Below are 144,179 nucleotides of genomic sequence, written 5' to 3' on the forward strand. Positions count from 1 at the left end.
TTCTGGTAGCACAACTCAAGTTAGAACATTGGACAGGAAGCTTGACAGAGCAACTCAGCTGCATGCAAACTCCAGAAGGTACTTATTGTGGAAATTTATGCGCATACAAAAGTAATTCCCAGAGACGGAACTTCAACCTCATTGTAAAGGTTGGTGCCTGGTCCCCCTCTCCCCTTCCTCCCCTGTAAATGGGTGACACAACTCAAGGGAAGAGTGAGGATCGATGTGACTGTGTTTCTAACGCCATGACTGGTTTTCTTCAGAGATGGGAGTCATTCTTTGACTTTCCCTTTTGAATACGTTTTTCTGCTGCTGCCTCTTTAATTAGAACTAGAAATTCAAGGGGCGCCTGGGTGGCGCAGTCGGTTAAGCGTCCGACTTCAGCCAGGTCACGATCTCGCGGTCCGTGAGTTCGAGCCCCGCGTCAGGCTCTGGGCTGATGGCTCGGAGCCTGGAGCCTGTTTCCGATTCTGTGTCTCCCTCTCTCTCTGCCCCTCCCCCGTTCATGCTCTGTCTCTCTCTGTCCCAAAAATAAATAAAAATAAAAAAAAAAAAAAAGAACTAGAAATTCAATTAAGGAGGGAAAAAGAGAAACAGTCTTTTCAAGCCAATTTCTCTGTGTTCCTGAGAGGTTTTGAGGTTAGGTCGAACATATTCATGCTGGTTACCTCTCTGGCTATTAACAGGATGGCATGTGACCTGGCCGAAAGCTGTCGCTGGTCATGGCAACGACCACTACGGTCTTGGCTTCAGAGCCTGCTCTTTAACGTCTTGGCATATAATAACAGTTTTGTTTACCAGGTAAATGGGGTTTTTTGAACATTTACTATTACTACTATTATTATTATTATTACTGGAACACCTATCAAAGAAAGAGAAAGCAGCCATGCCAGGGTATGATTAGAGGCCACTGTGCCGTATCAAGGACTTCAGATTTCCTGTTGACTAGCCTACATTTTTCTTTGCACCAAGACTCACCACCCCCTGCCCCGCCCCTAAGAAAACTGAACAATGCAAAGTAGAGACAACATAAATGTTTTGATGGGAAAAGTCACGCTATGTTTCTAGGCTACAGTACTTTTTTCAAGTCTCTTAAAAGAAATCACGCTGAGTCCATTTTCAGGGAAGCTCTTGGACCCTGGAGAAATAAGACATCTACTAAATCAGTAGCCCCCACCCCACCAATCATGGTAAATGCTTCCAGACTTGGCTGAGCCAGTATTTACAAAGCAGACTATGAAAATTATCTGAATGTTCAATCAAATTAATATCTTTCTGTGGGAGAATGTTCACAAGGTATAGCTAACTGAAAAGAGAGAGAGAGAGAGAGAGATACCACTAAATTAAATGCTTTTGTACACACACACACACACACACACACACACAGGAAATACACAATTATGCTATAATGAGTGGTGGGACTATGAGGTAATTTTCTCTTCTTCATACTTTTCTTATTTTTCAAACTTTCTACCATAAGCAAGTATTATACTCATAGTAGAGCATGGTGTTTTGTTAAAAGCACAGCCTTTGGAGCCAGACTGCATGGTTCAAATTCTGGTTCTCCCACTTCTTTCAGTGACATTAAGCAAATGACTTAATTTCTCTGTGCCTCATATTCCTCACATAGGGCTGTTATGAGAATTAAAGAGTTAATATGTAGAAAGTTCTTACAAGATGTCTCGCACATAGTAAGCACTAGCCAAGTATTTGCTAAATGAAGAAGAAAGGACTTTTTAATTTAGTCAAATCATGGTTCATTTTCTCTGGAATGTCATTGGCCATATTTCTATGGGGTTCATATTTTGTAAGTGTTGCTGAATTGAGGACACTTATATCCCTATGCTTCTGTTTGTCCTCACCGAATATAGTTAGTGTGGATGCATGACATTCGATGGGTAGCTCAAATTCTTAAAGTTATTTGCCAGGTCATGACAAAGAGCAGGGATTTCCCAGGGGTATACTATAACCATCCCCCACTCCCTCATTTGGTCATAGCTGAATTACGGCAAGCCTAATTCTCTCCTAAACCACAAGCTATACTATCACAATTTGATTCATGACATTCACAGAACCGGAAGGATCCTTGACCTTTGGTAAATTCTGCCCCCTTGCCCAGGTTGAAATGCCCTGGGTAAACCTGGTTCAGTGATACGTGCCTCACTTCCTCACGTAGGCCTGGGAGGAGCAGAGGGAAATGAGAACCGGCTTTGTGGTAGATAGTCAAATAGTTGTGAAATTGTTAATGACTGATAGAAGATGAAGGGTATAATGATGAGGCAGAATGAGTTCAGAAGGATCTTTTCCCAGCAACAGGAGAGTATCTACACAAAAGCAAATCCATAAACTTATACATGTCTTACAGACCAAAGAACTGAATGATAGAGCTCATTTTTTTTTTTTTTTGTGATAAAAAAACATGTGTTGGTGAGGTGTAACCCAGGAACAGACAGAAAGAAAGAAACTGGAAAGAAAGAAGCACAAAACGGACGGTGCCTCCTGCCTGGGGCAGGAGGACAAGATGGTACTGAAAATCCTATAAAACCACACTGATGCTGTTTCCTTTCAGCCAAGGGAAAAACAGTCTAGAAAAAGGAAACTCCAAATCTCTTGTTTACCCAGCTGTCTGTACAAAGTGAATTATTCATGATTAAATGTGAATAATAAACCTATGCAAATATTTGTTGTATTCTCAATTTTGAGGAGGTTGGGGAGTAGCGGGAAATGAAGTCACTTTAGAGTAATTTAGTTAACTATTTTCTTTAGAAACATATCAAGAATATAGATTTTGATTGTTATTTATATATTTCCCTCCCAACACCAGAAAAAAAAGGTGTTTTTTTTTTCTTTAGGAGGCTATGTCCTATTGGAAATGACAATCTAAAGCTTTTCTCTTAGTATCATGACATTTATATAATTTCCTTAGAAACTAATTGTGAAAGTTTTTTTTTTTTTTTAATTTTCTGACTTTGGAGGCTTAAAAAGGCTTACAGCAGAAGTTCTTCTATAATGGGAAACCTTAACTGACAAGTTTCCAAGTACCTGCTGCTTACTGTAAATTCTTACCTATAAATTTCAGTTATAGGTTTTTGATAAAGGGAATATTACAATAATACTGATACCTGGCAGTTTTAAGCTGTTTATCATTTTGGTTACAGAATTGGTTTAACAGTTTCCATCAGAACTGTTAGCCCTTTAGCTAGAACTAGGTTAGATTTTATGTAGCTTGTCCATTCTAAGAAACACTTAAAACCCAAGCAATAGCAAGGTAGTGAAAGGTGTCTTATCATCTTGCAACCTCTAACTTTTCAAAGTTAGTTTATACAGTGTGTCATCACCATACCATCTTAAAGAGTTCATAGCATGCAAACGGCTGTTCTATGCATTCTGCAATCATAAATGAGTTTCATTAATTAAAAACAAAAAAAACTTGCCCCATCCTTAAGCTGAGTTCATTCTGACAAAAGCCCATGTTTCAGTTAACCATAGACTAGGTTCAGATGAATCTCGCTTTTGCTCCACAATAATCTCCATGTCGGGAGGAGGGGCCAGAGAACTGTTCTGGTCTCCCTTGGCTCCTGGGATTTAGGCTCTGTCTAGAACCATTGATGAACGGGCTTGCCCTCCAAGGGAACTCTCCATCCATCCTCCCAACTAACCCAGAGTCCAAGCAGAGGGATTCCAGGCACCACACCAGATTTAGAGTAGACTGTCCCCACCCACTGGTTCTGCCTTATGGTTGTTAAAAACCCTAGGTGGGTCACCATCCATGTTTTGCAGCTAATGAAACAGAAGAAATGGGAAGATAAATTTCTTGTCCAGAAATAAAGGGAGAACCAAGATAAAGACTAAAATTCAGAATTTGACTAACAAATCTCTAGTAAATTCCCCACATTATCCTACCCTGCACCACCACCCCCACCCCAATCGACCTAGAAACCAATGAATTGGTGGTTTACCAGTAACAAGCACAATTCCTAGCACTATGATTAATCTGCCACTATCTTTTTCTTCTGCAGTTGTTATTTCTGGAGATTTGGACAGTGCAAGATGGACCACACAGAGGAATAAAAGACCAGAAAGTCATCTGAGCTACTCCCCAAACTTTAGGCATACTGCACTGAAACCAACCTAGACTTCCAGAAAAGATAATTCTACCACCTTCTCTCAGATTCAAATCACACTGACTGCATCCTAAGCCCATTCTCTTTTATTCTGTGTTGACTGGAGATAATTATTTTCTTCTTCTTATTATTATTATTTTTTATATTTATTTTTGAGAGAGAGACACAGAAAGCAAGTGGGGGAGGGGCAGAGAAAGAGAGGAAGACACAGAATCCAAAGCAGGCTCCAGACTCTGACCTGTCAGCGCAGAGCCCAACGGGGGCTCGAACTCACAAACCGTGAGATCATGCCCTGAGCCAAAGTCCGACGCTCAACTGATTGAGCCAACCAGCACCCTGATAAGTATTTTCTTATTAAAATAAACACATTAACGTTGCATTGTAAGGTTAATTGGCAATGTTAATAAGTGGTAAACATAGGTCTCAAATAAGAGATCGAAGTGGTAATAAACATTTGGAAATGTTTGGAAAAATATGATCTATATTTAATAAAACCCAATCAGTGAGTGGAAATTGGCTTCATTATTAAGATTTCCACTATCCTGTTTCTCCTAGGGTCTATAGTTATCTTAGCAAACTTGCCTCTCACTTTATAGGAACCTGTCTGCATTACGATTTAGTTCAGTGGCTTCTTTCTCACACTATTACAGCTGGGGAGCCATTTCATTATGCTGGCAAGTTTCTGAACCTGCAGTATAATTAATTCCTTTAATAGGCTCCTCCTTAGGGAAGGCCCATTAGTAGACATCACTAGGAATTAACATCTTAGTCCAGAAGAAAAGCTCTTTGGAGGCAACAGTGAAACAGATAAATCTTTGTTGAGAGATGTGGCCAGGGGACTTCACCACAATTCCTTGTGGTTTCAGAATGACATGCATATTCTGGGACCCACAGATAGGCAGAGATAGTTGTCATTCTCAGTAATGCCCTGACCACACCAGTTCTTTAACATAAAGAGGTAGTTCTAAAGGTTATAATTTCTTAGAAGAAAGCAGCATGGCTGGTGTGCACACTGAAGGCAGGGGAATGAAACTCTGCTCACTGACAGACTATGCCTATCAAGAAAGGCTACTAGCTATTTAAAGCATACTTGAAGGCTGCTAGACAAATCCGTTTTATTTTATTATTTTTTATGTTATTATTTTTTAATGTTTATTAATTATACATAATAATAATAACTTATTTTTGAGAGAGAGAGAATGCAAGCAGGGGAGGAGCAGAGAGAGAGGGAGACACAGAAACTGAAGCAAGCTGTAGGCTCTGAGGTGTCAGCACAGAGCCTGATGCGAGATTCCAACTCACGAACCCCAAGATCATGACCTGAGCTGAAGTCTGACACTTAATGGGCTGAGCCACCCAGGTGCCCTGACAAATCCATTTTATATTAACCTACTAAGGATTTTTTTTCCCTCCTTTGATCTTGTTAAATAGTAATGAAGTCCTTCTGTTGGAGTTTGAGTATTTTCTTGATTATTTTCACATATGGTCTCTGGAAGCAAGATGACTTTGGGTTCAAAATCCTGCTTCTGCTAGCTGTGCGACCTGGGGCAAGTGGTTTAACTTCTCTGTATCTTAGATATCTCCTCTGAAATGGAGATAACAGCAGCACCTACCACATTTGATTTGGGGAGGATTAAATGGATGGGCACATGTAGGTGCTTAAGTAGAGTGCCTGGCCCAGTGTTAGCGCCACTGATGTTGACTAATATGGTGATTAGCTCTGCTGAGTGGAGGTCTCACCACACCGCCTGCCATGTAGGCCTGAAACACAGAAGCTGAAAAACTCTGACAAAGCAGAGGAGTGGGTGTGTGGGCCCTGGGAGGGGCACTGGCTACAAAGGGACATGAGAGAATGTCTAGAAGGGACAAAAAATGCTCTCGATCTTGATTGTGGTGGTGGTTACCCTGGGGTAAGGTTTAAAAAAAAAAAAAACCCCCACTCAAATACTTCTTTCCCTGACAAACCCTCCTTAATGTACTAGTCCAGGCCCTAATCACTTTGCTTCTGGGTTAATGCAAAAGTCTCCTGGTTGATTTTCTGTCTCTGAGCTCTTCTCTAATTCCTCCTTAATGTGCCCATGCTCACCCCCTCTGGGACCCCTTCAGTAAACAGGCCTAGAACAGTGTATATTGCCATTTGTTTAATAAAGAGGGAAAGAAATGAATGTGCATATGCTAGTATGTTTACTTATTTGTGCCTAAAATAGGTCTGGAAGGATATACGAGAAAGTGGTTACATTAGTTACCCTAAGAGGAAGGGAACTGGGTGGCTGGGGACAGGGTGGAAGAGATGTTTTTCATTATATAGTCTTTTGTTCCTTTTGAATTTTACATCATGTGGATGTATTACCTAATCAGAAATAAATAAATAAAATGTAGGAAATAATAAGAACCCTGCCAAGTTCATCTATTCATTCAACAAATATTTACTGGGCACCTACCACTTACCAGGCATATAGCAGAGTTAACGTGTCCATAGCCATGATTGTGTTTCATCAGCAGGATCCTTCATAAACAGTGCGTCACAAGCCCTGTCTGCTTGGTTAGTTTTAAAGCTTGCTTATAGGAGATAGAATGTGCACTGGTTAATTACAGTGGTCATGGCTGGCATATGATTTGGGAAAAAACAAGGTCAGGGTCAATTATGCTACAAAGGATCTCCTTCCATATACTGAAAAGACACAAAAAGGTATAGAGTAGCAAGGATATCAGATAATACCTCATAACTAACATGTACTGAGCATTAATTTTCTGTGTGCCAAACATTCTTCTGAGTACTTAACCTGTATTAACTCACTTAGGTCTCATAATAACTTTGTAAGGAAGACACTATTATTGCTCCCATTTCACAGATGAGTAAATTGAAGTACAGAGAGAACAAATGACCTGACCAGAGTCACACAACTAGTAAGTAGGATGACCAGGGTTTGAACCCAGGTGATGCCTAATTCCAGAACCCCCTAGTTTTAACCTCTTTGCTGCTTTTTGGGAAATGGATTTATAAAATCTCCCTTTGCCCCAAAATATCTGTTGAAATTCTATCATTAATAAAAGTGTCATAGAATTTTACAGCTAGCAGAGGCCTCAGTATGCATTGGATTCAATTTTTATCCAAAGGAACAACATCCTGGACAACTTAGCTTGAACACCTCTCATGATGAGGAACTCATTACGTCCAGAAGCAGTCACCAGCTGACAGCTCTAGTTGTTAATAAAAACTGTAAAATGTTGATTGCCTTTTGTACCAGGCATTTTGCTAGAGCATGGGGTAGAAATTCTTCAATATACTGGGCCCAAATCTGCCTCCCTGCAACTGCTTCCCACTGGGTCTGTGGTCTGCTCTTTGGAACAATACAGATTTTGTCTGTGGTTCCCTGCATGTCATGACATCCGCATATATATTTGAAGACAGCTACAAAGTTCTCCTTAGATTTTATTCTTCCCTGTTTATTCAATCTGTTCTCAGATCACATTCCCTAGGTGAGATTCATTTTTCTTATTAACAAGCTTCTGTTTGAAAATGCAAACGTGGGACAGTAGCATATTAAACCTAATCTGATGCCTCCCTGCCACTGAACTGTCTTGAGAGAAAAGGAGTCTCCATCTGGGGAAAGGAGCAGGGAGGGTGTTGAGAAGAGAGGCAACTGGGAGCATGGTTCGACTGCTAGCACGGGTTTGGAGTGGGTGTTGATACAGGATCTCCAGGTGGGCAAAAAGCATCACAGTGATCGTGGGCTCCCAAGACTAAGGAAGGAGACATGCCAAGAGTTAAAAAACAGCAAAACTGATGAACACCTGTTGAGCACTGGCTTTATGCATGCTTAGGGCAGTTAGCTTTCATCACCTTGCTTTAATCCTCACAACAGGGTCACCAGGTAGGTGCCATTATTATCCACATGTTACAGATTGAGTAATATGAGGGCTGGAAGGGGAAATAACTTGTTTAGAAAAAGGCAGTCCAGTTTTGAAGTCAGCAGCCTAAACTTTTCCTTAACTACTTTGATGAAAGGATGATGAAAACCTAACTTTGCCAGCTTACCCCAAAGCTGATTAGTAATTATCCAAATGGAACTCAGATGCCTGAGACTTCCACAGTCTTAAGGAGTTCCGCAATATCCAAATAATGACCCCCAAAAGTCCACTCTTACACCAGGTTTCTGTCCTAAGTATTTGAGTCCTCGAGGAGTGTTCCATGCTCCATCGGTCTGTCTTGGATGTTTTTGACTATCTCAGTGAGCCTGCCTCTCCACTTCTGTCATGATGAAACCCCTGTACTGCTGAACCTCATGACACAATTAAGACCAGACTGAAATGTTTAATGAGGCTTTCCCGAGGATGCCCTATGGAGCAAGTCTCACATGCAGTTTCCAGCCAGGTTGCAGGGATCAACCTAAAATCACTATAGGTTTACCCACCACCTCCCACACAGTCAGCCAATAGACTTTGTGAGCCCACCACCTCCTACAAAAGTCAGACTCAACAACTGTGACACTTCCACAAGGTAAAACCTTATTTGCAAAATTGTAGTGCACCCAAGGGGAAGTTACACGAACAGATTAGTATCTCAAGCCTCTCTGTTTCTGGATAGGATCTTGGCTTTACCATTGCATAACCAAAGAGTCCGTTAATTAAGGCCCTAAAGGGTGCCCTCATCCTCTGCAGAAACTGAAAACTGCATAGCAAGTCTCAGCCAGGGCCTCATTACACAACATACAATCACAGTTAAAATATTGCCTTTAAAAAAATACAAACCAATTCTTTCTAAAGAGGATACATTTGGGATAAACAAAGGCATTTTCTCATTTGTATAGAATCTAGGTTCATTCAGTGTGGAGAACCTTGCCTTAACTCTTACAAGCAGTTTGTTAAACCTCATTTTATCATCTGGATATTCCTTCTGAATGATGATGATTATAACTGAGAATTATTTGGACTTTAAGAATCTGTGGAAATCTCCAAAGATCCAATACGATTGGATTTGCAACCACAAATTAACAAATGCTAAGATACATTGAAATTGGCTCTAATAGTGTCATTTTAAAACCATACACAACTTTGAACTTGTGTGAATGCAACTTTGACACTGATGAACATTTCCAGCCTCTTCCTGGCAGAAGTGAGCTGGAGAATGAAAGAACCAGACACCAGAGGGACCTGCAAGAGGGGAAATGAAGGTGTGGTTTCGGTGCTTGGCTTCAAAGGCTAGCGGCAATCATGGGTCTAACCCCATCACTTTCCAGCTAAACCAATTTTCTGTAAAGACAGAAAAACCCCAAACGGCCGATGTCAAATTTCCCCTGCATCATTTTTAATTTAACAATGTCCCAGTTTCCAAGCTGTCGTCATCTAGTCTTTGTAAGTGCACTGATGAACCAAACACAGGCAGGGGGAGGGAATGGCTAGAGTGTACACCTCAGACTCTCCAGCTTGGGGTCTAAGTTTTCATTCTTTTCACTGAAGTTCTAGCTCCTTGATGAACTTGTTCACCCATTCCATTACTATTAAGGCCAGAAATGAATAGACTAGAGAAAAGAAGATTTTTTTTCCCCCTACCAATAAATCATTCAGTAAATAGAATTGAAACCCTCCAATCTTGACAGCTGGTTGCACATATGAAGTCTGGTGTGTATAATCAGCTAGTTCACATTTTCATGGTTCTAGGATCCTTTTTTTTTTTTTTTTAAGATTTTATTTTTAAGTAACCTCTATACCCAGCATGAGGCTCGTACTCAAAACGCTGAGATCAAGAGTTGCATGCTCTTCCGACTGAGCCAGCCAGTCATACCTCAGATCCTCTTATAATAGATCTCCTTCCCTGTGTGCCTGTGCTCAGCCAAGGGCATAGGCCCGGAAGCTTCTCTCTGCTGCCAAACACACATGTGCACATGCACATATACACACACACATTGGGCATACACATTCCACCTAGTGGCCTCAATAAAAGACCATTCCTTTGGGGAAGGAGGGTTGTTAACAGAGACAATAAAATCACTATAGAAATTTTCTAGACAGATTCAGATTCTAGACTTTGATCTTAGGCCAAATAATGAAAATCGTAAATACAGATCGAGAGCCAAATTCCCCTTTTAGACAAAATGGTTTCTCCTGAAATCCAGATTGACTAAATACTCCATATAACTAATTTGTTTTGAGTCAAGGACTCCTAGGGTCATTGTAAAGCTCCCTTGCGTTCACTTACAATGGAGGTATGCTCACTACCTCAGAAGGCAGCCCATTTCAAAATTTTGGCAACCTGTAAAGTTAAAAGTTCCTCCTTAAACTGAGCAAGATTGACCTCCCATAGTTTTCACCAATTTGGTCTTATATCTACCCTCTGGAGGGACACAAAATAAACTTAATCCCTCTACTAGACAGCTAATCTCTTTATATGATTCTCTTAAAAGAAATTGTGGTGACTCAGGCTACAATCCTATGAAGGATATAATAAACCCAATACCTTTCCCTCCTCCCTGCAGTGGCAGAGTAAGCCTAGTGAGTATACTTATCATGCTGGGAGAGGGGAAAATGCTCCTCCCTGGCAGGCCTTGGATGAGAGTCTGGCAAAGGGTAGTGCTGGACAGACAGGCTTTCTCAGATTTTCCTCTCTGTTATGATAACCCGCAGCCTTCTGCTGGCTAAAGTACATGTCTGGCCCCAGAGATTCTCCTCTTAGTCTGGGTCAGAGGTCCAGGGTTCTTACGTGTGCAATAGAATCCTGGGAGTTCTCTGCAGGGCCCCACCCTCCAAGATTTTGATTTAGTAGAAATGAAACAGGCCTGGTAATTCCGTATTTTAACAAGCGCTCCAGGTGCAGATGTCCTTACTACATTTGAAGAAACATCAAACTAAGAAAAACAGAGAAGTAAAAAAAACACTGTGCATTTTGGTTTTATTTAACTGGAAAGCACACATATTCAACATTTAGCTTATTGAAGTCCTATCCATTTAAATTAAGTTATTAAATTGCATGTTACTAAATAATAAAAACACTTTCAGTCACTTATTATTCATCTAATACTAATCATTAAGTCTGTCAAAATTCCCTCAGAATGAGGGAATGAACAGTCTGCAGGTTATAGACTGATAAACTGAAGTATTTGTTGGGAAGCATTCAACGTGGGCCTTAAGAAGGGAGCCAGTCTTCTGCATTGCAACCTATTGCCTGTCTCAGGTTGGCCAACAGAGCAGGGCATCGGGCCAGATTTGAGGAACTTTACAGGGAGAGTACACTTTGGTCCAACACTTGGCTGATCAATCTCGTGATTGAAGTTAACATAAAAATCACACCTGCATAAGCACCACCACATACATCCATGCAAGTCTGTGGGAATTCTAATAAAGCTATAGAGGGTTCCAGTACACAGGTTACAACAAGTTACAACATTTCACAGTAGTCTAAATACCTGGGGAGTTTAGTTATGCAAAGAAAACCCTCCTTCCTTTGAGAACAACAGCTTATGTCTTTTCAAAATAGCTGCTGTGGTTCTTTTACAAATATAAAGGCTGTCTTGTCTCTAACTCAGCCTTAAAGTAATGCTATCCCAAGGCAGCCCCAGTAACTTTGTTTTCTTGTGGCAAAGTGAACCCATGCTCTACTCAGTAAGTTAGCACTTAGTAAATTGATTAAAAAAGTTGAGCAACAAATTTAGTAAAAGATTTTGGTGACAGGAACTTACTTTCCTATTAAGACACTTCATGCATGTTTGTTGTAAAATAAAATTATTTTAGAATAAATGCAGTGAAGGTATCTAACTTTCATTTTCTGTCAGGGATGAAGACTTTCACTGGTTCGCTGACCTTCCTCTTCTTCCTGGAGCTCTGAGAACTTTGCTGACTGTACACAAAATTCATTCTTTGAATCTGTGAGAATCACCAGAGAGGCACAATTCAGCAGAGATTTTGACGTCTGCACAAGGCATATACAAGACAGGTAGACCAAGCATTAATCCCTCTAGCTGCATAACGGATCCAAACCTGCTTTCCTGTGGACTGGTTTGGCCCTGCACAGAGGCCCTGCTGCCAGTATCAGAGTCTGGTATTCCAAGTTTCAGGAGCTGAGGTCCCCTGGAGGCAGCCAGTTTCAGGGACAGTTTCTTGGCTCCCTTCAGTGAATTCAGCACATCCAACTCTTAAGGGAAGAGTTGTCAAGGTGTGGGGCCAACAAGGAGCAATTAAGGGTCAGGAGAGATCTAGGGCACTGATTACTTTAGAAGCAAATATAATTGAAGTCCCAATTTCAGTTAGCAGCAACATACAGCCTTATCTTTCCTATCATATGTTCAGATTAATCAATTGGGGAGGACATGACCCTTCTTTCTGCTGGAAGAGAAGTGTATATTATTGATTAGAGGGAAGTTAATTAGTGAATCATCATGGATATATATTTTCCCATTGGGCTCGGATTTAGTAAAGATTTTAAAGCTTATTTTTGCTTAACTGAGAGAACAACTGGATGTGTTATAATCTTGCAAACAATCCCTAATGCCTGTAATTCCAAGAAACACAGAGTTTTTATATTTTCCAGCCACTAGATGGGAGGAAAGGTTTTTCAATATCCTCTCTTCTTTCTTTGGTAGGAAAATGGAATAAAACATATTTTTAAGCAAGATTTGTCAGAATATCTAATAGAGGTTTCTAACACCATCCTGTTTTCTGTTATAGATGTAAGTTTTTGTTATTATTGATATGTTACTACTATAAAATAGTAGGAGTGTCAAGAAAGCACTTAGGTACCATTTAGAACCAAAGATTGGGTCTACAAATGGCTACTTTAATCACTGTTTTTCTTTAGTTTTAGAAAGCATTTGAATTTCTGATCTCAGAAACCACAAATTCTCTTTGGCTTAAACTAAGACATCGATTGTAAAATTCTGAAAAAATAAAATGAGCAGCTCATCAAATAACTGGTTTGTTTAGATATGTAAAAGCATGAAATGGTCTGCACTAAAGGGAAAGAAATAGCAACATAAAGCACAACAACCAATTTCTTTATCCAGGAGATGAATTTGTTACAGTGTGGCTGTAAAAAAAAAAAAAAAAAAAAAAAAAAAAAAGCACTCAGTAAAATTCAGCTTTTCTAGAAATGTTGCTTGGGTATGCTTTCCATTCCAATGAAAATTTCCTCACTTCTATCAAGTCTGGGTATACTGAGAAGAAAGGAAGATGGATATACAAATCCTCAAATGACAAGTTGGCCTGATGGTTTAATAGTATTGTTTTCTTTTTCTTCTTTACTCAAAAGTAAACCAGTTTTATTACAAGTTTCAGAACTGTATGTTTATTGCAGTGAGTTAATCAAAACATCTTTAATAATGTATACAATTTCAAGGCAACCAGTGAGGCCTGGGAACTCTCAATGGGTTTATGGAAAACTAGTGCATTCAAAAGCAAGTATGTGATCAGTCAGGGGACACTTTCTAACATAGATGAATAATCTATATGAACTGTATATAAACCAACAATTTATTCATACATTTTTCTGAGTGTATTTCAACTGGCTGAGTTTGCATATATGATGCCAAAGCCAACCAGGCAAGCAAAGAGCCAGTGATCAGGCAGCCCAGACAGATTATCTGGGTGATCTGAGCAACAATGGATGATCATCAAATGATGTCTAATGCACATCATATTATATTTAAACAGTTAGCTTTAAAAATTTTTTTAACGTTTATTTATTTTTGAGACAGAGAGAGACAGAGCATGAACGGGGGAGGGGCAGAGAGAGAGGGAGACACAGAATCGGAGGCAGGCTCCAGGCTCCAAGCCATCAGCCCAGAGCCCAGGGCTCGAACTCACAGACCACGAGATCGTGACCTGAGTCGAAGTCGGACGCTTAACCGACTGAGCCACCCAGGCGCCCCTAAACAGTTAGCTTTTAAAGTGTTTCTTTTATACAGACTAACAAGAGGCTACTATGATACACTTACCAATAGGGCCTCAGGAGTAGAGTATCTACATATATGTCTGAAAAAAGCCCTGAAGATATGCTTTGTGCTATAGGATATTTCCCTACTTTCCATTTTTGGCTTGGTAACATGTTCTCCATTTGAGAAGCCAGAGAACAGGTTTTGCCTTAAGCACAGATAGGATAGCTAGCTGACTTGGTGACAGTATTTGGACAGCACTGGAAAGGGTCCTTTCTTCTAAATGATTCAATTTATCATTTATTCCTTTATTCATTTACTGAAAAACAAATGTTTGTTACTTGAATGTTCTCCCAGAGTTCTGTATTTGGCCATCTTTTCTCCTTATTCTTCACATTCTGCATATGTCTCCTGGGAATCAGTCACCAATTATAAGCAAAGACCTCCACATTTATATATTCAGCCTAGATCTTCCTTTTGAACTCCAGATCCGTGTGTGTAATCAACTGCCTACTTAATAGTCTCCACATGGATGTTCCAAAGAAAACTCAAATGCAATGTGTCCAAATTGGAATTCATCATCTGCCTCTCAAAGCCAACTCCAAATCTTTGTTCCCACTCTCTGTGATTCCCCTAGGGGTGTCCCATTGAAAACCCAAGACTCATCCATGAATACTCCATCATTCTCACACTACCATCTAACTAACCACTAATTCCTATTGATCCTACCTCCTTAACAGCTCTCAAATCCATCCATTTTTCTCTACTGCCAGTGCCTCTACTTTAGCCCAGGCCAACATCATCTTTCCCAAGTACTAAGTCTTGAACTCCCACTACTACTGCTTCTCCAATCCATTCTCCACTCTGGAGCCTAATTTGTCTTATATGAAATCTGACCATGTCAGTCGCTCTCATCCATCCACTAATGACTTCTCATTGTCCTCAGGATAAAGTCCAGACTCTGTGTGGCCCTTGCCTACCTCCGCAGCTTCATCTTGTCCAGACTTACTGAGAGCTACTTGCAGTTCCCCAAAAGGGCCCTACTCACTTCGCTCTGGATTTTGCCTTTAATGCCCACTCCCATGCCCTGCTTCTCCCTTCATCATCAGGCCCAGGGTCATCCCTGGAGTTTCTTCTGCCTACTGGCCTTCTGAGATATCTCTATGGTTGCATTCTGTTCTTACCCCTTTTGTGGCATTTACTACATAGTATTATCAGGCCTATGTATCAGTATGCTCATCCAGAGGATAAACTCCTTGAGGTTAGTGACAGTATCTTAGTTATCTTTGTATTACCAGTTCCTGATATCTGGTAGGTGCTCTTAAATTACTGGCTGAAAGAATGAATGCATTTTTAAGATGAATGTAAGACAAGCCCTATGCTGGGCACTAGGACAAAATCTCTAGCAATAAAAAGATGAAGACACAGACGTTTTCAAGGATCAGGTCTTATAAGAAAGAGGCATTAAGTGCACGATTATAATATAATGCAATACAATATAATAAAAATCCATTCAGTAGCCACAATAGACATCCATTAATTAATTCAGCAATTATTTATTGAGTTCCAGCTCTGTGCATGGTACTGTTCTAGGTGCTTGGGACACATCAGTGAACAAAAGAGATAAAAATCCCTGCCCTATGGATTTTACAATCTAGCTGTGTTACTTTTTGGCTTCCTATTTTCCAAGGACATCTCACTGTTTTTAGGAAATAGACCAAAGTTAATATCTTGGCTTTTTTCCACACACCACCAGTGATTCTTTACATTTCTAGGGAGGGAGAGGGGTCACAGGCTGGCTATAAGACCCTGATGAAAGCTATCCCCTCTCTCCTCAGAATGCTCACACCTGCAACTCACACACTCATCCACTGTGGCAGGCCATTTGAGGGGGCACCCCCGAATATCTCTCAGTTATAATCACTACCCCCCAGGACCTGGCTCTGCCCAGCAGTACCAACCTCACCTCCCCACTTGACCTCTCACTCTCTGCCCTCAGTTTTCTCAAAGCGTACTTCTTCCTGATTCTAGACCTTTGCATATGATGTTCTTCCTGCCTAAAATGTTCTTTCCCCTCTACTTCTTTGTCTAGTTAGTTCATATTCATTCTTTAGATCTCAGATGAAAAATTATTTCCTCAAAGAAACATTCCCTACCTTAATTCCAATTAAGTTAGGTCCCCTAATCATATGCTCTCAATAGAGTTCCAGGAGATCAGGGACATGCCTGTCTGTCTTGGTCACAACTTGTACATAGTAGGGGCTCAATATATATCTCTCGATGAATAAATAAGTGAATGAATCTTCAAAGTGTACTCTGCCTGCAGTGTAGAAAGGTACTTGAGGCATCAAGTGGATGCAGGGTGATGAATCATACTGTGGTAGTAGTAAGGGGATAACTTGGGTGACAGTCCAGATGAAGAGAAGTCAACAGTGAGAGAAATATTTAGAAGATAGAGTCAGAAGGATGCCCAAGTGGATATGACAGTAAGGAACAGGTAGGTAGGTCAATAGTGACTCCCAGTTTCTGGTTTAACTAACTTTATGGATGAAGGTACTGTTTTTTCAGGTAGAGAACAATGGCAGTTTTGAACTTGCTGAGTTTGGAGAACATGTGAAACCCCCAAGTCGACACATTGAATAGGCAGTGGTATATGGAAGTCTGGAGCTCAGGAGAGAGGTCTAGGATAAGGATGAAAACTTGAGAGTCATCAGCACATGGAGGCTAATTAATGACATGGGTGTGGAAGAGTTTGTTTATTGAGAGATCTGAGCGTGAGAAGGGAAAGGGGCCAGGACATAGCCTTAAGGAACTCCAACATTTAGAGATTAGGTGGAAGATAAGCCAAGAAAGGAGATTGAGAAAGAGAGAGATAAAAGAAGACTAGCAGGCTGTCAAGTAAAGAAAGCCAAGGGAAGAGAGTTCTAAGAAAGACTGGAGAAAATAAAAGAGACAATGGTGGTGGTAAGTAGTGTCAGTTGCTGGGAGGTCAAGAAAGATGAAGACAGAAATATATATAATTAATTTAGCCACATGGAAATTACTAGGTGCATCGGATTTGTGGGGACAGAAGTCACCTTGAAGTCAGTTGAAGAGTATATAAAAAGTAAAAAAAAAATTGAGACGGCAAATACACAAAATTTTATAAAAGTCAAGAGGGAGTAACCAACTCACCCTGGGAAATTTAGAAAAGTCTTCTTAGCAAAAGAGGGACATTGAGTGGAGTCTTAAATAATGAGTAGGAGTTCACCAGACTGGAGACAGTGAGGAGGTGAGGTAAGAAAGTCATTCTAGGCAGAAGGTTCAGTACATTTAAAGACATTGAATCATGAAAACACATGGAAGGTATATGGGAAAGTGAGAAATGTCCCTTTATTGGCTCTTAGGGTTAAATGCTATGTATCCAATACACTCCTGTTAAAAATATAAATACTCCTGGGATTATTACTCAATATGATGTTAGTGTAAATTAACTCATCAAATGGTCTCCAAGTGGCAGCCTGCTGAAAGCAGGGCCTCACAGGCCTTGGAAAGCAGACATAAGTTTCAATATAGAAAGAGCAGTTCAGGGTACAGTACTTACTTTGCATTAGGAGCTGGATCTGCGTGGGGAGCCAAGGGGGGAGGGGGCAGCCCCAGGAAACCAGGAAATATCATGAGTACTTTATGTGCCTGGGGTGAGATGAGAGTGCAGTGAATTTTGCTTACTTCAAAATTATTTGTCAGGTCAGATCTCACAAAATGTTTTCTCTTTAGAAAACCAGTCCTTACCAGTATAGATTTATAATCAAGTGTTAAGCATGGAATCTTTGGATTTGGAAGTTCCCAGATCAAGAAATTTTATGGTTCAGAGATGGTGTGTGCCTCTATAAGTAAGTTATAGCAGTGATGTTAGTTTTGGTTCCTCTCTCTTAACATTTATCCTTTTTTTTTCACAATTAAAGGTAAATCAACAACAAGTATAAAATAAATGCTATTAGCTCAAATGTAGGTCAAGTTAACATTGATGAATGAGCAGTAAGAAACTGAATGCTTAAAGAGAACATATACCTCCAACTCCAGCAGAGCTGTGAGCTCTCTTATATGTTGGGAAGTGTCTCATGTTTTACTAGAATTTGTGAATTCATTTACTTTCTTGATTTCCTGAAATATATGACCAGGGTTCTGGGCCACAGATGTCTTTATTTAGGAGGCAAATATGTATTATCCGTAGAGTCATAACCACATATTTCCATTAATATCCAAAAGTTATTATATCAGTTCTCCCTTTCTCCATATTTTCTAAAGCATCATATGGCTTTAAGAGCTCTAGGATTAATTCAGTTATTCAATAAACATTTTGGGGTACCTTCTCTGTGCCAGATATAATGTGCTAAGCACTAACAGTACAAAGCTGCTCAAGACATAGTACATGTGTGTAGGTCTGGTAGGGGGAAACAAACTGGCTACAGATGAAATGATAGTCATGTATAGGGTACAGCAGATGTTCCAAAAAGATCTTATTAGCTCTTCCTGAGGAAGCTTGGCAAGGCTTCAAAAAGGATGCAGAGCTTGCACTAAATAGTGCAAGATGAAGAGAAATTCACCAGGCAAATGGCATTAGAAATTGAGTTTGCAGGGAGACTCTTCTAGACAAAAGGAGCCCAAGTCCAGGTATATAAAGCAGAATATTTTGGAGAACTGGGATAGTTCAGTGCAACTAATATAAAGGGGATAGTGTGGTGGGCTGGGTCAGACAACATCCTTCTCTGAAGTTTGGACTTTGTACTGTAATGGACTGCCATCAAAAGTTTCTAAAAGCAGATTTGTTTTAGAAAGATTCCTGTGGCAGTAGTGTGAATGGTAGACTGGAGAGGAATAAGACAAGGAGCAATGAGGCTACTTCAGAAGAGAACCGACCTGGGCAAAAACAAGAGCAACAAGGAAGTTAGAGAGGAGAGGACTAATAAGGCAGAGGGCTGAGGAGAGAGAACAAATGCCTGAACCCAAACCTTAATATGACTTAATCATTCACTGAAACAAACACAGGGAAGGCAAATAAAGGAGTAAAAAATGACAAAAATTACGTAAGTTTCTGGTAATGGCATTGACCAAGATAGGAAATAGAGGAAGCTCAGGGGGTAAGTGGTGGGAGCATGGTGGGGAGGATGGATGGAGAAATAATTGACTCTGTTTTCAAGATTCTGAAATTGGAAGTGAGACATCCAAATGAAGATGTTCACCAGGCCATTGATGATGTGATCTGGAGCTCAGGATGGAGGAAACTGCATCAAGAGCACATACAGAAAGATGTATTCACTATGGACAAAAGATGGGATATTACTTGGGTTGTCTGGGTAGCTCAGTTGGTTAAGCATCAGACATTTGATCTCAGCTCAGATCTTGATCTCAGGGTCTTGATCTCAGGGTCATGAGTTCAAGCCCCACATTGGGCTACATGCTGGGCATGGAGCCTACTTAAAACAAACAAACAAAAAGATGGGATATTACTTGAGGTCTGGAAGGAAGGAAGTAAAAGTAGATATAGATATGTGTACATTTTTTAATATAGGGGAAGGAAGTTGAATTATCCATATTTGATGGCCATAATTATTTTTACAAAGTTGAATTTAGGTTATCCACTTACAAAGAGAAGGAATTGATTTTGGGTGGTGCTTAAGACACTTAAGTGGTGAAAGTCTGAACAATGAGAAAGGCAGCCAATGATAGACATTTAAAACTAATGTTAATTGTTGCTTAGGTTCTGGACGGTTTTAAGCTATATCACCTTAAAATTAAAATATGTAAGTTTAACATATTAAATTTTTGCTTTTTTTACAAACATTTGAATGCTTACCATAGACCATATATTGTGCTAAAAGCATCACAAATATGATCTCATTTATTCCTTATGATAACTGTATGAGTGCAGGGAGGGGTTTTTATTCTTCTTTTACAGATGTGGAAACTGAGCTCAGAGAAGCAAAATGACTTGTTCAGTTCACACAGTAAGTGGAAGTCTTGAACCCAGGTCTCCTGATTTCAAATTTAGTGCTCCTTATAATTTATGTTTTCATCCCAAAGGGGAAAATGAAAGTAGGAAATTGCAGGAGATTTCTATGTAGGGTTCAAATCCTTCTATTTTGGGTCATAACCTAACAGGACCTCAAACTAAACACAGCCAAACCTGAGTTCACTATTTTTCCTTTGTAACCAATTTTTCCTCATGACTTTTCAATTTCTATTAATCACCATTTCCCAGTCATCAAAGGTGGAAAACATAGTCACCTTACATTCTTCTCTCATCTAATGCCTACACAGAATTCTTGTAATGAGTAAATGGAATAGCACAGATAGAGCATCTGATATAGCAAGGCATATGCACAAGTCATTCAGTGACTGACAGCTGTTAGCATTTCTACTGCCACAGGCATCCTCTACTCCAGCCAAACTGGATTGTTGTAGTTGGCTGAAAAATGAGCTGCCAAAAGATATTCCATGTCCTAATCCCTAGAACCCATGAATGTTACCTTATATGGCAAAATGTGGGGGGGCAGGGATCTTTGCAGGTATGATTAATGATTTTGAGATGGAGAGGTTATCCTGGATTACCTGGGTAGACCCTGCATATAATCACATGTATCCTTTTTATGCTTTTATTTTTTTAATGTGTACTTATTTTTGAAGAAGAGCAAGACAGGGTGTGAGCGGGGGAGGGACAGAGAGAGAGGGAGCCACAGAATCCAAAGCAGGCTCTAGGCTCTGAGCTGTCAGCACAGAGCCTGACGTGGGGCTCGAACTCACAAGCCACAAAATCATGACCTGAGCAAAAGCTGGACACTCTACCGACTGAGCCACCCAGGCCCCCTAATCACATGTATCCTTATAAGAGAGAAGCAGAGGGAAATTTGAACACAGACAAAGAAGACAACATGACCACCTAAGCAGAGACTGGAGTGATGTGGCCATAAGCCAACGAATGCCAGCAGCCACCAGAAGCTAGAAGAGGCAAAGAACAGAATTTCCCCTAGAGTCTCCAGAGGGAATTTGGATCTGCCTACACTTTGATGTCAGCCCAATGACACTGATTTTGGACTTCTGGCCTCTAGTGAAAGAATAGATTTCTAATGTTTTAAGCCACCAAATTTGTGGTAATTTGTTACAGCCTTCTAAAACTAATACAGTTACATTCTCCAAACATACCTCATTCTTTTCCCTCTTCACTATTTCCTGAATTTCAGAAAATGGAAATCTTCTATGACTTATTTTCTGTTAAATTTTGAATAATTCCTTCAAGATTAATCTCTAACTGTTAATCTCTAATGGTAGAGGTAGGTAGCAAAAGAATTATTGATACCTACTGTGTGAAAGACATTGAGTAAGGCATTGCACTGCAGAGAGTATAAAACCGTAATATTAATGCAAAAGAATTCCCAAAGAAATTAAACCCAGACCCACATAAAGGACAAATTGTTTACAAACATTTATGCTGTCAGAAAAACACAATTACAAAAACATAATTTGGGGATTTGCTACCTACCTCTACTGTTAGAGAATAACTGTTCAATTACACAGTTATTCATACATCCTAAAGCCGCACTGTTACAGTAGCCATTAGTCAAATGTAACCATTTAAATTAAGTTTAAATCAATCAATATTAAATAAAATTTAAAATTCACTTCCTCAGTTGTATTAGCCACACTTCAAGTTCACATATTAGACGTCACAGATAAAGAACATTTTCATCAACTTTCACAAAAAGTTCTGTAAGACAAACCTCTTTACAGTGGCAATCTGGATATAATCCAAGTAAATAGAAAGTTTCCTAGGGACCATGGTGATAATGGAAATACAGAAACTAAAAATAATTTTTCTTCAAAATGCAAAGACATTTCTTCAAAATGTAAAAATGGCAATTTTCCCAAGATTATTTTATCAAGTTAGTGTAATCCCCATCAAAATTCCAATAGTATGTCTGTTGGAACTTAGTAAACTGATTCTAATAGTCACCTAGAAGAGAAAATGTACAGAAAAATCTTTAAAAAAAGAACTATGGGAGGAAAGGAGTTGCCCTTCCAGATAGCAAAACATAATACAAAGAGTAATTAAGACATAATGGTAACAACTTAGAAGTAGACATATGGATCAGTGATATTGAATAAGAAGTCTAAAAACAAACCTATGTATGTATGGGGCTTTAATTTATGATAAAAGTGGCATTCAAATTAGCAGGAAAGGAAAGACAATTCAAGTAATGCCAACACAATGGGAAAATGTTCTCATATCAGAAAAAAAAAATTCCAGCTAGTTTAAGAAGCCTGATGAAAAAGCAAAACCATAAACTTATTAGAAGAAAATATAGAAAAATTTGCTTATAACTTTAGCACTGGAAAGGCCTTCTCAATCAAGATACAAAATGACAAAACCATGGAAAGACATCCCATGTTTCTAAATTGGAAGATTTAATACTGTTAAGATGTCAATACTACCCAAAGACATCTACAGATTCTGTACAATCTCTGTGAAAATCCTAATGACATTTGTGTGTGTGTGTGTGGAAATAGAAAATCCACTCATAAATTCATATGGAATTTCAAAGGCTCCCAAAATGCCAAAACAATCTTGAAAAAGAAAAACAAAGTTGGAGGCCTCATACTTCAGATTTCAAAACTTATTACAAAACTGCAGCAATCAAAACATGTACTGGCATAAAGACAGACATATCAGCCAAGAAATAGAATGGAGAGCCTAGAAATCAATCTTCACCTATATGACCAAATGATTTTCAACAAGGGCGTCAAGAGCATTCAATGGGGAAAATAAAGTCTTTCAACAAATGGTGTTGAGAAAACTGAATATCTGCATGCAGAAGAATGCAGCTGGATCCTTACACCACATACAAAAATTACTCAAAATGGAGTGAAGAGGGGCACCTGGCTGGCTCAATCAGTAAAGTATGTGACTCTTGGTCTCGAGTTTGTGAGTTCAAATTCCACAGTGGAGGTACAGTTTACTCAAAAAATAATAAATAATTTTTTTAAAAAAAGAAAAGCTAAAAAAAGAGGATTGAAGATCTAAACATAAAAGTTAAAACCACAAAACTCACAGAAGAAAACATAGAGGGAAGCTCATATCATTATATTTGGCAAAATTCTCTTAAGATATTTTTTAGACACCAAAACAGAGACAACAGAAGAAAAAACAGCAGCGCCTGAGTGGCTCAGTTGGTTAAGCGTCTGACTTCAGCTCAGGTCATGACCTCACAGTTCCTTGAGTTCAAGCCCCGCATTGGGCTCTGAGCTGACAGCTTACAGCCTGGAGCCTGCTTTGGATTGTGTGTCTCCCTCTCTCTCTCTGCTCCTCCCCAACTCACGCTGTCTCTCTCTCAAAAATAAATAAACTTTAAAAAAAAAAATTTAAAGAAGAAAAAATAGATAAATTGGCTTTATCAAATTTAAATTGTGCCTCAAAGAATACTACCAAGAGAGTGACTAGACAACCTGTGGAATAAGAGAACGTATTTGTAAATCATTATATCTGATAAGAGATTAATGTACGGAATATATAAAGAACTTCTGTAATTCAACAACAAACAACCTGATTAAAAACCAGGTGAAGGACTTGAATCAGCATTTCTCCAAAAAAGATATGCAAATAGCCAATAAGCAAATGAAAAGATTTTCAACATCACTAATTATTAGAGAAATGCAAATCAAAACCACAATGAGATATTACTTCATACCCATTAGGATGGCTATTATTTTTTGAAAAACCAAACAGAAAGTAAAGTTTTTAGGGATGACATGGAGAAATTGGAACTCTTGTGCATTGGTGGGGGGAATGTAGAATGGTATAGCTGCTATGGAAAATAGTATGGCAGTTTCTCATAAAATTTAAGATAGAATTAATACATGATCCAGCAATTTCACTTTTAGGTGTATACCCAAAAGAACTGAAAGCAGGAACTTGAACAGATATTTGTATACCCATGTCAATAGGAGCATAATTCACAACAGCCAAAATGTAGAAGCAACCCAAATGTCCATCAATGGATGAATACAAAAACAAAATGTAATATACACATGCAATGGAATATTAATGTCATAAAATCGAAGAAAATTCTGACACATGCGACAATGAGGATGAACCTTGAGGACATGATGTTAAGTGAATAAATATGCCAGTCACAAAAGGATAACTATTGTATGATTTCACTTATATGAGGTACCTAGTCAAATTTAAAGAGGCAGAAAGTAGAATGTGGTCACCAAGGGCTAAGGAGAGATATAGAGAGTTATTATTTAATAGGTATAGAGCTTCAGCTGGGGAAGATAAAACAGTTCTGGAGATTGACGGTGGTGATGGTTGCACAACAATGGGAAAGAACTTAATGCCACACAACTGTACATTAAAAATAGTTAAGGGGAGCCTGGGTTGCTCAGTTGGTTGAGCATCTGACTCTTGATTTCAGCTCAGGTCATGATTCCAGGGCTGTGGGATCAAGCCCCACATCGGGCTCCATGCTGAGCATGGAGTCTGCTTAAGATTCTCTCTCTTTCTCCCTCTGCCCCTCTCTCCCATTCATGTGCACACTCTCTAAAGTAAAATAAAATAAAATAAAATAAAATAAAATAAAATAAAATAAAATAGTTAAAATGATAAATAAATTTCATGTTATATATATTTTTCCACAATTTTTAAAAGTGGCACTTCTCTTAAATTCAAGATGATTTAAATTAAAGATGACAGGGGCACCTGGATGGCTCAGTCGGTTAAGCATCCGACATCAGCTCAGGTCATGATCTCACAGTCCATGAGTTCAAGCTCCATGTTGCACTCTGTACCAACAGCTCAGAGACTGGAGCCTGCTTCGGTTTCTGTGTCTCCCTCTCTGTGCCCCTCCCCCGCCCACATGCACTCTCTCTCTCTCTCTGTCTCTGTCTCTCAAAATAAATAAACATTGAAAAGAATTTTTAAAAAAAGATGACAATCTGAAAGATCTATGAAAACTTCAGATGACATATCCTCTGAACCCTAGGAAACTACTCTAGAGAAACATTTCCAATATGCCCATACAGAGAGACATTCCCTGAAACAATGTTCCTAAGGAAAAGTAAAAACAATGTAAATGTTCCAGTAATGGCAGAAAATTAAAATAAACCAGATCATTTTACAACGAAGGAATACTACGCAGTAGTTAAAAAAAAAGAATGTGGTTAATCTAAATGTACTGAAGAGGAAAAATCTCTAAGAAGTGAAAAAAATCAAGTTTTAGAAAAAGACAGTATTATCCCATTTATGCTTTTTAAATGTCCACAAATCAAATATATACACATTTATATGTGTGTATATGTACATACACTATATATACACATATATTTCTATACATTTATAAAGTGATGTCCAATAGAAAAAGAATGGGGGCACCTGGCTGGCTCAGTAAGAGGAGCATGCAACTCTTGATCTGAGGGTTTTGAGTTCGAGCCCCATGTTGGGTATAGAGATTATTATAAAAAAATAAACTTAAAAAAATAAAAAGAATGTAAGAAACTATTACAAGCCACATACATAACTTTAAATTTTCTAGTAGATATATTTTAAAAAGTAAAAAGAAAACAAAAAAACAAAAAGTAAAAAGAAACAGATGAAATTAAATTTTATTTTATTATTATTTAATGTTTATTTATTTATTTTTTTTGAGAGAGAGGCAGAGAGAGAGAAAGAGAGGCAGAGAGAGAGGGAGACAAGAATTAGAGCAGGTTCCAGGCTCTGAGCTGTTAGCAGCAGGGCTCGGACTCACTATGAGATCATGACCTGAGCTGAAGTTGGACGTTTAACCAACTGAGCCACACAGGCACCCCGATGAAATTAAATTTGAATTGTTTTTACTTAATCCAACATATTGAAAATACTATCATTTCAATATGTAATCAGTGAAAAATTATTGGGATATTTTACATTCTTTTCATTTTATACTGTCATCACAATCCAGTATATACTTTACACTTACAGCACATCTCAATTCAAATCATGTAGCTAATAGCTACCATATTGGACAGCACATCTTATGTCTGTGTGTGTGTGTGTATGTGTGTGTGTGTGTGCATGTGTGTACTTTAAGTACAAAGTCAAAGGCATGGAATATCTTTATGAGTAGTTTTTGAATTATCTATGAGAATGTATTCATGTGTGACTTATATAAAGTTATATTAAAAATAAGAAGTTCCATATTAATTTCCTTATTAATTTTGTTAAAATATGTCTTTTTAATTACTTGATATGTTTATAATCAACATGCTTATTATTTCCTCTTTTGCTTTCCTTTATTTCAATATGATGAAAGTTTCATTATGAAACTATTTTTGTTTGTAAACTAGAAAGGTAATAAAGGAACGTAAAATAGACTACAAACAAAATAAAGAATATAAGCATAACCTTCATAATTTTTATATTACATGGTATAATCATAATATTTTGGATATATTAATAGTGTATTAAATTTAAAAAAGAACATAAAAAATCTTCAAGTTTATTTGGTTTACCTTTATAAATTACAAAATATTCTAAAATTTTATTAGATACTTTTCAATAGAAGAATATCAGTTACTTTCTTACTTCCAAATGTCTGAGTAATTAGCTATTAATTCTGTGGTAGCTAAAGGTAGACGTTTAAAACACATAAACAGGGATGTCTGGATGGCTCAGTCAGCAGGGCATGGGACTCTTGAACTTGGGGTCACAAATTTGAGCCCCACTTTGGGGGTAGAGTTTGCTTTTAAAAAAACACAACACATATAAACACACTCAAGCACATACTTGAAGTAATTATAAAAATGAAGAAGTTGTTTCTTGGTTTGTGGCATGTAGGAGGAAACCTACAGGCAATGACATGATGGTGTTACTAGATGTACTAAATTTGACATGGGTTTGCTGATTCTTCAAAAAAGAGATGAAGAGATAATAGATACAGAATTGGAAATGTGATACCTTGCTTCTTATAGATTTGCTATGTAGGTCATTTGCTTGAATCTGAGTGTTTATAAAGTGCTTTAGCAGGTGTTGAAAGTACAGAAATGACTGTAGAGATAGGTCCCATCAAATGTACAGAAAAAGACCACTCTGGTATGAAGACTGTCTGAAATGGAAGGTCTCTATAGGTGTGATATCCAAATCTCAGTTTATAACTGCCTAATCTCATTGGCAGGAAGGAAAGAATAAAGTTGACAGCACTTAGGGACTCTATCCCCTACCCACAAAAGCTCTTTCATACAAGGTGGAGGCAGAATGGCAAAGATAACATTCACTCAGAAGTCAGATTTCCACTTTAAATTGGCCCTGAGTTCACTTGAAGAGAAAAAGAAAAAAGAATACCTCAAAAGAGAAGTAGCTGGATGTTGACAGGGAGGATAAGTTTTATATGAGGGGCAGACACCTAACCTTAATTTTTTTTTTTTTAATTTTTAAGTAATCTCTGCCCCCACTGTAGGGCTCAAACTCATGGCCCTGAGATCAAGGGTTGCATGCTCTACCGACTGAGCCTGCCAGGTGCCCCCTAAACTTAATTTTTATTTTACTTTTCCAGCAAATGGTGAAACATTTTCAGTTTCTAACACAAAATAAAAAGAATCATACCTCTCTTTCTGATCTACTTTTATTTTTTTTAATATAGTTGAATCCTTTCAGAATTTTCAATGGCATTAGTTTAGTTAACATATAGTTATTTAATTTCCTGCTTCCACGTATTTTGTTTTGTTTCTCTATTTCAATAACTAATACAGTCACATAGTAGAAAGTTTGAAAGGTAAAAATAAGGGTATATAGTGAGACTCTCCCTACTACTCCTGAACCACTCAATTCCTCCTAGACGGCAACCATTGTTAACAGTTTCTTATATACCCTTCCAGAAACTGTTCTATTTTCATTTTGAAATCACTCAACTGTTGTAAAATTCCCAATGTCATTATCTTCCATTTGTTTTACTAAAACTGGACCAAGTCCTGGCGACAGTAAGAGTACATGAGGAAGTGGAGGGTTGTGACCAAGTAATAGACGTATCTACAAGGTCACTCCTGGTCTACTATCACATGAAGGTGGGCTTTCTTCTTATGGCCTCCAATTATCTTCCCCATCTAGACACCACAAGTTTTCCTCCTGACTAAAGGAAACGAAAGAGGATCAAAGAGTGGAGGGGTAAAAGAGGAGAATAAGGAAAGCAGAAATTCAAGGGGTTGTGCTAAGTGCTGCTGTGGTGATGGGAGCAATAGGAAGGCATGACAGGAATGGACAGTAGTGTTTCAAGGTAGTGGGGAACACAGATGTGTAAACGATGAACTCTAACCAACTTCTAACACAGGTAGGATGAAGTAAGGGCTAAATAAAGGTATAAGCAGCATACTGTAGGAATGTAGAGGGAAAAGAAGAATAGGGGGAACGACTTCATAAATTAGCCCAGGGCTGGTTGAGCATGTCTGACAAGCTTCTCAAACTGCACACGTTTTCCCTGACTCATGAAAACCTAGAACTGGGAGAATGCCAGACCAGTGTGCTGCAGCTCAGTCAGTAGGGAAGTCTTTCGGAACCAATATGGAGAGGAAGAACTTGGCACACGAACAAAAATGTTAAGGAATAATAACAAAAGTCCCACTGAAGCTCACAAACTGGTCTTCAGTTGTGAATCAGAGGAAAAAACATGAGCATTTTCAAAAGCTTTACTAATCAAGGATGCCAGAAATTGCTCACCTCCAGGGGTTGCTGTTTACACTGTTGTCTATGTTTTAGGTGTCCTTGGAATTACACAGTGCACAATCAATACAACTATGCATGGCAACCTGCTAGGGCAAACATCAGTTTTTTGACTACCACTTTCTAAACTTTCTAAACCATCACTAAACTTTTACTTGAGTTACAAGGTATTCCCTTTAGCTAACATTCCTATGACAAGAAAAAACAAACATTTAGAATATTATGAATATATTTTCTTACAAACCCAAGGTTGTTGAGTATAAACTGCAGTGTAGCTATGCTACAGAATTTGGCTAAATTATATACCTAAAGTATGACATACTATACATATTTTCCAACCTATAAAGATTTTCCATGAGGGGTTAGGGCTGCTCAGTTTCAAATTAAACAACATTTATTTAGAATATTATTTCGAGTGGAATAGTATTATTGTTGCAGGGCATCTGGTGCACTTTTACTCTGAGGCATTTCGAATTTAATGAGTAAAAATTGAAAGTTTCTCTTTATTTTAGAAGAATTTTTCTGATTTTCCCCCAGTATCTCTCTCTTCACAGCTATTGTCTAATTCAGTGATGTATAGACAACCACCAATTTGGAAAACAACATGATTGTTGGGTCATATAAAAGAATTAAAAAATGAGATATGAAACTGATTTTTGTGAGTGCTTAAAGTTATGCCACTATTGTTCCTAATTCCTGATTCTAATATTCCTGATTAGGAAGTGTGTACGTGAAATCAAGAAATATTTATTGTCATTAGATATGACTGTGTTTTGTTCTCCTTGTGTTTTGCAATTAATTGTTGAGTATGCAGGAACTGATTTTTTAAGGTGTGTGTGTGTGTGTGTGTGTGTGTGTGTGTGTGTGTTTTAGTTTGTGAGTATTGAGCTAATGCCTGGTGGTTTTTAGAATTTAGCCACATGTTCCCTTTTTGTGGAAATATTTATTCTGGGGATTTCCACTAAGGGAATTAGAATTAATTGAGCTCTTTTCTGGGGGATAAAGCAGCTAAGGCCATATTTCTATTAGTGCCTTTTTTTTCTTGCCCTACACTAAGAGAGTGTTTCCACATACACAAGACTTAATCTAACAGGTTCTCATGGAATATTACGTATGTAAAATAAGATCATGTATTTAAAAATGTTTGGCACCCCTATCTGGTATATGTTAATCACTCATTACAAACTGGATGTATCTAGTTGATTTTGGTGAATATGTGGTTGCTATAAAGAAATGTACCCTGAGCTGGTCAAGGGATTTTTTAAAAATCTAACTAATCTTGGGGTATGAAATGTATAAAGTATCTCTGACAGATAAGCCAGATTACATATTCAATAACAAAGTCTTTCATTTCAAATTTCAACTACAAATTTCTGGCATTCCTGTAAACCCAACAGTGGAAGATGAACTACATACGCTTGAAAGTGCTTAACTTAAAATGAAAAAGGAAAAGAGGAACACAGAACCTAGAGACACTGAAAATTGAAATGCATATAAACAGACATCTTTTCAAATCCCACCCAAGAAGCAATGAATAAGCTTGAAAAATTATTCATCTGGTTTTTTTCATGGTATAGTGCAAAGACTCAGAACTAGGGGGCTGGGTTCCATCACTGACTTGCAAGTTTCCATCACAGTAAAAAAAAAAAAAGAAAAAGAAAAAGGAGGGGGATAATATTTGCCATGTACCAAACAGTGATGCTTTGAGGATTAATGACATAATGTCTGTAAAGAGGTTGGAGCTCCTTGGAAAAAAGACACTACATAAATATAAAGTAGTATTAATATTTAGGCTTAGTCCACAATGTGAGACCTGCTTTCTTTGGCTCATGAGGTCATCAGCAGTTTTGTAAGGTGTGCTTAAACACTCACAGAGGAGCTTTGTTAGCTTCCTCGTAAGTGAACTGTAAAGCTAATCTGACCCACCTGGTCAAAGCAGTCACGGAGCCTGTGTTTCCTTTCCATGGCCTCCGGGAAGCTACAGATAGAGTGCTGGGCTCTCTAAAGGAATGAGACATGGCCATGAGAGCACTTCAACAGCATTTAGGGCTTCTCAGGAATGCAGTGGGAGTTTGGGAATGTTTTGACTTAGAATTAAACAAAAGTTTAGTCATATCATATCTTGATTTAGAAGAAAGGCTAAATTCGCCTTTCTCAGACAACGAAAATTTGGAATAAGAGTAGGAATGAGAAAGCTACTTTGGGGAATGGTTAGTTTATATCTGTAAAGGATTTGTAGGCAAATTTGGGTATTTTTGTCCTGGGAACATTGTAGTCTCCAGGGGTTGTAGCCTCTTTGATGGCAATATCCTGACTCCTCATCACAGCTTCGTCTCTGAAATGGTTATCAAGGGCAATCTTGCAGAAGTTTCAGTTCTGAAGTTTCAAAGGACAATCAGTTCAATGTAGACATTGCCTTGCAAAGTCTTGTGGTATAACTGAATGACAGAAATCTTATTGTGATGAAATATTTGCATTTCTCAGTTTTAAAAGATAAAATTAATTTTTATTCAAGGGCCTTAGGCATCAGAAACCACCATCTTCAAAATGTGAGGTTCATGAACTTATTATAATCATTAGTGGTTAATAGCGATTCTGAGGCTGTGTCCATATACCAAAACATCTGAACAAAAGATGAAAACAATGTGAGGGAATTTTTTTTTTTTTTGGTGGATGTTTTGTTTTACATTGATCTAGGTTGGATGTTCTTTAAGAAATGAATTTGGCACAGTGCCTGTGTGGATCAGTCAGTTGAGCATCCTACTCCTGGTTTTGGCTTGGGTCGTGAACTCAGGGTTCATGGGATTGAACCCTGCTTGGGGTTCTTTCTCTCCTCTCTCTGCCCCTCCCTCACTCTCTCTCACAATAAATAAACATTTTTTTAATTAAAATTTAAAAAATGAATTTGGCTTCTTGTCCACTGATTTCTATGGTCTTACAAACTGATTAATATTGATAACATATGCTTTGTTAGGTGAAAGAGAACAAAAATGCTATAGCCTTCTCAACTTGTAGTCAAATTTATGCTAACTAGAATGCATTTTCTAAATAAAATATTGACTTTAGTTCTTCTTCTTCCCATCCCTTGATGAACAGTACTGTCTTAACACCAAACACCAGTGTTAGGTGTAGCAGATCAAGATAAGCACCCTGAACAGGGTAAGGGGCAAAGGCCCAGGGCAGGAGGGTCAGAGCCCTACAGCGGTAAGGTGGGTATCTATATGTGTGTGGGGAAGGTAACGAGGATGGGAGTTTGGTTACATTGGAGGGGACTAATTAAGTATGTTAAGCATAATGGGAGCCAGGTTTCTCACTAGTGGAGAAAAATTACAAATATGGAAAGTGAGAAAACTAGAATGATTTCTATAGTATTGGATTGGAATTGGCAGTATAGGTGTGAACTCGTGGATTTCCATATAGAGACATAAATATAGATGTATGTGTGTGTGCATGCACAGGTTCATACACATAATTTCCAGCTCTGTCCACTGAGGGAGCCCATGTCTTGGCTCCTAAAATAAACTAATAAAAAAGACAGGTGTCCTGGGGTACCTGGATGGCTCAGTCGGTTAAGCATCTGACTCTTGATTTTGGCTCAGGTCATGATCTCATGATTCAGGAGATCGAGCCCTGCATTGGGCTCTGTGCTGACAGTGCAAAGCCTGCTTGGGATTCTCTTTCTTCCTCTCTCTATACTTACATACACGTGCTCTTTCTAAATAAATAAACAAACAAAAATTTTAAAAAAACAAAGAAACAAACACATGTCCTTGGAGAAATAGCTGATTCCAGGACTGGAACAAGGAAGGTACAAGATGAGCCTGAAACAGCATGATGTATCAGAATGTTAAGGAAGTACTCAAAGAATCGAGGGGACATGTCAAAGAACACAGAAGCCAGGGGTGCCTGGATGGCCCAGTCAGTTAAGCGACCAACTTTGGTTCAGGTCATGATCTCACAGTTTGTGGGTTTGAGCCCTGCATGGGGTTCTCTGTTGTCAGCACAGAGCCTGCTCTGGATTCTCTGTCCCCCTCTCTCTCTGCCCTTCCCCCTTGCACACGCGCACACACACACACACACACACTCTCTCTCTCTCTCTCCCTCTTAAAAAAATATATAAATAAACATTAAAGAAGAACACAGAAGCAAGCTTGAAGGGGCTCCCACTGGCAAAATCTGAGACAATGAGAGCATCAAAATAAATAATAATAGTAATGGATAAAAATAGGCACCCATGAGTCTATACTGATATAACTAATGAATGAGAAGTCTGATGAGAAACAGGATAATTTACACAATTTCAAAGAACTTCCCTATAAAACTACTTTAAATTACAAAAGGAGGAGAATAACTCTACGGTAGAGAAGGCTGGTAGAAACCACTTTAGTAAGTGACCAAAATAAACATCTATCAGTAATGGACAGATCAAAATCATATGCCATTTGACAAGAAGCAATATGTACTCAGCACCATTTCACTGGTATTTTTGAAAAAGATGCAAAGACCCTGAATCTAATCACGAGGAAACCTCAGACAAACCCACACTGGACATTCTACAAAATAACTGGCCCATTCTATAAGAACTTATCAAGTAGCACAATGTATAGACTTGTTGAATCACTATGTTGTACACCTGAAACTAGTGTAACATTGTGTGTCAACTATACTTTAATAAACACAAAACAATTATGGGGCACCTGGGTGGCTCAGTCAGTTAAGCATCTTACTCTTGATTTCAGCTCAGGTCATAATCTCATGGTTTGTGAGTTCTAACCCCAAAACAGGCTCTACACTGACAGTGAGGAGTCTGCTTGGGATTCTCTCTCTCTCTCTCTCTCTCTCTCTCTCTCTCTCTCTCTCTCTGCTCCTCCCCCACACTCACGTGCGTACACTCTCTCTCTCTCAAAATAAATAAACTTATAAAAAAACACATACACAAAAGCATGTCAAGGTCATGAAAATCAAGGAAAGATTGAGGAACAGTTCCAAGCTAAAGGAAGTTAAAGCAATTTAACAATTACATACAACATGTGATGTAACCTGGATCCTTTTGCTATCATGGACATTATTAGGACAATTGGCAAAACTTGAATGGAGTTTGAGGGTTGGGTAATAGTAATGTATCAGAATTAATTTCCTGATTTTCATGGTTGTATTGTGATTATGTAGGAGAATGTCCATGTTTCTAGGAATTGCATGCAGTATTTCAGGAGTGATAAAGCAACTGGTTCAGAAAATCATTTGTGTTGTACTTGCAGCTTTTCTGTAAGAGATTGTTTCAAAATAAACATAAATTTATACAAAAAGATTATTTATTTTATTTATTTTTTTAAATGTTTACTTATTTTTGAGAGAGACAGAGTGCATGCAGGGGAGGGGTCGTGAGAGTAGGGGGCAGAGGATCCAAAGCAGGCTCTATGCTGACAGCAGTGAGCCCGATGCGGGGCTCAAACTCACAAACTGGGAGATCACGACTTGAGCCAAAGTTAACCGACTATACCACTCAGGCACCCCAAAAAAGATTATTTTAGAGAAAAAATTATATATTTTCTTGTTTTTTTCCTGTTGATATATGTTTTACACATATAAACAGAATTATTTATATAAATTATACAGAGACAAATATTGTGGAAACTCACATTTATTCTGTTCAAACTTATCTAGTGATTATTTTGAAATGTGTCCACATGCAAATGAGGTGTCAATAAATTTGGCTTGTTCTTGAAACAGAAAGAAAGCCAGAGAAGTGGGATGAAGGAGTGAAGGGAAACTGACAGGAGCTAAAATTGGGAGCCTTGGGCTAGAGCAGATCAGGTATGACCTAGAAGACCATCGAAATTGAGGTGACATAAACAGATATATATCTTTAAAAGAAGATTCTGGGTGCACCTGGGTGACTCAGTTGGTTAAGCGTCCAACTTTTTATTTCAGCTCAGGTCATGATCTCACAGTTGATGGGTTTGAGCCCTGCATCAGGCTCTGTGCTGACAAAGCAGAGCCTACTTGGGATTCTCTTTCTCCCTCTCTTTCTGCCCCTCCCCTGCTTGTGAGAGCGTTTTCTCTCTCTCTCTCTCTCTCTCTCTCTCTCTCTCTCTCTCTCTCTCTCTCTCACACACACACACACACACACACACACATACACACACACAAAATAAATGAATATTTTTTAAAAATATAAGAAGATTCTAGATGTCTTGTGTCAAACAGTGCAAAGGCAAAAATGAAAGCAGAGAGAGCACTGCAAGGTACTATTTACTTGAGCTAGAGTGGTAGACTTGAGATAGTGAGAACTGGTCAGATTTGAAATATATATTGAAAAGAGAGCTCACTGAACTTGCTGATGGACTAGATGTGGGTTATACAGGAGATGAGCCAAGGATGGCTGCTAAGGTCTTATTAGAGCAACTGGGTAAATGATGGTTTCATTTACTAAGATTGGAAATACTGAAGATGGACTAATGATGGGAAAATAATATGAATTGTGTATTGGACAGTGGAATAGTGGGGAAGAATGCCTGATTAAAGTGCATTAAATGCCTGATTAAAGAGAACAGAAGGCAGAGAAGTGGACAGAGCAAACATGGACAGTTCTCTTGCAAGATAGATAGGATTTGGTCAATGGAAAGAAGAAAGGCATTCCAGGTAGGAGAAAAGTATATTTGTTAAGATTTGGAGGCAGAAATGAGCTTGGTTTGGGGTGCCTGGGTGGCTCAGCTGGTTAAGCATCCGACTTCGGCTCAGGTCATGATCTCGCAGTTAGTGGGTTCAAGCCCCGCATTGGGCTCTGTGCTGACAGCTCGGAGCCTGAAGCCTGCTTTGATTCTGTGTCTCCCTCTCTCTCTCTCTCTCTCTCTCTCTCTGCCCCTCCCCTGCTCACGTTCTGTCTGTGTGTCTCTCTCTCTGTCAAAAATAAACATTAAAAAAATTAAAAAAAAAAAAAGAAATGAACTTGGTTTGTTTATGACAGTGAGAAAACTGATCCAACTCAAGGAAGGGGAACATATTGGGTAACAGTGGGAAACATTATGTAAAGTGGAGCCAGATCATGAGCAATCTGAAAGCCAGGTAGAGGTGTGTTAACTTGATAGTAGGAAACAGAAGTCAGGAGGTATTTTAATTAGGGAAGTGATATGATGAAAGTTATAAAGAAGATTAGACTGTCAGTGGTATGCAGGAAAGTGCAGGAGGCTGTGGCAGCAATTCAAATGCAAGAGACTCAAGTTTTGGCAGTAAAATCAGACCAGAAAGGGAAGGCTTGGGGGAATTTTGATACCTGACTAAATAAGGAAAATGATTTCAAAATTCTGAACTTAAGACATTGAAAGAATAGAGTTGATGCAGAGAGGCAGGGAAACTGGGTAGGAAAATTCATTCTAGATGTGAAAACAGGAGGGCAGTGGTGAATAAAAAGACAAGCATACTGGGGGCACCTGGGTTGCTCAGTCAGTTTAGGGTTGAGCATTGAGCGTCTCACTTTGGCTCAGGTCATGATCTTGTGGTTCATGGGTTTGAGCCCCACATCCGGCTTGCTGCTGTTAGTGCAGAGTCCGCTTTGGATCCTCTGTCCTGCCCACCCCCCCTCAAAAATAAAAATAAACATTAAAAAAAAAAAGATTAGCACACTGGATTTGACACAATGGTGGGACATCAAAGTGGAAATTCCCAATAGAAAGTTAAAGTTCTGGGGCAAGAGGACCCTAGATAAGACATTTGGGACTTAATAGCATGCATGTGTTGCTTGAAGCCAGAGATGGGATAAATCCTCCAAAGGAAAGTATGTAGAGCTTGAAAAGTATATGGTCAAAGACACTGGAGATGTTGGAGTTTGCTTGCAATTAGAGGTGGGGGGAGGAACAAAAGTGACAGAGAAATGGATGACAGGTCAGACAGATGCAAAGAATGAGAACGGTATAATATCACAGAAATAAGAAGAGTATTTAAGAAGAATATATAGGTAATATGGTAAAATAGATCAAGAAGAATGAAAAAAAGGAGTAAAGACTGTGAGAGCTATTAATTAAAAAGTCATTATTTATTCTGAAGAGAGTAGTTAGGAAAGTGAAGATGAGTGAAGTGACCAGCTTTCTGAGTCAAAGAACAGGTAAGGAGGGCGCAGTAAATGGAAAGTATCTTGTGAAAAATTTGGTAAGGAGAGGAAGGAAAAAGCCTTTTAACTAGGGGGATAATTAGGATCATGTAAAGGCTTTTTTCTACTTAATGGTTACACCAACTTCACTTAAATTTTCCTCCCCTCCTAACTGAGAAGTTTAAAATCTTGCTTTTGAACAAAGTCAGGGATTATGACACAAAACATCCAAAACCAAGTGGAGGAATTTGATTTCTCTGTTGTGTTCTTGTAAACTAACAGGAAGTATCTTTTGGACTTTCAAACTATCCTCTACCAATACTTTTTTTCCTAAATTGAGACTACAATATTCTGAAGATAGAGTATGAGTGAGAAGTTTTAAAACATGCAAATATTTTCAGATGCCATTATTATACCCAGCAGCCTACCCAGCTGATGTATTTATTTCCAAGTGGAAAATTATGAGTTTATATTCTCTTCCTGAGACTACTTAGACTTAAATCTTTAAAATATAATTTTGTAGTAGTTTTTTGGTATTATGAGGTGTTTTTCATGTTTATTTTTTCCCCATAGGTGAATTCTATCTAACATTTATTTATTTTTTTAATATAACTTATTGTCAAGTTAGCTAATATACAGTGTATACCGTGTGCTCTTGGTTTCAGGGGTAGATTCCCTTGGTTCATCACTTACATATAACACCCAGTGCTCATCCCAACAAGTGCCCTCCTCAGTGCCCATCACCCATTTTCCCCTCTCCCCCACCCCCACCATCAACCCTCAGTTTGTTCTTTGTATTTAAGAGCTCTTATGGTTTGCCTCCCTCTGTGTTTGAAACTATTTTTCCTCCTTCCCTTCCCCCATGGTCTCCTGTTAAGTTTCTCAAGTTCCACATATGAGTGTAAACATATGATATCTTTCTCTGATTGACTTATTTCACCATATGATCCCATCAATAGATGCAGAAAAAGCATTTGACAAAATACAGCATCCTTTCTTAATAAAAATCCTCAAGAAAGTCAGGATAGAAGGAACACACCTTAACATCATAAAAGCAATATATGTAAAGCCCACAGCTAAAATCATCCTCAAGGGGAAAAACTGAGAGCTTTGTCCCTGAGATCAGGAACATGACAGGGATGTCCACTCTCATCACTGTTTTTAACATAGTGTTTGAAGTCTTAGCTTCAGCAATCAGACAACAAAATGAAATAAAAGGCATCCAAATTGGCAAAGAAGAAGTCAAACTTTCACTTTTCTCAGATGACATGAGTCTACTCTACATGGAAGATTCTACCAAAAAGCTGCTAGAACTGATACATGAATTCAGCAAAGTCGCAGGATACAAAATCAATGCGCAGAAATCAGTTGCATTTCTATACACCAACAATGAAGCAACAGAAAGAGAAATAAAAAAATCGATCCCATTTACAATTATACCAAGAACCATAAAATACCTAGGAATAAACCTAACCAAAGAGGTAAAAGATCTGTATGCTGAACACTATAGAAAACTTATGAAAGAAATTGAAGAAGACACAAATGGAAAAACATTCCATGTTTTTCATGTTTAAATGCACTGCATCGCCTTTAAACAAATCCTTGACATACTTATTTTTTTAGAAACATGTTCACTGACTTCTGGGTAGAGATGGTAGATGGACACATACATTTATTTAGTTTCCTCTCCAAATCCCACCAGAATGCTGGTAAAGAGATATATTTAAAGATCAGAAACCCCAAATTACAGAAAGAATAAAAAAGGAAGACAAAAGCATTGAAATTTTGGGAGCTGGAAAGCAGATACATGAAAGATAACTAACATAGCTGGAAACTTAAACCAGCAGCGACGTGAAGCAAAAAGACCACCCAAATGAACATCAGTCTAAGGGATTTCCAGCATCGTGTACTTTTGGAAGAGGAGATAAAGAGGATGAGTAGAAGAGCTAAAATAAGATCAACTTAAAGACATTTATGAAGTTGAAATCCTCAGATCCCTTCCTCAATTTTGCAAACCAAACAGTTGCCCCTTGCTCACCAAGGTATAATATCGTAAGTTTATTCTCTAGAGAGGGTGATAGTCTTTGGATAGTGGGATATACAAAGCACCCTCCAGGAAAGGTATTAATTATGGGGGAATTAAGGGGAATTAAGTAAAATTATACATACTAAGTGCAGAGACCCTTAGGCTTCCATCTCTATTTGGCTGCTAAAACACTGGGGATGAACACAGATTCTGAGCACAGATTCCTCTGACCAAGAGGAAAAATTTTATTTTTTTTATTAAAAAAAAATTTTTTTTTAACGTTTATTTATTTTTGAGACAGAGAGAGACAGAGCATGAATGGGGGAGGGGCAGAGAGAGAGGGAGACACAGAATCGGAAGCAGGCTCCAGGCTCTGAGCCATCAGCCCAGAGCCCGACGCGGGGCTTGAACTCACGGATGGTGAGATCGTTACCTGAGCTGAAGTCGGACGCTTAACCGACTGAGCCACCCAGGCGCCCCTAGAGGAAAAATTTTAAAATACAGACATTAAGAATTCTCCCAAAGGCCTGAAGTTCATTCTACAGTGAAGGCCACAATCATAACCATCTATAAGCTCAGGGCTTTCTAGTCTCTCCACTCTTAAATATGAGCAGACAACCCAGAACTAACAGCCATTTTCAGACTTCTGAGGAGAGAGAGGTAGAAGAGATGCACGGAGGTAGAGGTGGAAATGGCAAACAAACAGAGGAAACGGACATACACTGAGAGGAAATCTACTTAGAAATAATTAGTATCTTCTGAGACAAGAGACAATTCTTTGAGCACGAACAAAAACAGTATAGTATAAAAAAGAACATTCAGAAAACAATAACAAAAGGCTCTTAGAAATGAACAGCAATATAAATGAAAACTCAAAAGAAGAGTAGGACAAAAGAGTACAAGTACAACAAAAGCAAAAGATACAAAAAATTGGAGAGAAAAGATTTTTTAAAAAATAGAGTGCCTGTGTAGAAGGTCCACTATCTATTAGGAGATCTAGAAAGAAACAGAGGAATTTGAGAAGACGACATAATTTTCATCAAAGAAATAATTGAAGAAAATTTCCCAAAACTGAAGGAGTACCCAAGTTACCATATTTAAATGGGCCACATTTGTGTTTGAGTGACGAACACAAGTAATGAATCTGTATATATAAAAATTATATATTCTGAATACAAGTTCTTTGTCAGATGTATGTATTCAGAATATTTTCTCCCAGTATTGGCTTGCTTTATCATTTTGTTAACAATGTCTTTGGAAGAGAAGTTTTGATAAAGTACCTTTGTAAAAATATCACCTGATTACATATGTGTGGGTATATTTCTGAACTCTGCATTCTAGTCCATTGATTTATATGTTTATCTTCACCACAATGCCACCCTACTTTGTTTAGTGTATTTTTACAGTCTTGATATCTGATAGAGTAAGTTCTCCAACTTTGTTCTTCTTCATAAGTTTTATGGCTTTTCTAGGTCCTTTGCATTCCCATTTAAATTTTAGACTCACCTAATTTTAGACTCAGGTCAATTTCTACAAAAGTGACCTGTGGAATTTTGACTGGGACTTCATTGAATGTATGGATCAGTTGAGGTAAAAGTGACATCTTAATCAAGTTTCCAATCCATGAACATGGTAAATTTCTTTAATTTTTCTCAGCAGTGTTTTATGGTTTTTATTGTACAGGTCTTGGCATATGTCTTATTATTTCAGCTCTAAGTATTTTGAATTTTTATACTACTGTAAATGGCATTGTAAATTTCACTTCTAATTTATCATTGATAGAATAGAGAAATAAAATAGATTTCTATGTATTGAGCCTATATCCTGTGACCTTGTTAAATTCATGTTATTAATCCTGAAAGACACTAGTCTTTCTTTTTAAGTAGGCTCCACACCAAGTGTAGGGCTTGAACTCTTCTTGAACCTGAGATCAAGAGTCCGATGTTCGACCAACTGAACCACCCAGGTGCCCCTGCAATCCTGGTAGTATCTTTCTTACATATTTCCTGAAATTTTTTATGTATGTAATCATGTCATTTTCAAAGAAATTCAGTTTTATTTCTTCCTTTCCGATGTGTATGCCTTTTATTTCTTATGCTTACCTTAATTCACTGACTAGGACCTCTAGTATAGTGTACAATAGAAATGGTAAGAGTTGATATCTTGTTTTATTCTCTACCTTAGGTGCAAAGTGTTTAGTCTTTCACCATTAAGTATGATGTTACTTTTAGGTTCTTTGTAAATATCTTTTAAAAGGTTGAGGATGTTCCTTTCTATTCCTTGTTTTCTATTAGTTTCATTAAAAAAAATTTTTTTTAATGTTTATCTATTTTTGAGAGAGAGAGCATGAATGGGGGAGGGGCAGAGAGAGAGAGACAGAGACAGAGACAGAGACAGAGACAGAATCTGAAGCAGGCTCCAGGCTCTGAGCTGTCAACGCAGAGCCCAAAGCAGGGCTCTAACTCACAAACCGTGAGATCATGACCTGAGCCAAAGTCGGATGCTCAACTGACTGAGCCACCCAGGTGCTTCTAAAAGTTTCTTTTTAAAAAATTACACATGAGGGGCAAAAGTAAACATTAAAAAATTAAAATAAAATAAAATAAAAATTACAAATGAATGTTTAATTTTGTGTAATACTTTTTTATTAATTTTTTTAATGTTTATTTATTTTTGAGAGAGAGAGAGAGCACAAGCAGGGAAGGGGTAGAGAGAGAGGAAGACAGAGAATACAAAGCAAGCTCCAGGCTCTGAGCTGTCAGCACAGAGCCTGAGGCGGGGCTCAAACTCACGAAGTACGAGATCATGACCTGAGCTGAAGTCGGACACTCAACCGACTGAGCCACCCAGGCACCCCTGTGAAATACTTTTTTTGCATCTACAGAGGTGATCATGTGGCTTTCTCCTCTATTCTGTTAATATGGTGAGTTATACTGACTCTTTTTTTTTTTTTTTTTTTTTTAGTTACCTTGGTTCTTAAATCTTAAACAAACCTTGCATTGCTGGGATAAAAACCATTTAGTCATGATACATTATCTTTTCCACATATTGCTAGATTCGATTTGCTAATATTTTACTAAGGACATTTGCATCTACAGTCATGAGGGATATTTGTTAGTCTGTAGTTTTCTATTCTTGTAATGTCTTTGTCTGGTTTTAGTATTAGGGTAATGCTAACCTTATAAGATGAGTTTGAAGACTTCTCCTTTATGTTCTTATAGAGTTTGTTTAAGATTAGCATTATTGTTTCCTTATTTGTTTAATAGAGTTCACCAATGAAACCCTCTAGTCTGGAGTTTACTTTATATGAAGGGTTTTAGTTATGAATTCAATTTCTTTAAGAAATACAGGTTTATTAAGTTTATCTATTTCTACATGTGTCAGTTTGGTAATTTGTGTCTTTCAATGAATGTGTTTATATTATATAAGTTATCAAATTTATCAGAATACAGTTTTCACAACATTCCTTTATTTTGCTTTTAATGTCTGTGGAATTGATAGCAATATCTCATCCTTCATGCCTGATGTTGGTAATTTGTATCTTCTCTCTCTATTTCTTAGTCAGTCTAGTTAGAAGTTTACCAAGTTTGTTGATACTTTCAATATTTTCCAAATTTTTGTATATTTTCCCAGTATTGTGTTGTTATTAATTTTTAATAGAACTCCATGGTCAGAGAAATACTTATTATAATCCTTTCAAATTTAATGACACCTATTTTATGACCCAGAATGTGGTACAACTTGGTTGTACAAACACTTGTAAGCAATATATATTCTATAGTTATTGGATTTTGTAAGATTTTGTAAGATTAATGAGGTCAAATCGATTGCTCCATTATTGAGAGAAGAGTACTGAAATCATCAACCATAATTATTGATTTGCTGATTTCTCCTTTAGTTCTGTCAGGTTTTGATTCATGTATTTTGAAACTCTGTTATTAACTGTATATACCTTTAAGATTGACTCATTATTTTGTGATATCTCTAGCTCTGATAATATTCCTTATCCTAAAATCTTCCTTGTCTGATATTAATATTGTCATTCCAGCTTTATTACAAGTAGTCTTTGTGTGGTATATCTTTTTCCATCATTTTACTTTTAACTTATCTGACTCTCCATATTTAAAGTGTGTTTCTTCTAAATAGCATATGTCAATTCATTTGACAACATCTGCCTTTTAATTGAAGTGTTCAGACATCTTACTTTTTTTAAAGTTTTATTTATTTATTTTTGAGAGAGAAAGAAAGTGAAAGTGGGGGAGGAATAGAGAGAGAGAGAGAGGGAAAGAGGGAATCCCAAGCAGGCTCTGCACCACAGTGCACAAACCGTGAGATCATGACCTGAGCCATGAGTTCAAGCCCCACACTGGGCTCCACACTGGGCCTGAAGTCTACTTAAAAAAAAAAAATCATAAAAGCAACAAAAGAAAACAACACATCACTTACAAGGGAACCCAATAAGGCTAACAGCTGACTTCTCAGCAGAAACAATGGAAGCCAGTTAGGCAATAGGATAACATCATCGAAGTGCTCAAAGAAAAACTGTCCTATATTCTATATCTTATATATCCTATATCAAGCAAATCCATATATGTGTAGATTTATATATACATTAAATAAAAACATCCCCAGATTAGCAAAAACTGAGAGAATTTGTTGCCAGCAGACCCATCTTACAAGAAATACTAAAGAATATGCTTCAGATTAAAAGCAACTCCAAGTGACTCCAGATGGTAATTTAAATTGCCATAATAAAACAAAGGACAATGAAATGGTATTGGTAATTATGCAATTATAAAAGGCAGTGTAGGGGCATCTGGCTAGCTCAATCAGTGGACCATGCAGCTCTTGATCTTGAGGTTGTAGGGTTTGAGCCCCATGTTGGATGTAAAGATTACTTAAAAGAATAAAATCTTAAAAAACAAACAAATAAATAAATAAACGGCAGTGTAAAAAATAATAAATAAAAGGCATTACAAAGGCATATTTAAAAAGCAATTATACAGGGATGCCTGGGTGACTCAATTGGTTGAGTGTCCAATTTTAGCTTAGGTCATGATCTAGTGGTTCATGAGTTGGAGCCCCACATTAGGCTCCATACTGTCAGTGCAGAGCCTGCTGAGGACTCTCTCTCTCCCCCTCTCTCTGCCCGTCCCCCACCTGTGTGTACTCTTTCTCTCTCAAAATAAATAAAGCTTAAAAATAAAGTAAAAAGCATTGTATAAAATATGTAGGTAATGTATTCTTCAACCTATAACATAAAGAAATATAATATATTTACCAATATCAACACAAAGAAGATGAATGGGAGCAAAGCTGCATTGGGCTAAGGAAATGACTACAGATGATAAAGTAATAATTATAACAATGTATTGTTGGATTTGTAACACTAATAGATGTATAACAATAATACCATATAAAGGGGGAAGGTAGACAATAGAGCCATATAGGAGTAACATTGCTACATTTCCCTGGAATTAAACTAGCAAAAACCTGAAATTTATTTTGATAAGTTAAGATTTATATGATAAGCCCCAAAGCAACCAATAAAATATACATATATAGTAAAAAAAAAAAAACAACAACTAAAGAAATTTAAATGCCTCATTAAAAATATTCACTCAATGCAAAAGAAAGCAATAAAGGAGGAATAGAGGAACAAAAAGAATGAAACGTGGAAAAGAAAAAGTAAAATGGCAGGCATAAATCCAACTCTATCAATAAGATTAATGTGAATGTATTAAACTTGTTACTAGAGATAATGAGAGACATTTTATAATGATAAAAGGGCCAATCCATCAAGAATATAAAATAATTATAAACATATATATGTCTAATAATATAACACAAAATTACATGAAGCAGAAACTGATAGAAATGAAGAGAGAAGCAGGCAATTCAACGATAACAGTCGGAGACTTCAATGCCCCAATTTCAGTAATGAAGAGGAAAACTAGGCCGAAGGTTAACAAGGAAATAAAAGATCTGAACAATAGTATAAACCAAGTAGACCTAACAGATACCTATAGAACACTACACCCATTAGCAGAATATACATTCTTCCCAGGTGCACATGGTTCACCCCCCGGGGGTTCAAGCCCCTGCAGTGGGCTCTGTGCTGACAGCTTAGAGCCTGGAGCCTGCTTCAGATTCTGTGTCACCCTCTCTCTCTGCCCCTCCCCCACTCACACTCTGTCTCTCTCTTAAAAATAAATAAACATTGGGGCGCCTGGGTGGCTCAGTCGGTTGAGCGGCCGACTTCGGCTCAGGTCATGATCTCACGGTCCGTGGGTTCGAGCCCCACGTCGGGCTCTGTGCTGACAGCTCAGAGCCTGGAGCCTGTTTCGGATTCTGTGTCTCCCTCTCTCTGACCCTCCCCCATTCATGCTCTGTCTCTCTCTGTCTCAAAAATAAATAAACGTTAAAAAAAAAATTTTTTTAATAAAAATAAATAAACATTAAATTTTTTTAAAAAAAGAAGAAAACTAGGGCACCTGGGTGGCTCAGTCGGTTAAGCATCCGACTTATGCTCAGGTCATGACCTCACAGTTTGTGAGTTCGAGCCCTGCATTGGGATCTGTGCTGACAGCTCAGAGCCTGGAACCTGCTTTGGATTCTGTGTCTCCCTCTCTCTCTACCCCTCCTCTGCTCATGCTCTGTCTCTCCCTGTCTCAAAAATAAATAAACATTAAAAAAATATTTTTAAAAAGAAGAAAACTACAGATTAATATCTCTTATACATATGAACATAAATGGTGTTGGGACAACCAGATATCCACATACAAAAGAAGGTCAGATCCATACTTCATACCATATATAAAAAATTAAGTTGAAATGAATCAAAGATCTAAATGTAAAAACTAAAACCATAAACTCTAAGAAGTAAATATACAGATGTAAATCGTCATGACTTAGGATTTGTTAAAGAATTCTTAGATCTCTCTGTCTCTCTCTCTGTCTGTCTCTGTCTGTCTCTGTCTCTCTCTCTCTCTCTCTCTCTCTCTCTCTCACACACACACACACATACACACACACAAGAAGCATGAGCATAAGCAACAAAATAAAAATGGATAATTTGGACTAGATCAAAATTAAACCCTATTTGTGTTTCAAAGGACATCATCAAGAAAATGAAAAGACAACCCATAGAATGGGAGAAAATATTTGCAGGTCACATATCTGATAAGAAATTAGACCCAGAAAAAAATAAATAATTCTTACACCTCAACAATAAAAAGATAAGCAATCTAACTTTAAAGTGAGCAAAAAATCTGAATAAGCATTTCTCCATGGAAGATATATAAATGAGCAATAAGCACATGAAAATATGCTTGACATCTGTCACTAAAAAATGCAAATCAAGGGCACCTGGGTGGTTCAGCTGGTTGAGCATCTGACTCTTGATTTTGGTTCAGGTCATGATCTCACAGTTCATGAGTTTGAGCCCCACATCAGGTTCTACACTGGCTCCCTCTCTCTCTGTGCCTCCCTCACTGGCTCTTTCTCTCTCTCAAAATAAACGAATAAACTTTAAAAAATGCAAATCAAAACCACAATAATATACCCTTACTTCACACCCGTTAGAATGGCTAGAATCAAAAAGTAAGATGATAAGGGTTGGTGAAAAAAGGGAAAATTGGAACTCTTATACACTGCTGGTGGGATTGTAAAATGATGCAGACACTTTACAAGACAGTTTTGGAGTTCAAATAATTAAACATAGAGTTACCATATGACCCAGGAATGGCACTCTTAGGTACATACCCAAGAGAATTGAAAATAGGTGTTCAAAAAGAACTTGTACATTAATGTTTATAGTGGCATTATTCATAACAGTCAAAAGGTATAAACAACCCAATGTCCATCAATAATGAATGGATAAACAATATGTGGTATATCCCTACAATGGAATAGTATTCAGCCACAAAAAAGGAATGAAGTACAGTAAAACCTTGGATTGCAAGTAACTTGTTCTGTGAGTGTTCCGCAAGACAAACATTTATAATACACTTTAACTTGAAAAATGAGTGATGTCTTGCAATATGAGCAGTACATGATGCCGACATCACATGATCACAGTTGAATCAATGGTCCTTCTCTCTCTTGCTACGGGATTGTGGATGATCATCAATGCAATGTCACATTTCCACAAAATCTTCAAAAGGAGGCAAAAGTAAATATCATTGGATAGGTTCCTTAATAAAGTTGCACTAAAAGAAAAAGATTCCATTGAGCCAATAGACAGCAGTGATTCCATTAGTGATAGTAAAAGTCGCCTTACACAATAACTCTCTTCTCTTCTTGTCTCCCTCACACTAACCACGAAGGTTTTCAAAGGTAAGTGCAGGTTAATTTGTTTTTCTTTATATTTTGTATTTTATTTATTATTTTGTATTATAGTATAGTATTATAATCATTTTTACATGAATATTTTTGGGTTGTGAAATGAATCATCTGAGTTTCCATTATTTCTTATGGGTAAATTTGCTTTGATATACAAGTGCTTTGGATTCTAAGCATGTTTCTGGAACAAATTATGCTCACAAACCAAGGTTTTATTGTACTTATACATACATCTACAACATAGATGAAACTGGAAGACATAATGCTAAGTGAAAGAAGCCAGTCACAAAATACTACACATTGTACAACTCCATTTATATGAAATATCCAGAATAGGCAAATCTATAAAGTCAGAAAATATATTACTGGTTGCTCAAGACTTGAGGGAAAGGAGAAATGGGGAAATATGGAGGTGATAACTAAAGGGTTTGGGGTTTCTTTTTAAGGTGATGAAAATGTTCTAAGATTGTGGCAATGGTTGCAAAATTTTGTGTAAATACTAAAGACCATTCAATCATACACTTTAAATGGGCAAATTGCATAGTATATGAATTATATGTCAATAAAGTTGTTAAAGAAAGAAAAATGTTGTAGGGGTCCCTGGTTGTCTCAGTCAGTTAAGCATCTGACTTCTGATTTTGGCTCAGGTCATATCTCATGGTTGTGAGAGTGAGTCCTGAGTTGCATGCACTCTGTCAGTGCAAAGACTGCTTGGGATTCTCTCTCTCCCTCTTTCTTTGCCCCTTCCCCACTTATAAGCATTCTCTCTCTTTCTCTCTCTCTCAAAATAAATAAATATTTTTTAAAAAGAGAAAAATGTGTAAACAGAATCATACAATATGTAGTCTTGATTCTGGCTTCTTTCACTCAGCATAATGCATTTGCAATTGATCCACGTTGTTGCATGTATTCGCAGCTTGTTTCCTTTTAAGTTTATCCATTACCCCATTAAGAAACATTTGAATTGTCCAGTTTTCGAAGATTACAAATAAAGCCACTGTAAACATCTGTATACATGTTTTTGTGCAAACATAGGTTATCACTGCACTTGGTATAATAGCTGTTTTAAAGTCTTTACTAAATTTATCATTGCTGACATTTCTGGGTCTGCTTCTACTGACTGATTTTTTTAAATGTTTATTTATTTATTTTGAGAGAGAGAGAGAGTGCATGACAAGTGGGGGTGGGTCGGAGAGAGAGAAAGTGTGCATGGGGGACCGGCAGCGACAGAGAGTGAGGGAGAATCCCAAGCAGGCTTCATGCTGTCACTGCAAAGCCCAGTGCGGGGCTCAATCTCACGATTTATGAGATCATGACCTGAGCCGAAATCAAGAGTCGGACGCTTAACCAACTGAGCCACCCAGGTGCCCCATCTACTGATTGATATTCACTGGTTATGATTGATATTCACTGATTGCCGGGGGCACCTGGCTGACTCAGTCAGTAGAGCATGTGACTCCTGATCTTGGCATTGTGAGTTCGAGCCCCACGTTGGGCATAGATACTACTTTAAAAAATTTCATTCTGCTTTATATGTCAATAAAGTTTTACTGGATTCTGGACAATAAGAATTGTACATAGTTGAGTGTTTGGACTTGGTTGTTTTCCCCTAAAAAGTGTTGAATTTTATTTTGGCAGGCAAGTAAGCCAGATCCTTTCAAGGCTTGTTTTTAAGCTGTTAATAAGATTGAATTTGGAGGACTTCACTAAAGGGTTGGTTTAGTTCTACTGCTAAGGTGTAACCTATCTGGAGTCCCTACTGAATATTCTGGGTTTTCAACAAGGTCTGTCCATGTAACCGGTAATTTTGTGAATATTTCCCAGCGCTGTGACAACTCTAGGAATTGTCTAGCTTACGAATGGGGAGAAAACTCCCCAACAGATTTCTTTGTCCAACCTTATAGAATTTCTAACCAAACTTGAGATGCTGAATATTCAACCAAAGACTCAGGGGATCCCTATGCCAACTTCTGGAGCTTTTTCTCTGTATAGGTCCCTTCCTTCTGATATTCTGTCCCCAACTACTTCAGCTTTCTCAAACTCTAATCTCTGTTTCTTCAACTCAGCAAGATGGTCATGTTCTGCTTGTTTTCCCCCTCTCTGTGGTGGTGGTCCCCAGAGTACCTCCTGACAGGCCAATTTTAAGGCTCATCCTGCTTTTCTTCTCTCAGGGATCACAGTTCTGTATTTTCTGTTGTTTAAAATCTGAAAATAGTTGCTTCACATATTTTTCCTAGTTCCCTAGCTGTTCACAGCAAGACAGCAAGTCTGTTAACATTATTTCTTCATGACTAAAAGTGGAATTTGATCATTCTATTGGATTTTTGCTGTCCTGTGGGATTTTTCACATTCTCTCCCATATGAATGAATATAAGATTTAATGGATTGAGTATGAGCTTTGAAGCCAGAGACACCTAGATTCAAATACTGATTCTGATGGTTTGTAATCTGGCAAACTTAGACATGCTACTTAATGTCTATGAACTTTCATTTCTTCAGCCGTAAAATGTTATGCAAAGTTGTTGTTGGGATTAATTGAAACCATGTATATATAGCTCTTTGTGGGCACTTACTGAATGGTGATATTATTTATATAACAGCTATTTGGGAGCACCTGGGTTGCTCAGTGGTTGAGCATCTGACTCTCAATTTCGGCTCAGGTCATGATCCTAGGGGCATGGGATTGAGCCCCAAGTTAGGCTCCACACTGAGCATGAAGCCTGCTTAATATTTCTTTTCTCACTCTCTCTCCCTCTCTCTCAGGGTGCCTAGGTGGCTCAGTCAGTTAAGTGTCCGACTTCAGCTCAGGTCATGAGCTCACGGTTCGTGGGTTTGGGGCCCAAGTTGGGCTCTGGGCTGACAGCTCCGAGCCTGCTTCAGATTCTCTGTCTCTCTCTGCCTCTCTCTTAAAAATAAATATTTTTTAAAAAAAGATTCTCTCTCTCCCTCTGCTCCTCTCCCTTGCTTGCTCTCTCTCTAAAAATGTATTTTAAAAAACACAGCTATTTTTTTGTTTATTTTCCTAAACAGTTTTGAATCAGGGATTTGGTTTATCTTTGTGCACACTACCTTTGTATGATGACTCACACATGATAGGCTTCATATAAATCTGCTGACTGAATAAATGTTGATAGCTTACAACTAGAATACTTTAGAATATTACTTTCAACTTTCTTCACAATGAGCTTCATGTAGACTTGTTTAAATATCAAAAATGTGTCATTAGGTATAAAGTTTCTTCTTGTTCTAACTTTGGTTATCAAGGGAGGAAGCTAATTTGAGGTCCATCATGCAGGAAGAAGCTAATTTGAGGTCGTGGCTCCATAAAGTATATACATATAACTTCTGTTTCTAGTTCTTTACCACTATCTGAAGCACCAGTCTTCTGAAGTCTTTGATCTCAGTTTTGAGATCCTAATATAAATGCTAAAAGAATTATTCTCCCTATGATGCCTGGATTTGTTATAAACCATAATCTTTTCTGTTTACCAATAGACAATTTGGCTTCAAATGGAAAACTAGAAGCACATATAAAAAGTATTAGAAAAATTGGCCAACTGAATATAGTTCTAGATAATTAAGTAACATTATTATTTTTTTCCAATGTACAATTAACTAAACTCAACAAAGTCTTCACTTTGAAAAAAACCCTAATTTTTTTTTTACTTTTATTTGCATTTATGTTATGCAGTTTACTCTTGGACCATAAATTTTTGTTTCTTGAGTTTCTTCTGGGATATCTTTTTCTTCTATGCAACCTCTTCTTCAGGTTTAGGAAAAATCTGCTCTTTTTCAGTAAGGATCATCTGAGTGTGGCAGGGAGAGCTCATGTATGGGTTAACTTGACTATGAGCCCTGTAAGTTCTATGCCATATCTTGGGGGCTTTGTTCACCTGGATATACTCAATGACCAGAGAATCTACATCTAAACCTTTAAGTTCAGCATTACTGTCTACAGTAAAAATTCACCACTCTTTTTGGGCCACTGACTCTGTGTCCAATCCCACTGTTTGGCCTGGGTACACCTACCAACTCCACCATTATAGTGACTGAATGGCACACATTGCTTCTGCAAAGTGATATCTTTCAGATACTTGGGTGATTTTCAGATATGCATATCCTTGATGGCCTGGGCAATTTCACGTGTGTTCTTAAGGTGAACATGAAGATTTGAGCCTCCTGATTTGCATGATTTTTAGAGTTTTCTGGGTCAAGTGAATAGCAAACCATTTTCAGAGATCACCTCAGGCCACTTACAAGAAGAGAAAAAAAAAATCCTAATTTAAATAGAACCTAATATTTGTTTTAGTTTAATGATTTTAGTATGATAACATGTATTATTTCAGACTATTAGAAGTATCTTTTTTTTTTTTAGGTTTGTTTATGTATTTTGAGAGAGAGAAAGCAGGAAAGGGGCAGAGGAGAGAGAGAATCCCAGGCAGGCTCCGCACTGTCAGCACAGAGCCTGACACTGGGCTAGAACTCATGAACTGCCAAGATCATGATCTAAGCCGAAATCAAAAGTTGGATGCTTAACCAACTGAGCCACCCAGGCACCCCACAAGAATCTTTTTTTTAGTGTTTATTTATTTTTGAGACAGAGAAAATATGAGCGGGGGAGGGGCAGAGAGGGGGACAGAGGATCCAAAGCAAGCTCCACACTAACAGCAGCAAGCCCAATGCAGGGCTTGAACTCATGAACTATGAGCTGAGCCGAAGTTGGATGCTCAACAAATTGAGCCACCCAGGCGCCCCTCACAAGTATCTTTTTTTAAACAGAACATTTCTAAGTCTTACTCCCTTTTTTAAAATAAAGTTTACTTACTTACTTTGAGGGGAGAGGGGCAGAGAGAGAGAGAGAGAGAGAGAGAGAATCCCAAGCAGGCTCCAGCATGGAGCCCAACATGGGACTTGATGCCACGAATGGTGAGATCATGACTTGAGCCAAAATCAAGAATTGGACTCTTAACTGACAGAGCCACCCAGGAGCCCCACTCCCCCACCACCGCCTTTTTTTTTTTTAAACAAAACTTATTTATTTTACTGCTAGGATTTAATAATAGTACATTCAAATTGCTCCTACCTAAGGTTACTCACTATACTCAACTTTTCTTCTGTGATAATAAATATCAATATACTTATTTCTTTATGTAAGTGAAACATAACAGATAATTAGTGTGGCTCTTCCCATTAGAAATAATTCTCTGATAGGTTATAGAATGATTCATATAAAAAAAAGAAATGACTTATAGGGCTGTGGGAAATTCAACCAACTTTCATTCCTCCTTGCATGGTTAATAGAGGATAACATTTACATTCTATAACGTAAAACAAAAATTAATTGAAAAAATGTTCCTATTTGACAAAAAGAAACTTTGTGGAAAGGACTATAGCTCCATGATAGAGAATGATGTGTGGTTTTTAAGTCTGAATATTTTCTGTAGATAATGTGCCTTCTCCAACGTTTTCAATAATCAACTCCATTTCCAAGAATCTAAGATATCCTTGCCAACACTACATTGTATCAAATAAAGCATATATGTTCATGAGATGTGATGCTATGAAAACCACCAGACTATACCTCAAAAATGCAAAACTTCAGTTTAGAGTTTAGTAGGAAAAAATATATTCTGAATGAAAAGGCTCTCATTTCAATTCACTAGCTGGAATACAAAGGAATTCTAAGGAATTCAGAAAATATCTTTCTAGTCCACACTTAAATGGTACCATTTACTTTGATGCTAATGTAATTTACATTCTAATTTCTCAAAAACAAATCATTTTCACTAATCAAATGTGTTAGTGTAAAAGGGTAAAAAATGGGCTTCATGCAGGAATAAAATGCATCCAAAAATGTTCATTGTAACTAAATAAAATGATAAACTATTGAATTGGTTTTTAAGAAATACTTGTGGCTGTTATATTCTTAAAAATTCTGTCTTTAGCTCAAATTCAAAAAACATCATTTGTATGAATTATTTATCCATCAGTTAAATTAATGTGTCACAGATGAGAAAAATATACCATGCTGGATCAAGATTACTAGGTACAAAGGAAAGGCCTAGAGAAAAATGTGTACAGAATATCTAACAATTCTTTCTAACATGGAGGTACAAAGACTCATAAAGAGCTTGGAAAATTAGAAAATTATAGCATATGGGCCCCTATCTAAAAAATTGATACAAATATGAATTCTAAAACAGCTGTAATGGTTTAATAAACTAGGACCATCAGTCTTTAAAGTAGATGTAGGCAACATTAGCCCTCCACTTTTAAAAATATTTATTTATTTTTGAGAGAGAGAGAGCACAAGCAGGGGAGGGGCAGAGAGAGCAGAGGGAGACAGAGAATATGAAGCAGTTTCCAGGCTCCGAGCTGTCAGCACAGAGCCCAACGCGGGGCTCGAACTCACAAACCATGGGATCATGACCTGAGCCAAAGTTGGAGGCTTAACAGACTGAGCCACCCAGGCACCCCAGCCCTCCATTTTTTTTATAGCTGTCTGTACATGTCAGTAATTACTAGAATCCTTTAAGGAGCCTGAGTTAATTATTAGAAGGTATTTTAGTACTCTATTAGAAAGAAGTACTTTTCCCTCAGCATTTAAACAGCATAAAATTTAAATAAGATTCCATATCCAATTCCAGAACATGTGTTGATTGTCACAAGATAGCGAGTTCTTTAAAGAAGCCTGTCCAGGGTTTTCTGTCTAGTATATAGATCTATTGTTATCTGTCCAATTAACTACAACAGAGAAAACAGGCCCAACTTCCCAGTATACTAGGAAGTGCCATTGTGTTTGTGTGCCCTTACTAGCTAGATATTAAGCCCCAAACCATCGCTATTAGGAAAGAAGACCTATCCTGAAGGTGTTGCAGAGGTAGATAAAATGATAAGGACATATTTAGGATGGGGTTTTCCAGACAGTTCTATGTAACCCTGTTTTGTTCTAGGATTCCTTGGTCTCCTACTTGGGCTCTGTGTTCTATTTTCCAAGTGGAGTTAGGTTTTAAGAGTTCTTATAACTTGAGGCACCTGGGGGCGCCTGGGTGGCTCAGTCGGTTAAGCGGCCGACTTCGGCTCAGGTCACGATCTCGCGGTCTGTGAGTTCGAGCCCCGCATCGGGCTCTGGGCTGATGGCTCAGAGCCTGGAGCCTGCTTCCGATTCTGTGTCTCCCTCTCTCTCTGCCCCTCCCCCGTTCATGCTCTGTCTCTCTCTGTCTCAAAAATAAATAAACGTTGAAAAAAAAATTTAAAAAAATAACTTGAGGCACCTGGGTGGCTTGGTCAGTTAAGCGTCCAACTTCAGCTCAGGTCATGATCTCCTGGCTCTATGGGTTTGAGCCTCACATTGGGTTCTCTGCTGTCAGCGTGGAGGCCACTTTGGATCCTGTCTTCCTCTCTCTGCCCTTTCCCTGCTTGTTGTGTGTGTGCATGCTATCTTAAAAATAAATAAACATTTAAAAATTTAAAAAAAAAGAGTTCTTATAACTTAAAATTTTTTAAAATTTCAAACCTGTGTGCTTTTATCATTTCTGAATTTACTGCCAAATTACAATCTCACTTTTACATTGTTCCTTGGATCTTAAGGATCGATCATACCAGAAAATGAATATTTGTACTATTCAAATATTGAATAATTTCAACTACTGATGAAAATTCTTCATATTTCTTTTTCTGTGACTGAGATAAGGAATAAGATGAAAAAGAAAATTGTGTGAAAGAAATTTTTTTCCATCTTATAGTAGTCTCACAACAAGATCATATGTTAAATTGCCTCTTTACTATAGATGACTGGTGAAAAAGCAGTATAAGCTATTTGATCAAAATTTTGTAGATTTTCTATTTTAAAAGAAAATTTTATGATTTAAGAAAGTTCTTAAAAATCTTTGAGTTAGAGGGGTGCCTGGGTGGCTCTGTCAGTTGAGCGTCTGACTTTGGCTCAGGTTATGATCTCACAGTTCGTGGGTTCGAGCCCCTCATCTGGCTCTGAGCTGACAACTCAGAGCCTGGAGCCTGCTTCAGATTCTGCGTCTCCCTCTATCTCTGCCCCTCTCCCATTCGTGCTCTGTCTCTCTCTGCCTCTCAAAAATAAAGAAACGTAAAAAAAAAAAAAAAAAAAAAAATCTTTGAGTTAGAGGTTACCAAAAGTAGAGATTGTAGCAAAGACATAGAATACAGGGAAAGGTATGGAAAGTTCAGTATTGGAATTACAAGTCATGGAGACAGAAGTTCTCTACGTACTTTTCAACTTGTTTGGAACGTCCTCTGCCTTAAAATCTGCCAGTTAAAATATAATTCATCCATAAAATCACCAATTCAATGAAACCTTCCCACACAGTGCCAATTTATCTTTATTTCTGTATCATAACAGCACAGGCTTTGGAGTCAAATTGCCTTGATCTGAATTGTGGCCCTGCTACTTATTCACTGTGTATGCAGTCTTGTGCTAACTTCTCTAAGTCTGTTTCCTCATTGCAGGGTAATAATAGACTCTACTTCATAAAATAACTGGGAAGATTAAAAGTGACAATACATGTAAAGCCCCGAGAACAATGCTCTATTGTTAGTTAAAATTATTTCTATCATTCATATACTCTCCATTATTATTTGCCATTATATTATGTAGGTATTGTCTCTTCAGCCAGAGTTACCAAATGTAGAAAATATATTTTGTATGCTTTTGTCTTCTTTACAATGCTCAGCAAGGTATTGCTCTTGATAGGAATTCAAAAAACATCCCAGAGAATCTTAGCATGAAAGGGATCTCAGAGGTCAAATAAGTTTAACTTTTCCCCTAAATCATGATTTTTCTCTTGCAACACCCTGGAGACCATCATCTATACTCTATTTTGAACACAGTGTGTGTGTGTGTGTGTGTGTGTGTGTGTGTGTGTCTGTGTGTGTGTCTGTGTGTGTGTCTGTGTGTGTGTATGAACACAGCTGGTGACAAGAGTTCACCTTTCTCAAGACAGTCAGGTTTATTAAACAATTGTCATTATTAGAAAATCTATCCTGAGGAGATAGAGAAGCTGGCAAGCTTCTAGAAAATGATTTGGTAATACTCATTAAAGAGCTGTGGAAATTTCAGACTCTGTAAATTTCACACCTGATACCATATCCTTAAAAAACAAGGAAAATTCTGTCATACATACAAAAGTATTTATTATAACACTATTTATAATAGCAATATCAAGAACTAACTTAAATGTTTAAAAGTAGGGAAATGGTAGAGTAAGTACCTATATAAAACAAAAGTTCATTAAAATTAGAAATATGAAGATTAAGGTGGGACATATTTATAAAGTTAAGTATAAAAGTAAAACAAATTGTATATATAAACCACGATTAAAACCATATACAAATATGGGTATCTGTGGAAAAAGACTGGAGGTGATGGAACATACAAAAAGAACATTATTGATAAGATGGTAGCAGTTAGAAGATTTGCATTGCTTTTTAAATTACCTTAATGTCATTATAATAATGCTTTCAAATTTTAAAAAGAAAGTTCTTCCTTCTAATGATTCAAAATCAACCTCCTCTCACCCCTGTGATTTTCATTTCCTGTCTCTCCTTCTGCCCTTTGAAGTTACACAAAATAAATGAACTTGAAATATTTGAAAATGATTATTATAGTTTTACTACCCTCATTCTCTGGTACTCTAAAGACAGATTAGAGAGGCAATGCCGACATCAGGGAGACTCAGTAAGGAGACTTAGCTGTCAGTCACAAAGAAAGCAAGGATGACAGCCTGAATCAGCACAATGGCAATAGAGACAAACTTGAGAAATATTTCAAAGGCAAAATAGATGGAAATGGTAACCAAAGGGATGTGAGAAGTGAGAACACAGAAGTTGAACACATTCCTGGTCAGGCTGTTTGATAAAATGATGGTTACAACACCAAGGTAAGGAACCTGAGGAAAGAAAGAGCATATTTGATCAGAAGTTGAAATTCTATTTGGAGATGTTGAATTTGAGGCACTTGTAGGATATATATGTCTATATATTGATGGAAAGATCAATTTGAAGTTAGGGAGACAAAACCAAACCAGACAACATGAATGAAACAGAGAACAAATAACGTCATACCAAAATATACAAATATTTGAAGGTGGGAGAGAGAAAGGTATTTATATTTACGTTATATTTTATATTTATATTTTTTGGTATAAAGTTATTCATGGGGGGCTTTTATAATTGAAAAATCTCTTCTGTTTCTGTAATTATGTCCCCTTTTTAGAGAAGAACATAGAGAACATCTCTAAACTTCCGAATAGACAAAAATTTTTTTTAAAAAAACTGCACACAGTAGTTTTTTTAAAAACTATTTGCCACAGCACACTCTTAAGACACTAAAAAGGCAACTCATAAAGTCAAAGATACTGACAATACATGTATCTGATAAAGGACTTACACATGGAATATATATGCAGAACTACAAATCAGTAAAAATGAAAGATGATCGATCCAATAGAGCCCAATAAATAAAAATGACAACTTGGAAAGACACTTCACCAAAGAGGATATCCAATGTGGTCAATAAACATATGAAAAGATGCTCACCTTCATTAGTCATCAGGGAACTATAAACTAAAACCACAGTGGCATCCCACTACACACCCATCAGAACAGCTAAAATTAAGACAGAAAATGCCAAGGGTTGGTGAGGATGTGGAGCAACCACAACTCTCATACATTGCTGATGGGAATATAAATTAGCACAATCACCTTGGAAATTGTTTTGTAGTATCTATTAAAACTAAATGCAGGGGCACCTGGGTGGCTCAGTTGGTTAAGCGTCCAACTTCAGCTCAGGTCATGATCTCACCGTTTGTGAGTTTGAGCCCAGCATCGGCTCTGCTCTCATCATAGAGCCTGATTTGGATCCTCTGTCTCCCTCTCTCTGCCCCACCCCCACTCATGTGCACACACTCTCTCTCTCTCTTAAAAATAAATAAACATTTAAAAATAAAATAAAATAAAAATAAATGCACACATATTCTTGACGCAGCAAATCTGCTCCTAGCCGTTCTATTCTCACCGGAAATATGTACATATTTCATTGAGAAACACGTTCGGAATGTTTAGAGCAGTACTATCCATAATAGTCAAAACCAGAAAATTATCTAAATGCCCATCAACATTAGATGAATGAATAGTGAGAACATGCAAGAATATGGATAAATATCACAACATAATGTTGAGAGAACAAATGGCCCATACTCTGATTCTACATCTATAAAATTAAAAACAAGAGAAACTAATCTATGCTAATAGAAGTCAGGATAGAGATATTCTTATTGAATGACTACAAAGTAAGACTTCAAAGTATTTTGTTTCTTCGTTGGGTTTTGATTTCACACGTTTATTCAGTAGGCTGGGACAAAGGTGAGACAAACAGGTTACCTAAGGAGCAAAATTTAAGAACGTGCTTACTCTCACCATGCTTGCTTCACCCTCATCCCAGTCCTGATGTCCAGTTTGTGAATACTTACTGAGCAATATCATTATGATGTGTTTTTCCATATGTAAGTTACACTTGGATTTAAGAATGTTAAAGGGGGGGCCACCTGTGTGGTTCAGTCAGTTAAGCATCCAACTCTTAATTTCAGCTCAGGTCATAATCTCTCAGGGTTGTGAGATCAAGCCCTCCACACTAGGCGTGGAGCCTGCTTAAGATTCTGTCTTCCCTCTGCCCCTGTCCTGCACTCTCTCTCTCAAAAATTAAAAATAAGGGGTGCCTGGGTGGCTCAGTCGGTTAAGTGTTCGACTTCAGCTCAGGTCACAATCTCATGGTTCATGGGTTTGAGCCCTGCATCAGGCTCTGTGCTGACAGCTTGGAGCCTGGAGCCTGCATCAGATTTTTGTCTCCCACTCTCTCTACCCCTCCCCTGCTTGCTCTCTCTCTCTCCCTCTCAAAAAAAAAAAAACAAAAAAAAAAACAACAAAAAAAAAACATTAAAAATTTATTTTTTTATTAAAAAATTTTTTTTTAACATTTATTATTGAGAGACAGAGAGAGACAGAGCATGAGCAGGGGAGGGGCCGAGAGACTGGGAGACACAGAATCCGAAGCAGGCTCCAGGCTCTGAGCCATCAGCACAGAGCCCAACACGGGGCTCAAACCCACAAACCCACAACCCACAAACAAAACTGACGGAACCACCCAGGCACCCCTAAGAAAATTTTTTAAGAGTAAAAGTAAAATAAAATAAAATAAAATAAAATAAAATAAAATAAAAGCAAACAGAATTCTGAGTGACAAACTGTCAGTAAGCTCTTCTCTAGACTTACTTAAATCCTTTCATATAATTGGCTGGCTGAGGAAGGAACTTGAATTGACTGAGTTTACCACAAAATTCTGATCTTTGTATAAATAGTTCCTACTAAACATACGCTTGACAAATGTTATCACATGTATTATTTAATCTATCAATTGAATTATTCATTCTCAAGTTGTCTGGTTTCATTTCCATGGGTAAAAGAGAAAGAAATTCTTAATTTTGAAAGATAAAAATCCAGTTGAATTGTGTTCATTATTTTCTTAACCTTGGTTTTTTGGGGGCACCTGGGTGGCTCAGTCAGTTAGGTGATCAACTCTTGATTTTGGCTCAGGTCATGATCTCACAGTTTGTGAGATCGAGCCCCACATCAGGCTCTGCTCTAACAGCACAGAGCTTGCTTGGGATTCTTTCTCTCTCCCTCTCTCTCTCTCTGCTCCTCCCCCGCTCACTTGCTCTCTCTCTCTCTCGAAGTAAATAAACATTAAAAAAAACCTTTATTTTTTTAAAACTAGCCTATGTTAGCTATATCTTCCTTGAACAGATTCAGAAGAAAGTTGCATCAGACTCTAAAGCCATTAGCATGTATGACATTGTGAAAATACTAAAGATGGAAAAAAAATCTTGTTTGGTTATATTATTTATATTAATTGAAATAAGACCTCTTTCAATATATGAAATACACCAGATTTAAAGAATCAGAAAGAACATTCAAAAGTTATTTTACTATAGTTATCCCTTTAAGGAAGACTCAAACTATCTCAGGCAAACAAATTAGCATCCTAATCTGAAAATAGTTCCTGAAAAGATTTTATAGCATCACTTCCCACTAAGTATTCTAAAAACCCTTTATGTCTAGCTCAGAATCCTTTTAATACAATGTTGACACATATTAAACTTTGTTATCTAGATGACAGGGTGTGGATTTACCTAGGACACAGTGGGGCCCTCGCAAGTACTCAACTCTAGTCTCTACTGGAGAAAGTAGGAAGGTAAAGGGCTGAGTCCTATCTATTTGGCTCCAGTAGCTCCAAACAAGCTCCCTGACTTTTCCCAGGGACCTAGCCCAAAGCTTGTCTCTGTCCACATAACCAACAGTTGACTATCATTTTGTATTCACTCTGACTTGAGATTATCTGTAACTTTCCCACCACCTCTGACCACTCAATTATCCCAGTAATCAAGAACTTATTTATACTTCCAGTGAGTATGAATAAATACCTAGAATATTTTTTAAATCCTAAAAATGTTACCTATAAATGGAAGAAAGAAATTCATGGGTACCTTTTATAAAATTCATATATTGGAAAGTCTTTTTCTTCTCCTCATAATGGACAATTTCATCTAACAAAGTATATTCCCTTCTTGAAGACAGTACATTTTTACAATAAAGACTCCCTGAGGTCAGAAGCTAGTTTTGTTTTAGGTTTTATACCTGGCATACTCCATTGGACTGTTACTGTGATATAACCTGTGTAGGAACTGGAAAATGTTAGCTATGTTTAACTGAAGCAACAGAGTCTCACTAAAGCTTTGTCTTACATGATTGCTGCATTCTTCTTCTTCCTCATCAAAGTCTAGACCCTGATGGGCAATCTCAGTTGTGCTGTTCTCCTGAAAGAGATTGTTCTCCAAATCAGACACTCTGGTGGCCTCAGTTGTGACTTTTACTTTCATACTATGAAAGCCAGTGGAGACCAATCCCACTTGCAGGTTTACAGGCTCCCCCTCAAACAGCAGGAAGTGTGAATTTACCCCTTCTTTAAAACCAGGGGGTTGGTAATCATGAGGAGTCACTGCAAAATGAAAAGGGCAGAAAACCAAGAAAACTGTGTTTAAATTTAATCAAGAAGTTAGATTAATCTTTCATGTATACCAACAGATCTCTCAGATGCTTACAAAATCTCTCTATAACTGTTAAAAACTGAGAACAAACTGAGGGTTGATGGGGGGTGGGAGGGAGGGCAGGGTGGGTGATGGGTATTGAGGAGGGCACCTTTTGGGATGAGCACTGGGTGTTGTATGGAAACCAATTTGACAGTAAATTTCAAATATTAAAAAATAAATTAAAAAAAAAAGAAAAAGAAAAAAAAAATCTCTCTATATAAAATATTACTTCAACGCTTAAGAAGGAATTTGACTAGGGGCGCCTGGGTGACTCAGTCCCAGTAAGCGTCTGCCTTTGGCTCAGGTCATGATCTCATCATTTTTGTAGGCTCAAGCCCTGCATCAGGCTCTGCGCTGACAGCGTGGGAACCTGCGTGGGATTCTCTCTCTCTGCCCCTCCCCAGCTCATGCTTTCTATAAATAGATAGATAGATAAACAAATTCATAAATAAATACATAAATAAATAGAAGGAATTTGACTAGTGGTCTCCACCTACCTGCATTATAGTAGTGGAGTTTCATAGTAAGTATAACATCATTAGGAAGGGGTCCAAGGTTCTGCATTAGTATGTACAATTTGCGGATCAGTAGAACACTGGCTTTCTTAACATCTTCACTGTTTGTCCCACTTTCGAAGCTTGTACTACTACTATAGCCAAATAGAAAAACAGCATACTTTTCAGTCATATACAATATTGAAAATCTATTTCAAAAAGAACAAAACTCTTTACCATATAATCAAGTAAATACAAAGTAAACATCAGGACACTTGAGAATATCTGTGGAATGTAAATTAGAGCAGTGATTGTACTTTTTGCAATGTATATACAATGGATTTCTTAGGTAGCAAGTTCCTAAGGCATTTTAAATATGACCTGATTTCTTAAAAATTTGAGTTACAAATAACCACATAACAGTGAGAACAGTGGACTTAGAATTAGGAGACTTGACAGAGAAAGACAGATATAAGTTTTCACTCATATGTGGAATTTGAGCAGAAGACCATGGGGGAAGGGAAGGGGAAAAAATAGTTAACAAACAGAGAGGGAGGGAGGCAAACCATAAGTGACTCTCAAATACAGAGAACAAACCTCTGGGTGATAGGCATTGAGGAGGGCACTTGTTGGGATGAGCACTGGGTGTTGTATGTAAGCAATGAATCACAAGAATCTACTCCCAAAACCAAGAGCACACTGTACACACTGTATGTTAGCCAATTTGACAATAAATTATATTTAAAAAAAAAAAAAGAATTAGAAGACTTGATTGGGTCTGCTGCTAACTAGCTGAATGACCTGGGTCAAGTCATTTAGACACTCTAGGTCTGTTAGCTCACTTGTGAGATAAGCTTTTACACATCTCTACACATCTCCAAATAGAAAATCAGTCATCAGCTCTGGGCCTTTCTACTGTCTGGTTATCTGTCAGAGACATCCCCTCCCCTACATGGATTGCAACAATGGCGATCTATTCTTCTAGCTTTTCTTCTTGTCCACACTGCAATAACATTCTCTATATCACTGCTGCAACAACACACCTATAGGAAAATCTGCTCATATCACTCTTGCTTAAAATTCTTCTATTACACCTATCACCTTTCAATCAAATTCAAGAATGGTATGTGTGCAATGCCTTTCATGACCAGCCACACCCTCACCTCCAACCTCATCCGCATTTACTACTCAGTTTCTTTTCACCTACATGCCTTTGCACATGCTGCTCACTTTGCTCATATTGTACTTTTCCCACTTCTTTTTCTGACTCTCCTAAATTCATCCTTTGATAGCTAGCTCATGTGTCACCTCTTTAAGGAAGTTTTTTCTTGATAATTCCCATACATTACTCCTGTTTATAACTGTTTGTATGCTCCCCTTTAGATTATGCATGGCTATATCTTCTCATGCCCACAGCACTGTCTTGTGCCAGCTACAGTAAATACTCAATAAATATTTGTGGGATGAATGAATGAATAAGTTGAACCAAATTACCTTCTAACCCTAAATATTTTTAATTTCTCTCCAAAATTCTCTTTTCAAATAGGTCTCATATTTGAGTAGTTTCTAGGAAGAACTATCACTGCAATATATTTGCACAATGCCTTTCACATAGTAAGCATTCAATAGTGAAAAATAATCTTAATTAATTGAGTACTGGAGGAAATGTAAATTCATAAAACAGACATTATTAAGTGAATACATTTGGTCCTCTTTTGATTTTGAATATATTGTCTACTAAGATTTAACCAATTTGAAATAGGTAGCCTGAGTGAAGGGGCATGTAGCATGTAGCTTATGGGATCTTTCAGTATATATCATATTCATAAAATCATATCATGTAAAATCATACTCAAGACTCTCTTGCACTCTTTTAAAAGGGAAGCTATTTTTACCATGGAAGAGGTGATAAGGTAATTTTGTATGATCAATCATTTAAATAAATGTTTACCTTTAGTTTCTAGGAAACTAGTAATATGCATTACCTTCTCTCCTCCTTAGTAGCTGAAAGATTTGGCCATTTGTGTTACTGCTCACCTCTTGGCATATATGCCTTCATAAAAGAGATTAATCTGGTTGCCAGTAGTACATTTGAATTTTAGAGAGTAAAAGGCAACTGTTTAATGTGGGAGAATATGTATGAAAAGTGTATAATCTTTCAAATGCTATATATATATGTCTATACATATATATATATATATATTAGTTTATGATGATTAATATTTTAATTCTCATTCCTAGAACTTACTTCCTCTTCACATCCTAGTGCTGTGTTTTACAAATAAGGGAATAATTAAGGAAGTGAATCTCAGAGAGAAATTCTCAAACTTGCAGTAAATGATAAGACAGAGCTAATAGCACAAAAAAATTGAGAATTAGGCCACGTTTCTCTTCAGAGTCATTCCTTTCATGGGCACTCATTCCCCTGACTTGGAGCCCTCTACCACCCAGGGCTTTTCACTATCATCCATCCTCTCCACTTCTATTCTATCTCATCAGCAAAATTAGATCTTTCTGAATCCAAAAGCTACTGGGATAGGAATAAATGTTGCTTTTCAATAAAATATCTCCATCTATACTGGGGACCCTCTGAAGCAAATACCCACGTCTTTGCTCTTTAACCCATTAGTGTATCTAAAATTTGGCACTTTAGGGGCGCCTGGGTGGTTTGGTCGGTTGGGCGGCTGACTTCGGCTCAGGTCATGATCTCGCGGTCTGTGAGTTCGAGCCCCGCGTCGGGCTCTGGGCTGACAGCTCAGAGCCTGGAGCCTGTTTCAGATTCTGTGTCTCCCTCTCCCTCTGCCCCTCCCCTGTTCATGCTCTGTCTCTCTCTGTCTCAAAGATAAATAAACGTTAAAAAAAATTTTTTTTTAATTTGGCACTTTAGACTTGATAGGAAAATGCAGTGCTTTCCAATCTTTTTTCCATACAGGGACACACACAGAAAATTACATTTGTATGATATACTGGGACAAGCAGATGAGAATATTTGTGTCTATAGGCAAATAGTTCAGGGATTTCATCTACTCCAGGCCCAGGCTAGCTATTTTGAGGGCAGAGAAGATCAATACCTTGGCACAGCGATTGAGAAAGTTTAGATTAGTGGCTAGATAGAATCTTACAGAGTTCTTCAATCAACACCATGTAGACAGCCTCATTAATATTTCGACTGCTGTGCCACCCACCAACCACCATTGCCTCCGAGGACCACCACCATCACTGCCACTACCATCAGGTACCATTTACAGCTTTTTAAAATGTGCCAGGCATGGGCAAAGTTTTGTCTATGCATCGTAATTTAATAGTCACAGCAACCATATGATGTAAATATTATTCATTCCACTGTACAGATGAGAATATTAACATCTAGGGAGGTTGAGTAATCTGTCCAAAGTTAGACCAATAATAGAGTGTCCCAAGCTAGGTCTCTCTGCATTAGGAATTGGAACTATTAACCACCAAGCTTGACTGTCTTTAGTTAACCACCAAGCTTGACTGTCTTTAGACCCCACTAACATCACCTATGAGAAGAGGAAAAGAAGCAAAGGAAGACTCTACTCTTATCAATTTCATCCACAGATTTCAGAAATTTAAACGATTATTACAGTCTCTTTCTATAATAGAGGGTTTTTGTAGGATCGGTGGGGAAGTTACAAAGGAAATATAAGGCCTATCTATGGCTTCAAGAAGCTTATGTTTACCTCAATCCTATTTCTCATGTTTATTAAACAATTAATTAGATTCTACCTGTCAAAATCCATAGTGGCTCCTTCTTTTGTGTATTTGAATTTGAACTGGTATATTTCAGTCACTTTCTAGAAACATCAAATGAAACAGAGAAAGAAATTACTTAAAAAAAGGAAATCCAGAACCTTACCTGATGATAGGTGGGGAATATTTTTATTGTATACCTACTATAATACCATATACCTGTTTGTGTCACAGCATTATATCATTCAGGAGTAATATTTCCAGATATAAATATAGCTTAATTTTTCTCCTCCATGCTAAAAATGAGTTAGATGGCAAATTCATTTTGTTAAGTTGATTTATTATTTTGAGAGAGAGAGAGCAAGGGAGGGACAGAGAGAGAGAGAATCCCAAGCAGGCTCCGCACTGTCAGTGTAAAGCCCAATGCAAGGCTTGAACTCACCAACAGGGAGATCATGACCTGAGCCATAATCAAGAGCCAGCCACTTAACCGACTGAGCCACTTGGGTGCCCCAAGATGGCAAATTCTATTGTTAGTGTTTCAAAGATGGAGAAACTAAGACACAGATTCAAGTATCTGACCCAGCACAGGTAAATGACAAGAGAGACCAGTTGAGAATGCATTCATTCATGTAACAGATATTTATGGAATGTCTACTTTGTGTTAGGCACTGGAGTTAAAGTGGTGAACATGACAAAAAAGGTCCCTGTTTTCCTGGAATACAAAGCCTAGTGAGAAAGACAGTCAATAAGTAAATAAACAAATAAAATAATTTCAGATAGTAATAAATGCTGTGCAGAATATGAAGAAAAAGCTGTTACAGAGAATTGAAGGGAGAGGTGCTAATTTGGTTTAGAAGGGCCAAAGATGGCCTCCCTGAAGGGATGATGATTGAATTGAGCCTCAGTGACAAAAGGAGGTCATGTGCAGATCTGGGGGAGGGTGGGGTATCCTAGGCAGAGGCAATAGCAATGAAAAGTTCTAAAGTAGGGAAGTAAGCCTCTTTCAGGGTCAAAGAGGAAGCCAAGTGGCTGGAGATGAATAAGCAAGTGAGAGAGTGTAGGAGATGAGGATTGTGGAACCTTATTGGCCATGATAAGGGGTTTGGATTTTATTCTAAGTAAACCAGAAGTATACTAAAGTGTTTTAAGCATGGTAGTGATTCACATTTTTTTAAAGATCACTCTGGTTATTTTAATAGTGCAGAGGGAAGAAGAGAAACCATGAGAGAAATTAAGAGGCTACTACAGTAATTCCAGGAAGACTAGAATGGCAACAGGAAAACTAGAAAAATTCAAAAAGGAACCAGGATCCAGGTGCCCAGGTGGCTCAGTTGGTTAAGTGTCCAACTCTCAGTTTCGGCTTGAGTCATGATCTCATGGTTTCGTGAGTTCAGGCCCTGCATTGGGCTCTGTGCTGACAGTGTGGGGCCTGCTTGGGATTCTCTCTCCCTCGCTCTCTCTCTCTCTGCCCCTCCCCTACTCACACTGTCTCTGTCTCTCTCAAAATAAATAAATAAACTTAAAAAAATTTTTTAAATATTAAAAAAAAAAGGAACCAGGATCTATGACTTCAGATCTTGCTTTTTGATTCTGCACTAAAAACTAGATACCAATGCTATTTGTTCCCCTCACTGTTAACAAATCTAGAAATAAAAAGGGACACATCCTCATGAGAAACATACTCCATGTAAAATAAAACGATTGTCTAGTAGTTGAAGCAAACGTTTGGTCCGGATACATTGTAAAGTTTGTCCACATATCTAGAGAAGGTCCTAAAGACAGGTAAAGGATATAAGTTTAAGTTAGAACACAAAAAATGCCCTTCATTCATCTGTTTAAGTATTTGTTCCTTGACACTGTGGGAATGAGGATGTTAGATTGATCAGAAAACATCTCAATGTTTCTGTTACTTTTCTCTACTCTAAGACTTAGTCTTCCAACTCTGCTGTTCTTCAACCTTAGCAAACAATTTAATCACAGGTGATCAGGTCCTGGGGAAATTGGCTCATGCTGCTTAAACTCTAAAACAACTAATTCACAGTGGACTTAATTTAAAAGAAAAAAATTTTTCTAGCAAGACAGTCTACTTGGGAAATCAAAGAAAATTTAGAAGACTGTTTTATGAGTACAGTAGGAGAGGTGTGTGACACTAGAGGTGCCTACAGCAACACGTTTCCTCCAGACAGGCTAGATACGCAACATCCTCTCTTGGCTAATGCTGGGTGTAATTGCCCTGTCAAGCAAACAATGCCTATTCTTCCTGCCTGCCCATGTTTCACAAAGACTCTAGCTTTCTGATACTCTGAGTTCTTCTATTTTTTTAATTATAACAAGAGGAGATCCTTTAGCAGCTGATGATTTTATTAACACTTTATTATTTGGCCCCTGAAGCAATTAATAAAAGAGTTATGTTTGTAATTTTTTACACAGAATGCTAACCTCTTATAACTTCCATCTGACTGATTTATGACAAAAGATATATTTACAGCAGGCATTAGTCTCTTCTTAACATTTCATAAAATATTTTCCTGCTTTTCAGATTAATGTGTTGCCTAATAAAGATGGGCCTTTAAACCACTCAGTGATGGTTTCTGTTAATCATACTGAATCTATTCACAGATACCAAAGCAACAACAATGTATAACCTTTCTCCTCCCTCCACATTCCGATACACTGGCAAGACCTGTCAGGCCTTTCTCCAAAGCATATCCCAAGTCCACCCATTATTATCTCCCTGTCCAACCCACCACTATCTCTTCTCTTCTCTTACCTTTTCTTCCCTTTTCTTTCTTTCTTTCCTTTCTTTCTTTCTTTCTCTTTCTCTCTTTCTTTTTACCACTTCTCTTTTCATCTGATCTGCTTACTTGTAAACTATTCGACCAGTAATTCATTCTCTATTCTATAGCCAGAGAGCTTTTGAAAACACAAATGAGACCATGTCACTCCTTTGCTTAAAACACCCCCCAACAGTTTCCTATTGCCCTTAGAATAAAATCCCAAACTACCTTAGCCCACAAGACCTTACACATCTGTCCCCTCTCTACCTTTCTGACCTTATCTTCAGCTTCTTTCCCTCCCACCTGCCAAGTTCCAGGCTCAGGGCACCCTTTCTGTCCATGAACACACAAGATGCCTTCCTGGCTTAGGGCCTTTGCACACCTATACTCTGGAACATGCTGTCTCCAGTTGATGATAATAATATTTGGGCACTGCCCTAAATGCTCTACAGTTATTCATTCTTATGCAATCAATGCTCTGAGGTAGTTATTATTATCCTCACTATACATGAATCTAGTAAGGATTTGACTTCAACACCTACAGTGTTAACTCCTGTGCTATTCTGCCAGTTATGTGCCATTGCCTCTCACAGACCTGCATAGGCTGACTCCTCTGGCCCTTCATGCTTAGCTCTGAAGGCTTTCCATAGACTGCCCTCCAATCCTTCCTCTTCCATTCCCCGCCTTGGCACTCTCCAGCACACTACTTTTCTTTTATTTTCTTCATAGCATTATGACTATTTGAAACTCTTTTGCTAGTTTTCGTTTGTTTATTGTTTTTCCTCCTGCATAAGAATGCAAACTTCCAGAGAACAGAGACCTTATTTATCCCATTAACTCCTGTGTTTTTATACTTTGAACAGTGTTAGGCACATAAAGGGAACCCAATTAATATTTGCTGAATTGGGGCACCTGGCTGGCTCAGTTGGTAAGACATCCAACTCTTGATCTCAGGGTTGTGAGTTCAAGCCCATGTTGGGCCTGGAGCCTACTTTTAAAAAAATGCTGAATAAATAAATATTCAGCCAGGATAGAGTTCATATTCAATAGGATTTCATCCTTATAAGGAATTTTTTAACACTGAGGTTTCTTTCTTGTTTTTTAATGTTTGTTTATTTTTGAAAGAGAGGGAGAACAGGGGAGAGGCAGAGAGAGAGGGAGACAGAGAATCTGAAGCAGGCTCCATGCTGTTAGCACACAGCCTGCCACAGGATTCGAACTCAAGAAATGTGAGATCATGACCTGAGCCAAAGTCAAGAATCAAATGCTTAACCGACTTAAGCCACCCAGGTGCCCCTCTACAAGGGTTTTTTTTTTTTTTTTAATGTTTATTTATTTTTGAGAGACAGAGTGCGAGCAGGGGAAAGGTAGAGAGAGAGAGAGGGAGACACAGAATCCGAAGCAGGCTCCAGGTTTTGAGCTGTCAGCACAGAGCCTAATGCGGGGCTCGAACCCACCAACTGTGAGATCATGACCTGAGCTGAAGTCAGATGCTTAACCAACTGAGCCACCCAGGCGCCCCAAGGATTTTTTTTTTAAACAAAGTCTCTAAAAGCAAAATGTGACTAGAAACAGGAACTGTGGAATCTGGGCCCAGAGAGGAAGATGGCGGCGTAGTGCGTCCTGCTGATCACTTATATTCCACCTACACCTGCCTAAATAACCCAGAAAACCGCCAGAAGACTAGCAGGACGGATTCTTCAGAGCCAAGTGCAGACGAGAGGCCCACGGAAGAGGGTAGGAAGGGCGGAGAGGCAGTGCGCGCTGCAAAGACTGGCGGGAGGGAGCTGGGGTGGAGGGGCAGCCTGCCGGCCAAGCAGAGCCCCCGAGTCTGGCTTGCAAAAGCGGAGGGGACGGACAGAGTGTGTTCCGACAGCAAGCGCCACTTAGCATCTGGGAGGTCATAAGTTAACAGCTCTGCTCGGAAAGCGGGAAGGCTGGAGGACAAAGGGAGGGAGAGTTGCTGAGCCCTGAGACGACAGAGCTACTTGGAGGGGAACAAAGGCGCTCGCCAGCGCCATCTCCCTCGCCCATCCCCCAGCCAAAATCCCAAAGGGAACTGGTTCCTGCCAGGGAACTTGCTTGCTCCGAGCAAATACCCAATGCTGTGCTTCTGCGGAGCCACCCCTCCGGCAGCAGGTCTGACTCCCTACCGCTGCCACAGGGCCCCTCCTGAAGTGGATCACCTAAGGAGAAGCGAGCTAAGCCTGCCCCTCCTGCCCCCGTGCACCTTGCCTACCCACCCCAGCTAATACGCCAGATCCCCAGCACCACAAGCCTGGCAGTGTGCAAGTAGCCCAGACGGGCCACGCCACCCCACAGTGAATCCCACCCCTAGGAGAGGGGAAGAGAAGGCACACACCAGTCTGACTGTGGCCCCAGCTGTGGGCTGGGGGCAGACATCAGGGCTGACTGCGGCTCCGCCCACCAACTCCAGTTATACACCACAGCACAGGGGAAGTGCCCTGCAGGCCCGCACCACTCCAGGGACTATCCAAAATGACCAAACGGAAGAATTCCCCTCAGAAGAATCTCTAGGAAATAACAACAGCCAATGAACTGATCAAAAAGGATTTAAATAATATAACAGAAAGTGAATTTAGAATAATACTCATAAAATTAATCGCTGGGCTTGAAAACAGTATAGAGGACAGCAGAGAATCTCTTGCTACAGAGATCAAGGGACTAAGGAACAGTCAGGAGGAGCTGAAAAACGCTTTAAACGAAATGCAAAACAAAATGGAAATGATGACGGCTCGGATTAAAGAGGCAGAGGAGAGAATAGGTGAACTAGAAGATAAAGTTATGGAAAAAGAGGAAGCTGAGAAAAAGAGAGATAAAAAAATCCAGGAGTATGAGGGGAAAATTAGAGAACTAAGTGATACACTAAAAAGAAATAATATACGCATAATTGGTATCCCAGAGGAGGAAGAGAGAGGGAAAGGTGCTGAAGGGGTACTTGAAGAAATAATAGCTGAGAACTTCCCTGAACTGGAGAAGGAAAAAGGCATTGAAATCCAAGAGGCACAGAGAACTCCCTTCAGACGTAACTTGAATCGATCTTCTGCACGACATATCATAGTGAAACTGGCAAAATACAAGGATAAAGAGAAAATTCTGAAAGCAGCAAGGGGTAAACGTGCCCTCACATATAAAGGGAGACCTATAAGACTCGTGACTGATCTCTCTTTTGAAACTTGGCAGGCCGGAAAGGATTGGCACGAGATCTTTAATGTGCTGAACAGGAAAAATATGCAGCCGAGAATCCTTTATCCAGCAAGTCTGTCATTTAGAATAGAAGGAGAGATAAAGGTCTTCCCAAACAAACAAAAACTGAAGGAATTTGTCACCACTAAACCAGCCCTACAAGAAATCCTAAGGGGGATCCTGTGAGACAAAGTACCAGAGACATCACTACAAGCATAAATCATACAGACATCACAATGACTCTAAACCCGTATCTTTCTATAATAACACTGAATGTAAATGGATTAAATGCGCCAACCAAAAGACATAGGGTATCAGAATGGATAAAAAAACAAGACCCATCTATTTGCTGTCTACAAGAGACTCATTTTAGATCTGAGGACACCTTTAGATTGAGAGTGAGGGGATGGAGAACTATTTATCATGCTACTGGAAGCCAAAAGAAAGCTGGAGTAGCCATACTTATATCAGACAAACTAGACTTTAAATTAAAGGCTGTAACAAGAGATGAAGAAGGGCATTATATAATAATTACAGGGTCTATCCACCAGGAAGAGCTAACAATTATAAATGTCTATGCGCCGAATACCGGAGCCCCCAAATATATAAAACAATTACTCATAAACATAAGCAACCTTATTGATAAGAATGTGGTAATTGCAGGGGACTTTAACACTCCACTTACAGAAATGGATAGATCATCTTCACACACGGTCAATAAAGAAACAAGGGCCCTGAATGATACATTGGATCAGATGGACTTGACAGATATATTTAGAACTCTGCATCCCAAAGCAACAGAATATACTTTCTTCTCCACTGCACATGGAACATTCTCCAAGACAGATCACATACTGGGTCACAAAACAGCCCTTCATAAGTATAAAAGAATTGAGATCATACCATGCACACTTTCAGACCACAATGCTATGAAACTTGAAATCAACCACAGGAAAAAGTCTGGAAAACCTCCAAAAGCATGGAGGTTAAAGAACACCCTACTAAAGAATGAGTGGGTCAACCAGGCAATTAGAGAAGAAATTAAAAAATATATGGAAACAAACGAAAATGAAAATACAACAATCCAAACGCTTTGGGATGCAGCGAAGGCAGTCCTGAGAGGAAAATACATCGCAATCCAGGCCTATCTCAAGAAACAAGAAAAATCCCAAATACAAAATCTAACAGCACACCTAAAGGAAATAGAAGCAGAACAGCAAAGGCAGCCTAAACCCAGCAGAAGAAGAGAAATAATAAAGATCAGAGCAGAAATAAACAATATAGAATCTAAAAAAACGGTAGAGCAGTTCAACGAAACCAAGAGTTGGTTCTTTGAAAAAATTAACAAAATTGACAAACCTCTAGCCAGGCTTCTCAAAAAGAAAAGGGAGATGACCCAAATAGATAAAATCATGAATGAAAATGGAATTATTACAACCAATCCCTCAGAGATACAAACAATTATTAGGGAATACTATGAAAAATTATATGCCAACAAATTGGACAACCTGGAAGAAATGGACAAATTCCTAAACACCCACACGCTTCCAAAACTCAATCAGGAGGAAATAGAAAGCTTGAACAGACCCATAACCAGCGAAGAAATTGAATCGGTTATCAAAAATCTCCCAACAAATAAGAGTCCAGGACCAGATGGCTTCCCAGGGGAGTTCTACCAGACGTTTAAAGCAGAGATAATACCTATCCTTCTCAAGCTATTCCAAGAAATAGAAAGGGAAGGAAAACTTCCAAACTCATTCTATGAAGCCAGTATTACTTTGATTCCTAAACCAGACAGAGACCCAGTAAAAAAAGAGAACTACAGGCCAATATCCCTGATGAATATGGATGCAAAAATTCTCATTAAGATACTAGCAAATCGAATTCAACAGCATATAAAAAGAAATATTCGCCATGATCAAGTGGGATTCATTCCTGGGATGCAGGGCTGGTTCAACATTCGCAAATCAATCAACGTTGATACATCACATTAATAAAAGAAAAGATAAAAACCATATGATCCTGTCAATTGATGCAGAAAAGGCCTTTGACAAAATCCAGCACCCTTTCTTAATAAAAACCCTTGAGAAAGTCAGGATAGAAGGAACATACTTAAACATCATAAAAGCCATTTATGAAAAGCCCACAGCTAACATCATCCTCAATGGGGAAAAACTGAGAGCTTTTTCCCTGAGATCAGGAACACGACAGGGATGCCCACTCTCACCGCTGTTGTTTAACATAGTGTTGGAAGTTCTAGCATCAGCAATCAGACAACAAAAGGAAATCAAAGGCATCCAAATTGGCAAAGATGAAGTCAAGCTTTCGCTTTTTGCAGATGACATGATATTATACATGGAAAATCCGATAGACTCCACCAAAAGTCTGCTAGAACTGATACATGAATTCAGCAAAGTTGCAGGATACAAAATTAATGTACAGAAATCAGTTGCATTCTTATACACTAACAATGAAGCAACAGAAAGACAAATAAAGAAACTGATCCCATTCACAATTGCACCAAGAAGCATAAAATACCTAGGAATAAATCTAACCAAAGACGTAAAAGATCTGTATGCTGAAAACTATAGAAAGCTTATGAAGGAAATTGAAGAAGATATAAAGAAATGGAAAGACATTCCCTGCCCACGGATTGGAAGAATAAATATTGTCAAAATGTCAATACTACCCAAAGCTATCTACACATTCAATGCAATCCCAATCAAAATTGCACCAGCATTCTTCTCGAAACTAGAACAAGCAATCCTAAAATTCATATGGAACCACAAAAGGCCCCGAATAGCCAAAGTAATTTTGAAGAAGAAGACCAAGGCAGGAGGCATCACAATCTCAGACTTTAGCCTCTACTACAAAGCTGTCATCATCAAGACAGCATGGTATTGGCACAAAAACAGACACATAGACCAATGGAATAGAATAGAAACCCCAGAACTAGATCCACAAACGTATGGCCAACTCATCTTTGACAAAGCAGGAAAGAACATCCAATGGAAAAAAGACAGTCTCTTTAACAAATGGTGCTGGGAGAACTGGACAGCAACATGCAGAAGGTTGAAACTAGACCACTTTCTCACACCATTCACAAAAATAAACTCAAAATGGATAAAGGACCTGAATGTGAGACAGGAAACCATCAAAACCCTAGAGGAGAAAGCAGGAAAAGACCTCTCTGACCTCAGCCATAGCAATCTCTTACTCGACACATCCCCAAAGGCAAGGGAATTAAAAGCAAAAATGAACTACTGGGACCTTATGAAGATAAAAAGCTTCTGCACAGCAAAATAGAAACAGGAACCGCATATAGTTCAGTTCTTGAAGCAATCTATTAAAAGTGGATGCTGACCACCTTCAATAGGCACATAGGAATAGACGGTGAAACAGTAAGATACCTAGCCATTCTTTTTTTTAAAAAAATTTTAATGTTTATTCATATTTGAGAGACAGAGAGACACCGAGCATGATTGGGAAAGGGCAGAGAGAGGAAGACACAGAATCTGAAGCAGGCTCCAGGCTCAGAGCCATCAGCAAAGATGCCCAATGCGAGGCTCGAACCCACAAACTGTGAGATCATGACCTGAGCCAAAGTCAGACACTTAACTGACTGAGCCACCCAGGTGCCCTGAAACCTAGCCATTCTTTACAGTTTTATCATGCATTAAGTCGTGTAAACCTTTTCTTAACATATTCACATTTTGGTTTACACATCCTATTAATACTCTCCACATATTTTGTAGTATGTATCTATAGGAAAGCTATACTATACCTCATCACTATTTTAGTTATCTCTGTCAGTTCATCTCTGTCATGAAATGGAGCAACCAGAACAAAACTGCAAGTATAGGAACACCACAACTTTGTACAAAACTCCATTGGCCCTTGGATTGGGTAAGCACACTTATTTAAGAGAGAGGTTCGCAACTATTATTCCATGAGAGACTCTTCACAAAATCACTACAAATTTTAATCCATGTGTAAAATGCTTTTGCCTCAGGTATATATTAATATTGCTATTGTTTGTTTAGTTTTGTTTAGGGAAGAATATACTTCTATAGATATGAATCAAGAAACATGGCACAATATCAGATAAATGCCAAAGAAAGACTGTGTTTATGTGGGAATGTGGTTTTGTGAGTATATAAAAAAATGAGATTAGGAGGTAAGTAGTTGTATCAGTGGCTTGACGTTAAACAGCAACTACAAAATAGTGCAATCCCATGGATACTTTTAGGCATTATGAACATTGCTATTCCGTAGTTATACTGTACTTATTGCTGACTGGTTTCACCTTCTTTTGAGTCTTTTAATACCCTCAAACATGACACTAAAATTTCTAGTAATCAAAAGTGTGCCATGAACACACAGAAGTTAGGGATCAGTCTATATGGAACAATCTGCAAGCATTCAAAATATTAAATATCTTTTCTGGGTTATAAATGATAGTTCAGCACCTCATTTTATAAGCTTTTGTTTTCTAACTTCATTATTTTACTTGTATCAAAGCTCATTTAACAGCACCCCCACATACACCCTCCACCATAAGAGTTTTCTGCAGTTAAGCCCAATTTATTCAGCATTTCACTATCTCAAAAGCACTGGTTTCAGACTAGGAATTTTGTATACATAAGAAAACAAAATAATTAATTGCATTAAGAAAATGACCAATTTATTAACAATTTATCAGAAGGTTTTAGTTTGGGAAACTTCCCTCCAAACCTACAAGAAAAAAAAAAGCATTTTGAAACTAAATAAGAGAAAGATAAAAAGCAGTAGTTTGGGGATTGAGGAATTGTTACCCACCTGTATGTACCAGCTTTCTTCCACCTTGCTAAAACAGCTATTTATAATCTTCCCCAAAAAGGATATTAAAAACTAAAAATGCTTAATTTAGTCTTGAATGCCATCAGTTAGGCTAAATTCATAGGCTTAAGAAAGAAAATTGAAAGCAAAGAACAGGGAACGGGAAAGGAAAAAAAGTTAGGAGGGAAGTAAAGAGAACAGAATGAAAAGAAAGAATAGAGGCCTTCACCTTCCATTTCTGTATCATTGCCACAGCTGCCATTCAAGGTAGCACAAGGAACTATTACATGCCAAGGACTATGAAATTCACTTTGGGACACAGAATACAAGATAAGACACTTGTCCTAAAGAATTCAAAATCTGGTTGGAGAGATAAAGTAATCTACATGAATCAACTGAGAATGTTAAATTGTGAAGTCTTGCTAGAAAAGAAATTTAGAGAAGGAAGAAATTAGTGTGAACAGCATAGGCCAAGAGGCTTTTATGGGAGATTTGAACATAAATTGGCCTTGAGTATGAGTAGGATTTGATAGGAAAGACGTTTAGAGATAAAAGAAGATGTAAAAATCTATGGAATTTCTTCAAAAAGAAGAGAATTTAATTGGCAAAAAGGAGAAAAGTTTAGAATTCTGCCATATTTTCCAGAAGGCCACAAACAGAAAGGATTCAGAATCAGTTAAAATAAATAATAAAATGTGATTTTTATACAGGCAGAGATTTTTAATTTTAACATGTTAGGGAATAGGCTTTCCTCTATGCTTTTTCTTTAATACCCCTAAGTAGTTTTTAAAATCTCATAATAAATAATTGGTGAAGTTCATAACAAAACACACTGAAAGAGCTCATAATGAGTTACTCTGCTCACACAGTAAGCTAATAACATAATCAATAGCCTCAACCCAGGTAAACATGTAAATATAAAGTATAATCACATCTCAATGTGTGTTCTTACCTCAGGTTCCTTGGGATTTGTGTAAAGCTGTTTAAGGAAAAATAAACAACATTTAATTTCTGAAACTTACTAGATTATTCCTCACTGAATACTGAATTAAAAATGCTTAAGTAAATCAAATATCTAAGACTCCCAATAGTATCTTCTCATTTTCTTTCTGTTCTTAACTATACATACCATGTTATATCCAGAAGCGCACAAAACTCCAAAAAGTCTACAAAACTGCAAAAACAAAAACCTCCAAGTCTTTAAAGTAACTCTAAAAACGAAATCCTGATGGCCAATATATGAAGCAGACAGTATATCCTATATACCCCCCCATGTATTATAACATACCTAAGAAATACATAATTTGTGATCTTTTATTAAAACTTCTGATAGATTCGGGGCACCTGGGTGGCTCAGTCGGTTAAGCGTCTTACTCATGGTATCAGCTCAGGTCATGATCTCACGGCTCGGCTCGTAAGCTGGGGCCTCATATCACAGTGCAGAGACTGGTTGGGATTCTGTCTCTCCCTCTCTCTCTGCCCCTCTCCCATTCCCTCCTCTCTCTTTCTCTCTCTCTCTCTCTCTCAAAATAAATAAACATTAAAAAAAAAAAAAAAACTTCTGACAGATTCTATTTTTTTTAATTCCAAAATGTCATAGGACAGATAAATTCAGGAAGAAGTGGGGATAGTACTGTTTTAATGTTTTACTTGCCAAAAGACAACAGAGACATGGGCTTGGTCTTTAAATGTGTACTTACTGTAAGTACTGCCATGTGTAGCTTCAAGAGAAAAGAAAACTACTGTTAGTATATACTTGTACAGATATTATTGTTATTTTCAATAAAAGCTAATTAAAATATGATTTAAGAGACGTTCAAAGATTTGGGTAGAAGATCTGAAAAAGGGATACTAATTCACTCATTTATTCAAATGTGTATAAATTTACATACATAGGGTTCTGCTGGGGAGAGGAAGGATGCAAAAAAAATACTATCTGTACTCTCTAAAAGTTATATTTTAGTTGAAGAAGCAAAAGATACACAAAATAATTCATTATTATTAAACATTAAATATGCCACAAGTATCTCCAAAAAATTGTCTTTTGAAACTAATCTACTAAAGAAAAAATTTTAAAGTCTGGTATGTCTATAAAACCCCTTGCCCTACCTGCATATATATTACTATAAACAGATTCTCTCTGCTTGAAAGAGTAATCCAATATATAGATAGAGATACAATCTAGCCTCTGATAAAAATTTAAAAACTAGAATACAAATTAGAAATTTTCCAGACCAGGGGCGCCTGGCTGGCTCAGTCAGTAGAGCATGAGACTCTTAATCTCAGGGTTGTGAGTTCAAGCCACACATTGGGTATGGAACCTAGTTAAAATTTTTTAAAAAAGAAAAAAATTAAAAGAAAATTTCTGGACTGATAATTTTATATCAAATTATTCACCTATTTCACCCTGAGGAATAAAACTTTAGTGACACTGTGTGGCTATTTTTGGTTACTGCATACAATTTATTTTTAAGACTACACAGTGAAACTTTATATTCATTCATTCATTCAAAAATAGAAATGGCTACTGATCCCAAGGAACATGCAGACCAACAGGAGAGAAAACATTAAACAAAAAAGCAAACAGACAGGTACATCATTACAATCGTGTTAATTGCTATGACAAAGCATCACGAGGTGCTTGAGAACATTAAACAAAAGGACAATCTAGGCTGGGGTAGGGGGTTGTGTGCCAGGAAAGACTTCTCTGGGAAAGTAAATATTTAGGCTGAGACCTGAAAGATACATTGGAGTTAGCCAGCTAAAAGGTATGGATAGTGAAGAGAATTTTGCAGGCAAAAAAGAATACTACAACAAAAAGAAAAGGCATTTGGCATGTTCTAGAATCCTTGTGTGGCTTGACTATGGTTAGCAATGGTGAGAGTGATGACTTGGAAAGGCAGGTGTAGACCAGATTATACAGGTTCTCTGTGAAGGACTCTCAATGTTATTTTAAAAGTCATGGAAATGGGGTGCCTGGCTGGCTCAATTAGAAGAGCATGCAACTCTTCATTTTGGGGTTGTGAGTTTGAGCCCCACTTTGGGTGTAGAGATTACTTCAATAAATAAAATGTACATACATACATACATAGCCATGGCAGATTTTCAAGCAAGAGATTGACATGATCAGACACATTTCTGAAGAATGTAGTGTGGACACTGGGTTAGAATGGTAGGGGATTGAAAATGGGAATAAGGAGACAAATTAGGAGGCTATGTACAACATAGTCTCTTTTTTATAGCTATCTAAAAATACATACATGCTTACTTTAAAGAATTTAAGCACAATAGGAACTGCAAAGAAAACAGGGTAAAATCACCTAAAATTTCACATCTAGAAATAATCATCATCTTCAACAGAACATCTTTCAAAATCTCTAGATACTCAAACTTGACTTTACTCAAACTATTTAAAAAATTTTTTTAATATTTTTATTTATTATTCAGAGACAAAGAGAGACAGAGCACGAGCAGGGGAGACGCAGAGACAGGAGGAGACACAGAATCTGAAGCAGGTTCCAGGCTCTGAGTTGTTAGCACAGAGCCCAGCGTGGGGCTCGAACTCACAAACCGCAAGATTATGACCTGAGCTGAAGTCGGACACTCAACCGACTGAGCCACCCAGGCACCCCTACTCAAGCTAATTTTAAAACATTAACTATTTCCTGGGGCACCTGGGTGGCTCAGTCAGTTAAATGTTCAACTCTTGATCTTGGCTCAAGTTGTGATCTCACAGTTTGTGAGTTTGAGCCCCACATCGGGCTCTGTGCTGATGGCACAGAAGCTGCTTGCGATTCTGTCTCTCCTTCTCTCTGCCCCTTACCTGCTTGTGCTCTCTCTCTCTCATAAATAAAAACTAAAAAAAAAAAAACAAAAACAAAAACAAAAACAACAACATTAACTATTTCCTAGTAGGAAATTAAGATACTAACAACTGAAAAGCAAATATAAATACTATTAAGAATCTAGGCCATCCGTCTAAGGTGTTGTCTTTTAATCTCCCAAAACAATAAATTTAATTGATTCAGTCATACAGGTAGTCATTTAAGTAAAATAAATCCATCAAACTAGGTAGATAATCTTTTTACATCACACTGCTATTTTAATACACCTAACATTGTAATTATTTATTTAAGAAGTGACTCCATTAGACTGTAACCTCCTTGAGTGGAGGAATCACATTTTTCTCTCATCCAGGATTTAGGTACAATGTCTGGCACAGACTAAATAGATAAGAAAGGAAGGGAGGAAGAGAAGGAATGAAGAAAAGAAGAAAGGAGGGAAAGAAGAATAAGAGAAGGTGGGAGGAGAGAAGGAAGGAGAGATGAAGGGAAGGGGAAGGGAAGGAGGAAAGTAGAGAGGGAGGGATGGAGGGAGGAAAAAGAGTTAACACTTACATAGTGTTTATTATGTGCCAGGCATTGTACTAAAATTTTAAATCAGTGGTTTCAAAGTATGGTCCCTAAACCAGCAGTCTCAATATCGTCTGGAATTTATCTGAAATGCAAATTCTCACATCAGAAATTTTGGGGAGTAGAGCCTGGCAATGTGTGTTTTAACTGTCTTCCAGGTGATTCTAATGCAAGCTCACATTTGAAAACCGGTGCTTTAGATTAGTCCATTTAATTCTCAACCTTAAGGAGTAAGTTCTGTTATTATCCCCATTTTGTATATAAAGAAACTGAGGAACCAAGATGCTGGTACTTGCCCAAGATTATACAGGTGTTAAGTGGCAGAAATGGGATTTCCTTCAGACTGATTCCAAAACTTGTGCTCTTAACTATATTGTAGTGCCTGTCAATGATGGATGCTGAAGAATGTTGGAAGGAATTCATTTGAAGGAAAATGAATGAGCACCATTCAGTATGCATTCTCCATTTAAACCTGTCCAAATACTAAAGGCCTTCAAAATTCAAAAGCCATTTTCTCCCGAGGATTTCCTTCATGCTCCTCACTAGATATAACCCCTCCTTTTCCATATTTCCATTGTAAACAATCAGTATCTTTCCTTTAGCATGCAACAATTTCTAATGAGTATTATGGTTACTTATACTTGTGATAGAGGTGTAGTCAAAATATTTCTGATATTTTTACATAAAAATATCAAACTAATATGAAAAAAATAAACATTTAACAGCACAATATGGCACAGGTATGGGCCAATCGGAAAGGATGCCAATTTAGCCTTGGAGCTGTGTTCCTGGAAGCTCCCCCTGGGCCAGATGTTAACCTTTTAATTGCTAGATTATGAATCAGTCTGGGGAGATCCCAAAAGAGATAGTGATGAGGTGAGGGGGACGCCATGGTGGGGGTCATTCTGGGTCTCAGCGAAGCAGCTATTTACCACCTGATATTTCAATATTTTAACAACGGGCACAGCTGGGCCAGTGTATCATGGCTGATCATCAGCCGTGCATATGAATATCATGTATTTTCTGCCATGGTCTAGAAGATCTTTGTGTGCACAATCCCATATCTGTTTTAATTTTGTATCCCTCAGTCCCCCAGGTCAGTGTTGAATAAATCATAAATAATAACTGTTCAGTGAAAAAGGAAATGTATGAGTGCAACTAAATAATCCTATGTAAGGCTTATTCACCTCAAAATTTCTTAAAGGAATAGGAATTGAGGAAGTTAAAAGAAGATATAGATGGGGAAAAGGAGGGGACACAGGCAGAAGGTTAATTTATATACATCTTGTCTCTTCAACTAGGACCAGGGCCTCTAAATTTTACACCCTTCATAGCTGTCTTGAACAGCAAGAAAGATCTGATGCACTTAAAATTCAGCTGCATTTTTTAAAACTCCAAGTTACAATACTAACTATTTTGAGGGAATGTATTATATACATGCACCAACATAGTTAACAAAATAACCAACATAGAATAAAAACTGATTATTCAAGTCTATTTTTTCCTTTCATATCTGTGAATTTAATCGCAACTATTTTGAACATATTCAATGTGCTAAATGCCAGATTCTTGTCTCCTCTGTCCCACATCCTCTGGATCTCTTCCAGTGACTTCAGAGGAAATTCTGTGGTCAAAAAGATATGAGTATGTAAAAGGGAAAAGTGAGGGTTTCCTTTCTAATTAATGAAAACAAGACATTAACGAGACAACAAAGACATAAAATAAAAAGAAACTGTTTCAGAAATGCAAATGTAGGCAATGGTACACTTATTACACAACAACAAAATAAAGGCTAAACATTTTTTTTTAAGGGATAAAAGATGACTCTTTAATCTTGGTGTAAATTTAAAAACATTCTTACGTATCTCTTTTCCAAAGCATCAAAACAGCCTTGAATCCTGTCAAGAAATAAATGTTTGATGTCAATTTGGACCAGATGCAAAAGCCAAAAAAATATCCAGTACAGCATATTCTTTGCTTTGAGGTACGTTAAACTGGTAATCATTTTACCTCTTACATTTAAACTTTTTTAAAACTCCCAGTGTCATTTAATATGTTGATAGAACTTTATAGTAATAGGTAAGCAATTTTAAGGTAGGGAACTACATCTTATTTTTCTTTTTGCTTCCCATAATGTTTAGGATACTGATATGCATGTGATGAGTAATCAAATTTTGACCACTATTTTTCTCTCTTTTTAAAATTTTTGTTACTGAAGTTTAGTTGACATATAGTGTTATATTTGTTTCAGGAGCCAAATATTTTTCTATCCTTGTATAAGTCCATTTTCTTCAAAAAATAAACTAAATCAATATCTTAAAATTATATGAAATAATTGTTATAAATTTCTAGGAAATTGTAGAAAAAAAGATGGAAGGAAGAAAAAGGAAGGAAGGAAGGAGAAGGAAATGGAAGGAAGGAAGGAAGGGAGGGAGGGAGGAAGGAAGGAAGGAAGGAGAGTGAGAAAGAGAAAAAGAGAAAGAAGAAAGAAATGGTTTTAAGGAAATGATCTTCCCAAATAGTCTTATGGGTAATTTCAACCATGATAAAAATAATGTTGTTCTACTTTTGCGAATTTCAATTACTTACCATTTGATAATATGCAGTGACCCCGGACATTTTTTATCTTCTCGAAGTATTTTTAAACTGAGGTCTACAAAAATAGAAACACAGTCTATTTTCCTCTACTAAATGATTGCTGTACTAAAACTGTCCATGCTAAATAAGGATATTTCCTTTAACTATTTTATTTGCATAACTTAGTTTTATAGCTTATAAAAACATTTTGAATCTCTAAATATCTACTTTAGAAATAAATTCTATGTTGATGATTAGCTTAGTTCCAATTTTGATTATAGTCTAGCAGTCTCCCCTTCTACAATGCAGCACAATTGAGTTGGCTGCAAAATCAATTTGTGTTACTTCTTTGCTTCTGTTGAATTTCAAGTAATCATAAGGTATTACTGAGACCATTTCCATTAACCAATTTAAAACATGTACCTCAATTCTCAAGTCACTTCTCTCATATTTCTCTCCCTCTCAATGAAAATACAGACGAAAATTCTTCCCATGGATTATTCTCAAATATTAATTTCCATCTGAAATTCAACCACCTTACTATAGTCAGAGAAGAACAGGAAAATCATATTAAAAGAATTTTAGCTTAGAGGTGCCTAGGTGGCTCAGTCAGTTAAGCGTCTGACTTTGACTGGCTCAGGTCATGATCTTGCTGTTCATGAGTTCCAGCCCCACATTGGGCTCTGACAGCTCAGAGCCTGGAACCTGCTTCAGATTCTGTCTCCCTCTCTCTCTGCCCCTCCCCCACTTATGCTTTCTCTCTCTCTCTCTCTCTCTCTCTCTCTCTCTCTAACAATAAATAAATAAATAAACATTAAATTTTTTTTTATTTTTTTATTTTAATGTTTATTCATTTTTGAGAGACAGAGACAGAGCGTGAGTGGGGAATGGACAGAGAGAGAGGGAGACACAGAATCCGAAGCAGGCTCCAGGCTTTGAGCTGTCAACACAGAGCCCCACGTGGGGCTCAAACTCATGAACAGCGAGATCATGACCTGAGCTGAAGTCAGATTTTCAACCGACTGAGCCACCCAGGCGCCACCCCCCAAAAAAAATTTTTTAAAGAGTTTTGGTTTAGATCACTCTAAAATCAATCACTGATACAGGTATGACTTTGCATGTCACTTCACCTTTTCATGTTGTTTTCCTGTTCTAAAATTGATGTCTTCTCTATCTCTATTGAGATACATGAAAATTACTCCATATTGGTATAATATTTAGAGATTACCAAAAAGAGAGTGACATAGGAGAACTGAACATATTTATGATGTATGCTACTTTAAGTACAAACATTGAGAGGGAAACATATAACCTCCACTAACATTATCACAAAAAATAAAGCCATAAGTAATAGTGTTACCCATGTTGAATGAAAGAGAGAGAGACAGAGAGAGAAACAGAGACAGAGACAGAGAGAGAAAGGGCCTGAAATGGAAACACTTGCCCCCCACAAAGAGCAAACCAAGACTTAATTGCAGGAATGTAAACTTTAACCAGTCAATCTGGAATTTCCTGATCAACCCTAGTGAGGTAATCTGCAGGATAGACCCCTGCCTTTTCCCCACCCCCCCCAAAGAAGGTGACCCTGCCTGATACAAACTTTTCTTTTACTAATGACTTCCTTGTCCCACCCTGCCTATAATAGTTTTCCATTTTGTACAGCTTCTTAGAACTATTTCTATTTGCTACATTGGATATTGCACTATTCATGAATTATTGAATAAAACCAATTAGATCTTCAAATGCACTCAGTTGAATTTTGTTTTTTAACATTTCACCCCCTTACTATGCCTAGGGTAGTGACTGACGCACAATAAACCCTTAATTAATTACCCCAAAAATGTCTTTTTCCAATTTTTCCCAATTCTGTTCCAAATGAAGAGAAATGCAACTCTGTGCTACATATAAACATATTCACAATTACAGATTTATTTTCTATAGATCAAAAGAAGGCATGACACAAATGAAGTTGTCATGACTGCAAATATCATGTTTTTGTATTTATAGCACCACATGCCTTTCATTGATGCTAGTATAGAGAATCAAATGTTAAGAAAATTAAATTGGAATGAGGCCAAGGTATATCATTAAATACAGATGTGAGGAACTTTAAGTTAGATCTTGAAAAATATGATCTTACAAGGAAACTTCTAGCTCTTTACATTTATTTTCCTAAATGATAGTTCCCATTTTAGTGACAAATCAGCAAGATTTTTCTGAATTGTTATCACAATTCAGCTTTTAAAGCTAATAATAAAAGATTCTAAAAAATTGAAGAGTCCTAGGTACATTTTTTTTCTTTCAATACAAGAGAAGGAAAGGAGCCAGAAAAAGCTTGTAATATAAGGAAATGAGATCATAAGTTTAAGACACAAGAAATAAAAAAGAGGAAAGTAAGAGACCTGGCAATTGAGAAAAGAAAAGCACTATTAGAATAATAATTGTCTCTCCATGTTAATCAACAAATGGGTTTGGCATGAATATGCTTTTCTTCCAGCATATTTATATGTGTCAACAGTATAAAGAGTTTTTCACCTGGCTGCATTAAACTTCCTCAATGCCAAAGTAAACCTCAGAAAACAAACTCAACTGAGGCACAAAATAGTGCAAATCTACAGCGCCCAAATAGATTTTGATCCAGCTGCTGCTTTAATAGGTATGGTTTAGAATTACTGGGCTTGTCTATACAGATTTATTTTCTTCTCAGTCTGTCATTTGGTATCCAGCTAGGAAGTAATGATTCCTGTAAGTAGAACCACTAAACATAGTTAAATTAAAATGGAAAATGAAGGGCGCTTGCCTGGCTCAGTTGGAAGAGCATGCAACCAACTCTTGATCTTGGGGTTGTAAGTTCAAGCCCCATGTTGAGTATAGAGATTACTTAAAAATAAAATCTTTAAAAAAAAAAAAGGAAGGAGTGTCTGGGTGGCTCAGTCGGTTGAGTGTCTGACTGTTGATCTCAGCTCAGGTCCTTGGCCTCAGGGTTGTGAGTTCAGACCCTGTGTTGGGCTCTGCTCTGGGCTCAGAGTCAACTTATAAATAAATAAATAAATAAATAAATAAATAAATAAATAAATAAAAAAAAGCAAACTGATCTTGAAGAACATGCTCATGACTTGGAATTAGCACACTCTGTGAAAAATGAAAGGTTTACTCTTACCAAGTAAAGAAAAAAGCTACAAAAGCCAAGATAATCATTGAGTTAAACTTTACCATCCAAATGGCGTTCTCCATAAGAGCTCTCTGGAAACAGGCCCCTTAGATATGTTATACATGAGATAGAAGTAGCAAAAAGTTTCTTCACCATTATCAATGACTCATGCTCATTAGTAATTTGGGATGGAAAAACTGTTTCCTGGGGAAAAAAAGAAAAAGATGAAAAAGATTAGTATTCTTTAATATATTCAGCCATCATGCCTTTACCACAGATATGATGGAAAGATTTTTCAAGACTTCAAATCTGATACCTTTACAGATAATCAAAAGGAAACAGGGCTTTGAAAACTGCATTAAAGTTGATCTTTATAGGTAAGGCAAAGAAGAAAGGCAGGGACAGTTACCCAAGCAATTCAAGACTAGTATAATTTACTTCACAATGATCCATGGGTTTGAGGTGAAACTGGAGCTTTACTATGATTAATCTCCTTCCTTTTCACACACTCCTCAGATCCCCAAATGCAATCTTTTACCCCCTACATTCTCTCCAAAGTCATCAAGTACATCCTATCATCGACCTCTTCTGTCCTCTTACTATGTAACTTCTCTGCAGTGTTTGACACTTTTCCCACATCTTCCCTCTTCCCTTTCAGCTGCCATAAGAGTTTTCTTTTGATTTTTCACATATCCCTCTGTATCTATCTCAATCTCTTATTTTTTCCAGTTTTTCTGCCCTTTAAATGTTTAAATTCTCTCTTCAGTCCTTTCTCTTTGCATAGTTCTCACTTCTTGGGTAATCTCATCTAGTTTCACTGCTTCAGCTATAGCCCATACAGAGAAGACTTCAAATCTTTATTTCTGTTTAAGCCCTACTTCTGTGTTTCTGTTTCGTGAACATCTATTCCTAGGCCACTTTGTAGAACCCTCAAACTCAATTTATCTCTATCACCTTTCACTGAAACCTGATCCCAAGTTTCATTCCCAGACCAATTAATCAGCCTCCACTCTAATCATCCAGGGTAGAAGTTGAGTCATCTTTGGCTTCTCTTTCTTGTTCATAGTTCATACCCCATTTCCAAGCACTAAACCCTATAATTCTCTCTAAAAGAGTTCTCAAATATATTTTCTCCTTTCCCTTCTCACTGTCACTGCCTTCACTTAGGACATATTTACTTCTCCCGTTTATTACATGCTGTAGCCCCGATCTCTCTGCCAACAGTTACTTTCATTCACTCTGTCCTTCACATTGCCATCATTAACTTTAAAGAATATAAATCTTATTATGACATGACCAGTGTTCATATAGGATAGAGTTCAAGTACCTTAGTGGAGCATTTGAGAACTATCAGTCTTGGGGTGCCTGGGTGGCTCAGTCGGTTAAGCTTCCGACTTTGGCTCAGGTCATGATCTCACGGTCCGTGAGTTCGGTCCATGAGTTCGAGCCCCACATCGGGCTCTTCTGACAGTTCAGAGCCTAGAGCCTGCTTCGGATTCTGTGTCTCCCTATCTCTCTGCCCCTCCCCTACTCATGCTCTGTCTCTCAAAAATGAATAAATGTTAAAAAAATTAAAAAAAAAAGAACTATCAGTCTTATCTTTGCCTAGCTCTCTTGCCTCATTTGCCACCCCCTCCTCTCTGCCCCTACTCCCTATCCTCTCCTATGCGCCCTACTCTACCTATGTGGAACTACTATTCGTTTACTATTCTACTACCATGTATCTCCATGTTTTTGTACTTTGATAGAGTTTTGCAGGATACTAAGGTAAGAACTTAGAATACTAAAGTTCTGTAAGATATCAGATAGCCTTCTATAAAATGTATGAGTGCTAACAATAGCTTCCTTCTAAATTATATGTGTGTATGTATGATATATTGAAAAATTCATACAGTTATTCTTAACTGATTGGATAGTCTGCCCTAAGAAATGGTATGCCATATTAGGAATGTCATAAGAGAGTGACAGACGCATAAATTTTACTTCAGCATATAAGAATTTTCTACCAACTTAAATTCATGTAGAATATTCGCTGATTGTTTGTTTTGCATCTTGAGTTATCATTTCAACATGTTTGTCATATTCAGTATTTACTGTGTACATGTATAAAAATAAAAATTTGATCATTTTTGTAACAATTAATTAGTCTGAGACTGCTTTTTGCTCTTATTTAATCCAACCACAAAATATGTCTCATGAACTCCAGCTGGCATTTGTCAATACATTTTATTTTTAAAGTATTTTCTAAATATTGATGAATTAGACTATATTAAACTTAAGAACTTCTGTTCAAAGAGAACATGGGAGAAGATATTCTCAATACATATATCTGCAAAGGACCCATATCCAGGATATAGGAAGAACTCCTAAAATTCACTAAGGAAAAGACAGACAACCAAAAAGAAAAATGGACAACAGACTTGATAAGACACTTCATAAAACAGGATATCCAAATGGCCAACAAATAGCACTCAAACTTCATGAGGGAAATGCACATTAAAACCACAATTAGATAACACTACACTACCTACCAAAATGGCTAAAGTTTTTAAAAATCAGAAAATACCAAATGTTGACAAGGATATAAATCAATCAAAACTTTGAAACACTGGTTATAGGAGCATAAATGGGTACAACCTCTTTGGAAAATTTGCTCAGTGGTATCTACTAAAGCTAAAGATACACATGTCCTATGACCTATATTTCACTCATAGATATACACCTGACAGATACGCATACCTATGCTCACCAAAAGAATGTTCATAATAGCATTATTTGTAATAGACCCAAAATGGAAACTATCCAAATGCCCATCAACAAAAGAATGGATGAACAAATTGTCATATATTCCTGTAATGGAATAATATACGGAAATGAGAATGAATGATCTACAACTATATTTAACAATCTACAAATATATTTAACAATTTAATAACATATTTAACAATATGATAACTCTCACAGACAAATCTGAGCAAAAGAGACCACATACAAATGAGCGCTACTGTATGACTTCATCGATATAAAATACAAAGTAAGTGAAACTACTTCCATGCTGTTAGGATGGTTAAGTCTCTGATGATCTTAATCAAATTCAGAGGTCTTTTTACTATACTACACAGTTTCAACTGTTGAAGTTTGAATAATTCTGTTACTTAGAGGCAGCTACTACCCGCAAATAGGCCTTTGATGAAGAAGAACTCACAAAAAGCTTTTCTATAGCTATATCCAAAAGACATTCTAGTCATGATTTTGCTATATAAACTTCGTTCTTCTTTGGCACACTGGCAATGAATTATCAAATTATATTATATTCAGTTGTTAAAATGTATATAATAAAATAACATAATAAGTATACAATAAAATAAATAAATAAAAATATATAATAAAATAATATAAAATTATAATACTCTTGCATGTATGATAGGAACTTTGGGGACAAATCAGTATGGATCTTAAAAGCCAGGCTAAGGAATTTATGGTTTATTTTACAATCAATGGGAAATCAGTGGATTTGATCAGGAAAGTGAGTAAAAGAATTGTTTTAGGAATATTAAGCTATAGCAGAAGTAGGAAAACTTAAAGCTGAAGGAGAATTAGGTATGTATGTGGTGTGCATGTGTGTGCATGTAAATTTTACAGAAAACTGCTTTTTGTACTGACAGAGCTTCAGAAATTAAGGTCTTTTTGAGTAAGTGGGTAATAGTTGGCATGGCATCTATATAAGGCACCTTACTGAAAACTTGCCAAAACTTAAAGGTAACACTTGAGTAATAACCATTTGTAAAATTAAATAACCTGAAAGTATAAAGACATTTACTTTAAATATAGAATCTAAAAGGCCACTTGCAGTAATGAAGATCAATAGTTAGAAAAGCCCTCTAAAGTTCTGTTATTTTTCTATATCCTAGGGATTATTTTTCTTAGCTCAACTGTTCTTATTTTTCTTAGCTCAACTGATCTAATACCTTAAGGGTCATCATTGATGTTTTCATAAATGTCAAATACATGAAAATACTGACTTGACAATAAAAAACACTATGTCAAGCTATTTTAACAAGACAGTGTGCTAATGACATACGTGATGTTTGACAGCTCAGCTGTCCAATTACATGACCTAAGACAATTACTTTACTTCTCTGAGCTTCAGTTTCCACCTTATTGTGAGGTTTAATTGAAACAATAATATAAAGCCCTTGGCACAGTGCCCAGTACATGGTAAATGCTGAATAAATGTTAGCTTCTAGAATTGTTATTATTGTTGTTTTAAGTATTAAGTAACAAAATCATACAGTCACTTAAAACTTACTGGGAATAGTTCATTCAGTCCAAACTACAAAGATCTGTTTATATTAAAACATCAATTTGTTAATTTACAGAGAGAAAATAACTCCCAAGCTGACTGTAATTCATATATATATATACCCAGCTCAGCATTTCCCCCCAGGAAGGAAGCACACTTAGGAAACCAAATGAGATCAGGAATCCAGTGAGTATATTGAATTCAAGCCAGAAGGATGACTACTTTCTCTCTGCCCTAATTCTCCTTCAGCTGGAATCTTGCCTTTGTTTGCTGCAGCTTAATATTCCTAAAACAATTATTTTATTCACTCTCTTTTTTAAATAAATATTTATTTATTTATTTTGGGAGAGAGAGCAAGTGTGAGTGGGAGAGAGGGAGAGAGAGAATCCCAAGCAGGCTCCCTGCTGTCAGCCCAGAGCCCAAAACAGGGCTCAATCCCACGAACCTGTGAGATCATGACCTGAGCTGAAATCAAGAGTTGGATGTTAACCAACTGAGCCACCCAGGTACCCCAATTTTATTCACTCTCCTGACTGAAGAATAAAGCAGGGGCGCCTGGCTGGCTCAGTAGGAGGAGCATGCAACTCTTGATCTTGAGGTTGTGAGTTTGAGCCCCACACTGGGTGTAGAGATTAAATAAATTTTTTAAAAACCTTAAAAAAAAAAGTAAAGAATAAAGCATAAATTCCTTAGCTTGGCTTTTAAGATCCATATTAATTTGTTCCCAAAGTTCCCATTCGGTTTTATTTCCTTTTTCTGACCAACATGATGTCTCTCCACTCCACTAAGGATACGTTCTTCATTATTCTCTAAAATGTTCATTTCTCATTTTGAGCCAAAGCATGTTGGTAGGTTTTCCTGATAGAATTCTCTTCTCTCTCCTCTACTCAAATCCTTTTTATTATTCAAAGTCTACCTTACATCACATTTCCTTCATGAGTAATATACAAACTATTCCAGTCTATACAAAATCTCTAACTTCCTATAATTTGTATTGTTTTACTCTTTTTCACATATATAATGTATATACTGCTTTCTATATTGGCTTGACTCCTTTAAATCTTATTTCCTTTACCAGATTCTAAACTTCTGGGAGATAAAGATTTATTTATAATATGTATTATATAATATCAAGCTCTTAATTAATAAATGAATGATTCATTAATGAATGTCATGGGACAAGACAGACCTGCCCTTGTGAACTCAGGAAGGATGCCTGACTCTGGCATGCTCCCCCAGGGGCCCAGCCTCCAAGTTCTTCTCAGTGCTCTTTCCTTCAGTCCTTAAAATTACATCATGGTGCATATCAAAAATTTCCTAATTGCTTCAGGAAATGAGGATCTAACAGAGAACTGTTCTCTTTAAACATCTTTTTTGTTCCTGATTTCTTTTACTCTAGAAAATCTAAACATATGAGCATGAAACAAGCACCCAGTCAGTTACTTTGTAGGAATCTATTCTAATTTCTTGAACATCCTCAGCCCATTAGGCAGTTAAAATGTAGACATACTCTGCCAGAATATTATGTGCCAATTAACTGATAAAACTGCTATTTAAAAAAACACCAAAGATTAAAGTCATGATTCTGAACTCACTAAATAGTCATTGATTTTCGTTTAGTTCTTAGTAAATACCTTAGATGCTTTGTGAATTTTGATAGAGTGAGAGAGCTGAGCAGTGGCCATTGTAGTAATGTATCAAGATTCTTTTAACAAGTCAAACCTGTGGGGGTGAAAAAAAAATTAGAGACTTTGCCAAAATAACCTTTTTTGTGACTTTTCCAAAAGAAGGACTATATAATTAGCATTGACTATATTCTTTGGAAAATTAGTTTAATAACCATTTTTATCTCCACTACCAGTTTTCTATAAATTTGGCTTACGATCTCTAGACTAGTATTTCCAACCACCCAGTGAGAATTTAAGTTGATCTGCTTGTTCCCAAATACATTTGAAGGAGAAAAATACATTGTAAATTACCTAAAGATTCAACAATATATATTTTTTAAAAAATTTTAATTTTTATTCATTTTTGAGAGAGAGAGACACAGAGTGAATGAGTGAGGGAGAGAGAGAGAGAGAGGGAGAAACAGAATCCGAAGCAGGCTCCAGGCTTTCAGCTGTCAGCACAGAGCCCAATGCAGAGCTTGAAGTCACCAGCCTAGCTGTGAGATCATGACCTGAGCAAAAGTCAGACTGACTGAGCCACCCAGTCACCGCTCAAGAATATATTTTACTCATCCTTTTTATTCCCTTAGAGGGCAACTGTGTTCTGTGTGTGTGTGGCTATATATATATATTCGCACACATGCACATTCTCTCTCTCTCTCAATAAACTTAAAAAAATTTCTTGATTTAACTTCATGTGTAATTGGCTTTCAAAGGTAACTCAAAAGTTAAAGTTCACACTTCACACCCATTAGGATGGCTTTTCTAAAAAAATGGAAAATAGCAAGTGTTGGTGAGGATGTGGAAAACTTGGAACCCTTGTGCATTGCTGGTGGGAATCATACAGCTACTGTAAAAAACATTTTGGCAGTTCCTCAAAAAGTTAAACAGAATTACCATATTATTCAGCAATTCCACTTCTAGGTATACCCAAAAGAACCGAAAGCAGAGAGTCAAATACTTGTATACCAATGTTCATAGCAGTATTATTTACAATACCCAAAAGATGGAAACAACCCAAATGTCCATCAATAGTTGAATGGATTTTTTTTAATGTGGTATATACAATGGTATATACAAGTCTTAAAAAGGAATGAAATTCTGATACATGGTACAACATGGATGAACCTTGAAAACATTATGCTAAGTGAAATAAGCCAGACACAAAAGGACAAATATTGCATGATTTCACTTACATAAGGTAGAGGTGCCCATAGTAGTCAACTTCATAGAGACAAAGTAGAATAGAGGTTACAAAGGCTGAAGGATAGAAGGAATGTGATGTTTAAAGGGCATACAGTTTCTGTTCAGGCTGATGAAAATTTTCTAGGACGGATAGCAGTGTTGTTTGCACAACACCATGATGCACTTAGTCGCCACTGCATTGTATACTTGAGAATGGTTGAGGTGGTGAATTTTATATTATGCATATTTTAATATAATTTAAAAAATGAAAGTTGAAAATACATCTAGTTTTGAGGTGCCTGGCTGGCTCAATCAGTAGAACATGTGACTTGATCTTGGAGTCATGGGTTTGAGCCCTACATTGGGGGTAGAGTATACTAAAAAAAAAATAAATAAAACAGAGGGACTTTAAGTTATAAAAAAAAAAGAGAAAGAAATACATCTGGTTTGCACTTCTATTGCTTCACTGGCATAAACAAAGAAGCAAATTCCCTTTTTCTTTTCAAAGATATTTATTTATTTAAAAAAAAATTTTTTTTAATGTTTATTTTTGAGAGAGACAGAGACAGAATGTGAGTGGGTTAGGGGCAGAGAGAGAGGGAGACACAGAATCCAAAGCAGGCTCTAGGCTCCGAGCTGTCAGGACAGAGCCCGACGTGGGGCTCGAACTCACGAGCTGTGAGATCATGACCTGAGCCAAAGTCGGACGCTCAACCAACTGAGCCACCCAGGTGCCACCGATCTTAATTTAATTTGTATCGGGGCTGCTTTTCAAGTTATGGAGTTCTGACCAATCTGACCTATTTAAAGTAATTCCATTCTGGATCACCCAGGATAGCCTGTGACCGACCTTCTTTTGTATATTGAACAATGCAAGATTCTGGATGATTTTGCAAATAAAAGGCAGAATTATTTGAGGACACGGCCACAAGATGGTGATAGAGATTATAAACAAGTAATATTTAATTTCTCTCAAATTACTTCTTCAGATCAGCACTAGGGGACACTCTTTTACAATATCCTGTAGGACACTGAAAACCACCTAATAGTCCTTTAGTCCTTAAACATTGCCAGGTGTCTTTTGTTGACTTCAAAATATAGCTTTCATTTCTGTGTATAACCTTCAAATCTGACTCAACACATCAATTGTTTCCCTTAAAACTTCAAGAAATAAAATGAGCAAAATAAGGAACTACAGAAGTTTAAGCCCTAGTTCTGGTCCATTAAGCCATGTAAATGACCCCCTCCTGGGGTAGTTATTAGTCTTAGAGACAATACATAAGAAGAATAGAGGCACCTGGGTGGCTCCATTGGTTAAGCCTCCAACTCTTGATTTCAGCTCAGGTCATGATCTCACAGTTCATGGGATGGAACCCCACATTAGGTTCTGTGCTAACAGTGCTGAGCCTGCTTGGGATTCTTTTTTTGCCTCTCTAAATAAATAAATAAATAAATAAACATTTAAAAATAATAAATAATAATGAGAAGAATTTTTAAATAGATTTCTTCATTGATTTAAAAACAAAAATCTCTCTATGGGAGTGCCTGGCCGACTCAGTCAGTAGAGCATAATCCCGGGGATTGTGAGTTTGAGCCCTACATTGGGTGTAGAGATTACTTAAATACATAAACTTAAAAAAAATTTTCTATGATCATAAGACATTCTGATGGCATTTCTAGAGAATCAAGCACTGAAAAAAGCATCATTCAATTAGGACATAATGGCTAGGACATTATATCTATATAGGAATGTACAGAAACCTGGATTAAACTGATACTATCACTGAAAACTCTGAGACAAATCAGGGCACTTGTTTTTGAGAAAGGATTCAAAGTTGGTTACTATTAGCATTTGGTAAATACCTGAGGAATTAACATTTCTAAAATAAGTAAAGTTAAATTTTATTTACACATATATGTGTGTGTGAAGAGAGAAATAAACAGCAGTATAATGTAGTAGAAAGCAGCTTTGGAGTTAAGAAACCTAGGTTCAAATTCTGTTCAACTATCTAGTAGCTTTGTAACTTGGCCATATCACGCAATCACCCTGGGCCTCAGTTTCCTTTTTTGTAAAACAGAGACAATAAATCCAACTTCTCAGGGCTCTTACAATGTTTATATGGGGATGTGTACATCCAGAGAGCATATCTAGCATAATGGTTAAGTACTCGCACTCTTCTGGAGTCACATTATCTAGGATCAAATTTCAGTCTACAATTAACTTGCCATATCATCTTGGGCAGATTGTGTGCCTCAGTTTCCCCATCTTAAAACAAGGATAGTAATAGTACCAGCTTCACAGGGTTGTGGGAGGACTAAATGAGTCAGTATATAGAGGGCACTTAGAACACTGACAAATATTTCATTATAAGTAATAAAGCATGTTTATTTTTTAAAATCTTATGTTAGTATTTGAACTCCTAGTTTTCTTCCGGCCTTCCAGTTGTTCCTTCTCATTGTCTACTTCAGACTTTTTTCCCCGCCCATTTTTTTAGCATTTGTGTTCAGGGTTCTGTACTAGGAGCTCTTTTTTTTTTTTTTTTTTCTTACTTCTAAACACACTCCCTGGATGAACAAACACATTCCCATTGTTTCAATTACTGTATCTATTCACATGATTGGATATAAGGAGCCCAGGTCTCTCTGAGGAGTTAGAAATCTATACCTCAGTCTATGAGACAGTTCCACTTTGATGTTCCCAACACATCTAAATGTCAGTTCTTTCCCCCCAAAACCTATTTCTGTTCCCTAGCTCAGTAAATGACATCATCAAATACCTAACTGTTCAAGCCTGAAAACTATGACTCAACTCTGTTCCCTCTCTCATTTCCACATCCAGTCTCCTTAACATTTATCAAATATGTCCATTACTCACTTTATACATGCTGTTATCTCTGCTTTAGATCAAATTAGCCTCATCTTTTGTCTGGACTGCTACAACCACCAGTCTAGTCTGCTTGTCATTGATCCTGCCCTTCTCCGGGCTGTTTTTTGTACCGTAGCCAAAGTTTTCTTTCTAAATTGTGAACTTGATTATGTAACTTCTTAGACTGAAATTCTTCAATGGTTTCCCACTTTGCTCAGGATAAAATCCAAACTCCTTACCATGGCTTCAAGATCTGGCTCATGCCTTCTTAGCCACATCTCTAACCATTTTCCCTTACACTTTTATGAATCAGCTATTCTTATCTACTTTGATTACCCTAAAGGACCATATTCTCTACAGCTTTCAGGCTTTTGCAATATTCCTTCTGCCTGAAACATTCTCCTCCATTCTCAATTCTTACTTATCTCCTGGACATGGTTTAGTATAATGTTCTCAAGGAATATTTCCTGATTCACTACAACGAGCAAGTTGGGTTATGTGCCCATTGTAATATATACTGTATCATGGTTGTATTTATGTATCCATCCCACCCTACTGTGAGCTAACATGAGAGTAAAGTTGTGTCTGTCTAGCTCATTTATTTTTCAAAGTTTTTTTAAAGGTACAATTTAGTGGATCTTGGTATATTCAGGGTTTTGCAACTGTCACTATTAATTCTAGAAGATTTTTGTTCCCCAAAAAGAAACTCTGTCCCCATTACCAATCACTCCCCACTCTCTCCTCCCCGACACCTTGCAACCACTAATCCATGTTTCATCTCTATGGATTTGCCTATTCTGGACATTTCATATAATGAAACCATGTAATATGTGACCTTTTGTGTCTGCTTTACTTCATTCTTTAAAAAAAATTTTTTTTTAATGTTTATTGTTGAAAGACGGAGAGAGACAGAGAATGAGCGTGGGAGGGGCAGAAAGACAGGGAGACACAGAATCCAAAGCAGGCTCCAGGCTCTGAGCCATCAGCACAGAGCACGCAGGGCTCGAACTCACAAACTGCGAGATCGTGACCTGAGCTGAAGTTGAACACTCAACCGACTGAGCCACTCCGGCGCCCCTGCTTTACTTCATTCTTGAATCCTCAGCACGATTACAGTATTGAAACAAAATAGATGCTCAATAAGTATCTCCTGAATCAATAGAGATACTACAAGAACAAGGAAGAATTAAGCATCTAGAAAAGAATTACAGAATATTAATATTAATAGGTAGAAGGAACTTTGAATGTCATCTACTCCAAACATCTAATTTTCTAGATGAGGAAATCAAGGTCCAGAGAAGTCAACTGACTTAGGGTCAATCAAACATTTAGCGGTAGAACTGAGAATAAAACTCAAGAAACTCTGACTCACAATTTAGGGGTTTTTCTACAATGACTCCCCAAAATAAAATCCCTTTTTGCTTTCATCCCACCTAAAATAATGCACTACCCAGGAAGCTAGGTGGCTCAATCCATTAAGTGTTCAACTCTTGATTTCAGCTCAGATTGTGATCTCATAGTCATGAGATGGAGCCCCACGTCAAGCTCTGCTCTGGGCACGGAGTCTGTTTAAGATTCTCTCTCTCTCTTCCCTCTGCCCCTCCCCCACATTTCATGCATGCTCTCTCTCTCTCTCTCAAAATAAATAAATATAGGTAAATAAATAAAATTATGCACTACCAGTGCCTTCCTAGTTGTTGGGCTCGCTTGCTTATTTCTAAATACAGTAGTGTCTTTGTGTCTTTTTCTGTTTTTCTAGAATGAGTTCGCTTTAGGAAGGCAAAATGTATCTAATTTTTTTTTTTTTTTTAATAGCGAGGCTCTTTTCAACCTCTAACTATTCTGTTGTTACTGTTGTTTTCCCTTTGAGCAGGTGTTTTGTGGAAGTCTCCTATTCAAGTACAAACTCTGCTTAATTTTGAAAGCTCACAAGCTAACAGCCCCAGGAGGTATGACACTACACATAATGCACTCTTAGAGAATAACTCTGATTGTTTTTTTATCACCTTGTTCTAACTCATTATCTAAAAACCTAGGAGAGATTTCATAACTATGGATTTGAAGAACAGAACTCTAACTTTCAAATGTCTTTCACTTATATATTTGCTTGCATATTTGACCCACAAACATCTGAAACTTCACAGGGCATCAATATCTTTCATTTTTATGCTTGTCTACTCTGTGACAAGAATTATGATCTTGAGAAAGAGAAAAGATTTCTGTGCTTTCTCAGATAAAGACTCATGCTAGGCTTACCTCTTGACCTACATCTCAACTGCCCTATTTAAAATGGTGACACAATTGCTTACTGTTTTACCCTTTTATGTGTGAATCCAAGATTCAGATAAAGATTAACCAGCTACTGTTCAGCGCATTAAAGCCTAAGCCACTTTTTTCCTTCTTTGGCCATTGTGAGTGAAGCAAAAACCAGTTTTATTATGTTTGCCCAAAGACAATAATAGTTGATTTCCTAACACTCCCCACCCATCTTTCTCAATCTTCCAAAACCATTTTTTCCCAACAAATCCCCTTTCTCTCAAATGAGTAATATCGAATAGCTGGATTCTAATAAATGCAACTAGATGATCTTTCTTGCCTGATTGGAAGGATGGCTTTACTGAAAGGAAGTACATTTTGACCTAAATGGGCTCAGCAACATAGAATTGGAAGGGAAAGGACACATCCTCTACAGATAATCCAATCTCTTCACTTTAAAGAAAAGGAAAGTCAATTTAGTGGAGGAAAGATAGTCTTTTTAACAAATAGTACTGGAACAATAGGACATGCATAGGCTGAACAACCCCCCCTCCCAAAAAAAAAAGAACAAAACAAACCCTCAACCTAAATTTCACACTGTATACAAATATTAATTCAAAATGGGTCATGGAGGGGCGCCTGGGTGGCTCAGTCGGTTGAGCGTCCGACTTCGGCTCAGGTCATGATCTCGCCGTCTGTGGGTTCGAGCCCCGCGTCGGGCTCTGTGCTGACAGCTCAGAGCCTGGAGCCTGTTTCGGATTCTGTGTCTCCCTCTTTCTCTGACCCTCCCCTGTTCATGCTCTCTCTCTCTCTGTCTCAAAAATAAATAAAATGTTAAAAAAAAAAATTAAAAAAAAAAAATGGGTCATGGATTTTGACAATAGAGAAGAGGAAAACGAAGTTCAACAAAAGAACTTGGTTTATTGAGGCACCTGGGTGGCTCAGTCGGTTGAGTGTCCAACTGCAGCTCAGGTATTGATCTCTTTCATGGTTGGTGAGTTCAAGCCCCACAGTGCAGAGCCTGCTTCGGATTCTATCTCCCTCTCTGTCTCTCTGCCCTCCTTTGCTCACATACTTGCATTCTCCCTCTCTCAGAAATAAATAAACATTTAAAAAAAATTTTTTTTTAAGAACTTGGTTTGTCAAAGGTCACCCAGTTACTCAGAGGTTTCACAGAATTTGCTTCCACAAATTATCATTCACCATTTTAATAAATCCCATTTGGCTCTGGTAATTTCTTCTCCCAGCTCACTCAGAATAAATGGTTTCCACTATATTAACTGGGTATTTGTACATGCTATTTTGTTTTTTTAATATCTTCTTCAGGCTATTTCAATTATTCATTCATTCAACATTTACTGGGTGACCACAATGTGCCAGTCATCATCTAGGATTACAGTGATGTAAAATAATACTGTTCACATGGCAAGAGATTGATGATGCTCTAATGGGGGAGACATTAGACTCTCAGCCTAATTAAATAAAAAATTCCTATAGGGGCAGGCGCCTGGGTGGTTCACTTCATTAAGAGAGGGACTCATCATTTCTGCCCAGGTCATGAGAACCGTTGGGCTTTGTGCTCACTGCGCAGAGCCTGCTTGGGATTCTCGCTCTCCTTTTCTCTCTGCCCCTCCCCTACTCGCTTTCTTTCGCTTTCTCTCAAAATAGATATTAAGAAAGAGAAAGAAAGAAAATTCCTTTAGGGGCAAGCACCCAGCTTTATCTTCATTTTCACCAGCGAGTACATGATGTACCGCACACCCCCTCCCATGCTCTGCACATCCGAACACACGTCGGTGATTGGCTAATCTCGCGTTTCAAGACACTTTCTCCCCTGTACTGTTTGGGGAACTAAAGTCCACGGAGATTAAACGCACGTCCCGGTTAAGGTGGAAAAGGAGTCAAGGTCATTCCGTGCGGACCCATCCCCAGCTCTGTCATCTCCTGATGATTCTGGCAAGGACTGATTCTGGCACAACACCTCCATGTCTGGAGAAAACCTGACCTAGCTAAATTCACCCCCAAAGCTCCACACCCAACGCACTCCCCCACCCCGCCCCATCCTGACTGGCCGCTGATTACCCTTGCAGCTTCCTCACCAAGACTCAATCCTCCTTTTCCACCGAAATCTGAATTCAATAGCTACTTTGGTGTTCACACTACAATTATCGCCACTCTTTTTTTTTTTTTTTTTTCCTGGTATATGCGAAAATTTTCGAAATCGAGCCCTGAGGGCGGCGGGGGTGGGTGGGGAGGGTGTTATCTAGAAGTTTCTCTTTGTTTTTTTCCTCAGCCCCCCCCGCCCCCCCCCCCCCCCCCCCCCCCCCGCCTTCCCGCTTCTCCTCAGGGTACTTCGGGGCTCAGCGAAATACTTTCAAATCAAACTTAAAGCCTCAAGTAAAAGGAAAGGAAAAAAAAATTAACCTAAGAACACGGAAGTAACAATGCTCAAGCGCCCTCTTTCTCCGGGCACCTTGCCTCTGCACAGCCCTCACCTCAGCTCCTCGAGGTCTCTCTCAGATCTCTCAGAAGGATGCCCAACGGCCTTTTCGAGCCCAAACCCTTTCGGGCTCATGAATAGTCAACGACGCCTTTCTGGGTGGGGCGAGAGACTCTTACTCATGAATAATTCATAACCTCTCCAAGTCAAGCCCGGGCGGCCCGCCTTGTTCGGCTTCATGAATATGCAAAAAGCTGCCAGAGGCTGCTAACGGCCCCCTGGAGATCCCTGCCCCCTCAGCGCCGGCGTCGTCCGCGCCTGGCCTCCTTCGCTCTGGGTTCCCCGCCACATGCCCCCCGGTCGCCGGCGCCGCGTCTCTTCTGCCCCCTTCTCGCCCTTCCGAAGGCTGGCCACGCGCTCCCGGGCCTGAGGAACCCGTGCCTGGCTCGCGGCGCCGCACGCGAACCCCGACGGGCCCTTCCGTTCAGGACCACTCGGCTTGCGCAGCCGGCACGTCGAGGACAGCCCGCCGCGGGGCTTGCTGAGGAGACGCCTGCAGGCCCAGGTGAGGCGGCGGCGGGGAGGCCGACGCGGGCGGTGCTGGGTTAAAGCCCGGAGGACCGCTTTTTATTGCGTGCCTGGGACCGGGACTGGCGGCCGGGGGGGGGGGGGTGGTGAGGCGGACAGAGAGGCCTGAGGCCACTGCACAGTGGGATGAGGGAGAAGCATCTAGAGCTTTTGGGGACGGCTGTCAACCTGGAAGCGGGAGCTACAGGTCTAGAGACAGACGTTTTCATCCTTGAGGGTATCTCACTTCTTTCCTAGCATAGACCCAACTTTGCGTTATTTCGAACGTTGATTTGTAATTACGCAAATGAAACCTCAGCGAGGTGATCCCCGTAAGCAGTCGGGTGTTGGTCTCCTCAGATCCTTTCTCACGCGTTCAGGGACATACTCAGTGCCTTGTGGAGCTTTTCTAAGGTTCGTGAAGTCCTTTGAACCTCTGCAATGCGATTTCTTAGAAAATGGGTAAAGGAAGCATGGGGTCACTTGAAACCTTAGTTTTACTTTGTTTCTGCAGTGAAGGAAAAAAAGATACCAGTTGGTAAAAACATGAGTTTATAACATAATGACTAAGCCATAATTTGGGCTAAAATTGTTCTTTAGCGTAGGTTTTTGTGTTTTTTTTTAATGTTTATTTATTTATTTTGAGAGAAAGAGCCTGTGCGAGCAGGGGAGGGGCAGAGAGAGAGAGAGATAGAGAGGGAGTGAGAGAATCCCAAGCAGGCTTCCCGTTCAGGGCAGAACTGGACCCAGGGTTGGACCCCACGACCGTGAGAACATGACCTGAAGCAAAATCAAGAGTCTGGGCTTCAACCGACTGAGCCACACAGGTGCCCCAAGTGCAGGTTTTCTCATCCTCTCCCTGCCAAATTGTGATAGCCCAAAATGTCTCCAGATGTGGTCAAATGCAAAATCGCCCTTGGTTGAGATCAACTGATTTAATCCCAAACTTTCCAGAAGTAATTGTCTTTAAGCTCCAGCCTGGCAGATGGTCTCTCTGCTCCAGCCCTTTCCATCGTCAGTATTTACCAGCTTCCATCTGGGGGGACCACTAGTCCCTCCGTGGTAGCTGTTCTCCTTCTCATCTGCCCTCAAGTCTCAGCTTTGGTAACTATGCAAAGAGCCTTCCCCCTCTTCCCTGTGCTAATGAAAGTTTCTCTCTCTCCACCCTGCTCGCAAATGCAGTTATTACCTCTCATTACTACTTTTCCTTCCTCAAACGTATCACAATCTGGATTTCATTTATTTGTTAATCTGTTTTTCTTCACCACCTAGAGTACAGTAAGCCGTAGTAGAGTTCTCATCCGTCTGGGTCACTCCTGGATGTCTAGTGACCATCCCAGTGCCTGGTACACAGTGATCACTCAATAAACATTGGAGGATGGAAATATATAACCCTCTCTTCCTCCTAAGTACGTCTGTGGAGTTTCTCCTACTCCTTTCCGTTCTCATTCCCTGCTGGGCTCCTTGTGACCTTTGTTTAGAACTTGAATGGAAGAATGAACGCCTAGAAGCTGTGACTAAATTCTTCACTCTTCCCACTGATCCACTCCTTGAGGGCAGAAACTGTCCTTTATAAAGTTCACTGAAGGTATTCATATAGTTGAATGAACCAATCTATGACTTTAAGGAACAATATTAGACAATTAAAAATTGATAGGAACAGTGAGGGCTTTAGAAATTATCAATTTAGGGACACCTGGGTGGCTCAGTCGGTTGAGCCTTGACTTTTTATTTCAACTTTTTTGTGATCCCAGGATTGTGGGATGGAACTCTGTCTCAGGCTCAACGCTCAGCACAGAGATTCCCCCTCTCCACTCCCCGCCCCCCCCATCACAAGTGTGAGACAGAGAGAGAGAGAGGAAGGGAAGGGAAGGGAAAGGGAAGGGGAAGGGGAAGGGGAAGGGAGGAAGGTACTTTAGGGATGAGAGCTTAAGTAATTTGTGCAAAGTCCTCAAGCTTGTTAAGACACCAAGTCACAAGTCTCACACCTTTCTTTCAAGTGTCTTTTCTAATCTCCAGCCAACCTAGTTTCTTATTCCTTTTCTGTGAACATGACTTAGAGCTCAAACATGAAAATCCCAAGCCAAAGACCTGCTTCTTGTCAACTAAAAGCTTTTGAGCTTGTATCCTTCATCTTTTGATTCAATCTACCCTGGGGATAATGGCCTAATGAGCTCAAAAGTGTATGATATTCAAACGATTACCCATCTTCTCTTATACCTTTCAGTGCTTAGAGATTGGAAATTGTCCCTGTCAGAGCAAAGTACCTTGTTTGTTTTGGAAGGAAAAATGTACATTGTGGGAGAAATTGATCGTTGTGTATAAATTTCCAAATAACCAGTTAAAGTTTGGCCAAACCCTGTATCCAGTAGAAAAATAACATGTGAAACAAATTAAAATAAGGTGGGGAAGGGGAATCTTATTTGAGATGACTTTCCTTGCCTATCACTCTTTAGACATGTATGTTTCCTTTTACTCTGTGTTCCTGAAACAGTTGTCACTCCTCATTAATCAGTCTCTGGTTAGACCTTTGTTTTTTGAGAGCTAAAGACCATTTTTCCTTCTCAGTTAAATTCAGGGTTCCTTCTTTTACCTTCTTGATTATTTTAACTAGGCAGCACCTGGTTAGTAGAGTCTTGTGGCATCCTCTCAGCTGTTACGATTTTGGATTTTTTTTTTTCTGAGGCATCTGACAGCACTTTTAGTCACAGGGAATAGATAAATGTCTGACAGATTGGAACTTTCCCCATCAAGTTCAGTTTAAGCTTGGAAGTCTTCTCCGAAAGATGGTTTACATGAAGGTTGTCAAAAATAGACATATTGAATATAAAATATATTTTCAAGAGGACATCTCTAGATGCATTTCCCTTTTCAGTGTACACAATCGTGATACCAAATACAGAGAAAAGAAATTGGGGTGGAGGGAGAAATTAAGAGTAAAGTGTGGTTTCTTTATCCTCTTTACTTTCAACTTTTATTAGAACTCTTAAAATCATAACTTACAATCTTCATAAAGCTAACACCACCATATGCATTCATTCATCAAGCATTTATTTTATACCTGCCATTTGTAAAGCACTTCGCTTGGCATTGTGGGGACCAGAGAGATAATAATTTGGTCTCTGAGCTGTGGAAGTTCACAGTTTAGTAAGAATACCTGTAAACACATTACTCACATAGAAAATATTAATGCTATATTAATGGAAGTATAAATTATAAGATGGAATGTAGAAAAGGAAGCTATGCATTCTAAATAATGAATCAAGACAGCTTCACAAAGAAGGTAACATTTTAGGAGGAGAACATGTATATATAATTTCCTTTGCTCATTCTTTGGCAATGGTTAGACAATTTCAAACCGGTAAAAGCAGACATTTTGCCCACCACTTTAGAACTAGGAAAGAAAAGGAGGTGTAAGATTCTTTTTTTCCATTCCTGGTAGCAGCATGCTTCTGAAAGCTGGATGTTACCTTAACAATCCCAAATGCCTCATTCATAGTTAAGAGGAGAGTGCCAGCTGCATTATTTCAAGCCCTTATTTCCACATTATGTTGTTATTTTATTCTGGTCTCCATTGGGGCATATAGTAGCCATGAGATTTTTAATTAATTAATTATTGTCAGTGGTGTTTATAAATGTTTTTATGAATGTGACTCTGGAGTCCCAGAATTTTAAGTGTCACTGAGAAGAGAAACAAAATGATTTAGAGAACTGAAGTGTTTTTTTTTTTTTAATGTTTTTATTTTATTTTTGAGAGAGAGATAGCAAGAGCAGGGGAGGGGCAGGGAGAGGGAGACACAGAATCTGAAGTAGACTCCAGGCTCTGAGCCTGACGCAGGCCTCGAACTCATGAACCATGAGATCATGACCTGAGCTGAAGTCAGATGCTTAACTGACTGAGCCACCCAGGCACCCAAGAACTAAAATTTTGAATCAAGCCTCTATGTGTAAGCTAGCTATATTGCCTAATTTATTTAGGGTAATTTTTAGAGAGAAAGACAAATAGAAAGGATTACCAACGTGGCTTTAACTTTTGAACTTGATCCATTCTTTGGCAGCCAAAGAGAAGCCAGTCAGTATGAAATAGGCCTTTCAAAATGAAGTAAGTCCAACTATAAGGTTTTATTATAAGCTTCTGCTGCTTCTGCCCATACCCTGGCTACTTACAAAATACAATTCCATGTGTAGGTGACAATTTATCACGGCCTTCATGGCCATTCAGAGTTGCATATTGATTTCTACATCCTTTGAATTGATCTTTTCTGACTGGCAGAAGAATCTTCATGTGGGTTGTATGTTTCTGAGGAAAACTTAGTGTTTAATGAATTGGAATAGGAAATGACAGTGGCTATAAGGGACATGTTGCTGCCTGCTTGAATGCCCTAAGAAATGATGTCAGGGCAGGTAATAATTCTGAAACATTATAGAAATGTTCTATTTGGCTACTTGTTTCTCTTTTCTGACTAAGGAGTTTTGGTGACATGTAAAATGATGTTATACTTCCTAATGTTTATCATTTAATAGGAAAGATTTCAAATGAAATAGATTTTAAACTGGTTTTTCGTAACTGCTACTTGGTACATCTTCATAGAGATCTGAGATGAGGTGATGTTCAAAATTTACCACAGTACTGACAGCCTGTATTTTGAAACCCTTTATTTCTACACATTTTGATGCTTGGAACGTGACAGTTACCACAAAAAAGGTTTAGAACTCCTGTGAGACCATAGTGCAGCCTCAGCCCTTTGAGAGGCTTTTTTCTTCCTTTAATTTATACTAACTCAGTGATAAATGTGTATTAATGACCTCTGGTTGAGAAGGTTATTAATTTAAGATTCAGAATACTTATGATCTTAATCTTAGCACAAATTGAATGCAAATATAAGACATTTGAGGCAAGATGTTCTTTATTTCTCTTTTTATTTAAATTATTGCCCCTTTATTTTCCTTTCTTTTTCTTTCTTTCTCTCTTTCTTTCTTTCTTTCTTTTTCTTTCTTTCTTTTTTTTTTTAAGTAATCTCTACATCCAGCATGGGGTTTGAACTCGTGACACACAGATCAGGAGTCACATGTGCTACTGACTGAGCCAGCCAGGTGCCCCCAATGCAGGCTTTTCTATCTCTTCTCAAAAAACAAACAAACAAACAAAAAGCAATTTCTTTCTGCCAAGAGAAATATTTAACAAGTGGAAAGTGAGTAAGACATTAACAGGAAAATCACGTACGTACATAGCTTTTAAAAATGGAAGGGAGGGGGCGCCTGGGTGGCTCAGTTGGTTGAGCGTCCAACTTCGACCCAGGTCATGATCTCACGGTCTGTATGTTTGAGCCCCGCATCGGGCTCTGTGCTGACAGCTCAGAGCCTGGAGCCTGCTTCCGATCCTGTGTCTTCCTCTCTCTCTGCCTCTCCCCCATTCTCACTTTGTCTCACTCTGTCTCTCAAAAATAAATAAATGTAAAAAAAAAAAAATTAAAAAAAATGGAAGGGAGAAAGAATTTCAAGAAGACCTCATTTAGAGATTTACTGTGACTCACACCTAACAAAACTCCCAGAAAGCCAGATTCCTGTGAAAGTCATATTTTCAAATATGCCAGGAGTTTGGGGCTATGTTAATCTTGGTCACATTAGTGCACAGAGCAGAAAGATTTACTGTAGTAAGAGGCATTGGAAGAATTCAAAATATCACCTTATCAATCCTCTGTGGACATTCCTCTCCCTTTATTTTTTGAAGAGTGCCTAGACACAAGACATAATAAACACACATTGAATGAATGCATAGATGTTGAAGAACCCCAAATATCCCAGTGATGAACTGGATGTGTTCAAATTATGCCTAATGGAGTTGATCTTTGAAAAGATTGCATTGCAAATTTCCTGTTTTTGTTGTTAGTATTATTTTTCCATTTATCCTAATTTGAAATCATTATCTTTTTTTGTTACCTTTTTTTTCAAGTATAGCGTATGTACAGAAAACCATCCTCTCTTTAAAATGTACCTTTCATTGGGGCACCTGGGTGGCTCAGTCGGTTAAGCATCTGACTTTTGGTTTCAGCTCACGTCATGATCTCACAGTTCGTGAATTTGAGCCCCACATCGGGCTCTGTGCTGATAGCATGGAGCCTACTTGGGATTCTGTCACCTTCTCTCTCTGCTTCTCCTCTCCTCACTCTTTATATCTTTCTCAAAAAGTAAATTTAAAAAAAGGGGGGGGGGCACCTGGGTGGCTCAGTCAGTCAGGTGTCCGACTTTGGCTCAGGTCATGATCTTACAGCTCGTGGGTCTCTCTCTGCCCCTTCTCTCTCTGCCCCTCCCCTGCTCACACTTTGTCTGTCTCTCTCTCAAAAATAAATAAACATTAAAAAAATTAAAAAGAAACAAAAAAATAATGAAATTTACCTTTTATTTACATATACATAAAATTCACCACTTTAAAGTGTAATCAGTGTTTTTTATCATATTTATATAGAGTGGTATAATCACCACTAATTCCAGAACATTTTTATCACCCCAAAAAGAAACCCCATGCTCAGCAATGACTCCTCATTTCTTTCTCCCCTAGCCCCTATAAACCATTAATCTACTTTTTGCCTCTATGGATTTGACTGTTCTGGATATTTCACATGAATGGAATCATACAATATATAGTCTTTTGTGTCTGGTTTCTTTCATTTAGTATAAAAATTAAAGTGTGATATTCATGTTGTAGCATGTATCATATCAACACTTCATTTCTTTTTATGGCTGAACAATATTCCGTTGGTGGATATACCACATTTTGTTTATCTGTTCATCAGTTGATGGACATTTGGCTTGTTTCCACTTTTTGGCTATTAAGAATAATCCTCCTGGGGTGCCTGGCTGGCTCTGTCAGTAGACTGTGTGACTCTGTTTTGTTGTGTTTAATGTTTATTTATTTTTGAGAGAGACAGAGTGCAGGTTGGGGAGGAGCAGAGAGAAAGACACACACACACAGAATCTGAAACAGGCTCCAGGCTCCAAGCTGTCAGCACAGAGCCTGACACAGGGCTCAAACTGACAAATCACGAGATCATGACCTCAGCTAAAGTCGGATGCTTAGCTGACTGAGCCACCCAGACACCTCTAGAACATGTGATTCTTGAGTTCAGGGTCATGAGTTAGAGCCTCACATTGGGCATGGAGCCTACCTAAAGTAAAAATTTAAAAAAAAATCCTCCTGAATATACATTTTCCAAAAAAAATATACAGGTGGCCAAGAGACACATGAAAAAATGCTCAACAACTCCAGTCATCAGGGAAATGCAAATCAAAACCACAATAAGATATCACCTTCACATGGGTTGGAATGGCTAGTATCAAAAAGACAAATAACAAGTGCTGGTGAGCATGTGGAAAAAAGAATAAAAACATTTTTTTAAGTTTTTTTTTTTAATCGGGGCACCTGGGTGGCTCAGTTGGTTGAGTGTCCAACTTTGGCTCAGGTCATGATCTCGTGGTTTGTGAGTTGGAGCCCTACATCAGGCTCACTGTTGTCTGTCTGTCTGTCAGCACAGAGCCTGCTTTAGATCCTCTGTCCCCTTCTCTCTGCCTCTCCCCTGCTGTGCTCTCCGTGGGCACCCCCCCAAATTTTTTTAAGTCTTTATTTTAATCACCTGGTGCTCCTCATGACAAGTGCACTTCTTAATCCCCATCACCTATTTCACCCATCTCTCCCCCCCACCTCCCTTCTGTAACTATCAGTTTGTTCTCTATAGTTAAGAGTCTGTTTTTTGACTTGTCTCTCTTTTTCCCCCCTTTTGCTCGTTTGTTTTGTTTCTTAAATTCCACATATGAGTGAAATCATGGTATTCATCTTTCTCTAACTGACTTATTTCACTTAGCTTTATACTCTCTAGCTCCATCCATGTTGTTTGCAAATGGCAAGATGTCATTCTTTTTTATGACTGAATAATATTCCATTGGGTGTGCGCATGCGTATATATGTATATACACATATACACCACATCTTCCTAATCTGTTCATCTATCAATGGATACGGGCTGCTTCCCTAGTTTGTCTATTGTAAATAATGCTGCAGTAAACACAGGAGTGCATGTATGTATCCCTTTGAGTTAGTGTTTTTGTATTCTTTGGGTAAATAGTAATGTGGTTGCTGGATCATAGGGTAGTTCTATTTTTAACTTTTTTTTTTTAAGATTTTATTTTTAAGTAATCTCTATATCCAATATGGGGCTTGAGCTTACAACCCTGAGATCAAGACTTGCATGCTTTATGCATGGAGCCAGCCAGGTGCCCCTATTTTTAACTTTTTGGGAAACATCCATACTGTTTTCCATAGTGGCTGCACTAGTTTGCATTCCCACCAAGAGTGCAAAACGGTTCCCTTTTCTCCATATCCTTGCCAACTTGTGTTGTTGATTTTAGCCATTCTGACAGGTGTGAGGTGATATCTCATTGTAGTTTTGATTTGCATTTCCCTGATGGCAAGTGATGATAACATCTTTTCATATGTCTGTTGGCTAACTGGATGTCTTCTTTGGCAAAATGTTTGTTCATGTCCTCTGCCCATTTTTTATTTGGATTATTTGGTTTTGGGGTATTGAGTTTTATTAAGTTCTTTATATATTTTGGATTCTAACCCTTTATCGGATATGTCATTTGCAAATAGATTCTCCCATACTTAGGTTGTCTTTTGGTTTTGTTGATTGTTTCTTGTGTAGAAGCTTTTTTTTTTTTTTTTTAATTTTTTTTTTTTAACGTTTATTTATTTTTGAGACAGAGAGAGACAGAGCATGAACGGGGGAGGGGCAGAGAGAGGAAGACACAGAATCCGAAACAGGCTCCAGGCTCCGAGCTGTCAGCACAGAGCCCGACGCGGGGCTCGAACTCACGGACCGCGAGATCGTGACCTGAGCCGAAGTCGGCCGCTCAACCGACTGAGCCACCCAGGCGCCCCGAAACTTTTTATTTTGATGTAGTTCGAATACTTCTTTGCTTTTGTTTCCCTTGTTTCAGGGGACCTATGTAGAAAAAAAGTTGCTACAGTTGATGTCACAGAAATTATTGCCTTTACTCTTTTCTAGGATTTTTATGATTTCAGGTCTCACATTTAGGCCTTTAATCCATTTTAAATTTACTTTTGTGGATAATGTAAGAAAGTGGTCCAGTTTTATTCATTTGCATGTTGCTGTCTAGTTTTCCCAACACCATTTGTTGAAGAGACTTTTTCCCGTTGGATATTCTTTCCTGCTTTGTTGAAGATTAATTGACCATAGAATTGTGGGTTTATTTCTGGATTTTCTATTCTGTTCCATTGACTTGTGTGTCTGTTTCTATGCCAGTACCATACTGTTTTGACTATACAGCTTTGTAATATAACATGAAGTCTACAATTGTGATGCTTTACTTTTGTTTTTAAAGATTGTTTTGGCTATTTGGGGTCTTTTGTGATTCCATACAAATTTGAAGATTGTTTATTCTAGTTCTGTGAAAAATGGTGTTGGTATTTTGATAGGGATTGCATTAAATGTGTAGATCGCTTTGGGTAGTATAGACATTTTAACACTATTTGTTCTTCCAATCCATGAGCATGGAATGTCTTTCCATTTCTTTGTGTTGTTTCAATCTCTTTCATCAGTGTTTTATCGTTTTTACAGTACAGATCTTTCACCACTTTGGTTAGGTTTATTCCTAGGCATCTTATTATTTTTGGTGCAATTGTAAATGAAATTGATTCCTTAAATTCTCTTTCTGCTGCTTCATTATTGGTGAATAGAAATACGATAAGTTTCTGTACGTTGATTTTTTATCCTGTGGTTTTAACTGAATTCATTTATCAGTTCTAGTAGTTTTTTGTTGGAGTCTTTAGGGTTTTCTTTTTTTTTTTTAATGTTTATTTATTTATTTTGAGAGAGAGAGTGGTTTGCATGAGTGGGGGAGGGGCAGAGAGAGAGGAAGAGACAGAATCCCAAGCAGGATCCGCACTGTCAGCTCAGAGTCTGATGCAGGGCTTGATCTCACAAATTGTGAGATCATGACCTGAGCTGAAATCAAGAGTTGGACATTTAACTGACTGAGCCAACCAGGTGCCCCATAGGGTTTTCTATGTAGAATATCCTGTCATCTACAAATAGTGAAAGTTTTATTTCTCTGTTACTGATTTAGATGCCTTTTATTTTTGTTGTTGTTGTCTGATTGCATAGTACTTCCAACACTATGTTGAATGAGGGTGGTGAGAGTAGACATCCTTGCCTTATTCCTCACCTTACGGGAAAGGTTCTCTGTTTTTCCCTATTGAAGATGATGTTAGCTGTGGGGTTTTCATATATGGTCATTATTATGTTGAGGTATATTCCCTCTAAACCTACTTCGTTGAAGGTTTTTATGATGAATGGATCTTGTACTTTGTTAAATGCTTTTTCTGCATCTCTTAAAATGGTCATATGGTTCTTATCCTTTCTCTTTTTGATGTGATATATCACATTGATTTGCAATTATTGAACCACCTTGCAACCCAAGAATAAATCCCACTTGATTGTGGTGAATAATTTTTTTAATATATTGCTGGATTCGGTTGCTAGTATTTTGTTGAGGATTTTTGCATCTGTATTCGTCAGAGATACTGGTCTGTAGTTCTCTTTTTTTTGTGGTGTGTTTATCTGGTTTTGGTATCAGGGTAATGCTGGCCTCATACAATAAATTTGGAAGTTTTCCTTCATTTTCTATTTTTTGGAATAATTTAGGAAGAATAGGTATTAACTCTTCCTTAAATATTTGGTAGAATTCACCTTTGAAGCCATCTGGTCCTGGACTTCTGTTTGTTGGGAACTTTTTGATTACTGACTCAATTTCTTTGCTGGTAATCAGTATGTTCAAATTTTCTATTTCTTATTGTTTCAGTTTTGGTAGCTTATAGATTTCTAGCAATTTATTTCTTTTAGGTTGTCCAGTTTATTGGCATATACTTTTAAAAATAATATTCTGTTGTACTTGTTTGAATTTCTGTGGTGTTGGTTGTTATTTCTTGTCTCTCATTTGTGATTTTATTATTTGGATTCTTTCTCTTTTTTTCTTGATAAGTCTGGTTAAACGTTTACCAGTTTTGATTTTTTTTCCCCCAGAGGCCCAGCTCTTGGTTTCTTTGATCTGTTCTATTGGGTTTTGCTTTGTTTTTTGTTTTTTTTCCCTATATCATTTCTTTCTGCTCTAATCTTTATTTTTTCCTTCCTTCTTTTGTTTTTAAGTTTTGTTTGTTCTTTTTCTAGCTCTTTTAGGTGTAAGGTTAGGTTATTTGTTTGGGATTTTTCTTGCTTCTTGAGTTAAGCCTGTATTGCTATAAACTTCCCTCTTAGATCAGTTTTATTGCATCACAAAGGTTTTGAACCATTGTGTTTTCATTTTCATTTGTTTCCATGTACTTTTTATTTCTTCTCTTATTTCCTGGGTAACCCATTCTTTGTTTGTAGCATCTTATTTAACCTCCATGTATTTGTGGCCTTTCCAAATTTTTCCTTGTGGTTGACTTCTACTTTCATAGTATTGTGGTCAGAAAAAATTAATGGTATGACTTCAATCTTTTTGAATTTGTTGGGGCCTGTTTTATGGCCTAACTTGTTATTTCTTCTGGAGAATGTTTTGTGTGCACTTGAAAAGAATGTGTATTTTGCTGTTTTAGGATGGAATGTTGTGAATTTAGCTGTTAAATCAATCTGCTCCAGTGTGTCATTCAAAGCCATTGTTTCTGTGTTGATTTTCTGTTTACATAATCTGTCTGTTGCTGTAAGTGGGGTGTTAAAGTCCTCTACTATTATTGTATTTTTATTAATTAGTTTCTTTGTTTGTTATTAACTGTTTCATGTATTTAGGTACTCCTATATTGAGTGTATAAATAATTACAATTGTTATATCTTTTTGTTGGATTGTCCCCTTCATTATGATACAGTGCCTTTCTTCATCTTGTTACAGTCTTTGTTTTAAAGTCTGTTTTGTCCAATGTAAGTATTGCTACTCTGGTTTTCTTTTGACATACATTTGCATGATAAATGTTTCTCCATCACCTTACTTTAAATCTGTAGGTGTCTTTAGTTTTACAATGAGTCTCTTGTAGGCAGCATATAGATGGGTCTTGCTTTTTTAATCCATTCTGTCATTCTATGTCTTTTGGTTGGAGCATTTGGTCCTTTTACATTCAGAGTAATTACTGATAGATATGTATTTATTGTCATTTTTTTTACATGTTTTGTGGTTGTTTCTAAACATTTTCTCTGATCCTTCCTTGTTTTTCTCTCTTTCATTGTTTGCTGGTTTTCTTTAGTGATATAATTGGATTTTTTTCTCTTTCATTCTTTGCATATTTATTAATGTTTTTTGATTTGCAGTTATTGTTAGGTTTGTATATAATATCTTCTGCATATAGCAATTTATATTAAGTTGATGGTCCTTTTAAGTTTGAACCTATTCTTCAGTCCTGTCCTTTCCACACTTTAGATATATCGTGTCATATTTTACATCTTTTTTTTAAATTAAAACAATTTTTTTTAATGTTTATTTATTTTTGAGAGAGAGAGACAGAGACAGAGCATAAGCAGGGGAGGGGCAGAGAGAGGGAGACACAGAATCTGAAGCAGGCTCCAGGCTCTGACCTGTCAGCACAGAGCCTGATGCGGGGCTCTAACTCACGAACCATGAGATCATGACCTGAGCTGAAGTCAGATGCTTGACTGACTAAGCCACCCAGGCATCCCTTACATCTTTTTATTTTATGGTTTCCTTGAGTGATTTTTTTTTTTTTTTTTTGCAGAAAACCAATATTTTCTGCAATATTTTTCTGCAATATTTTTGCAGAAATATTTATTTTTATTGCTTTTGTGTTTCCTACCTTCATATTGTCTTTTGACCTTTCTGCTCAAAGAGTCCCCCTTTTTTAAAACTTTTAAAAATTTTTATTTTTGAGAGAGAGAGGGAGGGAAACAGGGGTAGAGGGAGAAAGAGAGAATCTTAAGCAGGCTTCACGCTTAGTGCAGAGCCCAATGCAGGGCTCAATTCCACAACCCTGGGATCGTGACCTGAGCTGAAATCAGGAGTTGAACTCTTAACTGATTGAGCCACCAAGGTGCCCGTTGAAGAGTCCCCTTTAATATTTTTTACAGGGCTGGTTTAATGGTCATGGACTCCTTTAGTTTTTGTTATCTCTCTTATCTCTCTATTCTGAATGATAGCCTCTTTGGATAGGTTTTTTCCATTCAGCACTTTGAATATATCTTGCCACTCCTTTCTGCCTTGGAAACTTTCTGTTGAAAAATCTGCTGATAGGGGCGCCTGGGTGGCGCAGTCGGTTAAGCGTTCGACTTCAGCCAGGTCACGATCTCACGGTCCGTGAGTTTGAGCCCCGCGTCAGGCTCTGGGCTGATGGCTCAGAGCCTGGAGCCTGTTTCCGATTCTGTGTCTCCCTCTCTCTCTGTCCCTCCCCCGTTCATGCTCTGTCTCTCTCTGTCCCAAAAATAAATAAACGTTGAAGGCGTGTTCCAAGATATTTAAAAAAAAAAAAAAAAAAAAGAAAAATCTGCTGATAACTTTATGCGGTTTCCTGTGTACATAACTGTCTTCTTTGGTCTTGTTCTTTTAACATTTTTGTTTTATCACTATATTTTGCCATTTTAATTACATTATGTCTTGGGGTGGATCTTCTTTTGTTGATTTTGTTGGTGGTTCTCTGTGCCCCTTGGATCTGGATATCTGTTTCCTTCCCTAGATTAGGGAAGTTTTCAGTTATTATTTCCTCAAATTTCCTACCCCCTGTTCTCTTTATTCTTCTTCTGGGACTCCTATCATTTGAATGTTACTATGTTTGATGGAGTCACTGAGTTTCCTAAGTCTATTCTTGTTTTTGTATAATTTTTTTTCTCTCTTTTGTTCAGCTTGATTACTTTACATTACTGTGTCTTCTAGGTCATTAATTTGTTCCACTGCTTATTCCAGTCAGTTGTTCATTCAATTAAGCATGTTTCTCATTTTGTTTATTGAGCCCTTTATCTTTGCTATATTATTCCTTATCTCTGTGTTAATAATCTCACTGATAACCTTCATTCTTTTCTCCAGTCCAGTGAGTATCCTTATGATCATTGCTTTAAATTTTCCGTCAGTCATGTTACTTTCATCTGTTTCACTTAGATCTCTAGGCATGGCCTTGTCCTGTTCCATTTGGAACAAATTCTTCTGTCTTCTCATTTTGTCTAAGTCTTTGTGCCTGTTTCTGTGTGTTAGGAAAGTCAGTTACATTTCCTGTTCTTGAGAGTAATGACTTTATGAAGAAGAGATCCTGCAGTGTAGTGCCCCCTGTTCCCCAGCACTTGGCATTTCTGGAAGTGTCTGCAATGTGTGTTGCATGCACTCTGCTGTTGTGTCCTATCTGCTTTATCCTTCAGTCCATCATCTGCAGAAGCTCTCTTTGCCTGTTGTAGGTAGTGTTTGGTCCCTGGCCTGAATGTGGTGCATTTTTTACTAGATGTGCTGTGGTCTGCTTGTAAAATGAGACCTGTCACTGCCGCCACTGGAACCAAGGCCTCCCAAAACTCAGTGGGGAGACATGATGGTAGGGGTTTGGGCTGGTCTTCTTGGACAAGGAACCTGCTGCACTGGGACTGAGGCAAGTGTGACTGGGAATGGTGGTTCTTCTGGAGCATGGGGAATGAAGGGTTTGATCTAAACAAGTTAGGCAGGACATGTCTATGCTGTGCTGGTTCCTGCAAGTGGCCCTGTGCTTATGCTGAGGGGTGGGGAAGGGAAATGGCACCAGCCAGTTCCTTTGTTCCTGGAGGGGTCTCTTTGTGAATGCTGCCTGTCTGGGACATGCTCTGAGGGCAACTAACTTCCCTACTCTGTGCCCTAGGTGCTTTTCAGATCACTGAAGGGCTATTTGCCCTGGCTTTTCTCCAAGAGCAGTGCCAGTGTCTTCCAAGCTCTCCCAGAGTCAAGTGCACTGACCTTTAAAACTCCAGGCTTTGGGGGCACCTGGGTGGCTAAGCCGGTTGAGTGTCTAATTTCAGCTCAAGTCATCATCTCGCAGTTCATGAGTTCAAGCCCTGTGTCAGGCTGTGTGCTGACAGCTCGGAGCCTGGCGCCTGCTTCAGAATCTGTGTCTCTCTCTCTCTGTCCCTCCCCAGCTCAAAAATGAATAAACATTAAAAAACAACAACAACAACAACTACTCCAGGCTTTAAGCCCTGCTGATTGCAAGACCTCATGAAATTTGAGTCCTCTTGCCTTCCAAGCCAATTGCTACAGGGATTTGTTTTCCCTGAGCACTTCCCTGTGTGCTAGTCTGTCTCTTCTCATTCACCACTGCTCCCTCTCCACTGCAGTGGCCACAATCCATTTCTTTCCCCAGCCACATCCCTGTACTTTCTTTCTTTGATGTGTCCTCTTCTCTGCCTTTAGTTATGGAGTTTGTTCTGCCAGTCTTCAGATAAATTTCTGGAGTATTTTGGATATTTCATAGTTGTCTAATTTTGGGGATGAGGGAAGCCGAGGGTCCTCCTGCTCTGCCACCATCTTCCCCTCTCATCTATCAAAAGAGGAAAATCTTGCCATTTGCAACAACATGTATGGATCTAGAGGGTATTATGCTGAGTGAAATAAACCAGAGAAAGGCAAATACTGTGTAATCGCATTTATATGTAGAATCTAAAAAACAAAAATGAGCCAATAAAGCAAAACAGAAGCAGACACATAAATACAGAGAACAAATTGGTGGTTGCCAGAGGGGAGGGGGTTGGGGAATGGGCAAAGTGAAATAGATAAAGGGGATTAAGAGGTACAAACTTCCATTAATAAATATGTAATAGTGATGGCGAAGTACAGCATAGGGAGTATAGTCAATAATATAACTTTGGTGACAAATGGTATTACACTTACCATAGTGAGCATTTTGTAATGTATCTAAATGTTGAATCACTATATTGTATACCTGAAACTAAATATAATGTTATATGTCAACTATACTGCAATTTGAAATAAGTAAATAAGAATAATCTCGCTATGAACATTTGTGTAGAAATTTTTTCTTTTTTAAGTTTATTTATTCAGAGAGAGAGAAAGAGCATGAATGGGGAAGGCGCAGAGAGAGGGAATCCCAAACAGGTTCTGCACTGTCAGCGTAGAGCCTGACGTGGAGCTCAAACTCACTAACTGTGAGATCATGACCTGAGCCAAAATCAAGAGTTGGACGCTTAACTGACTGAGCCACCCAGGTGCCCCAGAGTACAAGTTTTTGATTGGGTATATGTTTTCATGTCTCTTGGGTGTACACCTAGGAGTGGAATTGCTGGATCATATGGTAACTCTGGTTTTAACTTTTTGAGGAACTGCCAAACTGTTAACAAAGCAGCTGCATTATTTTACATTCCCATCAACAATGTATGAGGGTTCTGATTTCTTCACATCCTTGCCTTGTCATTTCCATTCCCCTCCCCCCCCAACTTTTTTTTTTTTAATAGCTATCCAAGTGGGTATGAAATGATATGTCATTGTGGTTTTGATTTGTATTTCCTTAATGACTGTGGTGAGCATCTTTTCATGTGCCTTTTGGCCATTTGTATTTCTTATTTGGAAAAAAGTCTATTCTAATCCTATGCCAACTTTAAAACTGGGCTATTTGTCTTTTTATTGCAGAGTTGTAAATGTTCTTTATATATTCTGGATATAAGTGCCTCCTCAGATACATGATTTTGAAATATTTTTTTCTATGAGTTGTCTTCAGTTTCTTGATGGTGTCCTTCAATACCCAAAAGGTTTTAGTTTATCTGTTTTCTGTTGCTTGTGCTTTTGGTATCATATATAAGAAACCATTGCCAATCCAAGATTACAAACATTTATGCCAGTGCTTTTTACCAAGAATTTTATACTTACATTTAAGTGTACTTACATTTAAGTCCTCGGCCCATTTTGAGTTAATTTTCGTATATAATGTGAGGTAGGGATCCAACTTCATTTTTTTGGTATGTGAATATCCACTTATCTAAGCATAATTTGTTGAAAAGACTATTATTTCTCTGTTGAATTATCTTTTCATTTTTGTCAAGAATTGACCATAACTGTGAGGGTTTATATCTGTACTTAAGCTTTTATTCCATTGATACATATGTCTGCTCTTATGCCACAACCATACTGTCTTAACAGTATATAGGACTTAAAAAATATTTTTGACTGTAGTAACTTAAAAAATATTTTTTTAATGTTTATTTATTTTTGAGAGAGAGAGAGTTGGGGAGGCGGGAGGGCAGAGAGAGAGGGAAATACAGAATCTGAAGCAGGCTCCAGGCTCTGAGCTGTCAGCATAGAGCCCAACATGGGGCTTGAACTCATAAACTGTAAGATCATGACCTGAGCTGAAGTCGGATGCTTAACCGACTGAACCACCCAGGCACACCTCTTTGTGGTAACTTTTGAGATCACAATAGTGTGAGTTTTCCAACTTTTTCAAGATTGTTTTGGCTATTGTCATTTCTTTGACAATTTTTTGAGTTATTACCTTAGTGGTTTCCTGGGGATTACAATTAATATCTTAATTTATAGCAATCTAGTTCAGATTAATGCAAGTTCATTTCAATAGTTTATAAAAGCTTTGCTTATTTGTAGCTCCCTTTCCTCTCCCTCCTTTCATGCTGTTATCATCACACATATACATTATACATAAACGTTGTAAGTCTGCAACACAGCTTTATAATTACTGCAGTTGTCTTTTAAATCAGATAGGAGAAACAACTTACAAACAGAAAATACATTTATGTTCTCTTTATAATTGTCTGTGTATTACTTTACCAAAGTGGTTTCTATTTCTCCATATGAATTTAAGGTACTGTCTGGTGTCCTCTCATTTCAGCCTGAAGGATTCCTTCTATTTTAGAGCAGATTTTTTTTTTATTCTTTTTTTTTAAGTTTATTTATTTTGAGAGAGAGCACGCACATGCAAGCAGGGGAGGGGCAGAGAGAGGGGGAGAGAATCCTAAGCAAGCTCCATGCTGTGAGCACAGAGCCCTTCATGGGGCTCAAACTCACCAACTGTGAGATCAAGACCTGAGCTGAAATCAGAGTCGGATGCTTAACTGACTGAGCCACCAGGTGCCCCTATTGTAGAGCAGATTTGATAGTGAGTGATTCTCTATCCAGCTGTTGATCTAGAAATGTCTTAATTTCTCCTTTGTTTTTGAAGGATAGTTTTTCTGGATATAAATTCTAGCTTGATGGTCTTTGAATGGTCTAGCTTGATGGTCTAGCACCTTGAATATGCCATCCCATGGCCTTTTGGTCAACATGGTTTCTGATGAAAAATCATTCATTTCCCTTATTCAGGATACCTTCTATGTGATGATTTGTTTCCTTTTCATTGCTTTCAAGATTCTCTCTTTGTCTTTGACTACCAGAAGTTTGATTATGATGTGTCTAAGTGTAGATCGCTTTCATATTATCCAATTTGGAGTTTGTTGAGCTGCTGGGATGTGTAGATTAATGTTTTTCATTAAATTTGAGATGTTTTCAGCCATTATTTCTTTGAATATTTTTTTTCTTTTTTCCTTCCCCTTTGGGACTCCCATTATGCATATATTGGTACTTTTAAAGTGTGCCACAGTCCTCTGAGGTTCTGTCTGTTGATTTATTTTTTTGGTGATCAGGCCAGACAACCTCAAGTGATCTGTTTTTATGTTCACTGATTCTTCTTGCAGCTCAAGTCTGCTGTTGAGCCTTCTAGTGAATTTTTTATGTCAGCTATTTACTTTTTTTAATATTTCTTTATTTTTGAGAGAGAGAGAGAGAGAGAGAGAGAGAAAATGAGCAGGGAAGGGGCAGAGAGAGAGGGTGACAGAGGATCCAAAGCAGGCTCTTTGCTGACAGCAGTGAGTCCAATATGGGGCTCAAACTCACTAACCATGAGATTATGACCTGAGCTGAAGTTGGACACTCAACTGATTGAGCCACCTAGGCACCCCATGGCTATTTACTTTTTAACTCCAGAATTCTAAGTGTGTGTGTGTGTGTGTGTGTGTGTGTGTGTGTGTGTGTGAGAGAGAGAGAGAGAGAGAGAGAGAGAGTGAGAGAGAGACACATTGTGTATGTGTATAAAATTTCTATTCCTTCATCAATATTCTCCATTTGGTAAGACATCATTCTCATACTTCATTTTAGTTCTTTAGTCCATGGTTTTCTTTAGTTACTTAGACATTTTTATGAACTGATTTAAAGTCTTTGTCTAGTACAATGTCTGGGCTTGCTCAGGGACAGTTTTTCTTGACTGCTTTGTGTGTGTGTTGGGGGGCAGTTAATTCTTCTTTCTTTGCATGTCTTGTAATTTTTGGTGAAAAGTGGACAATTTAATATAATGTGGCAACTCTGAAAATCAGCCCTCCCCACCAGAGCTCACTATTTATTTCGTAACTTTCCTGAACTAATTCTATAAAGTCTGTATTCTTTGTTATGTATGGCTATAGAAGTCTCTGCTTGAAAACTATTCTATTTTATTGTTCCATCCCTCTGTCTCACATTCATTCACTTGCCAAGGTTGATCAGTTTTAATTATATAATTTTTTAAATGTTTATTTATTTTTGAAAGAGAGACAGCAGAGGAGGAACAGAGAGAGAGGGAGACACAGAATCTGAAGCAAGCTCCAGGCTCTGAGCTGTCAGCAAAGAGCCCAACATGGGGCTCAAACTCATGAATCGCAAGATCATGACCTGAGCTGAATTTGATTGCTTGACTGAGCCCTAATTACATAATTTTTTTTTATTATTCACCCCTTTCATCCTCATGGCACCACTCTAGCTCAGGTCCCAGCTACTTCTTGTCTTGATTACTATAGAAACACCCAAACTGAACAACAACATTTCTTTCTTTTTTTAAAAAAATAATCTCTACACCCAATGTAGGGCTCAAACTCACAACCTCAAGATCAAGAGTTGCATGCTCTAGGGGCACCTGAGTGCCTCAGTCAGTTGAGCGTCTGATTTTGGCTCAGGTCATGATCTCACGGTTCGTGGGTTTGAGCCCCGTGTCAGGCTCTGTGCTGATAGCTCAGAGTCTGGAGCCTGCTTCATATTCTGTGTCTCCTTCTCTCTCTGCCCCTCCCCCCACTCGCACTCTGCCCCTCTCTCTCTCTCTCTCTCTCTCTTTCTCTTTCTCTTTCTCTTTCTCTTTCTCTTTCTCTTTCTCAAAAGTAAATAGACATTTAAAAAAAGAGTTGCATGCTCTACTGACTGAGCTGCCCAGGTGCACCTGAACAATTAATTTCTAGTTCACCCTCTTTCTGATTTAAACTACCCCACTACTGGTTTTCTTTCTAAATATGTTTGTTTTTTTAAGTTTACTTATTTTGAGAGAGAGAGAGAGAGAGAGAGAGAGAGAGAGAGAGAGAGAGAGAACGAACACACAGGAAAGGGGCAGAGAGGGCAAGATAGAGAATCCCAAACAGGCTCTGCACTGCCAGCACGGAGCCTGATGCAGGGTTCAAACTCATGAGCTGTGAGATCATGAACCAAAGTCAGATGCTTAACTGACTGAGCTACCCAGGTGCCCCTCTAAATATGGTTTAATCATTATCTTTTCCCTAACCAACTAAAATTTTTCCAAAAAAAATTCAAGGACAATTATGTTTGAGAAGACACAGGCGTGTTTGTAAAATGGAAGAATCTTGTGGCAAAAGAGCGACTACAGATGAGATAATATAGGGAGTGACTTATGGCATAAAGCCCTAGATGAAGAGGAAATATCTGGCGGTGCCTGGGTGGCTCAGTTGGTGAAGTGTCTAACTCTTGGTTTCGGCTCAGGTCATGATCTCATGGTTCATAGGTTTGAGCCCTGCATCCAGATGTGTGCTGACAGTGCAGAGCCTGCTTGGGATTCTCTCTCTTCTTTTCTCTTTTCCCCTCCCCCACTCACTTGTTCTCTCTAAAATAAATAAATAAATTTAAAACTTAAAAGGAAATTTTAAAAAAGGAATATCTGGCATGGGAACAGAGACAGGGTCTTTATCCTCTGAGACAGGATTGAAGGTGCTAGGGATGTATAGATATAGTGCAGTGATAGAAGGCAGGTAAGAGAGAGAATGAAGATTTTCTTTCCTTTTTTTAAAGTTTGTTTGCTTACAGTGAGAGAGTTAAGTGTGTTCCAGGAGTGTGAGAGAAACTAAAGTTTTAGAACAATAATGGGTAAGAAATTAGGATTTCTCAGTTGAGAAATGTAAAATCGTATTAAGAGCCTAGTCTTATGAAACATTCTTTTTTTTTTTTTTTTTTTTTTTTTTTGTCTTATGAAACATTCTGAGTAATACTGTCACTGTGTGCTAGGAGTTCTTAGTGACACTGGTCTTTATTGAAAAAACCAACTTGTATCCTCTTTGAAGATATCTACTTAAGGTTACTCCTTGTGGACTAGGTGTATTTCTTATATAGTCTTTACAGACTTTTCTATCACATGCCAGACAGATGAGCTAATAATAATGACAATCATGTTTTAAATATGCTTTCCCATATATGTTCTCAGACAGCACAACCACCAACAGTGACAGGCAAGGCATTAATTGATTCTGCCATTTCACTAATTAGGAAAGACTTAGCTAAAAGTTCATGTACCTGACCAGACTGCATACATAGTGAATGTGAAACCAGGAATTAATCACATTTTATAATCTAGGCTTAATGCTCTAAGTTCTGCTTTTTATAATATGTACATTAACAACTATATGAAAACAGGCCATGTGGGTCAGAAAAGCTGTTTTCAAGCTGAAACATATGACGTGGAGCACCTGAGCAGTGCAATAAATAGGGTAAGAGTGAGTGCCAATGAAGGCAGAGCAGAGGGCAAAGAATAGTGACATCCAGGCTTCCAGTTTAAAGGGTCCTACCTAATATTTTATTTGATCCTACAACAGTTTTATGAAGAAATTATGATTACTCCATTTTATTTATTTACTTTTTTAAGATTTTAATTAATCTTTACACCCAACACGCGGGCTCGAACTCACAACTCAAAAACCAAGAGTCACACACTCTACCAACTGAACCAGCCATGTACCCCATGAATATCCCATTTTAAGCAGTTTAGGAAATGGAATTGCTGAGAACTTAAAATGTTTATCTTAAGGTCACGCAGCTGGTAAGGGGTAAAGTTGGAGATTGAAACCTAGGTAAACACATCATAAATCTCATATTCTTTCTACTAACTTTGATCATCCTTGGAATCATTTGCCAAATTTTTTTTTTTTTTAACATTTCTTTATTTTTTGAGAGAGAGAGACAGAGAGATAGGGTGTGAGCAGGGGAGGGGCAGAGAGAGAGGGAGACACAGAATCCGAAGCAGGCTCCAGGCTCTGAGCTGTCAGCACAGAGCCTAGTGCACGGCTTGAATTCACAAACCACCAGATCATGACCTGAGTCTAAGTGAGATGCTTAACCGACTGAGCCACCCAGGCGCCCCTCATTTGCCAAATTCTTAACCCTTTATTGTTTTCATTTGTCTCAAGATATTTTCTGATTTCCCTTGTGATTTTTCTTTGGCCCATCGGTTATTCAAATGTATTGTTTAATTTCCACATATTTGTGAATTTTCCAGTTTTCCTTCTGCTATTGATTTTTAGTTTCATTCCATTGTGCTTAGAAATGATACTTGGTAGGGTGCCTGGCTGTCTCAGAAGAGCATTCGACTCTTGATTTTGGGGTCATGAGTTTGAGCTCCATGTTGGGTGTAGAGATCACTTAAAAATAAGATCTTTAGGGGCACCTGGGTAGCTCAGTCGGTTGAGCGTCCAACTTTGGCTCCGGTCATGATCTCGCAGTTGACGAGCTCGAGCCCCGCATCGGGCTCTGTGCTGACAGCTCAGAGCCTGGAGCTGCTTCTGATTCTGTGTCCCCCTCTCTCTCTGCCTCTCCCCTGCTCATGCTCTGTCTCTCTCTGTCTCAAAAATAAAGATAAACATTTAAAAAAAAAATTTTTTTTAATACAATCTTTAAATTTAAAAAAATGGTACTTGGTCTGATTTCAATCTTCTTACATTTCTTAAGACTTATTTTGTGGCCTTGATTTGTGATCTATCCTGGAATATGTTCCATATGCCCTTCAAAAGAAGGTGTAGCTGCTGTTTTTGGATGAAGTTTTCTTTATGTCTCTTAGGCCCAGTTAGTCCATAGTGTCATTCAAGTCCATCTTTCTTTGTTGATCTGTTGATACCCTATCTGGTCATTCCATCCAGTATTGAAAGTGGGATGTTGAAATTTACTACTATTCTGTTACTGTCTATTTTTCCCATCAATTTAATCAATGTTTGCTCCGTATATTTGCTTGGTGTTAGGTGCATATATATTTATAGTTGTCATATTTTCCTGATGAATTGCTCCTTTATCATTATATAATGTCCTTCTTTATCTCTCATGAGAGTTTTTGACTTATCATCTCTTTTGTCTGATGTAAGCATAGCCACCCCTGCTCTCTTGGTCACCATTTACATGAAATATATTTTTCCATGCTTTCACTTTAAGTCTATGTGTCCTTATATTTCAAGTGAATCTTGTGTTGGATCTTATTTTTTGTTTTGTTTTGTCTTTAATTTATCCATTCAGTTACACTTTGTCTTCCATTTATATTTGAAGTAATTTGAAGTAATAGGGAAGGACTTATTGTCATTTAATTGTCTTCTATATGCCTTGTAATTATTTGTCCCTCTTCTCTTGCTGCCTTCCATTGTGTTTCACTAATTTTTTTATAGTGATATGCTTTGATTCCTTTCTCATTTTTTTGTGTATCTTCTGTAGGTATTTTCTTTGTGGTGACCCTGGGGATTTTAAAAATCATCTTATAACACTTTGTCTTAAACAAATAACAACTTGAGGCACCTGGGTGGCTCAGACGGTTAAGCATCTGACTTTGGCTCAGGTCATGATCTCATGGCTCATGAGTTCAAGCCCCGTGTCAGGCTCTGTGCTGACAGCTCAGAGCCTGGAGACTGCTTCAGATTATGTGTGGCCCTCTCTCTCTACCCCTCCCCCACTCGTGTCCTGTCTCTGTCTCTCTCTCTCTCAAAAATAAACATTAAGAAAATTATAAACTGATAGCAACTTAACTACAGTCATGTACAAAAGTTCTATTCCTTTACATCTCCCTCGCCACTCTGTTTTTGACACGTGTCATCAATTACATTTTTTTTATTTTATACTCATTAACATAGTTTTATAGTTATAGTTATATTTTATACATTTATCTTTTAAACTATGTCCCAGAATTAAAAGTGAGTTATGTGCCATCATTACGGCATTACAGGATTCTGTATTTGCCTATATGTTTATCTTTACCAGAGAGCTTTGTATTTTACATTTTGTACATTTTTGTTCTTATTTATCAGGGAAGATATCTATTTCTCCTACACTTTTGAAGGAGAGTTTTGTCAGATATAGTATTCTAAGTTGGCAGTTGTTTTCTTTCAATACTGTGAATATATCTTTCCACACCCTTCTGGCCTGCAAGTCTTATCCTGAGAAATCTGCTGATACTCCTAAGGGAGCGTCCTTGTTTGTGATTTTCTCTTGCCGCATTCAAGATTTTCTCCTTGCCTTTGACTTTGGACTGTTTCATTATCATATTTCTTTGTGTGGACCTCTGTGGGTTCTTTGTTGGAGTCCTTTGAGCTTCATAAATTTGGATGTACATTTCCTTACTCAGATTCAGGAAGTTTCCAGGCTTTATTTATTTATTTAATTTTTAAATTTTTTTTTAATGTTTATTTATTTCTGAGACAGAGCATGAGTGGGGGAGGGGCAGAGAGAGGGAGACACAGAATCTGAAGCAGGCTCCAGGCTCTGAGCTGTCAGCACAGAGCCCAACGCGGAGCTCGAACTCAGAAACCGTGAGATCATGACCTGAGCCGAAGCCGGTTGCTCAACCGACTGAGCCACCCAGACATTATTTCTTTAAATAAACTCTCTCCCCCTTTCTCTCTCTTCTTCTTTGGGGACTCCCATAATGCATACATTACCCTGCTTGTTGGTGTTCCATGAATCCCTTAGGTCTTTTTTTACTTTCTTTTCCTCTTTCATTGAAAAAAAAAAATTATTCCTCTAACTCAGTAATTTCAAATTCACTGATTCTTCTGCTTGATCATGTGTGCTGTTGAACTCCTCTAGTGAACTTTTTATTTCAGTTACTCTTTTGCTCTAGAATTTGCTTGGTTTTTTTCATAGTTTGTATTTCTTGGTTCTCATTTTGTTTATCATTTTTCTGATTTCATTTAGTTATCTGTGTTCTCTTGTAATCCACTGAGCTCCTTAAGATTCTTATTTTGAATTATCAAGTAATTAATGGATCTCTAATTCTTTAAGGTTGGCTCTGGAGACATTGTTTTCCTCTGATTAGGCCACACTTCCCTGTTTCTTTGTATGTCTTGTAAATTTTTTTGCTAGAATTTGAGCATTTGAAAAAAATAACTACCTCTTCCAGTCTTATGGACTGGTTTTATATAGGGGAGGACCTTCACCAATCAGCTCAAGTAGAGATTCTAGGGGCTTTACAATCCTTTTCTGGGGATGCATCTTCTCTGAGCTTGTGCATGTAATTTCCCAGTTAGAGAGGTTTCCTGGTTTCTTTTTCAACAGTTTATAATTCCTTGCTCTCTCTGGTGTCTCTCTGTGGTACTGCAGGTTCTCTGGTGCTACAGGTCACTGAGTTCTGCTTTGTTCTCAGTGGGCCCCAGGCATCCAAAGTATGCCGGAGCCCTGTCTGGATTCTGAGTCTGGCAAGAAAGGAACCAGTCCTGCAGGCAAACCCTCAAAAGCCAGAATGTTGAACACATGTTCCACTCATCCCTTTCCCTCCCAGAGAAAAAGCTTCAAGTTGAATATTTTCTCCTGATCACACCAAGCTATGTTGGCTTGGAGTAAGGGCTATTACTGGTGAAATGTAATGACTTTTTCTTACCCATTTCAGTTCAGCTGTCCTTGGCTTTGTGCTTACTTCGGGTACTGTGACTTTTTAACCAGTTTCTGGAGTTTTCAAAAAGGCTTTCTGGACTATGGATTATTTTTAAGTCCGTGTCTCTGTTGGGGAACAAGATCTGGAGCATCCTGTTCCACCTTCTTGCTGATATCACTCCAGATTCTTAAATATTTTGAGTTGTGGGTTCTTTGGTAATTTGATAAAAACAAACTTCTTTCTGGGAAAAAATATGTACTTATGTACATACATACATACATACATACATAAAATACAAAATATGAATTTTGGGAGAGTTGTATGTATACTCATAAGTCCTATCCATGAACTCTGATTTTAAAATCTTGGTATATTGGGGCACCTGGGTGGCTCAGTCGGTTGAGTGTCCGACTTCGGCTCAGGTCATAATCTCGGAACTTAGGAGTTTAAGCCCCGTGTCGGGCTCTGTGCTGACAGCTCTGAGCCTGCAGCCTGCTTTGGATTCTGCATCCCCCTCTATCTCTGCTCCTCCCCTGCTCACACTCTGTCTCTCTCTCAGAAAGAAATGAACATTGAAAAAAAAATCTTGGTATAGTCCATTCCTTGAGTGTAAACTCAGCAGGCATGTATTACTCTAGTCCTACACATTCCAAAGAAAGGACTGACCCTTGACCAGCTGCTGGTACATAATCTCTCAGCCTTTGGAATGTCTTGCCTGATAAGAGTGTTTTTATACACCTGAAACCTTGAGCCACATTGTATCAGTTTGACCAGATAGATCTGCGAACAGTGTGACTTATGGTGAACACTTGTTTCTGTACACCTAAGACCCTGGGTCACACTATATCAGTTTGACCTATGTGGCCTGGAGACTGTTAGGTAAGGTTAGGCAAAACATGCCTATGTGACTAACAAATAAAAATTCAAGACACACACAAACACACACACACACACACACACACACACACACACACACACACAGGGTGGCAACCCTTTGCAAGTGTTGTCACACATCATTGTTGGGAGAATTAAGTGCTGTGTGTGAGACTGGCAGGGTACAACTGGAGACCTGCCCCTGGTTTATCCTGAACTTGGCCCTATGTGCCTTTTCCTTTTGTTGATTCTAATCTGTATCCTTTCACTGTAATAAACCATAACTATGAGTGTCACTGTTTTTCTGAGTTCAATGCGTCCTTCCAGTGCATTATTGAAAGTGAGAGTAGTCTTGGGGAAATTCATATTGAACTAGACAATCTGTTATACCCACTGCTGCAATAAGGCCACATGTCTAAGTGCTAGGAAAGTATAAAAGCTCATAGATAAATAAGATTGTGCCTTGGGCTTCAACCTTGGCCCTCTCCAGCCTTCTAAATCTAAGTGATAGAAATCATTTACATGGGAGACATTATTTTCTTTCTTATTGCTTCCGATTTATTTCACCCAATATGTCGTTCTATATCTTATTCTTTGCATTCTGTATCAGGCTATACTTAAAGAGAATAATTTTTTTTAAGATTTTATTTTATTTATTTATTTATTAAAAAAAATATTTTTAATGTTTAGTTTTGACAGAGAGAGACAGAGCATGAGTGGGGGAGGGGCAGAGAGAGAGGGAGACACAGAATCTGAAGCAGGCTCCAGGCTCTGAACTGACAGCACAGAGCCCAATGTGGGGCTCGAACTCACAGACAGTGAGATCATGACCTGAGCCGAAGTCGGACACTCAACCAACTGAGCCACCCAGGTGCCCCTAAGATTTTATTTTTAAGTAATCTCCACACCCAACATGGGACTCAAACTTACGACCCCAAGGTCAAGAGTCACTTGCTCTACTGACTGAGCCAGCCAGGCACCCATATAGGGAATCTTTTTGTGTGTTTCATTTTAATTCTTGAAATTAATTTATTTTTAAGAGATTTGTCGAAATGTAATTTATATACAATAAAATTCACTCTCCATAAGTATATAGTTCTGTGAGTTTAGACAGACGTTTACCACATCAAGATATAAAACATTTCCATTACCCTGTAAAGTTCCTCATGCTCCCTTTTAGGAAAGTCTCCTCACTCTCCCCCTCCCATGTTCCTAGCAGCCGCTGATTTGTTTTCTGTTCCTATAATCTTGCCTTTTCCAAAATATCGTGTAAATGGAATTATATGGTATGTATTCTTTTGTGTAGGATTTTTTTTTTAACCTATCACAGTGCTTTTGTGATTATTCCATATTGTTGCATGTGTCAGTAGTTTGTTCCTTTTTATTACCTAGTAATATTCCATTGCATGGAGGCACCACAGTTTGTTTTTCCATTCACCAGTTGTTGGACATTTGGATTGTTTCAAGTTTGAGGCTATTATGTGAATTAAGCTGCTTGAACATTTGCATTCAGGTGTTTGTGTGGACATACGTTTTTGTTTCTTTTTTTTTTTAATTTTTTTAATGTTCATTTATTTTTGACAGAGAGACAGAGCATGAGTGGGGGAGGGGCAGTGAGAGGGAGACACAGAATCTGAAGCAGGCTCCAGGCTCTGAGCTGTCAGCACAGAGCCCCACGCAGGGCTCGAACTCATGGACCGCGAGATCATGACCTGAGCCAAAGTCGGACACTTAACCAACTGAGCCACCCAGGCGCCCCTTTGTTTCTTTTGAGTAAATACTTAAAAACAGGATTGCTGTATCACATGGTAAGAGCATGTTTATAGAAAATTGCCTAATGTTTTTCCAAATGGCTTTGCCAGTTTTGCATTTCCACCAAAGTATACGATTTCCAGTTGTTATTTATTCTCACCACTACTTAGCATTGTCAACTTTTAAAATTTCAGCCATTTACTAGGTGTGTAGTAATAACTCACTGTGATTTTAGTTCATATTTCCCTAATAACTGATAATGTTGAACATCTTATGCTTATTTGTCATTTTAATATCTTCTTTGGTGTAGTTCAAATCTTTTATCCATTTTTAATTGGGCTGTTCATTTTTTTATGGAATTATAAGAGTTCTTTATATGTTCTGGATACAAGTCCTCTATCCTAAATATGTTTTACAGTTATTATTTCCCAGTCTGTATCTTGTCTTTTCATTTTCGTATCTTCATATCTTCATCTTTTGATGAATGCTCTCTAGTTTGTAGAGATAGTTTATCAATTTTTTTTTAATGGTTTGTGGTTTTGTCTCCTAAGAAGACTTTGCCTAACACAGAATAAGAAATCTTTTTCTTGTTTTCTTCTATATGTTTGAGCCCACACTTTAGTAGCTCTCAACCTTTTTGGTGTCAGGACCCCTTTATTCTGAAAAATGACTGAGCCAAAATGTATCTGGATGTACAAAGGACCTAGAATACCCAAGAAATCTTGATAAAGAAAAAATTTTAAGTTTGTTTTGTTTATTTTGAGAGAGAGAGAGAGAGAGAGAGAGCGCGAGCATGCATGCATGCACATGGGAGGGGCTAAGAGAGGGGGAGAGAGAGAGAATCCCAAGCAGGCTCCACACTGTTGACACAGAGCCCAACTCGGGGCTCAGACTCACAGACTGTGAGATCATGACCTGAGCTGAAGTCAAGAATCAGATGCTTAACCAACTATCCACACAAGCACCCCAAGAAAAACATTTTTAAACTAAAAAATCACTGATTTTCAAAGTTGGAGGATTTAACCAGTGTGTTTCAAGATTCACTATAAAGCTACAGTAATGAATACAGAGTGCTTTTGGAAGAGGCAGGGTCAGATACACCACTGGAATAGAATAGTCTATAAATAGACCCACAGATATATGCTTTCTTGATTTACATCAGAAGTGCCACTGTAATTACATAGGGGAATGATGTTGGAACAACTGGATATATTTGAGGAAAAATGAGGCCTGACTTTCTATATACAAAATTTCTTATATAAGTATATCATAGATTAAATTCAAAAGGTAAAACAATTTACCTTCCAAATTTTATTTTATTTATTTTTTTAAGTAAGCTCCATGCCCAATATGGGGCTTGGACTCATGACCTGAGATCAGGAGTCACATGCTCTACTGACTGAGCCAGCCTAGCACCCCCCACCTCCCCCAAACAATCCAACTTCCAAATAAAAGCATAGGAGAATATTTTCCTGATATTGGGGTAGATAAAGATTTCTTAATCTGGTTACAAAATGAACTAAACTAAAAAAGGGAAATTGATACATTGGACTTAAAGTTAAGAACATCTGATCATAAAGAGACATCATTAAGAAAGTAAATAAGCAAGCTGTAGACTGAAGAACTCATACACAGAATATATGAAGAACTACAAATCAATAAACAAAAGATGTTCAGTTTTAAAATGATCAAGATTTGAACAAGCATTTCATGAAAGAAGACATTCAGGTAGCCAATTAACATATTTAAAGGTAATCAGAATAACATCAAAGAAATACAAATTAAAACCATAGTAACACATTCAGCAGAATGGATAAAAACATGTTAAACTGCAATTACCAAATGTTGCTGAGGATATGAAGTAACTGGAACTCTCATACATTATTATTTGGCAGTTTCTAATAAACCCAAACATACACCTACTGTGGGACCCAGTAATTCTACATCCTGGCATATGCTGAAGAAAAAGTAGTTCATATATCCACTGAATACTGCTGGAATATTGCTGGCATACTACCAGCATTAATAAAAATGAAAAGTCTGTAAGTACACAGAATGACATGTATGAATCTCAAAAACACTGTGTTGAGAGAAAAAAGCCAGTCACAAAAGAATACATACTATATGATTCCATTCATATGAGGTTTAGGAACAAGCAAAACTAATCTATGATGATTGGGGTGCCTGGGTGGCTCAGTCAGTTAAGTGTTTGACTTCAGCTCAGGTCATGATCTCACAGTTTGTGGGTTTGAGCACCACATAGGGCTCTCTGATGTCAGCACAGAGCCCACTTCAAACCTTGTCCCCTTCTGTCTCTGCTCCTCTCTCCACTGTCTCTCAAAAATATAAAATAAACATTTTTAAAAAACCTTAATCTATGATGATAGAAATCAGAATAATGGTTACCTCTGTGGATTTAGGTAGTGATTAAATAAGGCACAAGGAATCCTTCCAGGGTGATGGAAATGGCCAATATCTTGAACTGGGTAGAGGTTTATATATGTATATGAAAATTAAGCTGCATGTTTAGTTTGTGTGCTTTCTGTATGTAAATTATGCCTTAGTAAAAAAATAATTTTAAATAAAAAAAATTACTGAGGACCCCCAGAGAACCGTTATGTGAGTTATATCTATGAAATCTTACCATATTCGAAATTGAAATGAAATTTTAAATACTACTAACTCATTTTAAATAAGTCATTACATATTAATATATTTATAAGAAATTTATAAGAAATGACTATTTTCTAAAAAATTATAGAAGTGGCATCATTTTACATGTTTGCAAATTTCTTTAATGTCTGGTTTAAAGAAGACAGCTAGATTCTCAAAACTGGTTCTGCAACTAATTGGTTAAAATACCATGTCATGCAGCCTTTTGGAAACTCTTCTGTACACATATTGGAGAAAATGAGTAAAAAGACAAATAACAGCTTATGATAACAGTTTTGACCTTATGATCCCCCAAAAGAGACTTTGAGCCCCTAGAGTGCCCCATCACTACATATTGGGAGCCACTGCTCTGACCTGTACACCTATGCTGCCTCTTTAGCATGTTGTGAGAAGAGAAGTGAAATACCCAAGTTTAGAATGGGTTTCACGTTAGCTACTATTTGTTATTAGTATCTTTCTCATTTTTCACAGTTCTGTTCCCTACCTCCCTTACATCTTCTAGGTTCAGTAGCTATGGAAACTTTTTCCTCTCACCCTCCCTTCTCCAGTGGAGGCCATAGTCCAGCAGGCAGGGAGATGAAAGCACTAGGACACATGAGCATGGCAGGAGCTGAGCTCCATTTCAAGGTGACCTTGATCACTCCACCCTCTTAGCTTAATTATCATAATTTGCTTCTAGAATAAGACTTTGTTTTATCTTTGAACTAAAAGGTCACCCCTGGAACCAAATGGGAAGCACCCTAGGCAGTGACTGGGTAACCTCAGCTTGTCTCATACCAGTTCACATCATGTCCTTTCCAGAGTCAGTGCTGCTGTAAGGTCTTTGACTTGGCATGCCCTTGCTTTCTTAGTGTGTTTTTAGTTACAGTTTAGAGCTGCAGCCATATGACTGTTAGAAAGATACTGGCTGGCTTTCTGAAATGTATCTTATGTGAGAGAATGGGACATATACTTCAGAATAATTTTTTCTAATATTTTATTATGAAAAATTGCAAACATACAAGAAAGTTGAAAGAATTTTATAGCATATACTCATGTACTATCTAGATTTTACAATTTGTATTTTCCTATTGTTGCTTTATTACATATATGTATCTACTTATCAATCCCTCTATCCATTCCACAAATCATCTTGTATTTTATGCATTTCAAAGTAAGTTACAGACATAAATACACTTCACCCCTCAACAATTCATGCATATATTTAACTAGAGCTTAACATTTGTTTATAGGGCTTTTTTTAATTTTTTATTTTTTTTTTAATTTTTTTTAATGTTTATTTACTTTTTGAGAGAGAGAGAGCAAGAGTACAAGCAGGGGAGGGGCAGGGAGAGAGGGAGACAGAGGATCGGAAGCAGGCTCCGCACTGACCGCACAGAGCCCGAGGTGAGGCTCGAACTCACGGACTGTGAGATCATGACCTGAGCCAAAGTCGGATGCTCAACTGACTGAGCCACCCAGGCGCCCTAGGGTTTTTTTTTTTGTAAAGTAAAATTCACATACAGTTTATCCAAAGACTTGAAAACTTATGTTCACACAAAAACCTGCACACAGATGTTTACAGCAGCTTTATTCATAATTGCCAAAAACTTGGAAGCAACCAAGATGCCCTTTGCCCTTTAGTAGGTGACTGGGTAAATGAACTGTAGTACATCCAGACAATGGAATATTATTCAACACTAAAAGGAAATGAGTTATCAAGCCATGAAAAGACATGGAGGAAACTTAAACGCATAAAAGCTTCACACTGTATGAGTTCAGCTCTATGGCATGCTGGAAAAGGCAAAAACCATGAAGACAGTCAAAAGTTTGCCAGAGGGGCAAGTATGGGGGTGGGGTGGAAGTGGGATGGTGAATAGGTGGAACACAGAAGAGTTTTAGAGTAGTGAAAATATTCTGCATGATACTATAATGGTGAATACATGTTGTACATTTATCCAAACCCATAGAATGTAAAAAAACAATAGTGAACCCTAATGCAAACCACAGACTTCGGGTGTTTATGATGTGTCAATGTAGATTCATCAATTATAACAAATGTAGAATTCTGGTGACTGATACTAATAATAGGGGAGGCTGTGCATGTGTAGGTACAAGGGATATATAGGAAATCTCTGTACCTTTCTTTCAGTTTTGCTGTGAACCTAAAATTACTCTAAAAAAAATTAAGTCTTTAAAAAAATTAGTCAAGTCAAGAGAATGAGCACTATAGAAGACAAGGACTACTGTTCATTAATTAAAAAAAAAATCATGTCCAGTGAAGTGGACAAATCATAACTGCACCATTTGGTGAATTTTGACACCATTTTGTGAATTGTATTCACATAGGTATCCTATATTGAATCATTAAAATATTACTATCACCCCCGAGAGTTATTTCATGGCCCTACTCAGTCAGTCTTGTCCCCACCACACTCCCAGAGGCAGCAACCTGTTTTCAAAATAATTTTTAAAATATTTTTGGGAGGGGCACCTGGGTGGCTCAGTTGGTTGGGCGACCCACTTTGGCTCAGGTCATGATCTCACAGTTTGTGAGTTCGAGCCCCGCGTCGGGCTCTGTGCTGACAGCTCAGAGCCTGGAGCCTGCTTTACCTTCTGTGTCTCTGCTCTCTCTACCCCTCTCTTGCTCATGCTCTGAGTCTCTCTGTCTCTCAATAATAAATAAACGTTAAAAAAAATTTTTTTTTTAAATATTTTTGGGAAATTTCTTTTTTGGGAAATCTCTGGATTATTTAGGCCCATTGTACTTGGTTACAGGCTCTATAAAAGTTACAGAAAATTTCCAGTCTTAACTTAGATGATAATAGATACTTTGTGTATGTGACTCTTTTTTCCTAAAAGTCATTTTAAATTATGGAACAGAGAACTGATCTTCAAGCTGCAAAAGGTGTTCAATTCAAATATTTTATTTCCATAATACTGAATTGCATAGATCTTGGGAAAAGTAAATTTAATGGTAAAACTTTCAAAAGAAAATTAAACAGGTCACAATCACTCATTCCCATATATCAATAGTCCATTGAAAGTGAAGCTTTCAATGTATCGTGCATGGTGAAAAGGAAGCTCTCAGGCTTCAGAGTTGCAAAATACTATTAAAGCCCTGTGACAATAAACCAGACTGGCCCCAGGGCCTGTTTCCTGGACATCAGCACTCCAGGCAGGTTGGAACCTTTCACAGCTAGTGGAAAATACTTCCTGCAGTGCTTAATTATACATGTCTTGAGGTTTGAGGATAAACTCCGTATCAAAAGAAGGCTTGAATCCCAAAGAAGTATTGAGTGGCTCTCACTTATTCCTTCCTTTGTCCCACTAAAATGGTTTTGTAGGGGCGCCTGGGTGGCTCAGTCGGTTAAGCGGCCGACTTCAGCTTAGGTCATGATGTCGCGGTCCGTGAGTTCAAGCCCCGAGTCAGGATCTATGCTGACAGCTCAGAGCCTGGAGCCTGTTTCAGATTCTGTCTCCCTCTCTCTGACCCTCCCCCGTTCATGCTCTGTCTCTCTCTGTCTCAAAAATAAATAAACGTTAAAAAAAAAAAATTTTTTTTTGAAAAAAAAATAAAATGGTTTTGTAGTGCATGGATAATTGTGTGAACACTTATTTATTAAGTCCTCCTATAAACCTATCCCTGTGAAGCATGTGAGGATGAAAATAGAATTCCCAGTTTCAAGGGGTTTGCAGTTGTCAGAGAGGAAGAATTTCCGGTCCTTCTAGCTGGATTAAAAATCAAATTGATATGAGACAGATTAACAGGAGAAAATCAAATTTAATTGCACATGTACTGGGAATCCACACAGATATAAAATTCCAGAGACAATTAGGCAAAATGAGGTATATATGACATTCTGAACTAAAGATAAAGGGGTAGGGGCCTGGGACTTCAAATGAAGGAATGTAACTCACAGGAAGATGAAAAAGAGTAAATGTTTGGTAAACAAATGTTTTCTGGGCCAGTGGGAAACAATAGGACACAGAAGACTTTGATCAAATAGGCCTTTGCTGCATTCCTTCCTGTCTGCCATACCTGGTTCATATCATAATGTAGTTGTCTATGGTAATAACGCTCTTCCTGGAGCAAGTCCTCTATCTAAATTCTTTCTAGGCTGTTGAGGGGAGAGATAAAGAGTTTTTCCAGAATCTGCTGGGTTTTGCTTGCTTTTTAACTCGAAATAACCTTCATGCCAAAGTGGCCCACCTTGAGGTGGCCTGCCCTTTGGCACTTCCACTAAGTAGTTCTGGGCTTTATGGGGTGAATCAGAAAAGAATTCTGACTACGAGGATTGGGAATGATGGAGAGGGGACTCGTGGAAGAAGGAAAATTTGAAACAGGCCTTGAAAGATTGGTAAGATTTTTGACAAAATGGATGAGAAGAAAGAGCCAACCATTTTTCATACTGCAGTCTGAATGATTTTTCTGAAGCACAAATCTAATTATTGAATTCCTCTACCTAGTGCCCTTCAGTGATGATAAATATCAACACCACTTTGTTTTGTGAGACAATGGTGCCTGGCATAGTGGATGAGGAAACTGAGGCCTAGTAGAGGCCATGTCATCCTCAAAGCCAGTGATTAATGGTACAACCATACTGGAGCTCAGTGCCTTTACAGAATACTCCTCTCCTGAGGCACTTCAACGGCCATTTTTGGTATGTATGTATGTATGTATGTATGTATAAATAAATGAATGTAAGTGTGTATATGTATACATGTGTGTGTGAGTATGTATGTATATAGCATCCTGAGAATAGAAACTTCACAAATTGATAAAAAAATATTTTTCATAAATCATTAGCAAATCTTACAGAAAACAATAAAGGGACTTTTAATCAGATTAGTCAATAATGAGATAAAGGTGCTTGCTAGTGCTGTTCTTTTAACATTGTTTTAGATTCTAGGATCTGGGGATGAGAAAAGGAAATGAGGTCTAAATATTAGAAAAGACCATAATATTTGCAGGTGACAGTTATCTAAATAGGAGTCCAAGGAAACTGAGTAAAAACAATCTTTAGAACTAATAAGATTTAGGGGCACCTAGGTGGTTCAGCCAGTTAAGTGTCCAACTTCGGCTCAGGTCATGATCTTGTAGTGTGTGAGTTCGAGCCCCATGATGAACTCTGTGCTGACAACTCAGAGCCTGGAGCCTGCTTCAGATTCTGTGTCTCCTTCTCTCTCTGCCCCTTTCCCACTTGCTCTCTCTCTCTCTCTCAAAAATAAATAATAGAAACATTAAAAAAAAAAACTAGTAAGATTTAGCAAGAAGTTAGAAATACGATAAATATAGTTTTCCTATGTATTAGCAACAACCAGTTATAAATATAACAGGAAGAAAATCTCATTCACAGTATCACTAAAAACTAAAATATATAGGAACACATTTTAAAAGAATAATCAACTTTTTAATGCTTACTGAAATACATTCCTGGACAGTAAAACTTTACTTATTTTTTTTTTTTGTTAAGATTTTAAGTAGTCTTCACACACAACATGGCACTCGAATTTACAACCTTGAGGTTGCATTACCCACCAACTGGGCCAGTCAGGTGCCCCAAATATACCACTTAAAATTTTTTAAGTAATTTCTACACCCAACATGGGGCTCAAACTCACAACCTCTGAAATCAAGAGTTTCACGCTCTACTGACTGAGCCAGCCAGGTGCCCCTGGATAGTAAACTTGATCTTGTAAAGCTATTACTTCTTCCTTAAACTATAAACTGAATGCAGTTCTCATAAGAAGTCCATTTTATTTTAAAATAAAATTGGGAGTTGACAATTAAGTTCTAAAGTTTATCTGGAAGAATAACAACACATGAAAAGAAGGAAATTCTGAGGAAGGATAATGGAGGTGTGGAAGACCTATCCTTTTATTTATTTTATTTATTTATTTATTTTTAACATTCTTTTTTTTTTATTTTATTTTTTAAAATTTACATCCAAATTAGTTAGCATATAGTGCAACAATAATTTCAGGAGTAGATTCCTTAATGCCCCTTACCCATTTAGCACATCCCCACTCCCACAACCCCTCCAGGAACCCTCAGTTTGTTCTCCATATTTATAAGTCTCTTCTGTTTTGTCCGCCTCCCCGTTTTTATATTATTTTTGTTTCCCTTCCCTTATGTTCATCTGTTTTGTCTCTTAAAAGTCCTCATATGAGTGAAGTCATATGATTTTTGTCTTTCTCTGATTGACAAATTTCACTTAGCATAATACCCTCCAGTTCCATCCATGTAGTTGCAAATGGTAAGATTTCATTCTTTTTGATTGATGAGTAATACTCCATTGTATATATGCTACATCTTCTTTATTCATTCATCTGTCGATGGACATTTGGGCTCTTTACATACTTTGGCTATTGTTGATAGTGCTGCTATAAACATAGGAGTGCACGTGTCCCTTCAAAACAGCACACCTGTATCCCGTGGATAAATGCCTAGTAGTGCAATTGCTGGGTTGAGGGTAGTTCTATTTTTAGATTTTTGAGGAACCTCCATACTGTTCCAGAGTGGCTGCACCAGCATGCATTCCCACCAACAATGCAAAAGAGATCCTCTTTCTCCGCATCCTTGCCAACATCTGTTGTTGCCTGAGTTGTTCATGTTAGCCATTCTGACAGGTGTAGAGTGGTATTTCATCGTGGTTTTGATTTTTATTACCCTGATGATGAGTGATGTTGAGCATTTCTTCATGTGTTAGTTGGCCATCTGGATGTCTTCCTTGGAGAAGTGTCTATTCATGTCTTTTGCCCATTTCTTCACTGGGTTATTTGTTTTTTGGGTGTTGAGTTTGATAAGTTCTCTATAGATTTTGGATACTAACCCTTTATCTGATATGTCGTTTGCAAATATCTTCTCCCATTCCGTCGGTTGCCTTTTAGTTTTGCTGATTGTCTCCTTCCTTGTGTAGAAGCTTTTTATTTTGATGAGGTCCCAGTAGTTCATTTTTGCTTTTGTTTCCCTTGCCTCCAGAGACGTGTTGAGTAAGAAGTTGCTGCGGCCAAGATCAAAGAGGTTTTTGCCTGCTTTCTCCTCAAGGATTTTGATGGCTTCCTGTCATACATTGAGGTCTTTCATCCATTTTGAGTTTATTTTTGTGTATGGTGTAAGAAAGTGGTCCAGGGTCATTCTTGTGCATGTCGCTGTCCAGTTTTCCCAGGACCACTTGCTGAAGAGACTGTCTTTATTCCATTGGATATTCTTTCCTGCTTTGTCAAAGATTAGTTGGCCATACGTTTGTGGGTCCATTTCTGGGTTCTCTCTTCTGTTCCATTGATCTGAGTGTCTGTTCTTGTGCCGGTAACATACTGTCTTGATGATCACAGCTTTGTAATACAGCTTGAAGTCCAGTATTGTGATGCCTCCGGCTTTGGTTTTCTTTTTCCAGATCGCTTTGGCTATTTGGGGTCTTTTCTGGTTCCATACAAATTTTAGGATTATTTTTTATAGCTCTGTGAAGAATGCTGGTGGTACTTTGATAGGTATTGCATTGAGTATGTAGATTGCTTTGGGTAGTATTGACATTTTAACAATATTTGTGCTTCTTATCCAGGAGCATGGAATCTTTTTCCATTTTTTTGTGTCTTCTTCAGTTTCTTTCATAAGCTTTCTGTAGTTTTCAGTGTATAGATTTTTTACCTCTTTGGTTAGATTTATTCCTAGGTATTTTATGGTTTTTTGTGCAACTGTAAATGGTATCAATTCTTTGATTTCTCTTTCTGTCGCTTCATTGTTGGTGTATAGGAATGCAACTCATTTCTGTGCACTGATTTTATATCCTGCAACTTTGCTGAATTCATGAGTCAATTCTAGCAGTTTTTTGGTGGAATCTTTTGGATTTTCCACATAGAGTATCATGTCATCTGTGAAGAGTGAAAGTTTGACCTCCTGGCCGATTTGGATGCCTTTTATTTCTTTGTGTTGTCTGATTGCAGAGGCTGAGACTTCTAATACTATGTTGAATAACAGTGGTGAGAGTGGATATCCGTATCTTTTTTTTTAATTTTTTTTTTAATGTTTTTTTATTTTTGACAGAGAGAGACAGAGCATGAGAGGGGGAGGGGCAGAGAGAGAGGGGGACACAGAATCTGAAGCAGGCTCCAGGCTCTGAGCTGTTAGCACAGGGCCCAACACAGGGCTCGAACTCACTGCGAGATCAGGACCTGAGCCGAAGTCAGACACTCAACCGAATGAGCCACCCAGGCACCCCAGACATTCCTGTCTTGTTCGTGACCTTAGGGGGAAAGCTCTCAGTTTTTCCCCATTGAGGATGATATTAGCATTGGGTTGTTCATATATGGCTTTTATGATCTCGAGGTATGCTCCTTCTATCCCTACTTTCTTGAAGGTTTTTATCAAGAAAGGATGCTGTATTTTGTCAAATGCTTTCTCTGCATCTATTGAGAGGATCATATGGTTCTTGTCCTTACTTTTATTGATGTGATGAATCACGTTAATTGTTTTGCAGATATTGAACAGTCCTGCATCCCAGGTATAAATCCTGCTTGGTACAAGACCTATCCTTTTAAACATGAAGATGTTGTATAAAGCTATAAAAATTAAAATAGTGTATTATAGGTCAAGAACAAGCAAATCAATGGAATAGAAGAGAGATCCAAAAGCAGAGCCACACATATATGGTAATTCAGTGTATGACTAGGACAGCTTTCACATCTGTGGGGAAAGTGTAGACTAGATGATGTTGGAAGATGAGGTAGTCACTTGGGGAAATGATCACATTAAATCATAATTTACTACTAAGTGCAAAGATAAATTCCAGATGGATTAAAAACTAAATTTAAAATATAAATCTGCATAAAATATGGGGTGCCTGGGTGGCTCAGTAGGTTAAGCAACTCTTTTTCTTTTTTTTTTTTCTTTTTTTTTTTAACGTTTATTTATTTTTGAGACAGAGAGAGACAGAGCATGAACGGGGGAGGGGCAGAGAGAGAGGGAGACACAGAATCGGAAGCAGGCTCCAGGCTCTGAGCCATCAGCCCAGAGCCCGACGCGGGGCTCGAACTCACGGACGCAAGATCGTGACCTGAGCCGAAGTCGGAGGCTTAACCGACTGAGCCACCCAGGCGCCCCGGTTAAGCAACTCTTGATATCAGCTCAGGTCTTCCTCTCAGGGTCATGTGTTCAAGCTGCATTGGGCTCTGCACTGGGTGTGGAGCCTACTTTAAAAAAAAACTGTATGAAATATAAAGCTATATATAACTGGAAAAAATTGATTAAAAAAGATCTTGGAATAGAGAAATTCTTATATAAATCACAAAACCAAAAAGCCATAAAGGGGGAAAATGCTAAGAGATGTGACTATAATAAAAGTAGCAAAGTTTTGTGTCAGATACTGAATTAGGAAAAAGGGAACCAACCACCCTAGTTATTTTAGTGGGAAGAACTTATTCCAGGGGTTCATTAAAGAGGTATAGAAGACTCAAAAGACAGAGGGGAACCCTGAGGTACCATGTAAATAGTACCCACAGGAAACAGTTTCCACCCATAGGGCTGGGAAAACAAGGGGAGAATTTGGAGTAATGGATACCTAGAAGCTTGGAAGAGGGTCCTGACAAGAGCTGGAACCCAGACCTCTGATGTTGGGGTATATATTAGTTTTCTATTCCTATTTCTATTGTAACAAACTACAAATTTAGTAGCTTAAAACAGGTTATTTTATAGTTGTACAGGTTAGAAGTTTGACACAGATCTCACTAAGCAAAAAAATCAAGGTGCCAGTAGGGCTGTGTTCCTTCTGGAGGCTCTTGGGAAAACATTTCCTTGCTTTTGCCAGCTTCTGGAGGGTTCCCATATTGGTTTCTGACTCTTTCCTTCATCTCCAAAGCCAGCAATGGCCAGCTATGTCCTTCACACATTGCACCACTCTGACATTGACCTTTCTGCCTCCTGCTTCCACTTTTAAGGACATTTGTGATTACATTGGGGCCACCCACCTAGATTATGGAGAATAATCTCCCATTTCAGCATTCTTAACTGTATCTGCAAATTCCTGTTTGCACTGTAAAATACCATATTCAGTAGGTTCCAGCAATTAGGACGTGGATATCTTTGATATTATACTGTCTATCACAGAGTACTTCCTGGCTGGTACCTCCAGAAGGTGTAATAAGTCTCATTCTGGGAATGCTATAAGAGCCTGGAAACTGGAACAGAATATTGCCTTAATGGTAAAGAACCAATCCTAGAGCAAACACTGACAGTAGGTAGCAGCAAGCAAAACAGGAAGGAGCAACTCTCTTCTCTCTTCTCCTGTATTCTTGTCTGTCTCTAGTGCTCCCCTGTTGGTGGGATTTGTCAGGAAGACAGCTGGGTAAGGAGACCTATGGTTTTGCAGAATTTCATTTCCAGTGTTGCAGAGCAGAATGTAGAAGGATGGGCTTAAACAATAGCTTAGTAACTAATGAAGATGCCATTAAAAAAATAAAGTTAAGGGACACCTGGGTGGCTCAGTTGGTTAAGTGGCCGACTTCAGCTTAGGTCATGATCTCGCGGTTCATGAGTTCAAGCCCTGCATCTGGCTCTGTACTGACAGCTCAGAGCCTGGAGCCTGCTTCAGATTCTGTGTCTCCCTCTCTGCCCCTCCCCTGTTTGCACTCTGTCTCTCTCTTTCTCTCAAAAATAAATAAACATTTAAAAAAAATTTTTTTAAGCCAAACTTCTAAAAACAGAAGAGTATAATGGTGGTTACCAAGGAGTAGGGTTTGGGGGAAATGGGGAGATATGGTCAAAAGTTAGACTTTCAGTTATAAGATGAATAAGTTTGGGGATCTAATATACAGCATGATACTTATAATTAATACCATATATAAACTTAAAAGTTGCTAAGAGAGCAGTGGTAATCATTTCACAATATGTTAAGTGTATCAAGTCAACATGTTGTATACCTTAAACCTACACAATGTTGTATGTCAATTATATCTCACTAAAGCTGGGAAATAAATACTTACGTTAAAAAAGAAGAAAGGTTTGTTATTACCTAAGAAATTAAAGAGGATAAACAGAAACCCAAGATAATCAGAAAGAAGAAAATAACAAATTAATATAGAGAAAACAAACCAGAGAGAAAATCACCAAAGCTAATAGTTGGTTCTTGTTCTTTGTAAAAAGAGCAGCCAGATTGTTAAGCTCTAGCTTGATGGACCAAGGAAGGAAAAAAGGAAGAAAACATCCATTACA

At 38.0% G+C, this 144,179-nt stretch overlaps 1 protein-coding gene and 1 pseudogene across 5 annotated transcripts; both read right to left on the bottom strand.

Annotated features, from left to right (window-relative positions):
- Window positions 1-10,847: 10,847 nt before the first annotated feature.
- Window positions 10,848-101,494, bottom strand: HORMAD2 (HORMA domain containing 2). 5 transcript variants are annotated; one of them, XR_002074467.2, is made up of 12 exons: window positions 101,261-101,378; window positions 92,426-92,513; window positions 86,551-86,692; window positions 83,350-83,413; window positions 82,622-82,658; window positions 78,049-78,069; window positions 77,301-77,327; window positions 65,580-65,647; window positions 61,836-61,987; window positions 60,994-61,247; window positions 11,801-11,984; window positions 10,848-10,969 (listed from the first exon to the last, which is right to left on the bottom strand). XR_002074467.2 is itself a non-coding variant. In XM_019426640.2 (11 exons), the coding sequence occupies exons 2-11, from the start codon at window positions 92,474-92,476 to the stop codon at window positions 11,880-11,882; spliced, it is 921 nt and encodes a 306-aa protein (XP_019282185.1). In that variant the 5' UTR covers window positions 92,477-92,513; window positions 101,385-101,494; the 3' UTR covers window positions 10,998-11,879. The 5 variants fall into 5 exon arrangements, 4 of the variants coding, with proteins under 4 accessions (XP_019282185.1, XP_019282186.1, XP_019282184.1 ...); XM_019426640.2 differs by lacking the exons at window positions 10,848-10,969; window positions 101,261-101,378 and adding an exon at window positions 101,385-101,494 and having other exon boundaries at window positions 10,998-11,984; XM_019426641.2 differs by lacking the exon at window positions 10,848-10,969 and having other exon boundaries at window positions 10,998-11,984; window positions 61,836-61,984.
- Window positions 50,857-51,514, bottom strand: LOC109253574 (60S ribosomal protein L17-like; annotated as a pseudogene).
- Window positions 101,495-144,179: the final 42,685 nt, after the last annotated feature.

The sequence above is a fragment of the Panthera pardus genome, unplaced genomic scaffold (assembly GCF_024362965.1).
Source record: "Panthera pardus isolate Hobbes unplaced genomic scaffold, ASM2436296v1 HiC_scaffold_15, whole genome shotgun sequence".
In the NCBI taxonomy this organism is placed as follows: Eukaryota; Metazoa; Chordata; class Mammalia; order Carnivora; family Felidae; genus Panthera; species Panthera pardus.

What these genes read in the sequence shown, in the direction of transcription:
- HORMAD2 (XM_019426640.2), bottom strand. Translation starts at nt 92,476, where the DNA reads ATGGCCACTGCTCAGCTCTCTCACTCTATCAAAATTCACAAAGCATCT. An exon ending in ATGCTTTGGAAAAGAGATAC is followed by an intron (nt 78,070 to 82,621) that starts GTAAGAATGTTT and finishes TTTCTCTTGAAG; the next exon opens with CTACACATGGCAGTACTTAC. An exon ending in GCCACTATGGATTTTGACAG is followed by an intron (nt 61,988 to 65,579) that starts GTAGAATCTAAT and finishes ATTTGGCTATAG; the next exon opens with TAGTAGTACAAGCTTCGAAA.